This window comes from Lipophrys pholis, assembly GCF_963383615.2.
Source record: "Lipophrys pholis genome assembly, chromosome: 13".
NCBI lineage: Eukaryota > Metazoa > Chordata > Actinopteri > Blenniiformes > Blenniidae > Lipophrys > Lipophrys pholis.
In genome coordinates, this window is record NC_137632.1 from 9,840,392 (window position 1) to 9,984,570 (window position 144,179).

The 144,179-nt window shown below is 41.2% G+C and overlaps 4 protein-coding genes and 1 long non-coding RNA gene across 5 annotated transcripts; 2 read left to right on the top strand and 3 right to left on the bottom strand.

The window, feature by feature from the left end:
* Window positions 1–11,343: 11,343 nt before the first annotated feature.
* LOC308119171 lies at window positions 11,344–16,678 on the bottom strand. Its single transcript, XR_013935933.1, has 3 exons — window positions 16,405–16,678; window positions 14,332–14,557; window positions 11,344–12,535 (listed from the first exon to the last, which is right to left on the bottom strand). It is a non-coding gene; the product is annotated as an uncharacterized lncRNA (long non-coding RNA).
* Window positions 14,492–33,088, top strand: rftn2 (raftlin family member 2; the record flags this gene model as incomplete). Its single annotated transcript, XM_080479021.1, has 9 exons — window positions 14,492–14,630; window positions 27,755–27,935; window positions 28,762–28,870; window positions 29,373–29,547; window positions 29,627–29,845; window positions 30,909–31,015; window positions 31,124–31,227; window positions 31,314–31,380; window positions 32,873–33,088. The coding sequence occupies 9 exons, from the start codon at window positions 14,492–14,494 to the stop codon at window positions 33,086–33,088; spliced, it is 1,317 nt and encodes a 438-aa protein (XP_080335147.1).
* Window positions 33,089–34,736: 1,648 nt separating this feature from the next.
* ttf2 (transcription termination factor, RNA polymerase II) lies at window positions 34,737–44,824 on the bottom strand. Its single transcript, XM_080477813.1, has 22 exons — window positions 44,732–44,824; window positions 44,413–44,518; window positions 43,430–43,516; window positions 43,200–43,269; window positions 41,243–42,127; window positions 40,445–40,565; window positions 40,111–40,289; window positions 39,895–39,976; window positions 39,512–39,634; window positions 39,265–39,415; window positions 38,585–38,690; window positions 38,309–38,493; window positions 38,056–38,209; window positions 37,787–37,878; window positions 37,210–37,295; window positions 36,979–37,112; window positions 36,719–36,898; window positions 36,474–36,532; window positions 36,099–36,252; window positions 35,812–35,894; window positions 35,531–35,605; window positions 34,737–35,434 (listed from the first exon to the last, which is right to left on the bottom strand). Exons 1-22 carry the CDS (start codon window positions 44,772–44,774, stop codon window positions 35,290–35,292), a joined length of 3,300 nt encoding a protein of 1,099 aa, XP_080333939.1. The 5' UTR covers window positions 44,775–44,824; the 3' UTR covers window positions 34,737–35,289.
* A 446-nt stretch (window positions 44,825–45,270) lies between these two features.
* Window positions 45,271–53,541, top strand: cpap (centrosome assembly and centriole elongation protein). The gene is made up of 19 exons (XM_080477922.1): window positions 45,271–45,383; window positions 45,733–46,106; window positions 46,875–47,001; window positions 47,090–47,257; window positions 47,332–47,464; window positions 47,598–47,706; window positions 47,862–48,620; window positions 49,339–50,098; window positions 50,236–50,368; window positions 50,594–50,759; window positions 50,899–51,030; window positions 51,187–51,309; window positions 51,462–51,576; window positions 51,800–51,942; window positions 52,137–52,226; window positions 52,401–52,541; window positions 52,630–52,714; window positions 52,853–52,973; window positions 53,118–53,541. The coding sequence occupies exons 2-19, from the start codon at window positions 45,762–45,764 to the stop codon at window positions 53,308–53,310; spliced, it is 3,843 nt and encodes a 1,280-aa protein (XP_080334048.1). The 5' UTR covers window positions 45,271–45,383; window positions 45,733–45,761; the 3' UTR covers window positions 53,311–53,541.
* A 46-nt stretch (window positions 53,542–53,587) lies between these two features.
* On the bottom strand, window positions 53,588–75,797 carry rnf17 (ring finger protein 17; the record flags this gene model as incomplete). Its single annotated transcript, XM_080478176.1, has 35 exons — window positions 53,588–54,161; window positions 54,991–55,177; window positions 55,661–55,796; window positions 56,087–56,210; window positions 56,520–56,627; window positions 57,538–57,660; window positions 57,795–57,875; window positions 58,279–58,398; window positions 58,692–58,855; window positions 59,642–59,753; window positions 59,979–60,138; window positions 60,227–60,348; window positions 60,544–60,634; window positions 61,041–61,153; window positions 61,941–62,088; window positions 62,399–62,644; window positions 62,834–62,951; window positions 63,029–63,146; window positions 63,340–63,455; window positions 63,850–64,012; window positions 64,192–64,321; window positions 64,432–64,619; window positions 66,264–66,405; window positions 67,508–67,679; window positions 68,202–68,360; window positions 68,681–68,767; window positions 68,872–69,161; window positions 69,518–69,594; window positions 69,870–70,035; window positions 71,154–71,230; window positions 71,368–71,442; window positions 73,002–73,080; window positions 73,199–73,296; window positions 74,221–74,333; window positions 75,731–75,797. The coding sequence occupies 35 exons, from the start codon at window positions 75,795–75,797 to the stop codon at window positions 54,066–54,068; spliced, it is 4,566 nt and encodes a 1,521-aa protein (XP_080334302.1). The 3' UTR covers window positions 53,588–54,065.
* Between the last annotated feature and the right edge of the window lie 68,382 nt (window positions 75,798–144,179).

Below are 144,179 nucleotides of genomic sequence, written 5' to 3' on the forward strand. Positions count from 1 at the left end.
CAGCCTTCAAGAACAGTGCTAGACAAAAAAAATATTGATTGATTGATTGATTGATTGATTGATTGATTGATTGATTGATTGATTGATTGATTGATTTTGGTACTCCAAACAGTGAATGGTTAATTCTTTAATTCCCAGGTTCAAACATCAAAACGTGAAATTTCACAATAAAATGTATATCCTCTGACCACACAAGAGATACAAATATTTAATGGATCCATGAACACTTGTGTCAGATAGATAGATAGATAGATAGATAGATAGATAGATAGATAGATAGATAGATAGATAGATAGATAGATAGATAGATAGATCGATCGATCGATTGATAGACCTGAGGCATCTATTCTAGACACTTTTGATCTCTTCTGATCGGCCGGTCACTGTCTGTTCAAGCTGAACCGTCCCGCTCGGAGCAGAAGTGTAATAAAAGCGAGATACATTATTCATCGCCACAGAGACTGGCCTCTCCTCTCTTGGGCCTCGTCCTGTGGGGTCAGGGATCAGGGTCAGGGAGGCAGCAGCACCCCGAGGGCTGGACCAGGATTTAGTGCTTTGCTCAAGGACACATCAGCAGGTTAGACTGATGTTTGGAAGTCAGCTCATGCTGATGACCAGATGCAGCCTCCAGTTTGGGTTATGAGTTTTACCCTGAAGGAGACATGAACGTAAAGATTTAATTTACATACAGAGGATATCATTATCATTTCAAAAAGAGAGAAACAAAGACAAAATCTTCAAAACTTCCTAGAAGGATCAAGCCAGCGTGATCCATACTTTGGAGAAATTGACTGTTCATACAAAATTCTTTCTAAATAAAATATAAAAGCCTTTATATATATAGCCATACCTGTATATACATATGATCTGAACACTTCTAAGAAAATAAGTCATTGAATATCCATAGATAGATAGATAGATAGATAGATAGATAGATAGATAGATAGATAGATCGATCGATAGTTACAGTGAAAGGATAAGAATGTCACATTTATCCACACTGAAGCTGCAGAGTGATCAAGTTATATTAATAACTGTTGAATGACTTCTTTTTTATATATTGTTTTGAATAAAAATCCTTCTAAAATGTAATTTAATGTAATGGATAGCCAGATCGTTGCCTGTTTTCTGATTATTGTTTTTCAAAATGATATAGTTTGAGAGAATATTGGTGTTGTTGTTTATGATTTAGCTGATGTATCCACACTCACAAACACAGGATTACTCCGTTATGTCTGTGTGCATATATATGTGCATGTGACCACCAACAAAAGGCTGAAGATGCCTTGAAAATATATTATGTATCAACAAATTAAAAAAAGTAAATCGATACATTTAAACTTTATTTTTTCAGAAACTTCACTTTCTAATTAGGTAAAGCAGTTTGAATAAGTACTTTTTTTTAAAACATTTCTTACACAAATATCTGCAGCCACTTCTGCTTAAACAAATTATTTGAGTGATTTTGAACATGCTGGTGTAAAGTTTGACAATTAAATACTTTTTTAAATGTATTTAGTGGGTTTCTGAACAAAGCTACTAACCCTCAGCTGCTCAGACTGCGTCTCAAACATGCTGATCACATGACCTGCTGCGGTGACCTGGGAAGGCAGCAGCTGAAGCAAATCCGCGAAATAAGAACCCGTGGAAAGTCTCAAGCTCGAGACCATCTCAGTCACAAGGTTTTATCCTCTGAACACCATGAGTCCATCGGCAAAATGTAAACAAATGACCATGACCACTGTATATTTCATAAATAAACCACCAATGCAAACTTTCTGGTTAAGCTTCGAAGCAAGTCTACGGTTCATCAGCTGTTGTCCTTATAGTCCAAACAGATTTCACAAAATATATGAAAAAAATAAATATATCACAAACACAAACACTGTAGGACAATTAATTATGATGGCGAAAGCATGGGTTATATAAGTGAAGAGGGTGGGGTTTGGAACCACCCCTTCATGCAAACTATATTGCACTTTAAGACTAAATCCAGCAGAGAGAAAATATTTATTGAGTTCACTTGAAATAATATACTTTTATCCTACAAAAGCCGGGATGAAAGTGTTTTAAATCCCAGCTGAACACTGAGCTGCCTTTTCATATAGTGGAAACACTTTGAAGGGAGTCGAGATTTGGCTTAAAACTCACCGAATCCCCTAAATTATTATTGTAAGGCGTTCCTGTGTGTGTGTGTGTGTGTGTGTGTGTGTGTGTGTGTGTGTGTGTGTGTGTGTGTGTGTGTGTGTGTGTGTGTGTGTGTGTGTGTGTGTGTGTGTGTGTGTGTGTGTGTGTATGTGGACCTTGAGCCACGCAGCTGTGGAATGTGCTCAGCTGGTGAAGCCTATTAGCACATGCAGCTCGCCAGTGGCACCTCCCTGTTAGAACGAGTGGAGCCGGGGTTCATTTACAGGAAGAAGGAATTTACACTCTTCATATTTCTCATTGGGGGAAAAAACAAAGAAGAAAACTGTGGCTTTACATTGCGTTGACGCAGTAGAGCGAGGACATAATTAAACTCAATGAAATACTGTCTATGCTGAACATGGAGGTTCAGACACTGACTTTCTATTTCTTTACACTCCTTCATTGCTGTTGTCATGCTCACTACAGCCACTAGAGGCCACCAGAGTTATGACTTTTGGGATTCATTATGTGCAACTGGTCCCTAACATTCTATTTGAATGGGACTGATCAAAAAGGATCAACAAAACAAGTAACCAAATTAACATATAGTGACTCATCGGTTTCATATGGACATTTATTGTTACACCAAGTCAGAATGGCAGGTTTAACATTTCAACATCCAGGATTTCCAAATGGGAAGTTTCTCAATCTGATGTTTGAATGTCCTGATAAGTCAGTTTTTTTTTTATTTTTGGGGGGGTTTGTTTTAATTGGACTGGTGTGGATTGTTAGGCAACTCGTCCACGGACAACTCGTCGACAAAACTGCAACCCCGGACAACTGGTCCACGGCCAGCAGCCTCAGTGGACAACTCGTCCATTGGATAAGTTTTCAGAATTTCTTTGAGAAAATAAATCCCGTACAATGTACTTTTAAATATTGTTATTTCTACTTGATATTTTGTATATTTCTCATATATCGAATAGATGTCCATATTTATTTAGTATAGTATCATATGGCTTTGTTTCTCTTGAGAATTCAGATCAGATTTAGCTTATCACACCTCCCTCACACCGACACTGGGCTGGTCACACCTCAGATGTGCTCAAGAGCTTATCAGAGGGTTAGACGTTTGTATATATATCTACTGTGATTTGCAATCAAGACGTCTTCATAATGAAATACATACTATCTTGTGTTTTTGTATCAAATATACTTTGAAATCCTTCCAATCACTAATGCTGAACAAATAAGTCGTGGACGAGATCTCCAGAACCACATGGACGAGTTGTCCAGGGTTGCAGTTTTGTGGACAAGTTGTCCGTGGACGAGTTGTCCGTGCACCAGTTTTCACATTGCAGGCCCCCTAAGTTGCCTCTCACCTTCATTCATCCCCTCTATATTGCTCTTTCGTTTGGATTTAGGCATCAAAATAACATCTTAAAGTGACAAGAAAACACTTTTCTCTTATGTTCCTCAACTGCCTCTGTTCTCTGTTCTTTGCTTTGTTCTGTTTTCTTGGTTTGTATCGCTCATGTCACGTTCCTCTGGTTTTCCTTCCTAGTTTTTAGGCCATGTTTATACAACACTTCACGTGAAAGCGCATCATCTTCGCTGCACTGTTTTTTTCCATTGTTAATGAAAGTTTTTCATTTTCACTTGAAAACATTGTCATGTAAACAGCGCCTTGACCTTTGGCTTCACACTTCCGGCTTGTGATCGGCGTCTTTCTGCCCCAGCTGCTCTCGTGTCTTCCTCTGTGCTCCTGCTCACCTGATCAGCTGCACTTTGTTTCTGTTTGTGCATTCAGGGGTCTATTTCAACTTTGTGATTTATCAGTTCATCTATTCTGCCTGCTCCTCCTTCACCCCCCCCCCCCCCCCCCCCTCCCCAAAAGCATTTCAATTAGATTTTTCTTTCTTCTGTGTGAAAAGACATTTTATTCAAAGGTCTCCTTTTGTTTTCATCCTGAGTCTGTTCTCTTGGGCTAAGTAAAAACCTTTAAAACCATGCTTCGCTGTTACAGAATTTGTTTTGAATAAATCTCCACACGGCTGATGATGCTCGCCCTGAGAGATGGATGTCAATCGATGTTGATCTTCAGCTATTTGCTGCAATGTATGAGAGCACATAAGAGAACCTGAGCAATGCGCAGGATAGATGAAAAGAGCTGATACAGAATGCTGTTATCGGGTCTTGGTCAAACAATAATAATTTCAATACAGTTTGGAAAACCAAAAAGCATCTACAGCTAAACAAATGCGTGTGGACAGTAGGAAATGGATTTTATCCCTCTTAAGTCTGCAGTTACGTTCAGCCCACATGGCTATATTTGGATTTTATTGCCGTCGATTGTCAACACGAGTACAATCAGTGAAAGCTTCGGCCTTTACTTCCAGTCAAACTTAAATTTGCAATATCTGGCGGTTCTTTAATAAAACTGTGTGGCTTTGAAGGTACTAAGAACTGCATGCAAATGTGTATGACGCAGTGATTGCCTCTGATTGGATGCTCGTACTGAGAAAACCCATATGTCGACTTACTGTACTAGTGTAAAGATGAGGATTGTGAGAATCATCAGAATTCGATATAGTGACAGGGGAGGAATATAAACATGGTAAACTAATATCTGCAGAGTTTAAACCACAGCGTACGCTCACGTATTTACTATTTCTCACAAATCCGGTGAAAAAATAAATAAAACTGAAAAGTGATGTAAAGAAACAGACTTGGTGACGTTGGTTCTAATCACCAACGTGTTGATTTATGACCTGAACAGAACAAAGATTGTGTGGCTTAACATTCACTCAGCTGTACGGGCAACAAAGGGATTACGTCTGATCAGCCACCCAGGCAGTGGATTACTGCAGCTTGAATTACAGCTAAATGTTTTGATAGCTGTCTGTGTAAGCAATGGCGGAGTAAACAATGGCTGGACTGCTACTAATAATATGTTTAACGAGCTCTATTAAGAGGTAAAAGTAAAGCGAAGCGTGAGGCAATGACTCTGAGAACTGTGCTCGGCTTGTGGCGTGGGAGAAGCCGTTCCCCGGCTCATCCCGTCAGGAGTTTGTTTTTCCAAGGTCCAAAGCAGACAGCTAAGAATGGCACGCACCTACTGCCTGATATTTTACACATCTGCAAAAAAAAAAAAAAAAAAAAAAGAAAGAAAAGGGCCCGCGACGTGAATTTCTCACACAGTGGTGGCAGCGTAGCATGAAGGCACGAGTTTCAGCGGAGGAGTGCTCGCAGCTGAAGTCAACTTCTGACTCTTCGAACCGGGACGCTGATCCACCGTCAAGAGATTGTTTGTTCTTTGTTGTTACAATGGATCTGTCGACTCAACTTGAATCCTTTTATCATGTGGCAGCAGTGACGAGTGAAGTGGCAGTCAAATGTCAGAGATCGGCGCAGGAAATACCATGAAGTATTTTCACAGAAACGCAGAGTGAAAAGCTGTTAAAAAAAAAAAAAAAAAACATTATCCACAATCATTTGAAATAAATGACTAATTTCCTCTTGTTTATGTCCGTACAGATTACTAAGGAAAAAACTGTAAAATAACTTTTTACAATTTTTAATTAACATTGACAAGTTTGGGACAACTGAAGCCGGAGGATGGGATTCACAGTGACCTCTAGTGGTTGCAGTAGTTACGAACGCAGCAATGCAGGGAGGCAAGAGATAAAGTGCATTGACGGAGAATTCTGTTTCTCATATTGTATTTTTGATGCGTATTCTAATTGAGCAAATTAATGTTGTTTGTAAAATCAGTTTCATTGGGATAGAAAATCGGTTCACGTTCTCTTCCTGATTTGTTGGAAAGTGATGCAGCCGTGTTACACATGTGTTGAAGTTATTCTACTGCCATCTAGACGAACGCAGAAACAATCGTTCATTGTTTAAAATCATTTTGAATAATGTAAAGTGCACCATATCTTATCTTTTTTTTTTTTTTTTTTATAATGTAATTTGGGGAAACCAGGCACAACACCAACTTTTATTATCGCAACAACCATAAAGTATCACATATATTTAATTTCAAACTGTCATGAACAAAAAAAAATAAAGTTCCCACATGTTGATCGTTTCCATGACAACGAAGGTACAGCAGAAGTATTTCTAGTGTCCTTCATCATTCATATTTATCACTGAGAATCTCATGTAATATGTCCATGTCTGAATTCTGTGCACAGTCGGTAATTCACAGTTTCCTCAGCTTTTCTCTCTCCCTCTCTCTCTCTCTCTCTCTCTCTCTCTCTCTCTCTCTCTCTCTCTCTCTCTCTCTCTCTCTCTTCAGAGTATGTTTTCCTGCATGTGTTGGTGGGAGGGAATTTGCATTTAAAGCACAGATGCTGCTGTGAGCTGAACTCCTACATCTCCCCGAGAGTTCGGTAAAATCTGTCTCCCGGGTCGACGTGACGGCAGCTTCACACACCTGCACTCTTAAAACTCTGCAGGGTCACCGCAGCTCACAGGAGAGATTCCAGCTCATGTTCAGGCGAAGAGCTAGAAAAAGTCTAACTGAACTCGGGGTTGTAAAAAAAAAAAAAAAAAATCAAGAAATAAAATCAAAAGAAGTTATATTTTCGTTGAAACCAAAACCACAAACGGAATTCGTACAAGGGACACAGTCAGTACCCGTCTTCTCTGGTAGCTTCTAAATATTCATCTAAAAGCTTCCTGAACCTATTTGGCAAAAGTTTCTGACACTATGATGCCTTCAGGATCCTTTACGTTTGCAGGTGTATTTTCTGCAGAGCATATCTGCGCACCCCTCCCTCCCCCCCACCCCCCACCCACCCCTCCCCCCAAGGACTTGGAGTTGGATTTAGGTCAGGAATGCACCGAGGATGCTAACCAACTAAAACAAAGCATCTTCCTCTTTTTAAATGTTTATTTGCTCCTTTTCAGGCACAAGAAAACACATTAAAAAAAAAAGCCAAATATTTTCATTCTGTTTGTGAACCTGTTTCTTGTTTTGTCTTTAGTGTTTACATGTTCAGAATAAATACATCAAATGGCAATGAAATGCAATATTTGGCTGGTTTTTGTGTTGTTCTAATCTAACATAGGGTAAAACAGTCAGTGGACAGGTCACCATTCCATCACAGGTCAAACACAGAGACAATCGCAAACGCGGATGAATGAATCGAATTGATCTCTTTTTGGATTGTGGGAGGAAATGTAAGTTACACACAGAAAATAAAACCTTTGTGCAGTTTCTTTGAAATGAACAATCATAAATACATGACAATCAACAGAAAACGTTATTAAACAGTTATGATAAACATTGGGATGGGTACTTCTTTTATGTTTTGCCCCATTGCCCTCAGTAAAACAGTCAATACAGCAGATTGAGACATTTTAAGTGAAGTTAATCAAGTGTCCCTTTCCAGACATACATCGGATGCCTCAAGGTCTCTAGGAAGTCATCTTTTGGTGTGTTTTTTTGCGCATACATGTTAAATTGTCAGACGGTGGTAGTAAAAAGTGTGGAGCCAAACCTTTAGAGAAATCATGTAAGACCTCTATCCAATTTAAAGATTTATTTAATGCCAGGAATTGTAAATTGTGTGTTTTGGTCAGTTTAATGCCTTTCAACGGATTTCACTACAAAGTCTTGAAACATCCTTCAATCACATTAAGTGAATGACATGTTTAATTTCTTTGTATTTCCATTAGTTAAAAGGTTCCTATTTGCTGATAAATGGCTACTTTTCCTCCTGTTACTGTTCCTAAAATAGGCCTGTGTTCAATCTTTACATGGTTAAAGTTAAGCATGTAAAGATTGTACCATGAAACTTTGTGCATGAAATGAAAACTTATATTGATTCATGGATTTAGGAACACTTTAAACAGATGAGTTATACCTAGAACTATTGATGTTCGACTTGATAGAAATTAGTGTTTTTTGTTTTTTAAATCAACTCCAGGCATTTTCTTATTATTTGTTTGGTACCACTAAAAAGTGGCCATTGATTTAAGGTGACAGTTAATAAAGTAAAGTCTTCACAGAGTGAAACCAGCCTGCAGGCATACATATGATAGCGCAGACAGGGAGACCAGTGCCTCCTAGTGGACACCGTAGGTCAATATCAACCACAAATATGAGGCTGTAGCTGGTTAAACCCTTTACTGGACAAGTTGACTTTAACGTTCTACTTTTTCCTCCAAGTTAGCTCCACATTGAAATTGGTATTGATCCGATATAACTTGTATACTATTGCAAATAATGACAAAGCATGGCAATTCTGCTTTACACCTCTTGAATACTGACGTGTGTTTATCCCCTCTGTCTTGGAGAAGCTTCTTTTACTGCCAGTTTGTGCAAAGGTCGCCTAATTGTTTGTTTTGTTTTGAAAATCTGATAAAGTTTTTTTTTTAAATAGTGACGCCACAGGGGGTAGAAATGAAGGTGTGTAAATAGAGGGGGCGTATTTTGCAGCCTATTAGGGGAACATTGACCAGTATATTTTTATGTTCCCAACAGATAATATAATGGCACAGAATTGGATTTTGTGTGTGTGTGTGTGTGTGTGTGTGTGTGTGTGTGTGTGTGTGTGTGTGTGTGTGTGTGTGTGTGTGTGTGTGTGTGTGTGTGTGTGTGTGTGTGTGTGTGTGTGTGTCTGGCTGTCGTTTCATATATTTTCATTTCTCTGAATTATTATTTATCCTTTTTAGAAACACAAGGTGGCGCCACCACTAAACAAATCATCTTCATCCTTCATTGAAAAGCCCAACGTCTCCCTGAAACGCGAGCCAAAATACTCGTTCATAGATCACAAAATTAAGTTTAAAATGTCCAATTTACTTGGCACTTAATTATATATTACACTATGTCACAGGAGACTATGGACAATCACTTTTTTAGACTTTTAAATGTCCCAAAATAAAATACAATGAACATCAATCCTGGATTGTGAACCAAAGATCATTAATCAAACATTTTAATCACCATGTGTTTATAAAAAAAATTTTTATAAAAATGTTGGAGAGGGTAAATTCTACTAGTTTGTATTGGCTTTATTCAGTGCATTCAGCCACTTTTTATACACAGTGGCAATATTGTTTTATTTAATATAATGGATATAAATAATAGGATATAAAGGAATATTATATAAAAATGTTTTACTTTATCTGTTAATTTATAAGCACTTATCTTGTAATCACATAAAATTCAGAATTTATTTCTGATAAATTAAAAAAAAAAAAAAAAAAAAAATCAATCAGATCTAATATCTGAGTGTAATAAAACTTTGTTTATAATATTTCAGAGGTTATAAATGTGTTGAGAGGGGGGGCGCTGGTGACTTCAGTGTTTTATGTACTTCTGCATAAACTCTTGTCTTCCTTCCAGCCACTGTTTAGACCAGGAGGTGCTCTGGGTTTCCTTCCCAGCTCCTGAGTGGTTTCCTGACGGAGGGGGCGCAGAGTTTTATCTTTTCTTTTTCTTTTTCTTTTTTTTTCTGTTGTTTTGATTCAGCAAGTTTGAATCAATATACTCCATCAAAAGAGTGTCTTACGCAATAATAACACATTTAAGGTAAAGTCATTTGCATGCTGATATTCCTAAGCTTTCCCGGCAAAGACGTCATACATAAGCTCCGTGCTCTCCCTCTGTTGCCCCTCACCTTCTGTCGCTGTACAAAAGCCTCATTTAACCGACATTTCTCCATCGTGAGCTCCATCGCTTCACCGACATACACAATCCAAAGAGTCATGCGCCAACCATTCGGAGACGTTCCACAACCCACAGTTTGTATTGACCTTCAGACTGAAGGTACAAAGGCTCTGAGGTGTTTTAGCACAAGACATCACTGCCCCTTCACCGATCTTCGTCGTGTGTGTGTGTGTGTGTGTGTGTGTGTGTGTGTGTGTGTGTGTGTGTGTGTGTGATAACGTGTGGCTATTCTGCCGAGTCTGTGGTGATTCAGCACTGTGGGATTGATGTTACATGTCGTGACATATCGTGGATTTAAAAAGCTTTATGATTCCAAGTTAGTGGCATGGGAATGTTATCGTCTAACATTGAAATTCTTCTTACTCAGTAAAGATAATATCTTAACTAGAGGTGTTGCCATATTGAGCGACTGTTCTAATAATAAACCCCTAATCAACACGAGCCTACAAATTCTATGTATAAAGACCGTCTTAAGTTCAATTAACTTAATGCTGATCACATATAAAGTTTTAAAACAGACGTATTTGAATATTAAAGAAAAATTGTGAAAGGTGTGTCTTCTTTTTTTATTTTTAAAGCATTTAAAGTACAATTTTAAAGGCTCAGGACAAAGGATGGTCAGAGTTAAGCAGCGGGGCTGCAGGTGGAACTTCAATATGTTTATAAGTAATTGCTTATATTTAGGATTTCCTGAGCGGTTTTTTTTTTCTTTCTTCTCAGCTGTTATAATCCATCCAGCTGCTTCTTCCTCTCTCTCTCTCTCCTTCCTGTCATTCTATCAGACCAAACAATAGTCAACAGGACCCCGACCATCACACAAAACAATACATTTATCGGTTGATTAATTCCTCCAGCAAATGTGCTTTACTGTCATTCTCATAGTTATTGCTGTCCATAACCTGGCGGTTTAGAGTTTCAGGCTGAAGGATCTTGCGGAGGTGATTAGATGTATTTCATGGGAAAGGTTCGAGTGAACGTAAGTGTCCAGGAAATGAGTATAACTTTGTTAAAAAATCAGCTGTTATTTTTGGAGAATGTGCAGCTGGTGTTTTTCAGTCAGAGTCTCAGCTGCTCCGATTCTACTGACCTAAACACTGTGGCATCTCCTTCTTGGATCCATTTGAAGTTTTTCACTTCAGTTGGTGGGTATAAAATACCACTAAAACCCCCCACACAAACAAAATAATGGCAAAGAAACCTTTCAACTCAACCCTGCGTCAAACTTCTCCACAGCGTTACCTCTGACCTGTCTGGTGTGTTGCATGGTTTTCATGCTGTCTGATCACAAAGTACTCTAATGGACATCTGAGGCCTTCACAGCTACATTAACAGCTGGATTTATTCTGAGATTAGATTAGATTGCGCACAGGTGGACTCTTTTTTTTACTAATGAGGTGATTTCCGAAGGCCCTCTGGTTTCGCTGGATTTTGTTTTCGGGCCATCGGAGTAAAGGAACCGTCAACCTATGAGGTAGAAGTTCAAATAACTAAAAAAAACTAAAAAACAATCAACCACGGTAATGTACAGAACAGTGGAGGCAAGACAGCTTTAAATTCACACAGAAATGTTACAAACACAGAAGCTCAAAACAAGGAAAGAGAGAGGAAAACAAGAAAGAAATGAAGATCAGTGCCGTCAGCAGGGGGTAGTTTAGTCAGCGTGTCCTCGTGTCACACTGTCCGGCGACACTGAGGCGGTGCTGCGCGACTCAAACTCTGCCTGCTGTTACGAAGCAACGTCCGGAGCAGGGAGGTGGAACGCCACGCTGACCTCTGACCTCCGACCCCAACCGAACCCCGGGAGGAGAACGGAGCAGACGGCCGCAGCTCTGCAGGAAGCCTCGTTACCTCAGGACACAGTTCTCTGCTGTCAGCGGTTAAACCGCGACTCTGCGTTTGATCTGAAGCCTGATCACATTCAGGAAACACCTGAATGCTTTTTATTGGAAAAAATATGTAATTTAATCTCTCGTATTTCCTTTCCTTTTTTTTTTTTTTATAAAGTGTGACTTTCCTTTGCTTTCATGACATTTCATGTCATGTGACAGCGTTAATTGAAAAGAACCCATTAAGTTCAATAACTTGTCTAAAACAACATACAGACTCTACATAGAAGATTTCAAATAACTCAAACCAAACTTAAAATACATCTTATATCAGACCCAAAAGCACTGCAGCGAACGAAAGTGACAGCGAGCAGCTCAATAATATCTTTTTTAAAAACGTCGCAAAACATCAGCAAACAAACTCAAAATGCTACAACAGCCTCTAATCAACCTCACAGATCCAAACAGACAAACAATAACAAAAGAGAATGACCATAAATACTCTCAAAATACAGATTTTCTACCTCAGAGTGATGAAAAACAAACTTAAAAACCGTCTTAAAGAAAGACCACAAAAAGCTTTTAAAATAGCCGGAAGAAGATTAATTAAAGGAAGAAACATAGTAAAAGTTTACATTTAATGAACCCGAATCTGCATTAAATGTCTCAAAATAAGTTCAACTATATCTGTTATGTCAAAAAACACTCTTAATTCATAGAGACAGAAAACTAAAAATCAGAGGCAGTGGTGGCCTAAACGTTAGAGAAGCGGGCTTGGGATCAGGAGTTTGCAGGTTTGATTTCCACAGCAGGCAAGTCGTCACTGTGGGTCCCTTGAGCACAACACGTGACCCCCATCAGCTCCCCAGAGCGCCACAATGCCGCTGCTCATCGCATCCTAGATTAATGCAGAAGAAAAATCATTTTGCCAAGAGGATTAAAAGGTGCTGATACATACAGTATTTAGTAGAATTTAATATATGGAGCATGAACTCATTGGTTTGAGGGCCTGAAAGAAGTCAGGGGATTCGACAACAAGCTTTTCAGAAGTTTTTCCCTATTTTTTTTAAGGTTGAATCAGTGAAATAAAAGTTAAAGTTTTAAGGTGAAAGGAATCCGGAAAACGAGTCCATAAAAGGTAAGAAAAAAAGAAAAGACAACAACAAACAAACAGTGTGGCACTGGTTTCGTCAGTAAACACTCAAACATCAGGAGGTCTGCGGTCATTAAACTCAAAACTTCCAACAAAAACTCAGAAACGTGAAGTCTGTAAAATTTACCCGCCACCAGACCGGATGTGACATTCGTGGGATTTCAGGATGAAAGCATGGTCGTTAAAGACTATTTTATTTAGTTTTACGTTTTCATTTATTATTTTGTAAAACAACGCACCAAAGTTGTTTTTTATGTGCAAAACAAATATATTACACATTTTTATCAAGATCCTGCAGAATTATAGAGGAATGCAGGACCTTGGGTTTGTCAATATCAATTGAGGAGGGAACAAAGATATTAAACACACACACACACACACACACACACACACACACACACACACACACACACACACACACACACACACACACACACAGTCTCATTATTGATGTGATAAATATGTTATTTCACTTTTGAGTGACAGGGATTTTCACGTTGGCTATTCATTGGATAATTCAAGATCCCGATCTATGTTTTATACTGTTTTATCCAACTGAGGGTCATGGGGGTTGGAGCTCAAATGCATGTTTTTGGATTATGAGAAGAAACCAAAAGGAAACCTGTGTGTGCCCTGGGAGAAAATGCAAACTTCACATGAAAACGTCCCTGAAGCCTGGATGGAAATCTCAATGTCATGAGGACGAGTACAAACCAACGTGGTGTTTTTCCTACCTGAATTCTAAATGGGGCCATTCCTAATATCCGGGAATATTAGGAGAGAGTATTCCATTAGTAAAGCACTCACATCTCACAGTGAGCGGTTCAAGTAATGGTTCAAATAATGGAATTTCTGTGTGGAGTTTACATGTTCTCCCTGTCTGTATGAGTTTCCTCCGGGTCCTCCGGTTTCGTCCCACAGTTCACAAATATGCATGTGACATTATTTGGTGACCCTAAATTGCCCCTTAGTGTGAATGTGTGTGTCTGTCTGTGTTCCAGCATGGAAGATGGAAGGATGGATCAGATGGTCGCCCAAAAGGTTTTTGCAAGAAAACAAAGTTTTATCTTTCATCTTTAATTGATTACTTTGATTGCATTCATTTTAACACTTTGCATTTCATCTGAATAACCTTGACAGGAGTTTCTTTTCAAGGTGAGTCGTTTTTAAACGCGCTTTATGGATAAAGTTGAACATTTCTTTAGAATTTTTGTTGAAAATTAAATTTTTGAGTCAATAGAAAAACTGTCTGACTTTCAAATAAAACACAAGATTCTGATCATCATCATAATATAATTGTTTTAAAGGCCAATTCATTAGATTTTGGAGGGGTTTCGTGTCGAAGTCTGAAGCGGAAGTGGTATTATATCCAGCTTGTTGGTGGAGTGAAACTTTCCTCCGGGGAGCGCGCTCCTCCCCTCCCCTCTCCCCGGCAGCGGCTCACTTCAGTCGCACACTTTTCGAGCAGCGACCGCTACTTGAATCTCTCCTCCGCTTCACTTAGAAAAAAAAAAAAAAAAAAGCTTAAAAAAACAACTTACCGGCTTCATTTAGTCTTGGCTTGCCCCAGAGCTCGAAGCGGGTCCCGGAGGCGGGATGGAGCGGTCCGGGTGAAGTTGGGGAGAAAGCCCGTTTGTTTTCCGCCGCAGCTCCGGAGCTCCCACCGCGCTCTCAGAGCCGCTGCCCCCCGCCTCGGAGGCCATGGGCTGCGGCTTACGGAAACTGGAGGACCCGGAGGACAGCAGCCCCGGGAAGATCTACTCCACCCTGAAGAGACCGCAGGTGGAGACCAAAACCGACACCGTGTATGAATATGTGCTGTTGGACTTCAGCTTGGAGGGTAAGCACGCGTTGATCGCCATTAATCGATTAATCGATCATTTTGAGGATCGAAACAACTTGTCTGATACTGATATTTCACACATTTTCCATCCTTTTATTTTTTTTTATTTTTTAAAAGTACTCTATATCAGACATCGATTTTTTTAAATAATTATTTTAGCAGTTATTTAAATTAATTATAAGTATTTACATCTTCTTGCTCCTTTTGAGCATTGTTTTTTTGTTGTGTTTAACATATATTTCAACTTGCTGTTTGTTATATGTTCCAAATAAAAATAAACAACAACTAAACACTGAGATCATTGGTTTAGTGAGAATCCCAACAAGAGAATCAATAACAAGCTTCTGCTTGATTTGCCGCCATGTGGATTATTTATATTTACAAACATCCCATTTTAAAGTAAAGCCGATAAATTCATCCTATTCTTGTTTTAAAGAGTGTAAAACGTGTCTTTAATCAACTGCAAATAACTGCAAAAACGTCTGACTAGTTAAATCATGGAAGTACATAATAAAGAAAATAAATATTTATTATTGGTGCCTTTCCATGTAATTCGTTTGATTAATATTGAGTTTTTTTTAAGAAAGCTGAAAAAATTCAATGTCTGCAATTTGAAAGAAAACTTTTCTATCTAATGCTTTAAAACAAGAGGTGCACAAAAATGTGTTTTTTGTGGTTCTATTATCCGACATAGTGGAATCAAGTCATAGAAAACACGAACAGAAATGACTGTGGGATGAACTGATTGGAGCCACCGAAAACGCAACTTTTTGAAAACGCTCTTGCTGGGAATCGGGGGGGGGGGACGCAAGTTTTTCTGAAACACTGCTGCGAGTGCACGTGTGCGCCACAGCGGTAGTGAATCGTTCTTTCGCGTATGCGCAAGTAGACCGACAATAACAACAATGGCGGCCTCCAGAGCGTCCATTTTCATGTAGACACGAAACGTTTCTGAAACCTTTCCACTTGAAACGCTGTCGTGTAAACGAGGCCTCAGAAGTGTCCCTGAATGCCTCACCCTCGTTGCTGCTTCACTAAACCATCAGCTGGAAACTGAATGTCTTTTTTTCTTCTTCTTCTTTTGCTTCTAAGAAAAATTATAGTGACATTTTCACAACGATCCCCGGAAAACGTCTGAAATCGTAGTTTGCGTGCCAGGCCGCCCGCTCGTTGATGCTGAGTCTCTGTAATACAACCGAGCGCACATGCATGAAGGAAACGGTAGAAATTGGAGCGTTTAATCTGCTTTTACTTGTTCTTTTCTTGTCGTATAATCCAGATGATGGTGGAGTAAATGACAGTTGGGGGAAGCACTGGTAAATTTATGAGTGAGCAGCACAAACACTGTGAAATCCTCCGTTGTTATTATTGTCCATCTACTCACACACGTGCCGAAAAAAACGTAGCGTTTCAGAAAAGTTGTTTTTACATGAAAACCAGTATGTTTTCTAAAAAGTTGCACCCTGGAAACTGATAAGGAAAAGTGTATATTTCTGTGAAAACAAAGTGAAAGTTTACAGTTTTCACTTGAAAATGTTGTTCAAAAGAGGCCAAAGTTACCTGACATCATTTATTACACTAAAATAAAGAACAAATTTGAAAAGTTGCTGTTGATTTGTATCTCATTTGAAGTGAAATCAGTAATATTGTGAACAACAGGATATGACTGTAAACCGGGTAAAGTGTTGAAATGTAAATCTGGACTTGACCTTCTAATTTACGTTTTCTTTACGTTTAAACGTTTGTTTTAAAGGAAACTCCTGTCACGAACCTCAATGTCGGCTGAACATCTCACATTTTTCTTAAAGTGCCTCCTGGTTCCGTCTTCTTCATGTCACATTCTTCTGTTTTAGGAGCTTTAAAATGCTCCTAAATTCCTGCCACCCTTGTAAAATGCTATAAAAGTCAGACCGGGTCTAAATCACTGTTTGAAATCCAGAACTCGCTTGTTAAGGTTGAGTTTAAAGCTGTTTTCTCTCGTCATGTAATGCGACGGCATTGAACTCCAGACTCTTCCTGGTGACAGAGCTCTCTTCATTCAGCCTGTGGAGAATTAGGTCAACCAAGGTTGTTGTTTTTTTTTTTCTCTCTCTCTCTCTCTCTCTCTCTCTCTCTCTCTCTCTCTCTCTCTCTCTCTCTCTCTCTCTCTCTCTCTCTCTCTCTCTCTCTCTCTCTCTCTCTCTCTCTCTCCTGCCGTCGCTTGTCGCCCGTTCCCTCATCACACGCCTTCACACGCCTTACAACACCACACATTCAGGAAAAAAAAACAAAACTATTAGAATAAAACACCTGCTGTCATTCGGAGTCTAATTTGAACATGTGCGATAGTTTTTTTTTTTTTTTTTTTTTTCTTTTTGAGGATAATTGCTGCATCTGGTCCCGCCGACCGGCTGCTTTCACTCTGACCTATTTGGAAGGAAATGGTGATTAAGTTCTGAATGGGAGCCGAGGATGTGAAACGAGCAGGGCGACGCACCGACGGGTCGGAGGAGGAAAGAGCTGCTGTGACGAGGTCAAGGAGGCAAAGCGCTGGCTCGGGCCTCAGAGGGCCCCGGTCACGTCTTAATAAGGCCATCACGTACCGGGGCCGTGATCAGTAAATGACACAGAAATGTCAACCCAATGTGAAACCAGCAGATATTTAGAATCAAAAGTACTCTGACTGGCGGTGATGATGCGCTGAATACGACACGGTCCTCCCAAGAGATAAAGAGATAAAGGAAGCAGAAGCGATGTTGGGAAGGAAAAACTCAATTTTAAGAGGAAGAAAGCCTTTGCAGGGCCCGGCTCAGAGGTGGAGGCTTTCTGTCCTGGTTGGGGTGAGGGGACTAGAAGGAGAGAGGAGGACAGGACCGAGACGGGGAGCAGCAGGCAAGAAGACATAAATCCACTCGCTGCAGACAGATGAGGGCTGGAGGTACAGACCAGGAACTTCCAGCGCCACTGTCAGAGGGCAGGAAAGAGAGCATGAACCACGGGAGAGAGACCAATGTTGGTGACACGTAATAGTGAAACATGAGTGAGAAAGGAAAGAAGTGCAGTGTGGGTCCTCCAGCAGTCTCAACCTATGGCAGCTTCACTAGAAAGTATTACAATAGTCGTCTCTGGAAGTATCAAATGCATGGAGTAGATTCTCGTCGTCACTCTGAGTCAACCTGTTCCTGATTTTAGAGACATTACGCAGGTTCATAACGGCAGACTTGTTGATTGTGGGAGTCAAACATTAAATCCTGAACAGAAGTAGCTCTCCGGTGTCTCTCAGATGTCCTGGGCCAAGTATAAGACTTCTGTTTTATCCGAGTTCAGAAGCAGCTACTTTAAAGGTCCAAACATTCTCAACCCTAAAGGTACACGGACCGATTCAGCACAGGTGTAATTGGGTTTGTTTCCAGGGAGTTTGTGAAAGTGTAGGACGTGGAGTAATGCCACTGTTGACCTGTGCTCTCTGTGAGGAGATGTTTTATTTTTAAATACCAGATCAGTGGCTGGTTTTCATGAACCCATGACTCACTGCTGAGGACAGAGTCAGACGTATGTGTCTTCTATTTCCACTTGGAGGTTCTTGTGCTCCCATGTCAAAGATACAAATCTTAGTGATACGATGGTGCTCCATGTTTGTTTTTTAAAATGGGATTAATGACAAACACACACATTGCTGAATAAAGTAGCTTGATGTTATGCGGCGTATTCATTTATAGTGATGTTACCATCGTTACTTGTCTTATTCTGGAGTAGTCATGATTATTCATACACAAAAAGTCGTGATTTACAGTAATTTACATGTTTGTAGTTGTGATTTGTGAAATTATAGTGTTTGTTTATGTTAGCTCATAAATAATTGGTGGTATTTAGGTAAATTCTTTGGGGTAAGAATTTGAATGATCTTATCTGAATATGATGGTCGTTCATAATGATTTCACTGCATAGAGTGGCAGTTTGGTTTGACTACTGTGAAACTGCATTTAAACAATGTAGTAGCAGTCTGTGCTTCTTTGATTTAATTATACGGTAATTCAGTGTTTATTCACAGTAAAAGGTAGGTTTAGTCAATTTTACAGTAATTAAACAGATTTCATTCATTTTGTACTTTCCAATAAGCGTATGTTGAGTATTACAGTAACTAAAGTGTTTGTAGTGGTGACTTTTAGTAATTTGATTATGTAATAGTTCTCTACTGGATTTTATTTGGATATAGTATGGTTAGTTATATTTAGTTGTAATTAATTGTCATTCCCCAGTATGTAGAAGCAGTTTATGGTAGTTTATGGGGATGAAAATTGAATGGTAGTTTACTAAGCAGCTGTAATGATCAATGGCGATTTAATTGTAAGTGATAGGAATTCTTAGTTGTTTGAAGGTTTTATGGAAAATTGTATATTTTTATTTATAAGGCAGGTTCAGTTAAAACATTTCTATCAAATCTGATAGTGAACAAAAGCAGTAGAAATCCAATCAACTATATATAAATGCAATTTTTGTACGATTAACTGTATGCGATGGTAGTTTGTGTATACATTGGTATTCACTGTACTTTTATGTCGGAACGGTGCAGTTTCAATCAAATCTTCTCTGAAACAAGAGCCACAATGCACACATTGTCAGTGATCACAGCGTGTATTAGTAACTAAAATACATTTGAACGTGTGAGAGTCTTGAATGGAGGAAGGGTTTCCATCGCAGCATCACACTATAAGTGCAGTTTCACACTATTGAGTGTGAAACTGGATTTCAGCGTTGAGGGCCGCCTGTCTTCTTGGATTCACGTCATTGTCGTTTCCCGGAAACGTGCAAACATCTGACACAGTGCGGAGCTCCAAAATTGGCTCGGTCGAAGATGTCTGGGAGTGATTCCAGTCTGGAGTAGCTCATTGGCTGGATCCTCTTTCATGAAGAAAAAAAAAAAGAAGTGGAATCTTGGAATCTTTCTGCGAAATTAATCTCGAGAGGATTCACTGTGAAACGGCCTGTATTTCCAATTTACACCTTCATCACATGAATGAGACTTCATGAAGACGTGTGGACACCTGAACAGGGGGTCTATGCATAAATTATCCTTAATGGAGCAGCGAAAAATGTAAAAGAAGCTGGAAATAAATACATTTTAATGCTAGATAACTAATCTGTGCACATACAGAAAGCGCCCATTTGATGGAGTTATCAAGGCTGATTTATTTGGAAAAGTTATTTAAATAGCACTACTAAATGAAACTGAAATTCAAAGTCCTTTAAGAAATAAAGAATAAAAATGAAGATATTGCAAAACAGGAGTTGAAGGTGCAGGGCGGCATGAAATGCACCATTGTGTTATTGAAAAGCAGCTGCAAATAGAAAGGTCTCCAGTCTTTGTTTAAAAACCCAGAATCATCGTCTGTAAACCTGCTTTGCTGCCAAATTTAAATCAATGACAAATCCTCAAGAACACTGGATTCAGGCTTCGTTTTCCAAAGGACTTCAAGATGTAATGACGACAAAGCTGGCAGCATACGGACAGATTTACCCCCCGACAGTCCACGTGTGTCACAGAAGAAGCAGAAAAAAACGCTAAAAGCTCTTGAATAATCCAGGATTTCTGTCTTTGTTGGTACATTCCTGATCAGCACCTGGGCTGCAGATGTCCGATGGTGTGCACGCGTCTGTTTATCTTCTGAATATCTGAGCTAGTTTACTAAATCCTGCTCATCATCATCCTGGATTACAAAATATAAGTGAAATAATCTAAAACGGTAGATCCCAAGCTGGGGTCCTCCCCGATTGGGCTTCAGAACTCTCCTCTGAGATTTACTAATTTATGTTTCCTTAGAAAACCAGAATAAGACACTTAGTAGAATCTATAGTATACTCGGGGAAACAGCGGTAGGTGTGTGAGGCAGTGTTTGGCTTCACTGTGATTATTTAGTAAAGAAAAAGGCTCCAGGGGAAAACAGAGGACGACTGCGGTCACTTCCGATTACCTGGAACCTTTTCAGTGTTGTAGTCCCGCATAAACGACTCAGGTCCTTGAGGGTATTTTGTGCTCTAATCCCGCTCTGTAATAGAGGCTTCCAGTTCAGCTCTGACGTGATCCGATATGATTCCTTATCGATTAGATTGAGAAAAAAAAACAAACCCAAACAGGCCAAGAACTGGTGTCACGTCTAATAAATTGAATCTGATTCCTGGTTAAAGGACACCGCTGCCTCTCCTTGGAACGATGAAGCGTTTCTGGGGCAACGTCTATCTCCCAGTGCTCAGTCAGCCTGGCCTGATTTCAGTCCTACTTGAGGGGAGATTGGACCTGCAGCCCGAGGCGCCACATCGGAATGTCTAATAGCTGACAGTTCCTGAGCTGAGTGCTATATATATATATATATATATATATATATGTGTGTGTGTGTATATGTCTTACCTTGTAATAGCCATGATGGGGCTGCACAATTCTTTTGTAGTTTATTGATTTTCTTATGTGATGTCAATATCCATATTGCAAAAGACTGACTGGAATGCCATTAATTCTATATTCCCATGAGCTCTGTATTGATGCTCTGCATGTCAACATAGTTAGCCAATCAGATGGAGCCCGGCAGCCCGGAATTGCATTTATAACAAATCTTATTTAAAATATGTCATATTTCACTCTTATTTTAAGATTTCAACATTTTGTCATACGTGGTGATAACTCAGGACGCTCCCGACTATTCGGCAGAATGGTTCAGCCTCCATGTTGTTACTAGTCTGAGCCAGAGATGTTGGTCGACTGGTGTTTTGTCTAAGTAAGAGGTCGTGCGCTGGCCTGTAGTCGGACCTACGTTGCTGTCAGATTGCAGTCCGCCTAAATGCCGACCTCCAGAGAACTGACGGAGAAAAGAGTCGCGTACGTCAGCACGAAAGGAGAAAAAAGGAAATTGAACAAAAGCAAATAAAGACGATGAGGAAACTGCTTAGTGAAACTCTTGAGAATGTAAATAATGGTGGGGACCAGTCGTGTTTGGTGTACGTTTTGGGTTAGAAGTGTAATATCCCTGTAGTTTGGATGGAAGGCACAGAGAAATTAAAATCAGTGTTTGCATAAGTGTTTACATTTGATGTTGACCTAAATATCGTGTAGCAATGAATCACAGCTCTATTTGTCTTATCACCTCTTCAGCAAAAAATCCCAAAACAAAACATGCAGGTGTTTTTTTTTTAATTTAGTTTTACTTTGTTTGAATAATAGCTTTTATTAAAAGTCACAAAAATTGAATGGAGTTATTACGTCCGCCAAGGATGTAATAAAATCGTTGGCATATTTTTATACGTTTTGTACGTCTGTCAGCAAGATTATGTCAAAACTACTGCACAGATTTGGTCTAAACTTTCACCACAGATGGATATTAGGCCACGGAGGATTCCCTTCCATTTTGGAGGCGATCCGGATCCTCTTGGCGGACGTCAGAAATCTCTGACTGCTCTTGTTTATAAGTAAGGCTGGGAAGTTAATAAAGTAGTGGAATTCATCGAAGCGAATTTCGGGATATGTTTACCTTGTTACAACTTTAAACACGTGGACGAGGCAAGAAAGAAGGCGATGGATGGACATTGGGCACTGTTTAGTCCCGTTTATGTTTGTAACCAAAGAGTTTGTGAACCGACACTGCCTGAGGCCAGACGCCAGGTCTGACAGAGAAGTTCTTCTGTTTGTAAATCCATGTCTATCCAAGTCGGGCTTCACGCTGGTACGTCTGAACCAGACCATAAAACCAGATCCCATAAAGGGGTTTCTGTGTGCAGAGGCTGTTTGACGTTAAGTACTACAGTATATGCTCATGGCCATTGAGATGAACCCATAATACCGCTGATGTGTTGTTGCCAGGTTGGTTGTGAGCTTCTCTGACCCGTCCCAGTTGTGAAAGAGGAGATCCGATTGCCACTGGTGCTTATTATCTCCAGAGCTCGGAGCTTTGTCGCTAATCTCTGATGGTCCTGCAGGATTATTTCAGATTAAACTGAGTATTCTAGGTATTAGTTTTAAAGGAGATTTCAAGGGCAGTGAAATTCGGTAAAAGCCTGAAAACTTAAGAATCATTACCTGGGGACAGAATGTGTCTCATCCACTGACAACCAAGTCGGCCATTGTTGTTATTGTCCATCTACTTGCACATGTGCAGTAGAACCATTTACTATATGCATGGTGCGCACACGCAATTGCAGCATTTCAGAAAAGTTGTTTTTGCCCCATTTCCATGGAGACAGAGTCGGAGCATTTTTGCAAAGTTCCATCTTGGGAGTCATTTTCAAAAAGTTGCATTTTCAGTGGCTTTGAACACCATTACCGTGTGAACAGACCCCCAAAACAGATGAAAAGTTTTCTGTATTCCCTTGAAAACGTTGCCTCACATTTGAACCGCTGTTTCGTAGCAAGGTTCGAGGCGATAGATTGTTTCTTTTATTTGATGAGAGGTACATTTGATTTGGATTATCTAAGTTCTTGGAGGATGTTCACTGGAATTTCAGGACTTCTCATCCTGCTCCTTGTATTTTCTCCTCCTCCTTGTTGCCGGGCAGTTTTCTCCTTTTCACACCTTCACACATGGGCTCATAAAATCCATCTTGTTGGGCTCTTTCGTCCCTTTCACCTCCCCCTTTCTCAGCTCTGTCACCCCTCCGGTTCCTCCTGTGCTGGTCCTTCCTCCTCCTCCTCCTCCTCCTCCTCTCTTTGGTTTTTCTCCCACAGCCCTGAACAGAGGCCTCAGTGTGGATCTGTGGGGTGATGAAGGGGGCGCGAGGCTGCTACAGAAGCCTTGTTTTAGAGGTGTGTTTGTCCTCGTGCCAGCATTTAGAGTCCCTACAACCGTCACTCTTTCATACTGGCTTCCAAGGTGGAACTGTTCTTTCATGCGCACCTCCGCCGTGGTAAATAGTTTTTCCGTTCATGCGCGAGTAGCAAATATGGCGGCCTCCTGAGTGGTATGACTACCAGTTCGTATTGTAGTTTCTTAGTTTGGATTCACCCATACGAGCATCCAATTTGTCATCTGTCCATATGAATGTCGGGTACTTTAGATTTTGTTAATGCTTATAGCGTATTGTTCTCTGCGCACGTGTCTGTGGTTTCATTACAAAAACAAGCAACAGCGCCCTCCCGTGGCCCAGCTTACTAACTGCAATGTTCTCAGTGTGTGCGCTGCTGCAGTATGAATGCAACACTTTTCTTTATCGGACAAGTTGTTTTCCCTTGGAACCTTCTCATGTAAACGGTGCCTAAGGCTCTGTTTAAACAATGTTTTCAAGTGAAAATGGAAAACTTTGGGTTTTCTGATTATTACACGACAACAGTGTTTTGGAACCACTGACATTTTTAAAACGTCGTTTTGAGATTTTCAGTATGTAAGCATACGCGTAAACCATGATCATAGTATTGCCCATGTAATGTCTTTCAGTTCCCTTGTAGACTTTTCTGAAATGCTGCAAATGCGCATTCACACCATGGACATAATAAATAGTTCTGCACATGCAGATGGACACTAATGACAATGGCGGCCTCCAGAGTGTCATGACTCCTCGTCCATATTCTCCTGGGACTTGGTACTTAATAATCTAACTTTGTTGTCTGTCCATGCGAATGTCCATGTACTTGCCATTTTTACCAAACAACAGTGCTAACCTGTGGCCTGGCATGCTGACTACATTGTTTTCAGCTATTCTGCCATCACGGACATTGCTTTCACATCGTTGCCTTATAAATGCAAAACTTTTCTCAAAATGCCAAACGATGCATTTTCGCTTGAAACGTGTTAACGGGGCCTCACGTGTTGTTTGCTGCTTTGCAAGCTTTAACAACAATACCTTGTTAAAGCCAGAGTTGTGGCTAACAGCTATTTAAACTGTTAGGTTGAGCACATCCGGCTTGTTCGCAAGATAATGTTATTTATGTTAACAGATTAGTTTGTGGGTACCCATCAGCCACGATCTAACTAACCGAGCCACCACGGGTTGAAGCGGACTTCCGGCTTCGGTCTGGACCAATCAATGAACTGTGTTTTCTTCTTTACTTCTTTTCTGGTCAGTGTTTGTTTTGGGCGACAGCGCCCCCAAACGAGCAGCTGTTGTAATTGCGTGACATTGTCCAGGCGGTTTGGTCGGGCCTCAAAAGTGAATGTGAACGCCACCGGAACCAAATGAAGGCGTGAAAATGATCGGCTCCCCTCCCTCCCAAGTGAACCGAGTCCTGGATTATCCGAATTTGAAAGGCCCCTGAGATGTTTGCAACGCCCTGCGCTACTGTTTGTGGTCGTCTGTGACCACCGCTCGTCATCTTGAACTCTAAATACCAACTCTTGGCCCCCGTATTTCTCTTGGCCGCGGTGACCCTGCAGCTGCAGCATGTGTTAAATTTAAATTCACCTCGAGCGTTTGGTGTTTAAGCCCACAGGAATGCCACTGAGCGGTGGCACTGTTTGCTGCGCGCTTCATTCAGACTCCTCGCTCTCTTCATGGGAGTCGGGCAGACAGTCCATTCAGAGGCTGCAGGGACCCTCAGCTGAGTGCGTATCCAACCCCCAATGATCTCTGGGGTGTTTGTTTGTGAGAATGTGGGGGGTTGTAACTGAGGAATGCTCTTTAACACACACACACACACACACACACACACACACACACACACACACACACACACACACACACACACACACACACACACACACACACACACGGAATGTGGTTTCCATTCCTTCAGAGGACCCTCTGTTAAATCTCAGTGTTTTAGTCTGGTCTGCTCTGTGTAATAGTCTCATATCAGATATTATTTTACTGATTCATGTGATGTTTATATTCTGCATAAAATCTCAGTATCACATGTATGCACAATGAAATAGCAATAAAGACCATGTTGGTGATGGCATGTGTGAGGGACAGTGTGTAGAAGTAGAACACGATGGGACCCAGCAGCGAACCCTGAGGAACCCCACAGGTGACTGGATAAGATTCAGAGCTGGAACTTCTGATGGAAACATGTTCTGCTCTGTCCGGAGTCGATACTTAGAACCAGTTAGAGTCTGAGGGAGTGCGGTGTTGTCATGTAACCTGTAGAGGAGGATTTTCAGCTTTGTCAGTAGTGATGGGAATTGCTGCTCTTTCAGGAGAGTCAGTTCTTTTGTCTCAGCACACCCCCCAAAAAATCTGCCTCATTCTTTTTACAAGTGGCTCCTCAGATGTTTCTGCTGCTTAAATTAATTTATTACCGCACATGTAAAATCTTATGTGAAATGAGTCACACATATACAAAATATTTATTTTACATTGTTGTATGTATTCAACATGGGCCAGAGCACTCCAATAAAAAAAATATTTCAAAGTCTTTAACTTCTTCATTTTTAGTTATTGTTTATTTTATTTTTTTCAGGGATACACTTCTGGGACCAAATTTAACAAAATAAAAATAAAAAAAAACTTTAATTTTAAGAAACTGCAAACATCTGGTTAGTTTTAACTTTTCTTCCAACTAAAAGACAAAATTTCAAAAAGCTGGGTTCTTATGTTAAAAAGAAAACGTTCACGTTTTAATGCTCTTAGTATTGCAATAGCTGCATATTTAGCCATAAATAACATATTTCTGTTTGAATTATGTGGCCACAGGGCAGAAGCACAAAAACGATTAAAAACACAAAGTTCAGTTACTCACACTTTTCTTTCATAATAGAAATACTGTCGATTTGAAGTTACAGAACGTCAGTGCCCGGTGCTTGGAAACCTTCTTTATCACCGTTCACACAATCTTCTACAAAATGTGTGTTGTGCACGTTGCGATTAATAGTGCAGCCCGAGTGAGTCTTAACTTCCGCAGTGTGAAAATGTAAACACATGAATGTCCTCACTACATGAGTAACACTCTGGTACACACACTTTGGTCTACTTCATGCCCAGTTTTTTTTTTTTTTGTTGTTTTTTTTTATACTGCCATCTTGCTTCTTCAAAACGGTTCCATTTGGCACGCTGCAGTCTTAAAATGCGTGAAAGTGATTAGTGTGTGCGTGCGAGCGAGCCTCAAACAGCGGCTCTTTGTGGGCACAGGAAGTCCGCTGATGGCCGCAGGTTTTTCCAGCCAACTTCAGACTCCAGCAGCCCACAAACAAACTGCTCAGCTCGGCCGGCTGACTCGCAGCCCATGAAATGTTTAACATATACAAAGGAATTCAAACACGCCAACAAAAAAAAAAACCTGACGACTGAATTTAATAGGCACCAAAACTGTTTTTATGGTTTAACCTTCCAATAAAAGAAGATTAAAGTTGTGTTCTGAAACGGGTTGAGGTGTTAAGAATCTCATCAATAGGAAATCCGCTTAGTTTACTCAGTTTTTCTTAAGATAAATACAATAGTCCAATATAATAAAGGCACTGTTGTAGGCAAAATGAGTTCATCCAAGCGAATTCTTATTTTTTGATGGAGTTTGAAAACGTTTCATTTTGCATTTTTTGGCGGAGCCGTATTCTCAGTTCACTCCTGACAACTTTACTTCACATATTTTGGTGGAACTCCTGACTAACTTTCCACTTTAAACACACAATACCCACAAACAGCCGCTTATCGGCCGAGTTGAAACGTCAAGGAACAGTTCAGGATCCTGGAAAAAAAAAACCCCAAATAGGGCAGTAATGAGCAAGATTTTATATCCGTACCTACTTTTTCCACTGAATCAGAGAGCATGTGACGCCTCCGCGAATCCAGAAATGTCCTTCACCGTTTTATGACCTTAGTCATGTTCAGGCCACCTGAATGAATTTAGATTATCTGGCTGTGGTATTCAGAAAAAAATGTGCAAAAAGTGAGGATTTCTCTAAGACAGTTCCTCAACATTATCGTTGTTCAAACTGCAGTGGCTTCCAAACAAAGCATCATATATTATTTTCTTCTTCAGAATTATGCAGCAAATTGTGTTGTATCACATAAAATCCCCGAAAAAATACATTTCATTTGTGGTTGTAATGTGACAAAATATGATAAAGTTCAAGGGGTATCAAGGTGGTACTTTTGCAACCCACTGTGTTTCTCTGCTTTGTGGTCATTTTTGAATATTTGCATGTATCTAAACAACTCAGGAGTTTTTTTTTTTATTTAAATTTTTTTAATTTTCTATAGAGTTTGATTGTGTGTCTCTGTCTGTGCAGGAAGTCGTCCCACCATCCAGTTCATATCCTCTCTGTCCGAGCTGCCTCAGGCCCTGCAGCCGTACTACACTCAAGGCTACGTGCTGACGGCCCTGCACCCCATCATCCTGTCGGTGGGCCGCAGCCGCTCGCTGCCCTTCAGCCTGCTGTACCGCGCCATCCTGGCCCGCCCCAGACCCAGGTACAACTCAGACCTCTAACCCAGTTAACGCGTACAGGAGAAACCCCCCCCCCCCCCCCCGTCCTGCTGTCGAGGAGGGCGACGATGAAAGATAGATGAAGCCAGCTACATATTTAATACTGACTGGAGTTCAGACCGGAGCGTCTGCAGCAGACGGGCGGGGGGCGGGGGGCGCCGTGTTTTTGGTTCCTGTGCTGTGACTTCTATTGGCTGGAAATCCACCTGACAACAGGGGTCCCTCCGCAGCCAATGAGGACATGGAGTGTGTGATCTCCCACATGAGAATGGTCGTCACAACACCACTGGGGAATATGTGAGCTCAGAATCCGTCTGCAAAAACACGGAAAAAAAAGATATGCAAATGTGTAACAAAATTCGAAATGGAAAAAAAAAACAATCATTCATAAAGAGACACGAAGCAGAAACACTGAATGATAAAGATCTAAAAAGACTGAAAACATCAAAATGACGACAAAAAGTGAAAATCACCAGGCTAAATAAAAGTATTCTAACAGGTTTGTCCTCTTGTTTCTGTAATATGTTTGGGAATTAGTCATGAGGGGGTCAACCTCCCTAGATTTGTCAACATCTGCTTGTTTTATTTAGAGAGTCAAGAGTTTGGCGACTCAAAAAAATCACCACACAGGCTTGAAATGGTTGCAGAAATGACCCCTGTGTGTGTGTGTGTGTGTGTGTGTGTGTGTGTGTGTGTGTGTGTGTGTGTGTGTGTGTGTGTGTGTGTGTGTGTGTGTGTGTGTGTGTGTGTGTGTGTGTGTGTGTGTGTGTGTGTGTGTGTGTGTGTGTGTGTGTGTGTGTGTGTGCGCAGTAAACAGACGGCCACCGGGTGTCACAGCGTGCCTCTGCTGAGGGTGGAGGAGTGGCCTTTACCTGGGGACTCGCTGACCAGCGACACAGTCCGAGCGCTCATCGACAGGGTGGGACATCTTTACCACAGATTGGGAAATTTGACTTTCGGGTGAAATTTATGGAAAACGTAAAAAGTGACGTTCTATCATTGAAAGTAGGACATCTAACCAGTGTGGGACGTGGCTAAAGGACGACCACTTCGATGTCTTTCCGTGACTCTTCCAGTCTCTCTGAATCTCGACCTGCTGATGACACTCTCCTGATGTCACATTATGACCAGCATGATGAGGAGGACTGTTCACATACCAGCTGCACGAAACGCTAAAGAATCATTAAATCTATTGACATGTGCATTCAAACTAATGGTGTCACATTAAGTCACATTAAGTTCAACTGTAAAGGTTATAGTGCATTTTAGGTTCCTCCTGAATTTCACCCAAAAGCCCAGTATCCCCGACGTTGCGTAAGGAGTGTATGATAGAATATTCTTACCCATAAAGTTCAGCTGTTTTAAATTAATAAAACATTGTTTGCTCCTCTCACGGGGGTTTCTCTGGTTTTGTGCTGCAGGTGAACAGCAGCGCTCGAGGGGGCGTTCGATTCGTTGGCTCTGTCCTCCAGCAGGTGAGCGGGGTCACTAATGGCAGAGTGCACAGTCCGAAGCGGGGCTGTCGGTCGCCCCCGAGGACGCCCCCGCTGACGCCGCCCGGAGACCGCGAGCTGGACGACAACACCTACAGTCCAGGTGAGACGCCCGGCGCTCCCGCGTCAGCCTCGTTCTCCACGCCTGCGGCTCAGACGGTGACTCTCTGCTCCTCCCCCAGACCTGCGGCTGCTCGTCTTCTTCCACTGCTGGGCTCCGGGCTGCGCTCCCCTGGACTCCCTGGCCTGTCAGTACCACCAGGGGGCGCTGTCCATGCGAGTCTCCAGGAAGGGTCCCATGGTCAGCGCCCTGGAGGCCGATTGGCTGGAGCTCACTGCCGCCTACTATCGCAAAGGGTGGTCTCTGGTGGACTCCTTCGTGTACTGGGACACGCCCAAAGGTGACTCCCGTCGCTGTCGTCATCAATTTAAACTTTCAAAATGAAAGTTTGTCATTTGTCACTTGGAAAACCTGGAAAAACAGACTTTAGAACCAGACCACAGTGGGGGGGGAGCAAAACGTGTTCACACCTGGACGAACCTCTCAGGTGAAACTGAATCAGAACCGGAGCGTGTTTGTGTGTGCGTGTGTGTGTGTGTGTGTGTGTGTGCGACGTTCTGCAGAGAAACAGGACGCGAGGCCGCCGAGGTCGCGGAGACGAATCTAAATTTAGGCACAGAGACGAAGGCCAAAACAGGATGTGACAGATTTTGATGTGAATCCTCATGAAGGGAGGAGAATCTGCTCCCAGCAGCTCAGCTCTGTTAAAAATATAGATTATCTCTGTCTTTCGGGTTCACTGTTCTGTATTGTTTTTGGGTGGAGACTCTTCAGTCAGCAAATCCTGATCAGTCTGAAACTCAATCCAAGAAAGAAAAAAAAAAAGCTGATCAAACGAACCCTGAAAGTTTTGGGAAAATAACTCGATTTGTTTTTCTTTTTTTTGAAGCATTTGTCTTATTTCTACAGATCCAGCTGTCGACCGACAGTGAGAAAGTTACTTCAAACTTAACTTTAAAATTTTACCTCAAAACCAGTGTAAACTTAATTTTTTAGTTAGCTATATACCATGTCACCATATCATGGAATAATTACAGAAATTGTGTTTAAGCTTGTTTAATCTTATCACCTGTTTAAAAAGTGAACTTAAACCATATAAATTGAGATCCTCCTGATTGATTGTTTTTTATTCTTTGTGTAGAACTCAGCGTTTCCATGAAGTTGAATGATTATCCTAAATGCAGCTCAGACGTTGCCCGAACATAAATCCTAAAACTAATATTATTATTAGTTTATTTTCAAACTCCTGTTGAATCAAATGGCCGTAATCGCTCAGCAACCTTTAATTAAAGCTCAGCTGGTTTAAAAGCAGCTGCGTTTTCATGAAATATGTGATTTTTGGTCACAAAGTGATTCCTAAGCATCTTCACCCGCGTGATAAGTCGCAGTTTTTGTTTTGGAAGGCGAGCCGGTGCCTCGATCGCTGGAGGGGCTGTTCGTGTACGAGGAGAGGAGCACCTCGCCGCCCGCTAACGACACCATCGTGGTGGAGCAGTGGACCGTCATCGAGGTCAGTGGACCAGCCGTCGGCGCGGTGGATTGCCCGACCAATCAGAGCTGAAATGAAGCATTGGGGGTTGCGGTCATCAGAAATATCCTTTGCCCCCCCCCCCCGCAGGGCTCCAGCGTGAAGACGGACTACGGGCCTCTGCTTCACACTCTGGCCGAGTTCGGCTGGCTGCTCACGTGCGTGCTGCCCACCCCCATCATCAGGCACGACAGGTACGGGCGGCGGCGCCACTCGTAGAGTCACTCCGTCTTTCATTTTTCCAATGTTTGTGACTGTTTGGTGCTGCTTGTTCCGCCAGTGACGGGAACCTGGCCACCAAGCAGGTGGTGTTTCTGCAGAGGCCCGTCAGAGGCCCGAGGACTCAGGTGAGACGTTTTAATCATCGAACAACCAATTTGTATGAAATGAAACGAGGTTTGTCCTTCTTTTTACAAGCCCATAGTTGTACCTGACAAGGTTTTCTTCATCAAATATAGAGAAATAATTCAACCTCAGTGGGTGATGAGCTCTTGAACTACACTGAGCGTTTTCACAGCTTTGCAATATATTATTATGATACCAACATCTGCATTTCTGCAGCTCGTAAAAGCCTGAATGAACCCCGAGACGTGGTTTCCATGCACTTTGCATTCACTCTCTGCTATTAAACAACGGCAGGTTGTTAAATCTGCAAGAAAAGTGTGATTAATTAGTGGATTTGAGTAACAAGAGCAGGAGAAAGAGTTAATGTGGGAGAACGCGTCTCAAAGCACAGAGACATTTATCGAGACGTTTACTACTAGTTAACATTATTGCACGTCACAGCGCATAAACGTTGCATATCTTCCCCAAATGTTTGTCATTTTTGAATATTGGGTTTTATTCATGATTTGGTTTCGTCTAATAGTTTTTTTGATCATAATCTCATTTATTATGTCCAGTAATTGAAAAGGCAAAATTTAATAATTTATAATTGATCAATTGGTTGTCATGAGGAAAGTTCCATCATTATGATGAATGAATGAGATTTATGAGGCGATGCTGCACCCTGGTGGACAAAGTCGGTGCTGCACCTTGACTGCAAACAAACGTTTCAGACTTTTAATGAGTTTGCTCTTTAAAACTAAATTAATTAAATACAAGACAAACAAACAGGCAAAGGTAAAGCAGTCGATAATCCACAAAGATTTTACATTTCGAATATAAATTAATCATTTGTGTCGACCATTTTTTCAGATTTTGTCCAAATGAGAGATTTTGTATCCACAAAAACAAAATACATTTAGGAATATTTTGATTAAATATTAAGTGCTAAATGGTATAAATTATTACCAACAAATTAAAACCAATCAGATAAATAAGTATTTTCAAGTTTTCATTACCGTCTCCATTTTATTCTCCAGCTGGCTTAAAAATCCAGAAAAACGTTATTTTGGAAAATGTTCCTCGAGTCATTTAACATTTTTAAGAATTATTTTCCTGTGAATGTAATTAGAAACTAAAGAATTTTTGTTTTAGTTCATCCATTTTTCTATATTATTATGTTTGAGACAAATAATTTAAAGATGAATGAGGCACTCATCCCTTTTCTTCACATTATTTGTTGAAGAAAAGATGAAAAAAACAATTACAATTTAATTTATCTTTTATATATGTAGTATTTTTCTTCTTTTATACCTCCTCTTGTATTTTGAATGTCCTCATTGTTATCATGTTGCGTTACTGAGTTGATCATTGATGCCAAACACTTTAAATAATGTATTAATGATGCACAAAACATTTAATCAATTATCACTTTCTTCTTTCTCTTTCTCATGGATTGACTGATCAGATCCTGCCCCACACCTTTACTTTAAATGTTGTGTTTTCGGTCTTCAGACTCCCCTCGTGCACGCCGACGTCTCCCCGCGCTCCGTCAGTCGCTCCGTCAGTCGCTCCGTCAGTAGCCCCGCCCCTCCGGATGACCTCTCGCCGGCCGCCGGGGGCATCGGGGGCTTCCCGGTGTTCGGGGGCGAATACCCCGGCGCCCTGTCGCACCTGGAGGAGGGGGGCTTCGAGCAGGAGGAGGGGAAAGCCGAGGTCACCTGCATGTAGGAGGAAGTGTAGACGTTTCGCGCAATGCTTTTTTTTTTTTTTTTTTTTTTTACCTAAACATAGAAGAACTCAGCACTTTTTGAAGAATTATTATTTAATTTTTTTTTAAATGAAGCCATAATGAGGTTTTAATGATCTTTACACATTAAAATCTTCTTTAAGTCGACTTGAGGAGCTCCTGACACTTAAAAACATGTTTTTGTTTCTTCAGTTTTGCATGAGGATCCAGTGTTTTTAAACATTTTGGCAGGTTTCTGATGCTAATATTGATATTTAGTTTTTTTTTCGTCCACCTAAATACAAAACTACAATCATCCTTTTAGTGGAAATAATTTATACGTTTGACACGTTTTAAAAGAACACGTCACTTCTTTGGCCCGTTTCTTTTTCATTAAAGCTTGAATTTATCTGCAGAAATTAAATTTAAGGCTTATAATTTCTTCTCTTTTTGATTATAACATAATGAAGATACAATCTTGTGTACATGCACTTAAATCCATTTTCAGTTTAAACACTAAAAACGATGTTCAGGATAAAAAGGAAATGATGACTTTCACTAATTCAGACACTCGGTTTAACGTTCACAACAAGCTGCTTCTATTCATGGGACTTTTGTATTTTTGTTGTCCATGCTTTTATTTTGTGATCAGCTCCTGTTGTGTTTCAGTGATGATGTGAAAATGCTCATCTTTCATCTTTGCCTACATTTTCATTTTCGTCCACTTTGGGGTTGTTATCAGGGAATTTCTAACAGTTTGTACACTTTAAAGCACAAAAAGCAACACAAGTTGAACTCCCTCGTCTTTTCTTTTAGATTTTTAGGAGATAGGTTGACCTCAAACAAGCTTTTTTTTGTTTTGTTTTGTTTGAATACCCGACACGCGCGCACAGGGAGAACATGGAAACAAACTAACTCCCTACAGAAAATCCCCTCAGGCCTGATGAGGCCAGAGCACTGAAAATTCCATTAAAGCTTCATTAAAATTCCATTTTACTTTTATATATATATATAGAAAATGTTACTTTTGCAATACTTTTATTAAAAGAAATTCATGTCAGTTTTGCTTTTTACTTCTGTTTTTTTTTAAGAATTTGTGAGGATTGACAAAAAATTGCCAAGCCAAAAGGGGAAAAAGGGACTTTTTAAAAAGTATTGGCTACTAAAAATGAGCGATTTAATCACTTGTTAGTATTTATACTGCAGATTGCAAAACCAGGTGCCAGTGTTTCAGATATCTTTAACTTCATTTATCTTCCTTTTAACAAACCTGTCAGTATTATTAGTGAAGTAAAAAGTCTCAAACTGAATGTTACACCTGCCAGTCTGGAACAAAAAGATGATTTTCTGCTGCTTCTTGATTGAAAATCGTCTCTTCAGCAAAGATTCCTACTCATTTCACCTAAAAAAGAAAACCTGTTTCGGACCGTTTGATTTTAATATTTGATGTTTTCAATGGCAGAAGTGTTAAACGTGGAAAAGGAAAAAATGTAAACTTCCTGCAAATATTGCAGGAAGTTGTTTGTTTATTTCTGGCTGGACTTGATTTCTTACTCTGCTCATCAACATCAATCACACTGGTACTGAAACATTTGTACAGATGAACCGTCTCTTGGGTGTTTCCAGCTTTTTTATTTTTTTTTTTTTATTAATGGTACTCAAACATTAGCCGTAACCATGACAACCCCTCCCTCTGATTGTCAGGGTGCACTGTGGGTAATGTAGGCGTTCAGAAGAAGCAGTGTTTTTGTAAATACATGTTGGTGTATCTGCTGTCAGTATTAATATTCCAGCTTTTTCTTTGTTTTTTGAGAGTTGTACAGTTTTCTTTTTTTTTTTTACAGTTCTATTAAACCCTCAGTATTCCCCTTGCTTTCTGACTCGTGTCTCATTTCAGTTTGTCGCTGATTTTAGTGCAGGTTGTTAAACCCAGAACATTTTAACTACCAATAATTATAGTGCTGTAAATGCATCTTTTGAAGCAAATTTATTACAAATGGAAACAAAGAATTTCAAAACACAATCCGTTAACCGCGGCGCTGCAAACCGTGAATATAAAAAAAAAAAAAGTTGTGAAATAAAACAAAGATATCGGGAGATGCAAAGAAAAGGGGACTATCCCTCTGTGCTCTTTGTTGCTGTGGAAAGAATTTTCCACTCATGTACGAGCAGCGGTCGGTCTGAAGTCACAAGGCGTCAAATCTCAAACGCCAAAAATAATTCGGAGGTCGGCCAGAGACAGTTTAGAGACGGTCGTTCTTGTCCCCGAGAGCACATTCTGGGCCAGCTCCTTCTTCTTGCTCTGCAGCGAGGAGATCTTGTCCTCGACGGTGCCCTCGCACACAAACCTGGCAACGCAAAAACAACATTCAAATTACTATGGCCGACTTCAGGGTTCAGACCTCCATGAGGTAACCGTTTGAAATTTCCTGCGCGTTGGTTACCGATGGATGGTCACATCTTTAGTCTGTCCCACCCGATAGATTCGGTCACAGGCCTGATCCTCCAATGCTGGATTCCTGTTGGAGGGAGGGCAAGTTGGGCTGATTAGATTTAAAAAAAATATACACACTGAAAGAAATGCTTTGGAGCCGATACAGGACAATGTCATTCATATATTTGAGAAGCGAGCGGAAGATCAACAAAGACATTTTAAGGATTCCGTCTAAAAATCCAAGCACCAGGCTGATTAACAAATGTCTTTGACGGCCAGTGTTTGTCTTACCAATGCATGTCAATGAGGAACAGGTGATTCCCACCAATGAGGTTGAGTCCTACGCCTCCAGCACAAAGAGAAACCAGCATCACCTTCGGCAGAAAACAAAAGTAACTCGGTGGAAATCCTTCAAAACCCCGACCACTTATCTAAATATATGAAGTGAAGTCAAAACGTGTTGGACTGTTTGTGATCGCCGCCATCGCCGTGCTGATTGACGGTAATGGTGAGTTGAGAAAGCTGATGGGCCATTCAGCCCTCACACACACGGCGTGAAGGTCTGTGGTGAAATGTACCTGCGGTCCTCTGGGATTCGTGTTGAACTCTTCCACCAAGTCCATGCGGCGTTTGGGGTTGACGGTCCCGTCAATGACGCCGTACTCCAAGCCCATGTGGCGGAGATGAACCGCGACAATCTTGAGCATGCTGGTCCACTGGGACACGATCACACTGCGCAGCAGCAGGAGGGAGCGCGTAGAATAAACAAAATGTTGAGGTACGTCTGAAAAGTTACTAATTCAGTTTACATTAACAAAACAAACGCATTATGGTCGGTTTCATACGGACTCTTGGTGACTGATTACAGGGAAGCTTCGGTATTTTTCCCCGCTAAAGATGGAGGAAGTAAATATTTATTTCTCTACTTTCTGCCAAATGATCAAGAGATTTACCTTTTCTGATCGTCGCTCTTCCGTCTGATCGCCTTCAGCTCAGACATTATAGCTGAGATCTGGGAATTTGAAGAGAAGGAGTGATAAAGATTTATTTTTTAACCGATTGCCTGTCATGAAGAATTAAAGCCGAGAGCTTTTGTCTCGTCTCAAAATATCAGGGAGCGAATGTAGGAATAGTGTCACACTTGGTGAATAATGAGACTGTGTCGTGAGGACGCGTGAGAAAAGTGGTGGTTCTTCACCTTGGTGCTTTCACAAGTGTCCTCAAACAGCTTCGAGGGGAAGCGAGTGCCGTTAAGGGCCACGGTGTCTTTGGGGTCAGGGTCTGACGGCGAGGGGCTGGAGGAGAGGGACAGAGCGTTAAGCTGCTCCTCCAGGGACAAAACGATCCCGTCGCCCTGCAGCTCCGACGAGTCCAGTGTCTGAGCGAGACGGGAGACAAAGACATTAGTTTTGTTTCCGACTTGCGCCTCTGTGGGTCGGAGCGCGCGAGCGTGGCCACCTTCTTCAGCAGCGACGGGTGACAGCAGCACTGTCGGAGGCGCAGCAGCAAGGACAAAATGTGGACGGTGCTGGACGCCTGCTGGGGCTGCTGGGAGCTCGACGCAGCCTGGGACAGACCAAACTCCTGGGCCACTGGACACATGATGAGGAGATCAGATTCACATGCAGATGTAAGTAAAACATCCCACAACCGCGGAGGCGAAACCAATGGATTGTGTTGAAATGTCACCTTTCTCAAAGGGATTGCTGGCGGACGCCTTCCCCTTACTCACATCAGTCCCTTCGTGTTTCTTCAGGTAGTTCTGCAGCGTGGATCTGAAGGGAAACACCAACACATGCCTTGTCTGTTGTACCCAGGAATGATTTGAAATGATTCAGCGTTTAAAAGGGATTCGTTAACTGGCAACGTGATTCAGAACCAACAGAGCTGTGAGAATTCACCTTCATTTGAGTTGATGCCACCTTTCAGAACAATTAATGGAAACATAGCAGAGGATAACATAAGAGGCTGTTTCTATAAAGCCTGACGTTTGGGACACACATTTTATCTTTGAATATTTTTTGAAAGAATAAGCAGGAAAAGAGGTTTTTGGTCGATGCTGATGATAGAAAAGGTCCCGTATATTGTCAAATAAGAGAGTGGAAATACATTAAACATCTTTTTTGTGTTATTTTTCAATATATATTATGTTCAGGTCAATGCAAAGTATAATATTGTGGTGAATATAATTAATAACTAACTAACTAACTAACTAACTAACTAACTAACTAACTAAATAAATAAAGGGCTTTGGTAGTTGTTGTACCTGGACTGGGCGAACACCACGTCATAGACGGCCTGTTCATCCTCAGACAGTTTGAGCTGATGCACCTCGCACGTCCGATCAGGAAGAGACACCTGGAATATTTAAAACCTCAAACCATTAAAACGGTGAACAAAAAAAACCAACCTCCAAAACAAAAGAAGAACCTCTCAAACACAGTGCGCAGGAAACACAGTTGAACAAAGAATCAAAGATCATAGTTAGACATGACGTCTGTACAAGGTGACGTGTGAGTCAGCGTGTTTCTCTACCAGCGGTTTTCCCGTTGAGTCAAGTTGGTCTTTGGTCCGGCGGAGCAGCAGCGTCCTCGTCAGGATGTTGAGTCGCTCGCTGCCTCGCTTGGAGCCGTTGTCCACCTGAGCTTTCCAGAGTTTGAACTCATCGAATGGAGAGCAACGCAGAAACCTGAGGGACAAAGCGGATCTGATGAACCATCCTGCACTTAATGAGTTTCCACATGAAGACAAGACGCGATGGGGACATTTCGATTCTTTTTGGACTTACTTGAGCAGCGAGTACATGTCTAACAGGTTGTTCTGGATGGGAGTGCCTGTGACCGCCCAGCGGGCGCGAGCCCTCAGCTGGCAGACGGCCATGGAGGTCTGCACTTTGGGGTTTTTGATGTTGTGGGCTTCGTCGAGGACGACACGGGCCCAGGAGACTCGCAGGAGTGGAGCGGAGTGGGATGGCTGAGGGGGAACGACGCGAAAGGGAAGTGGGACAATAAGCCATCGTGAAATAGCCCAAACCTCCAGCCGGCAGCATTAACAGTGTATTTACCACATCATCAGGATCCCTGCTGGGTTTGTCGGCCTCCTCCTTCTGGATTGGAATCTCTTTCGAGACCAGACTGTAGGTGGTTACCACCACATCGTAACCTGCCAGCCTGACAGACAACAGAGACAAAACACAGTGAGAACGAATGAGAATGAAAAAGTCATTTGGAGAGAAGTTCATTGAACAGTTGTCTGAAGCAGTAATAGTGTGGAACAATCAAAACATATTATATGAAACAAGGAGCCTCGGCAAAAAGGTACTTTACACCAGGAGATATTAATAAAAATGGCTTTTTTTTTTCTTTTTTTTTAGAAAATTGGCTATTTTACTTGGTAAATATTTTTTGTAGTTTGGTAAAAAGGCATTAAATTAAATGCAAACTTTTCTGCAATATAACCCTAGCCTAGAACAAAAGGAAACATTGGGAGTTGACCCAAAATAAAAACGTCTATTCAAAGGTCGCCCAAGATGCAGTTGTTATTGCCGTCGCCTCAGAATAAACACACGTTCTCCCTCTGCCTGTCCTTCAGTCGTGCATGTTATGTCAGCTGGTGACTGTTTGCAATCGCCTGTAGCAGTGAATGTTTTATCTGCTGCATTCTGTCTGATGTTGGCCGAGACACGCTCCTGTAACCTTGACTAGCAGTGGAACGGGTGTGTAAAGACCGAGTGCGTCCCCTCACAATCTGGCGCTTCTCTCCCGGTTGGGGCCGTGGTAGAGGTACACGCTCAGCCTCCCTCTCTTGACGTGTCTTTCAATCTCCCTCTTCCAGTGGTGAACCAGGGACGCAGGGCAGATGATCAGGGTGCCTTTGGAAGCCACCACGCTGGAGTCTGGATGGTTAAAAAACATCATATAAAATACTGCTGCGCGTCATCACTTGATCGATTTGACTTTGTGTCTCATTCGAAGCGGATATACAAGGTTACCGGTTTTGGATATCCAGCCTTCTGTCTTCTCCTCCTCCTTTTCATCTTCCCCCTTTGCCTTGATCTTCTGGTCCAGAATCACAGCAATCATCGTCAGAGTCTTCCCCAGACCCATGTCATCCGCTGAATACCAAAAGAAAGAAAGTTTCTCTCATTAGTTTGATCTGTTGTGATTGAATTTGTTCGGATGGAAACCACATTCTGGAGGAAAACTTTGCTTTAACAAGGTTTTTGTTTTTACAATTCCCTCATCTCCACACTGCTATTCCTCTTTAACAAGTGCTCAAACTAAAGGATGATCATCAAGAGGATGAGGTGACTGAACTGTCTTCTTCCCACACGTACCTCCAGCTAAACCTCACGCCAAAGCATTATGAATTTACCCAGAATTCCTCCACACGGTTTCTGCGTCTCTCTCCAGAGCAGCCAGGCCAAAGCTCTCTTCTGATGGGCCAGCAGCGTCACCTGACCAACCAATCACAAGTTGACAAATGTTAAGCAGCCAATCACAAGTGATCCCATAGATGGGTCCGTCGCTCGCCAGCTGATCTGCGACAGTCCTTCAGAATGGTGTAGGTGGTGTGAAGGAAGCGTGTCACCTTGATGCCCCTGGGCTCTGCCGCCTCCGCCTCGGCATCAGGACACGACTCCAGAGATTTGTGGAGATGGTCGATGGCCTCACATGTGGCATTTTTCACTGCCAGCAGACGGCCGTCTGTCATCCTGCCACCATAAAAGGCCTGCGCTTGTTGGTCGGCTGGAAACGTGAGGGGCCGTTCTACAAGTAGTACATAATAGATTGAAGTGATCTGCTGAAAAAAACACTTGTGCTCAAGAAATTCAATATTTTTTGGGGGGGGAAATGTTATAAATCATCATCATCTTATTCAACACTAAACTTTCTGAGCAAAACCATTGCTGTTCATCTTTTACCTGGCTGAGAGGCCGCGGCGAGGCTCAGCGACTCCAGGGCGTCCTCCAGCTCTCTGACCTGCGTCTTCAACCTCTCGCCTTTATCCGGCAAAGCCTCCGCGTTTATTGAAGATAGAGTAGCCTTATCAAGTAGGAAAAAAATTAATAAAAAAGAGGTGAGAAAATATGAAAAAAGTAAATAAAAAAAGTTGAAAAAGAACAGGTTTCAACTTCCGTTCATAAAACTGGACAGTTGTATGATTCCAATGTTTTCAAGTCAAAGTCAGCTTTATAAAAAAACATAAAACATTGATGGCTATGACAGTGAAATAGCTCCATTGCTGGCAAAAAGTAATAAAAGGTACACAGCAGATTAAAAACTATAGGTGTGATTATTTCAATAATACAGAGTGGAAACCTGATACAGTGAAACCTGCAAACAGATAAACAGTTTACTGTTCTTTCTGTTCAGGAGAGCTGCCCATATTTGAAATGTAAATGACTTCAAATATAATTTTAATACAAGCAAAACATTGCAATTACAGCAGTCAGTGTATTAAACAAACAGTATCTGTTATAACAGTAGAATTTCTCCGCTGAAACAAATGCTGCCCCCTACAGGAGAAATGAGTGGTATCGAAAAAGTCTTGAAATCACGAGAAATCCTGTATATTTCCTTTTAAAGAGCTGTTTGGCTTTAATAATGGAATAATAATAATAATTTGTTACAACAACACAAAAGTCCATCAAAGATAAAATCTCTTGGTTTGTGTGCATCGTTTAGAAAGCGTGTTTTTCCCCCACTAAATGTGGACTCACCTTTTTCTGTTTCAGCTGAGTTGTCAGTAGAAGCTGCATCTCTTTGGGATTCCCCACTTGGGCTTTGGCCTTTGCAGCGGGCTGGAACGCCGGGAAGGCGGTCAGAGTTTTCTGGACAGTAGAAACTGGGGGAGTCATCCGAGTGGCAGGTTTCATCGACACCAGCACTACGTCGTCGTCGTCGTCGTCGTCGTCGTCGTCGTCGTCGTCGTCGTCGTCGTCGCTGCTGACGTGCCTTCTTCCTTGAGCGGACTCTGATGTCGGTGCGTCAGATTTGTTTTTACGGGTCGTGTCAGAGTCTCGGGTTGTGCGGTTCCTGCTGTCTGGTGTCGAGTCAGTGGAGCTCCTTTTAGCGCCGCCGTCAGTTTGTTCAGCATCACTTGGCTGCTGGAGGGATTCTTGCAGAGGATCAGCTGAAGTTTGACTGATCTTCTCAGAATGAACCACTTTGATAGTGGCGTTAACCATCTTTTCTTCTGACTGAGTTATTGGGTCCTCCTTGGGTCGACTTTGCATTTTACCAGTATTATTATCCAACCCACGGTCTTTGGGAGTGTTGCTCTCCTCATCCGAAAGCCTCTTCTTTACCTTCATCCCTGGTGGGAGTTGTTTACCCCGGTAAGTGTCTGACGAGTTCCCGTCTCTTTCCTTTTCTTTCTCCACTCCTGCGCCAACACTCCCCACGTTCTCCTTCTGGTCATTTTCACCTCCTTCGGCCTCGTAACGCACGTTGCTCTCCCTTTCATCACTTCCGTTGCGCTGTAACTTCTTCCACTGAGAGTCTCTGTCCATCTTGCCGGGAGCTTTAAAGGGGTTTCTGACAGCTGGGAGGCTGGAGGGTTGCAGCAGTGCGTCACACAAAGGGCTTTTCTTTTCTTTTACTGGCTGCAAAGATGAAAGACAAACGGTAATCGGGAAAATCATTTTTCTTAAAGCAAGAAAGGAACAATTTCTTAGAGAAAAGGTCAGTTTTTTTGTTTGTAAAATTTCAGAAAATCCACTGGCTTCTAATTCAACAGCGCATTCAGTTCAAATTTAAGTTAATTAATAAAATATGGCGAACGAGCAGTGTGTTTCTGTGTTTCTGTGCGTGGACCCGCGGGTGGAGGACACATCTGCCACGGTGGTGTTGTTTTACTGCTACAAATATTTATCTTACTCATTTTCAACATGTGTTTTGTACAGTGTCCTGGAGTGTTTTCGAACCACTTTATTGTGGTGAGCAGAAACTACGTGTGCCATGTTCCAGTGCAGCGAGTCGATAGGTCAAAAATAGTTTCCAGAAGTTCAAAAGAACACTACAAAGTAGAATAAAATATTCCAAACAACTACAACTATGCAAAAAAAATTTTAATTACATAAAAATTAATACGTAGAAAGTTCAGTGTTGCTTTAGTTTAGTCCAAACTGCTTTGAAACCTTTACATATTTTAACTTAGTTATGTATAAAATGAAACATTCCAAATCTTTGCTTGTTTTATTCTTTGGAATTTTAGAACATAAGTCAATTTTGCATCAAATGAAAAATATAGCTTCAAACATGATTAAATATCTGATTTTTAGAATCGATTTTTTAACCAGAAACCATAATGATCAATACTAAAATAAAAAAAATAAATGAATACTTGCAATGTTGATGTAGATATAACTGGAAATGCATTTCTTTAACACATAACCAATATAGATCGTTTCCTGTAATGTACATATGAAGGTGCACACATGGATAAAATGGAAAAATAAAATACATTTTATCTTTCATATGTTACACTCTATGTGGCACTGCACTTCAAACAAGGATACTTGTGATTATAAAACCAGTGACTTAAATCCCAAATGTTTCAACACAACATTTTTTAAAGTATCACAAAAATGCCAGATTTCCCACAGCTTTCACGTCCTCAGATGGACGCAGGAGCTGAAAAAGGGTATCAGTGGTGAAATCTGTGACAGAGCTTACTGCAGTCCAAGGCACGCTTCCACACCACCGCTGGCCGCCTTTTTTACCCATAATGCACCGGTAGTATAACCTGGAAAAGAGAAATGGCTTTCACTCAGAAATGGATCTGCCCTGTGTGCTGTAACACATTTAAAGACTTACTTCACGGTAAATGTAAAGCAGTAGAGTTTACTATATGGGAGGTAAAACCCCTTCCTGTTCTGGACTGATAAACAATCCAGCGTACACACCTGTATCCCTGCTGTTGTTGGTTGTAGCTGATGGCTTGCAGCTCCACGGTTGAATCGTCATGATGGAGGCAGTGGGAAGATGAGATGCTAAAAAGGAGTAAATGACACTGATCAAATAATAAACAAATATACAAGAAACTCATTTTGCCAATCACTTCAGCTCGAGTCATCCTGTTCTATACCAGGTGAGTGAGTGGCCACTCGTATGAATACCGCAGAAGATGAGAAATGTAAAGTGAATACAAGTCAGAAGTTAAATAAATCGGATGTTGGAATCATTTTTAAAAACCCATGTCCACTGGACTAAAAACTATCCAGCTTGTTATGAACAATCAGTGGAAGTACCTGCATATTTTTGATAACGCAAGTTCCCATTTCTGACACCATCAAAGCTGAAATGTCCATTGAGGTTTGACAGCAACACATGCTCTCATCCAAGACAATCTTTCTTTCTGGGAAGGCTTTGCATATTCTAACACAACGATGCTAAAAAACTAAACACATCATCCCAACAACATGGCTTCATAGTAGAAAAGTCCCTCAAAATGCCCATGTGCTGACCTGGCCAGCCAGCAGTTCAGATCTTTAATTCTAACAGAAAGATTGCATGACTACAGTCTGTGTGTGTGTGTGTGTATACATATAGGGATGTTTTGCTGTAGTAAACGTCCAAATAAACAAATCTTCCTAAAATGTCATGAAGATATCTCCCTTCAGTGATATTGACTATATCAGACTGTACAGAAAATATGGATTCATAAAAGTTGCAAATCAAATCATCTTTAATTCATAATCTAAAATGTGAATCAAATCAGTGTCTAAATCTTAGCTTGGAACCAATTCATTCTAAAAGCAAGATAGAGATTTGCGGCAGTAGATCTAACTTGTATAATTTAGTCACTGATGAATAACTGCAGTGGTGTGTGTGAGGATTTCACCCTTCATGCTTTTGTTGTGAACCTCTTCCTCGGTGAGGGGAATACCTGGTTTGTTGAGTGAATGTACAGCCTTGCTTCTCAACGCAGACGTAGAAGCTCTTGCCTTTATTTGGCCCATCTTTCACGCCGGTTTTCAGAAAGCACAAGCTGCCTGTTAAGAGGACAGACACGGAAATTAAACATATCTCACATGACTACATGGAAAATCATGTGCCTGTGGATATGTCAAGTCATCCAACAGACTCAAACTTGACATGTAATACACAGAAAAGGTGCGTTTCTCAACGTCATCGCCCGGAGACTGTAAATAACTAACTTTATTTTACAAACAACACAGATGTATCATTAATTTATCAAAACTTACCGTGAATATGACATAGAATTTGCTCCATGGTGGCAGCAGACATAGACGTATACACTATGGCAGCAGACACTTTCCGTTGGCTACACCAGGTATGACATCATTCAGTTTTTTTTGTATGAACCAATCAAATCGTTTAGACTGTACATCCGGTCCATAAAAGTCAGTATAAAAAAATGACCTTCAAGTAAGGTCTTCTTATATTTACCACAATGGTCCAATTTCAGAAAAAACAATCACTTAAATGCCTTATGTAAAAAAATAACAAAATTTTAGATTTAGACTAAACGATACCAATCGCTATGTTTAAAATATAAACCTTTACTTTGAATTTTCTCAGAACCCACCGGAAATAGTACTCAATATATTTTTGGGGAATAACATAAAATCCTATCTTAAATTGCCATCTGTGTGGGGTTTGTGTACGATGTGTTTGAATAAAAAAACGTATTAAATCCAATAAACTATAAACTAAACATCGACACAGAAAGTTTAAAATAAGTGTCAGCCTACATTACCCACAATGCTTCAGTGTCGTCTCCGTGCTCTCGCGGGCTTTGTTTTGCTATGGCGGCAGTGTTCGAAACTTCTGTTTGTTATGTGCTTGAAACTCACTTTTCCGTCACGTCAACACTCCTTTTCTCTTCGGTTGCAGGTAAATCTAGTGTGTTTGGCATCGACATTAACGTAGCTATCGTTCCTGGATCATAATTAAAGCGTAACAACGGAAATACAACTTTTTTTGTTCTTCGTCATGTATCAACAGAGGAGTCAGACTTTTAAAGGCAACGGTAGATAAATATACTCATGTTGTCACTGTATCAACGATTCAGTTACTCATTGGAATATTTCGATTTCGTTGGAAACTGCAGCATCTAGATTTCCCCGTGTTGCTTCTGCTGATTTACTATGTATAGTTTACCTGGATGTCAAGCGTGTTTAATTAGCGTGTGCGATTAACCCGTAACCTGTCCCAATAATCTGGCGTCCAAATCCTGGATTAGCGAACCCTGCCTGAGACACCTGGGTCAGCATGTCATCTCCAGCCAGGCTGCAGTACTCTCCAGCAGACCTCCTGGCTCGCTGGATGCCCAGCAGCACCAGAGCAGGGGTGATCCTCGACCCGGATCTGGCTGGTACCCTGCGGACTTTTCCAGCTGCGGGGTCATCGAGTCTGCAGCCGGACGACTCGTTCACGTCCGACTTCGCCCCGCTGCCCTCTTCTGTGGACAGCAGCTGCCTGGGTGTGGATGGAAGACAGACTGGGACTGTGAACGGTCTGTCCTCTGCCCCAACCGGATCAAATGGAGAGTATGACTCGCTGGCGGATGTGGAAGCTGAAACACAGGCTCTGCCTCTCGTCATGAAGCTGGAACAGGTAAATACAGTCATCATCATTGTGATAAGAGACCTTTTTGGTAAATTATGTTGTTTTTGCTGGATGGGAAACAAAATTAAGCCCCGTTGTGTTGCATCCGTTTAGAAAGTTTAGAATCAGAAGGCTCTGTCTAAAAATATTGAAAAACTGGGTTCTAGTAGAAAAACGATCTGAGCTATTGCTCCATGTATGTTGACACTGACAGATCTTCCTTCAAATATGCAATCTGCTGAAATGACCATCAGTCTGACTATTTACTGGGAAACGGCCTTCAGTAACAGTGTCAATAATGTCTTCCTATCAGTTATGGATGTGAAAGCATACATATTAGCAAACTTGTCATTATAGGTTCAACCTATGTAATGAACTATTATTGGCCCTGTTTCACAAAGATAATCATAGCTGACGCTGGAAATGTCCCTTTTGGGCATTTAGTGTTGGCTTCAATGTTTATTATGTAACTCCTGCTCACTTAATTCCTCAGCGCCTTCATCACATGCACTTGTTTGCTTCTCCCCTGCTATTCTTAGTGTTTTCCCCGAAGTCTATTTGTGTTGAGAAGACATCCAATAGAGACAGCACTGTACAGCTGAAAATAGGAAAATACCGAGAAGGTGTTAATTATGAATATGTGAAAGCCAGGACAAATTCAGGGTATAGATCCAGTGAGATCATTCTTGTAAACAAAAGCCAATGCTGCTGTTCAGAGGTTTGTGAAGAACACCTTGTTGCTGCACGTGTAATGATGATATCATGGTGTTTGTGTAGCTGAGGAAATGGCAGCAGCACATGCAAGAGCAGCTAAAAGCCCATCAACTGGAGGAGCTGCTTCACTTTCAGGAGGAGCAACACAGACTGCTTGGAAATATAAATGGATCCCAGCAAGTCAAAGAAGGTCAGACTCGGATAGGATCACCATAGCGGCATGTTTGATGTTGTGTTGATCCTTCCTTGAAATGTAAAGGTACTGCTGTATTTTATAGACCCAGCAGAGAATTTAGAGATGTCAGAACCAGACTGGGGTGAGGACTCGCTCCATGGAGCCTCGCTTTACAAAGAAATCCGCCGCGGGGGGCAAAAGGTGGAGGAGCTGTCATCAGCAGACAGACAAAGGCAGCTATCAACAGTTCAAGATGCAGCTGAGGAAGAGGGTGAGAAAGATATTTATTATTGTATCTTTAGTCTGCCTACAGTTTTAAACTTCATCTTGCCGTTTCCTTTATAGACCTGTGGAGCGCCAGAGATGATCCAGAGAATGATCCAGCTGAAACCGACTTTCACAAATTGACACAGCAAAATCGTGCCACTGCAACTAATGACCAGAGTTGTGAACTACTGAATGAGGTCTTGCATGACAGGTACTCTACTTTCTTGATGCATTTTAATGTGTGTCATACAACACATCCAGCCAAAACACGTCATTGTTGCCATTTCCTCTCACGTTTGCTGAGACGGTATTGCCTTTATAGCATGTTTGTGGCTTCTCTGTAGACCTATAAAGCCAGGTATTGGGGTACAGAAGCGGACGTTTGAGGAGTTGTTGGAGGAGGAGCTGAGACTGGAGGAGCAGAGGCTGAAGGTTTCCAAACAACAACAACCGGTCAGAGGATACATCAATGTGTCACTTCCACACAGTCGCCCTCAAACACATGGAGGATTGGTTGTTTCATCGCATACATTCCAGACCGCTATATTATTATTCTATTAGGTCACAAACCAAACCTTTCCATATTCTGTGTGTTTCATCCCGAACAGGCCCGAGAAGGTGCCGAGGCTGTACTCGCCGCTCCCAAGAGGACCTTCTTGAAACGAGGCGAAGGGCTGGCGAGATTTACTAAAAAATCCAAGGCTTCATCACGTAAAACTGAGAAAGGTCCTAAACTACAACCTCCGGCCAGAGTGATCTCTCGCAGCAACTCCGAGCCTGCATCTATCGTTAAATTGAACGCGCACAAAATCCCACGGCTTCCCGTCCAACGTAAAACCGCCATACTTAACAAGGAGAACCGACTGAGGGGACTCCGCGTGCCGCCGCCGGACATCAGAGCAGCGCCGCGGACAAAGATTTTGGGAGGCCGTCAAGAACAGAACATGGATGGATCAGAATGCAATCGTGCTGACTCAGAGGGAAGAACCACCAAACCACATCATCTCGGACAGAATAGGAAGACTGTGGGCGTTTCACTTCAGGCGGTGAGGAGCCCTGCTCACATCGCGCAGCCAAACCCTGTAACCAAACAGGTGGGCCGGTTGGACTCTCCGGGACCGGCTGCCGAGAGCGATGCACCCAGCAAGAAAAGTTTGGACTCGAAAGTGGCGCTGACCAAAAAACGGGAAAACTCAGCGGAAGAGGTCAACATGCCGTCAGATTCCTTTGAGCTTTCGTTTCAGGAAAAGCTTGGGCGGTGGGCGTGCGACCAGCGGCAGGAGAACATGGACCTGGGAGAATTTGAGCTTCTGGAGCAAGCGGCTGAAGAGCTGTCCTTCTCGTCCAACTCCTCCTTCGTCGTGAAGGTGCTTTCCTAAATTAACAGTTTCTCTAAATTCTTTCTTCATGTATTCTGTTTTTCTCATTCATTTCATAAATCTCTGACAGATTCAGGTTAAGGTAATAATCTTTAAGTATCACTGTTCCCAAGATGTTTTAGGAGTTGAAAGATTAAGGAGGCAGCTGCTGTGCTTAAAAAAAAGAAGCAACGTTCCTGATTATCTGCCTTCTCATTTTATTTCTAACTCTAAGTGGCCGAACTATTCCCAGTGGTCCAGAGGCCGCAGTCTCTGACTGGCAGAGGTGACTAAAGCGTTCACATTCTTCTCCTGAAGAGAAGCACAGATCAATCTCTAAAAGGCAAAAATACTGATTCACTAAACAGAGATAATGTAAAATACCCACGGGCTCTGAAATATATTCAAAGTTTTAAACTGCATCACTTTTAAAGGGAACTGATCGCTGCACATGGTTCTTCTGATTAAAAGTGTCACGCTTCATTCACTCTGTTCTCTTCCAGCAACGTGGCCACGAGTCGTCCTCATCAGAGACGCTCCATTTAATAGGCGCCTTGTTCGCTCTTCTCTAGTTTTGTCTTCTTGCATTTTGTCGTGCTCAAAATGCACTACTGAACACACGAATGGACACCTTTCTGTGTTATTGTCCAAACCATCTGTTGGTAGAAGGTATGCAGTGTTGTAAAAGTGTCTATAATTCCCTTCAAATACTTCTCTGTGCTCGCAGGTCCTTCAGATGGACCGTCAGCGTTGGCATGCGGCCAGGGGGCTCCACCAGCGACGCCTCTCTTCCACGCCTATCAAGTCCCCGCCCAGAGGTGTACTGGAGAGGTGCAGCAGTGTTGGCGACAGCGGTGGGTTGGCATGCCAGAGCGGTTCTGTGAACGCCGAAGCCTTGGGAGAGCCGACGAGAGCCGATGAACTGAAGAGGAGAATCGGCGTTGACGAGCAGAACGGCGAGAAAGAAGACAACGAACCACACTCTGACGTACCATCCCGCAGTGGCTCTGAATTTGGAGATGAGGAAGCCGCAGTCAAAAGCACCGTTTTCTTCCCCGATCGACCCAGTCCCCCTTATGACAAGCGGTCGTATCAAGACGAGGACAGTTTCAGGGATTCAGCTTCAGAAGGAGCGCCAGACGACTCCACTCTGATCCAGGATGAAGACGGCGGGCCGGGCAGCGTTGTGTTTGACGACGACGACACTTGGAACGACCTGGAGGACGCGGCCGCCGGTCCAACCAAAGACACGAAGGAAGACGGTCCAGTTTCTAAGCTCACAGTCAGAACAGGTTCACCACCAGAGAAGCCTCTTGTGAGGAAGGTGGCGGCGAGTCAGGAAGCAGATCTTCCTCCCGCCTCCCAGCTCATCAACAGGTTGTTCCACTCACTGAAGCCGAAAGCACAGAATGCTCCTCTTCCTCCTCCTCCTCATCATCACCCGCCCACCGTCACTTCTGTGGACAAAAATCCAACGGAGGAGACGGGTGAGACGAATACCGACTGTGCTTATGCCTGCTAAAGTTACTGTCAATTTTTAAATGGATGAACTTGTGAATTCAGATGTTGATCACAGAAGCAGTAAAGTATATTTTGTATTTTTTTTTTTGTGTCTCCTTCTCAGGCCAGCAGGTCCAGTCTCGGCAGCTCCGGGAGAGACTGGCTGAGCTGGAAATCGAGATTGAGAGATTTAAGAAGGAAAATTCAGCTCTCGCCAAACTCCGGCAGGAGAACGAGAAAATCCAAGAAAATCTCAGGTGACTTTTTTTTTTTTTTCTGCGTTTAAACAATCCAATAGATACAATGCAAGATTATACTAACCACAGGTCAGTATTAAATATCTAAAATGTGCCCCGTCCAGATCGCCTTCAGCTCGCAGGGACCCTGAATTAGATGAAGTGCTTTTGAAGATGGATGATTTGATCAGCGATGGGTTTCCTTCCCCGTGCGATTCATGGGGGCTTTGTCCTGTGTTACTTTAGGAGAGAGCGTTCAGAGTTTGAGCAGACAAAAGCAGAGGAGGCTGCAAAGTTTGAAGAGTACAAAAAGGTGGAGACCAAGAAGTTGCAGAAGGAACGCAAACTCTTTGAGACTCACGTGTTGGCCACCAGAGCGCTGCCGGACAAGAAGGAGCGAGAGGAGATGCAGGTGAAAAGCTCCAGTACATTTCAACATGTGAATAAACACATTAAATGATTCCCAATGCCATTGATTTGGTTTCCAGAGTGACGCTCTTCAGAATTTGTGCCAAAACCGAGACCTTTTCTCTTTCTTGGCTTCCCTGCAGGTGTTAAAGCAGCAGCTGAACTCGGTGCAGGAGGAGCTGAGGAGGCGGGAGGGTCGCTGGACCTCCACACACAGCCGACTGCGGCAGCAGATCGACTCTCTGAGCCAGGAGAGCAGCTCTCTCCGCGATGAGGTGCCTCGCCACACCTCGCAGGCTTTAAACTCCATTCACACCCCAACGTTAAAAATCACAGACGGATTCCTCTTCCAGGCAACATACCCTGATCAGAAAATAAATAAATGTGTATTTATGATGAAGGCCTCATGCACCGTGTTCTTCCTTTTTAAGATTTGCATGTTGGAAAAGCTCCGCCTCAGCGCTTGGAAGAAAACCCCCGCAGCCACAGAAAAAGACAGTCCCAGACTTTTTGAGAATCACGTGCAAGCTGGGACCAAAGGAGTTACATTTGCTGTAAGCCTGTTTCTACCGTCCCTTTGCCTCCGATCTGATCACACCGTTTGTCTGAATGAAACACCTTCAATCAGTGCAGCAAAGTTCACAGAAAACATCACTCATATCTTTAAATGGCCGTTTGTTTTTTCCCTTCAAATGTGTTTTTTCAGAGTCCTCTTGACTGCAGAGGAAGCAGCAGCAGCAGCAGCAGCAGTCCTCCACAGACCAGCGTGGCTGCAGGGACGAGAAGACCCTCCGGAGAGACGAGTCAGGCTGCCGCTGCAGGTACACCCCAGAGTTTCCACTTCCTTCATCAAGAAGAAACTTCATTTTGAGATTTTCTTCAGTCACTAATATGGCTGTTATGGTTGTTGTTTGGTTTATATGTGTATGAGTGACTGACTGTCTTGTAGTTTGTCACTTTAATTCATTTTCGAGGATGGAAGATTTCAAGGCTGGTCCAGAATTATTAGTTTGAGGATGATCAATGTAGTTTTCTTGATGATAGGCAGGAAGAGCAGCCTGAGGAAACCAGCAGGGCTGGGCTCCTGTTCCTCCTCAGTGTCCAGCAGGAGGACAGACGAGAGGTCAGCACCTGCCATCAAGAGCCTGGAAATGCCACCACAGCAAGAACAAACGCACAACTCGCCGGTAAAAACCATTAATACGTTTAACAAGATACCAAAATGATTTAATAATGGATTTAAAGTGCGAATATAGAGATTATATGAACTGGTCCAGATTGTTTAGTGGCTTTGCGTACACTGAAAGCAAAGCAGCTATACTAAACATCTCTCTAATGCTTCTCTCTGACATCACTTTTATTTGGTGTCTTCACGTTGTAGAAAAGAGACGCTCCCCCAGCCGAGCCAGGAGGCAGTGACGCCAAAGAGCAGGAATCAGCGAAGGAAATGATCCCCCATCCTGATGGCAAGGTGAGGAAGGGAGGAGAAACATATCAGCATTAACTCTTATAAGCCATACATTTCTTCGTCATTTAAACTAAGTTGGCTTGAGCTGAGCGTGCAGAAGAAACGTGTTGATGGAAAGTTGTGTTGCTACATCTGATTCGCACGCTGCTGACGGAGTTCTGGTTCTTCTCCTCGCAGGTGGAGAAAGTTCTGGCTAATGGCGATCACATTATTGTCTTTCCAAACGGGACCCGCAAAGAGGTGTCGGCCGACGGCGAGTCAGTCAAGGTCACCTTCTTCAACGGCGACACCAAACAGATTACAGCCGATCAGAGAGTGGTGAGAAGCTTTTCCTCCTCGTATTCAGTGGAACAAAACGCTGCTCTGCATGTTAACCTTTCACTCTGCTCTCCTCCGTGTGCTTCAGACCTACTACTACGCCGACGCTCAGACGACACACATCACGTATCCCGACGGCATGGAGGTCCTGCACTTCCCCAACAACCAGACAGGTGAGGAGGCAGGAGCTGCTCAGGGGTGGTAGGGGTGGGGGTGGGAGGTGGGGGGGCTAATCCCTCCACACTTTGTAAAAACATCAAAACACTGTTTATGTGAACATGGTTATTCTGATCTTTGTTTTGCCAATTCAGAGAAGCATTTTCCTGATGGCCGGAAAGAAATCACCTTCCCAGACCAGACTGTGAAGAACCTGTTTCCCAGTGGCAGAGAGGAGAGCGTGCTGACAGACGGGACCATCATACAGGTCAACCCGTAAGTAACAACTCTGAACAACTTGATGTGAAGAGAAATAGAAGCCGTTTGGGGTTTGTCGTCAAGAGGTCACATGCTCTTGCAAAACATTTGCCTGAAATCGATATGAAAAACTAATTGAAGCCAGCGTCTTGTTCCCGTCAGCGATGGCACCAAGGAAATCCATTTCAACACGGGCCAGAAGGAGATTCACACGGCCGACTACAAGAGGCGCGAGTACCCCGACGGCACAGTGAAGACGGTCTATACTGACGGCAGGCAGGAAACCCGATACCCAACCGGACGAGTCCGGATCAAGGACAAAGACGGCAACGTGGTCCTGGACAACATGGCCTAGGAACTCACCACAGCAGGTTTTAACGTTTCAGTCCTACACCAGAATATTGGTGGTGAAAAGCCTTTTTCATCCAAGGTTGAATCTACGGGAAAAGACGTCAACTGCTTTAATGAAGTGTTTTTGACTTTTAGGTGTTTACAACCATTGTAATTTATAAACATGTTCATGTATTTATTTTCTTGGTTGACTGTACATATGTTGGAAAATAAATGTTGTTTTTTTTAAGGTAGCAACAGTGGTTCTGTTGTTCTTGAAAGAAACCCACAATACACTCGACAACCGTGGAACATTTTATTGTCAACCTCCACTCAGTAGTTTGACATAAAACAAATGATCACATTTCAGTCAAACCTGAATCAAATCACTAATCTAAATGGATCAAACGCGAGTAAAGCAAAGCTTTGCTGACTTTCTCTCGCATGTGAAAACTAAGAACAGCCCAACACAACGGAATGAAAACCAAGACGTCAGCGAGTGAACCTGCAGAAAGACGAGACGGTAGATTTATTACTAACCGCAACAAACAATGTTAACATTCAGTGCTTTACATTAGTTTTGAATAAGATTTAAACGCCATATATAGTTTGACCACCAACATTAGTGCTCGTTCTTTTTAGAGGAGACGTCTCTGTAGAGCAAAGACGAGTCTTTATGACGCGTTCATGACAAGGATCGTGTCTTCGTGTAGCAGAGTTAGACACAAAACTTAGAAAAAACTATCGACAGGTTTGTAAAGAACGTATCCTCTTCCTGCTTCAGTCAAACTCCGCCAGTCCGCTGCTCACGAGAGGAAGATGGACCAGCTCTTCGTCCTCGTTGTACAGCTCAACTGTGAGCTGTGGCTCTCGGGCCTGAACAGACGGGAGGGGAGACGTCACCGTAAAAGTCTGTCTAATCAAGGATTGCTTGACTTTACTCTCTGCATGACAATTTCAGGTAAAAAAACATTTTTCAGAAAGTAGTTACTTTCTTCAACAGTTTAATTTTCACAAATAAAATGGGTTATTTCCTCATTATATCGGCCTCTGCATGTAGATGTGCTGCAGTAATACTATTTGCTTGAATTGAGCCAATTTTTGAATCAATGTCAGATTTCTCAGGAAATATTTATTTCACATGATCCCAGTTCTTCAAACCACAAACATTCATAATATATCGGATAAATGAATCTTATGTCATCAAACTGGCATTTCAAGAAAAATCTAACAAAATGTGACAGTTTTCGATTCCCCACAAATAATTTAGCTGAAGAGTCAAAATTGGTCAAAATAGACCAAATATCCATAATGATGCTTCGCAGGCAATTAAAATTTTCATGTTGATGCTGACAAGACCTCTGCAGACACAAACTGCAAGAAGCCCGACCAGGAAGAGAATGTTATAAAAGAGACAAACCTTCAGTAAATTAACAAGTTAACATTAACAAACCCAACAGCTGCAAATAACTTTTTTTTTTTTTAAGATTAAGATTTTTTTATTTCCAAGTTGCTGCTTTTAAAAAATTCTTTACCTGCTAGCGTGAGAAATGAGCACTGCTGTTGTAGGTCATTTTATTTACATTATAGTGCCTTTGGAAAAAAAATGCACAGTCCACTATTTCATGATTTAATTTTGTATGTAACAGTGTAAAAATGTATTTCGTAGATGCTCAAACAGCTAAACCAGCAATTCTTGTCTTACCACAACAGTGGCTGTGATGTTCTCGTGCAGCAGTTCCATCATGTCCATCGTAGCCTTCACGCTCCAGTCAGGGCTGTACGGCAGCACGTCGTACTGCGCGTTGACACTTGAAGCCTTGAAGCCGGCGACTTTCACCTTCAGCGCCCGGGAGGGAAACTTCAGCAGCTCAGCGGGAATCTGACGCAGTCTGAGAGCAGGACCACAGAGCACGGCTGTGTGCTTTACACCGCTTGTTACATTCACACATGAGAATCAACACAATGTTGTGTATCGTGGATACGAACAGTACCACTGGAGGCAGTGTTGACATTTGAAGCAAAAGAACGGCAACAGACCACCGCTCGCCACGCAGCTGCCTTTGATTGTGCCTCTTAGTCAATATTGACTTTAGAACTCCCGCATGCCTTCGTATTAATCGTTGAGTTCAGTCCTCTTCTTGGTATTTGGTTGATATATCGATCGTAACGTTTAACACGTCTGTTTTTTTGTGCATGCTCAGAGCATGGATGTGCCTTTAGTCAACTACTTAGGTCTCGAAAAATATAATCAGATTACCTAATCTCTCATCTGACTAATGTGCGCATGTTAAACCTTCAATGGAACCACTGCTTAGTCTTGTGTGAATACTGTCCCTCTACACCTGTTGCTTTGTGATGAGTAATGTTCATACTTGCTAGTAGGCAAAGTGTCGTAAGAGCCGAAATCGACATGTTGGACCAGGATTGTGACGGGCTCCACGCTGGTGATGTTGATCAACTTGGCTCGGTAATACTTCCCATCGCTGTACTCTGCCAGACACGGACCTTCTGGAAGTTAAAGACAAGACTTGTCAGGTGAGGGTATCGGCATCCACATGCACTCTGCACAGAAAAGTCCACAGCTTCTTAAGTTTGGAGAAAATTTGAATTTCTCAACATTATAATGTCACATCTGTGACTTTGATTTGCAAGGCTGCTGGAGTATTCATTAAAAAAAATTTAATCCACTAAGTGTCCACTACTACCTCATTAATAAAGCCAGATTTCTGCCTCTAATCTGAACATTTTGATTTAAAACGTTTATTGTTGAAGGGTCATCAAATAACGTGATATCTTACCAAAAGGGAAGTCCGTGAGAAAAGGCTGACTGTTGATCTTTGCATTAACTCTGGTCAAAGCTTCATCCAGAGTCTCTCCATCAATGACCAAGTTGATCGCTTCCTCCGCAGGCCAAACAAACAGCTGCATGATAAAGAACAATCTGACTTACTGTTCCTCTCAACATGAGGAGAGATGGAAATGATCTTCATTAAAATCAGCAGTAAAAAAAAAATTATTAAAATTGTAAAAAGTGAATCAACAAAACTTCATTAAAATGCATTTCTCCACTTCATAGCGGTGTCAAAAATAAGTTACTTTTTAAAACAAGGTTCCTCTGTAATTATTTTCAATGTTAAATGATAATTTCCTCTAATAGGCACTGACATGTATCCTATAATCTACTTACTGACTCTGGGTTTATTTTCAGATAGACGTTATCTCTTCACATACCTCATTTGGAGTATGAAGATGCTTGACTCTGATTTCAAAGTTGTTTTCCTCGGGCAGATTTATGTCAATAAATTGTCCCAGCATTGGCTCCTCTGGTTCCAGCAGACCCTGGAAACACACACAGTATGTGAGCTGAGCAGCTGAACTAGCCTGGATGCACATGTACGGAAATATCCGTTTATATTCCTCCAACATGAGTGAAAAGTGACATGTTTTCGAGGCTGTTCGTCTATGTGGGGTGAAGGACTGCTTCCCTTGTGCTGCTAAAAATTGTCAAGTTGTAATCGACACCTACTCAATCTCCTCTGATCCAATGTCAAGATCAAACGTATTATACTCAAGGGACAGTTTGTGGTGCAACCAGGATTAAAACGTACATACAAAAATAACACAATTCACACAATACAGTCCTCTATAGTTGTTGACCAAAGGTAGTTGGAATAACAATATTTAGGACCCCATCATAGATTTGACCCCATTCAGGCTGTGAGCTACCTGCACGAAACATCATCTACTTTATCCTCATACCTACATTTGGCAACTCAATGCTTCACTTGTTTTTGTAGTCATCTGTGTTGGATCATGTCTATAAATATAATCCAAGCTCATGTTTCTTTGATTGATTATGCTTTTGACTGATGTGGTGATCCTTGGTTTGAAAATCCCCCACAGGCACTGGGAAAACATACCAAGCTTACATCTTGGTGTGAAGCACCAATATTAAAATCCCACATCAACATAAAAAAAAGAAAAGAGAGGGGGTTGTACTCAGAGTTGATGTCAGTGGTTGTCAATTAGTGATCAATGTTGGTTTATAATTTTAAGAGATGGCATCCAATATCCTAATTTAAGCTCCATTGCAGCAACAGTACCTCAGTGCTGAAGTCCCAGTCATGCAGGACGGGAGCCGGACGCGTTGCAGAGAGTACCTCCCAGGAAAACACACACATACTGGAGTGAATTAGGGCAAAACTACTTCATATCGGGGACACAGAAAACAAGTCAAATCGATACAGACCTTTTGTGCTGACACAGTGTTGTCTATACGAGCATGTTCGTAGTGACAGAGAATCTTGTTGAGGCTCAAACCATCAATGAAGATCTCAACTGTGAGCGGTCCTTTTGGATCAGCTGGAAGCTCCTGTTAAAAGAATGAATGAATGAACGAAAGAAACACATGAGAGTTCAGATCTGACTTAAATAGTTAGGGACAAATGATGACTGACAAATGAATATAGATATGATGCCATCATGAGGTACTCAGTATGAATTTACCACAACGTGCACGTCAACAGATCGGTTGACCAACATTTCCTTCAGCAAGGCCAAAGCATCCTTCTGCCATTTACCCCCAACCTGAACAGAACAGGTGAAGAGATGAGCAAAAGCTGACCAGAGCATGGATGGAGTCAAACACAAGTTTCGCCCCAAAATGTACATTTAAAGTTAATTTTAACTGCACACAGGTAGCCCCTCCTACAGATTGTAATAGATGTTTTAAGATTCTCATTTTCTCAATCCAAAAACATGCGGGTTAGGTCGATTGGTGACTCTAAATCGAATATAGGTTAGAGGCTGTGTTGGTTATTGTATCTCTCACGTGCACTGTGAGACAATCACTCCTCTGTTGGTTGAAAGACTAAAGCCGCATGCAACCCTCACTGGATCAGCAGGTTTATACAAGATGAGCGGTGGGATGATTGAATGAATATAAATTTGAAAAAAAATAATAAAAAATTATATATCTCTATATTCTTACAGGGTTGATGCCGAGCAGCTCACAGGGCAAGCAGAGCTGAGGAACATCCTCACATAGCAGCACAGGGTACAGATGGACTACTGGGATGTTCTCCACCAAGCCATAATCCACATATTGTACCTGGTAACACAAACATTTCACAGTATGAACATAAACAAGCTTTTAATTTACTTCATGAATGTGCAGTTTTGCACATATTGTGCCCAGAGCATTTTGTTTAATGCAAAAAATAAATAACAGTGCATACAAATTACTGTTTACTACAAAGTAAGAAACCACTCAGTAAGACAACTGTGGCTTGAGAAACTCATTAGTAACATCAGTAAAAGTACTCACCCACCACTTTGGTTGTTTTCACTTTTGATTCTCAGCACAACGCTCAAGGACAGTATGTCTGCGTACGTCTTCCTTACCGTGACGTTTCCGCCCAGCACCTCCAGCAGCTGCCCTCGATACCACAACATGTCTGGTCCGATGACGGCACAGCCCAGAACCAACTTCCAGGTGTAATCCTTCTGTCTCGGCAAAGTTTTCAAGCTCTGCTGAATCCTCTCCTCAAGCTGCTGCAGCTGAACCTCTGACGGACACAAAAGCCCTAACTGCTTTAGGTGACTCAATACTTTTTGGATATTTATCGTCTCATATTGATGTAACAAATTCAAATAACTTCAAACCAGGAACAGGACTATAATATTGTATTGTTATCTGCTTTTTTTTAGTTCCTCCTATGTGTGCTTCTTTCTCTGTACTATCCTGTTGTACCACTGCAAATTTCTCCACATGCGAGATAAATAAAGGGATATCTTATCTTATAAAGATTAAGAAACTGCAGTGTGCATAAACAAACTCACCTGGTATAATACTGTATACTCTTGTTTGTATCATTGGGTCTAATAATTTAAGAATCGACCAGATGTGTCATGTCTTGTGACCTTTGTGTGAGCGTTTATGTATGTTCTGATTGGCACAATCTTGCATACATGGAGTTGACCATGCACAAAAAAACTGGAGCAGTATCATTGGCAAACATAAATTTGTATGTTCCATATGAGTGAAAAGGAACAAAATGCAGTGAAACACAATCGTGTATATGCACTTCATTAATATATTTGATGAACAATACCATCGAAAATCACTGTTGCTGATGCTTTCCTCATCATTTTGCAGTATAATCTTGTCCAGCTACTACCGTTACCGTAGTGTTGCAGTGTGTCGTTTTATGTAGCTCGCTCTGGCCTGCCAACGGACTCAAGGTGGAAATGGGCAATAATAATCTTGCATGTGTATGTTCCATAATATGCACCGTCTTTTTAATAACACAGAAAACTAGATTTTAAAATATGACTGATATGTGTTTGTGTACCTGCACACTGTGTTCTGGCATAAATCAGACCATCATCTCCAACGGCAGATACATTCATTTGGAGGAGGCCAAGACATGGCAGCTCTGGGGGATGGTACGACGAGGTCTTGATCTGTACACAGACACAAAATATTTGCCTCATCAAAGCCTCAGACAGGAGCCTCTTTGCTATTATAACACACCTTGTAGAATTAAGAGGAAGCCTATGACACTGGTCAATGTGTTCATTTTTAAGGATTGTGCTGTTGTATGACCAAATGTCCACCTGTGTGTCACAGTATTCTGGGAGGGCCCCTTGGGAAGAAGAAAAAAGTGTTTTGTGTGTGAACGGGATCACCTTTTGGGCAGACATCATGAATCGATAGCGCGGCGTTGCACAAACTAGAGCAGAGACATCAGAAGCAGGTGTAGAACAACCCTTCCCCTCAGTGTCATTTTGTGTCTCGCTCCCTGATGAAGCAGTGTCTGTCTTTTGGTCTTGCTGAATGACGGCATCACTGCACAGGGAAAGAAGTGCATGTCTGACACACACCTGCTTACAATTTGAAAAACAGCAGCAAAACAGACACTCATGCACAAACCAACCTTGGTTTTCTTTTCTTGAGGGCGAGGCCTTCCTTGGTCAGAAAGTCAGAAATGTTTATAAACCGTCCCTGTCCATTACAGCCGAACAGCGTGACGGGTATCGGACACTCATCTGTCAACTCCTAAAGAGAGAAAGACGAGAGAGAGGATGCTTAAAAACAAAAGTCATTGCAGCACCAGAGACAAGAGGTGCATAAGTGAAAAGTGGAAATTGAAAAATGGCAATAAGAGACAACATTTCTGATGAACACCAAAAAATATTTTAGCACCAAAACAAATAATTGAAAATGGAACAAGGCTAGAAAAAGAAAAATGACCTTGATGGTCAAAGTGAGAGAAACTCTGGTCACATAGTGGGAGAATAAGTCACGGGCTGTATCTGTCCAGGTACTGCGACCTCCTGCCGGCCTAGAAGAGAGAAAGCAGAGTCAATGTGAGCTAAAATCAACCATGAAAGAGTCGGGGGGGACGGGGGACGGGAGGGACGGGGGCGCAAACCCACAAGGCAGTCCACCTGAAAAAGATCAAAATTGTACAGAAGCTCATGGAAGCTGTCTGGGTTCCAACTGTTTAACTTAAAACACCAGGCAATGCGTCACAACCACTGATGGTTGTGACGCATTGCTGTAATGTGATTACTTGTTTCCAGTCACATGATGTGAGTGCATTTTGGTTATATCCAGAAAGTTTCACATTTTGATACAAAACATTTTGTTTAATAATCAAAAAATTGCTAGGATGTGACTCACCCATGCTCAGTATGTTTTTAATGGTAGAATACATATTATAAGTATAAATGCAGTGTTCACGTCACCGTATGTCATCAAGAGTACACTCCAGTGCCACAGAGCCGATCAGGGAGGACGGCAGCGGCCGCAGGTCGCTGATGTGGACTTTCACTGTGTCACCATGGTCACACCGTCTCACCTATTGCCAGCCCAACGAAAGACGGGCAACAGTCATGGAAAAAACCCCAAACCCAAACACAATGCCTTTCCAAGCACACATCACAAGAACGTTATGTCTTTACAGATTCTTGAGTGTGTGAGACTGAATGCAAACCGACGGCAGCCACTTGGAATTACTGAGACGCTTTTCAGTCTCTCGCCATTAAAGGAAGTATATGAAGATCTATAGTACTGTGCAGAAAATCAGGACCGTTATGAAAGAAATCCTGCAAAGCAGTGCATTGAAAATCAGAACTATTTTCTTTTTCAATTGTCAAAATGCAAAGTGAATGAACAGGAGGAAGATTCATTTGGTCATCCTGTCCCATTCTCAACAGCATTTTTTGTCTGTCACTTTGTGTGAGTGTACTCTGCGAGGACGTGTTTCCGTGGAATGAACCATAGACGTTCTCAAAGGTTTGACGAAATCTCTCACCCCCGCTGTTCTTTAAACAGACGATTGAGATAAAGCTTCTTTGGATATCAGTGTCACTTCCAGCAACTGCTTCTGCTCTTTACACTGAAGATAGTTATAACTGCTATCGAGGTTACCATCCTCTGTTGCAGAATATATTTGGAATGTCAGAGGCTTATCAGAGGATTGTATTTATAGATGAGTGACAATTTCACTCCGCACGCGACGGATAGTTTCACACAGTGCTATTCATTCGCAACAACTTAGTCACAGACCAAACCACACACTGTCTGGATAGGCATGCAACAGAAGGGAATATATTTGTGAAGCTTTTAAAGATCAACTAACAAACCTCTGCAGTGTTGCTTGATGTGACATCATTGCATATTTGCCCTCTCTCCCAAACTCCCTTGATGTGTGCGGCACAAAACATGCCCACATTCCAGGTCACATCCTGAGGCCCGGACAGCACACACGCCTGTTCCACCTGCTCACATATCCTGAAAAGCAGAGCAATGTCACTTTTGTTACCCCCCCCCCCCCCCCAAAAAAAACAACTGAACAATTTTCAGCTTTGAAAGCCAAACATAGTTCACATGTAAAAAAAACAAAACAAGTGATTTCTATGACCAATCAATAGTTTGAAAAGCGAGAGATGAGGAAAAACGTGTTCCAAGATTAATGCAAGCATGTTGATTAAGTCGCACGCTTTGAAATAATTATTAGAGAACTCAAACAGAAACAAACATTCAGTCTGAGGTGACATTGCCATAACTTGCTTTTTTACGGCTTTATTTGTTAACTACTCACCTTTGCAGCTGAGAGTCATTCTGCATGAACTGGACATAGAAGCTGCTTGGTGAGTTGATATGAGTTACTCTGACTTCAAGGTCTTTCCGCTGCGTCAGCATCTTCAATTGAGGATCAAACTCCTGCTGCTGGGCAGAGTTTTTTGGGTTCGGGACATCAATGTCTCTCACGGTTGAACCCAACTCAATTGGAGTGTCCCATATGTCCAAATCATCGGACAGGGGCTTTATATTGTTAGAATTCAATCTATAGGAAAGGAAGGGAAATTAGAAAGAGATCAAGTGAAAATAAGGTCTAGAAAAGGGGTTTGAAGTCGAAGATAAATATTAGAAAGGAAAGTGAGCGGAGTCAAAGGTTGGAATGATTTTTTTCTTTAAATCATTTTCATAAACCGTTAAAAAAATTAAGTTGTAAAGACTTTCAAAGATGTCGAACCCCTCTTTGAAGCAGGCCAGCTCCTCATTGACCAGGTAGACGGCGATGTTGGTAAGTGGTTCATTGAGGCCACCCTCAAACAGTTTGACTGGCAGAGGCTCTCCTTTTGGGGCTTTCGCTGCAGTACACAACATGGAAAGTGTGACTTTAGATTCTGCTGTATTAAAACAAGAGAGGGCCTGCTTTACAACATACCTGTCGCTACAACATTGACCATCTTCTGGTGAGCAAGAAGGATGAAATTGTTGGTGCAGGCATCGCTCCAGGTGGTCCCCTGCACAGGGACCACATCTGACAAACTGCAGTGGATTGCCTGCCAGAGGGACAGAAGTTATGTTGATATAACCCCTCATTTAAAAATCTAAAGTATAAAAACAAGATTATTGAAATGTGAACATTAAATTATTGTTGCCAATGAAACACTAATGTAAAAAAGATTTCCCCTTTTCCATAAATCTTAACAAGTTTCGCCATTTCACAGTATACATACATAAAATAGTGCTCACCATTGAAGGAAGAGCAAAAAACTCCTCTTTGATCTTCCTCAGGTCACTAACTGACACGGTCGCCTTATTGCCAAAATCCACAAAGCTCACCTCCACTTTTCTTCCACCAAGGTGACCTACACACACACAAGCACACACATTTTCCCATGTCGATTGACATTGGTATTTATCAGGTTTGTCATTTGTTCTGAAGCTGAAAGTCTGAAAATCATCCAACTATAACCTGCAGAAAGCAGCAATTTAATTTAACCTTTGAGTTAAGGTTTCCTTTCAGGCCATCAGTCAAAAATAATCCCACTTTTCCATACTCTCATTGTGAGAAAAAAGTTAAGAGAGCAACCGGGACACTAGTGGTAGAAACTACTATTAAAATAAATTACCGGCAAAATGAGAGAAGTGTGCCCCCCCCACACACACACACAAACTATGTTGTTTTTATCTTGCTTCCATTTTGCTAAAAGAAGAAAAATCTTGTTAAAAGGAAATGGTAGTGGTGAGATAAATGATCACCTATAACGTGGGCTCTGTACCACTTCCCATCATCCAAGCGAGACACGCAGGCCTGTCCAATCACAGGACAGTAGATGTTGAGCTCTTCTTCTCCTGAAATTACTGCGGCATTATAACAGTCCTGAAGTTTGGTCGAGAGCAGCCATGACTCCATGCTGTCAGCCTGGTGGGAGAGATTGATGCACACAGTGAACACACTGAAATTAAAGATAAAATACCTTTTTTTTTTTTTTTAATATTACTTTTCAGAGGTTCTGAAATCATAAAATATTGAAATTGCTCCAGTTTTACTTCTGAAAATGTCATTTAAGGCTTGTTTGAACTTATATATTTGTTAAGTACTAGCTGGATGTAGAAGTCGGCAGGGCTGTTGACATGGGACACCACAGCACTGAGCTCTCTGTTAATCTTGGGATGGACAGGTGGGTAGTACACCAGAGGCTTCAATCCAAGTGTCACTGGAGTAAATAACCTACGAGACATTTTGGAGAGACGCAGTGTAGTGAAGCCCACTTCAAAACAGCTTATTCAATGAGTAGCGTCCTCATTTTCTTTTTTCCCCCTGTGGACTTGTATGCATACCTGGCTACTTCAATGAAAACAAGGTACTCTCTGACAGAGAAGGGGACGTCGCTGGATTGATCCATTGGAGCTTTCCTCAGGTCCACCAACAAAGAGTCTCTGTCTTCACCCAAAGGATGCATCTCCACTGCCGAGCCGCCAACAATCCGGCAGAATTCATCCTCTGCCTCTTTACTCCAACCCTTTGCCTGCACGAGCACACACACAAAAAACAGTGCTAGGTTGTAGGGCTGCCACAAACGATTATTTTGATAGTCGACTAATCGCCGATTATTTTTTCGATTAGTCGACGAATCGGATCATACGTAAATTGAATGCAAAGCATACAGATAATCGCACCAGCATGAAGCTGCTCTTATATATGCTTGTAGCAACTTGTTTAACTGTGTAGCATAAATTGCAAACAGCGGAGTAAAATAAGGAAAAGGCACTTACCTAAACAACACAAAAATAAATACTTCAGGTTTATTTTTTAGGTTTTTTCTTTCCTTAATTTGTCTTTAGCATCAAACAGCAACGATGAGGTCGGCACCTGGAACTAAGGAATTATTAAAGTTTTGGTCTCACCGACTCAAATAGAACAAAAGTGCATTTTGTGCTCAATGCTCACAACTGTTAACGTTTACAGCTTTATGAGTAAGTAGTAAGTAAGCTTTGTTTACGCTAATATTAGCAGCTAACCAGCCAGTTAGCTCACCGAGACGAAGGTCCCTCTTCATCGTTGTCACGAGCCACAAACGTGCTTCCTGTTCAGCTGCTTGTGCATCGCAGTTGTGATGCCGTGGAAGGCAAGTTCTGTCTTGCAGATATTGCATTGCACACTTTTCTCTTGTGTTTTCTTAAAATGCTCCCACACTTTGGAGCTCTGTTGCTGCTGGGTAGCCCGTTACATGCTAAAGAGTTTCGAGGCTCACACAGTAGCGAGGCTCCATGCTGAACATGACTAAAACATGACTGAAACACTGGAGCGTGGCACTGCCCTGTCCAGTACTAAAGTGTTGCGGACTTGCAGCGAATGACACGACCACCAAGCATGCGGAGAGAAACAAAAAACACTGAAGTGGAACGCTGCTTTGACAATGGAGGAGAGTAGTGTACAAGTTAAAGAGCAGGAGGAGGTAGAAAAACAGATGTTTGAAGATGAGGAGGAAGATTTGGTATTAAAACATGCTATAGACAAGCTAATGAAGAAAAGGCGACCGAGGTGGCCTCTGCTGCTGAAGTAGACAAGAAAATTCTGACCAATTACACAGGAATTCGTGGACCACACAGCAGACCAAACTTTGCGCCAGACGAGGGTGCCAGGTGGAGGCCCTTTTTTCTGACAGACGGAGCTGAGTGAAATAATTATGTCACTTGCTCGTTACTATTCCCTTGTGTCAGAAGTGTGTTTCAACCTTCTCCTGGAGTATGAATAGGCCTTTCCAGGCGAGTGTCTTCTTCATGCTCCCTTTGGGTAAACTAAATACTGCAAAAGCATCATTATGTGTTCTTCAAAGCTGGAAGTTGTGCAATTACTACAAACAATAACAGCAGTGACCTTTTTGTTTCTCTCTGGTACAATTATCAAAACCAAAGGTTTGATCTCAAAAACAGAGGAAGGTTGGGAAAAAAAAGTTTCTCAGATAATTTTTGTACCCACCCACACAAAATTATTGGAAATTAATGACTTATGTTTAAAACTTTTTTCTCATCACTTCAAAGTATTTGCACAAGCAATAGATACACTTAATAGATAATAACTAGTTTTCTTAACTTGATGCAATATCTCATTTGTATATCAAACGAAAAACAAAAAAATTTTAAATTAAAGGAAAAAATTGTGCTCTTACCAAGTCGTATGGGACCAGGTTCTTCAGGGAACATTTGACAGCCTGATGAGTGAAGCGTCCCAGCTCCACATTCACAACTTGACTGACTTTCCTCAGGTGACTGTTCACAACTACCAGTGCCGACTCAGCGGGGCTCTCTTTACTGAAAACAGGGTCAGAAGGTAAAACTCCACGATAGATAACCTGTCTGTTAGGCATCGATATCTATATGTACTTAAAGTTAAGAAAATATCTTTAAAATATACTTCCCATAAAAGGTATCACTTCTGCACCAATACAAATATGAACCAATACTCCAAAACAAGACCATTACCATTCATTTACACAAATTTCCAACACGCAGTTGCTTCATTCAATCACACACAAATCAATGTTTACAAACAAACAGGAATTTGCAGCAATCAAATTGTAGTTTTTGTTTTGCTAACTGACGTCATCTTCATAAACCTGCCGCATTTGACCCAATTTAGCCTGAAAAAAGCCAGACTCTAGAAAAAAAAGAGCATTCAAACCACGAGAATAGTCTTAAATGTTGTGAAACTGAGAATCAATAGTTTTTCCAGTGAGATCGAGCGTAAAAACGGGATCTTGCTTCAGGACTCTGGCGTTTCCGTGACGCTAAGATGTCAACAATCTCGGGTATCTTTTGTGAAATATAAATGCTAGAAATACACATTTGAGTGTAATGACCAATTTCCTTCAGAAGGGTATTGACAAAGTATTTGAGATGTGCATCAACAACTAAAACGGGCTCCTAAATTTTCATTTTTCTCATGTGGATTCAGGTAAAGTAACTTTGAACACACAGTACATTTGGGTAATTTAAAAAACATAAAGCAGGCATCAACGACAATGACAAGCTGTGACGTGTAATTGACTTTGAACATACACTGACTGTTCAATTATACAAAAAAAGCCAGTTTGAGCTGAAAGGTAGAGTTCAAAAAGAGTTCCATCTAAAACATACATGCCTCATGTCCATGGCAATGGAGCGATGTATCAACGTCATTGAAATAAAGCATAACTAGACTTAATGTTTATAATTTTCTTGTCAATGATGGTCAATGATAATGTTGTAGTGTACAACTGCGTCACTATGCGGTCCCCTATCCCTGCACTGCAGCTCATCTAGGTTTGACACTCAATGTGTTCTTTTATTCCCCATCATCTATTTCAAACAAGGCTTCATTTTCAAACTTTAAAAATTAGTCATATATTTGTCCGGTGTCCATTCATGCAAGTACCTCTGTATGGTGATGCTCTTGGTGAGTCCATAGTCTAGAAAGAGGACTCGTAGAGCGGAAAGCTGGGTGACCACACAGGCACTCACACCAACAGCACAGTCAGTTGGCGAGATACCGACCACACTGGCTCGGCCCCAGAGTCCATTCGTTTGTTTTGCAAAGATCAAGGAGCCTGGAGATGACATGTGAAATGTTTCTCTGACCAGTAAACATGCCAAGTATGTGCTACTACACAAAATTACTGTGCAATGTAGTTTCACTTTTAAAATGGGAATCAAAGCTTTGAAATAAATAATGCAGCCTCAAGAGAGTGAAATAATAGAATGTTAGAAGAAAAACATTTTTTCCAAAGAAACATTTACTGCAGAAACATTAAAAAATGTGTTCAGGAATAATCAAGTTATTCTATTCTGTACATGTAGCTGATTTTGATTGTGTCTTACTGAAAAACCTGAATAAACAAAGCAAAATTCTTTGCATCATTGAAATACATGCACGTGAAGGTCAATTACTTTTTCCAGCTTTGTGAGAATCTGCCTTTAGGCCTGCAGGACAGGCGACACATGAGAACAAACTGGGGTTCAAGTCTCTTCCTCCACCATAATATATCCACTAAACTCATGTGATGCAACCCCAGTCAGTCCAATTTGAATCCACAACACAAACGATCATGCACACGCACACGCACACACACCGATCTCCACTGTATCACTTGAAGTGAAGCGGGAACCATCTGCGAGGCAGAGGCCGTTGATCTTCTTGGACAGGATCTCAATTTCCTTCTTCTCAGCAACATATTGGACATAGAAGTGATTTGGGTTCACAATGTGTGTTACCACAACCCACTGGGTGACTGAAAGAGAGAATAGGATGATGAGAAATTTTGCAATCTTTGCGAGTCAACGTCAAGGAACAGTAGATAGACAGACACTTAAGAAATGAGCCAATATTGTCAGTTAAATTCTTGTATTCAATGAGCAGTGCAATGAGATAAAATTGGTACACGTAAAAATCACACAATTTATAAGCATGTCTTGGTTTGTCAATGATTATATTCCTTTCAAGTTTTGCAGTGCTTCTTGGTGCCACGAGGGCTGTATACGTAAATGGCACAGCCACCACGAGTGTTGTTACTCTCATAACACTGTGGGAGTAATAAGAATCGCCTCATACCATTTCTTGTATTGCAGGAAAACTGTTTCTTTTTCATCTTGTGAATTCTCCAATTGTTGGCCAGCTCAGGACCAGTTGGAGGCAGAACTGGAAGGAAAAAAATCACAATTGAAACCTGTGCCTTCAGTTTGAGAAGTGGCATGAATTAGTTAAAAACAAGTCTAATAAAAAAGTAGGACAGACAAACACACCCTGCTCTGGTCTATCATCTATAATTTCCTCAATGATTATGTCTGGATTTCCAGTGTCTGAGGCCAAGTTGTGGGGAATGACGCTGTGCTTCCAATGAGGTCGGGCGATTGGAGAGGTTGCTGGTGATAAGTCACTGGTCTCTCCGAGGCTCTCCTGGTCCCTGCTTTGTGGACTTGGGAGCTCCTTTTCCCTGGGTGGGATACAGCTGACATTACTGTACTCTGGAGACGTCCTGAGAGACTTGCTGTTGAAGTCTTGTTGGCAGCTTTTTGACGGCGTGTCAGACACACTAAAAAAATAAATAAAAAAAGGATGTTCATTTCGTATGATGAAAAAAAAAAAAAAAAGTATTTTCTTTGTTATGCTTTCTAACAACTATGTGAAACACGGATTGTTAATTGTTTATCCTAATAGCAAAAAGCAATCCAAACACAGACACTGGATTATAGCAGTCACTGGTAAACGGTACATCAAGGACCTACAGCTTTGGTTCGTCCAATTGAAACTTCAGAGACAATGCCAGACTCTGGTTTAGCTCCTCTGACTGGAAAATACAGCTGAAATAAACAAAATGTTTGTTATAAAAAACCGCAGTGTTTGAAAAAGTGCAATTCCAAATTTTTGGAATGGAACAGAAAGACAAACCTTTTTCCAGAGTCAGGGGGAATGCATTTCAGTTCCAAGGATTGTTCAACCACGGGAGCTTGCAGTGTTTCGAGAACCTGACCCACATGAACACAAGCAGAAAAAAAGAAAAATGAACTCTAGCTTGTATTGTGTATTCTGTATCCAGGGAGAATTTGAAGAAAATAAAAATGTTTAATTTTCCATTATCATATCAAGCAGTTTTAGCATGTGTCATCAAAATGACAAAAATACTGCACTGTCAAAATACCTACATTTTTCTTAAGATTTGTTTTGCAGACATGCATCTGTGTCTCAGTCAGGTTTAATGACATCTCAACATGCAAGAGTGCCTTTTCTCAGAATTTCATACCTTATCCAAGGTGTAGTACTGCGTCAGAGAAGGAATACTTCGAACTTCTCTGGCCATCCGCATCGCTATTTCCAGGGTCGAAATCCTCTCCTGAACTTGGCTTAGTGCTTGCTTGGGGGTGAAGTGACTCTCCAGTTTCGTCAGCTGACCTATCTGTGCGTCCCTCCTGTTGACAAAGACTTGTTAAATGCACCAGGACAGAAATTCTGCTTTAAAGCCACCGGCTGGGCGATAAAAACATTTTGACAGAGGACTGCATTATAAATGAGCTCAGTAACAACAAGGTGTGCGACGTCACACGACAGCAAATAACACAAATGTAGACTTTTGCAGATTTGTTATTTTAGCTTGTGTAGAGGACACGCCTACTTTCTAATGCGAGTATAACTGAATTGCTTGACAACAGGGTGGAGCCAAGAGCAGAAACGTTTGGGAGTCAGAGAAAATAAGAACTAATGGAAGTGATGCTCATTCTGCCTCAATCATATCAAACCTGGTCCAACTGTTAAAAAGTGAGATGGAGCAGAGTGAGCAAGTGTTTCTATATGTACACATTTCAGAGTCAAGTGATCACGTCAATGGTTGGTACTGGTCACAGCAGCTGTTAAAAACAAAGGAATGAAGTGTAATAGCCATTGCCACCATTCTTTGACTCATGACTTTATCAATAAGTTGGTAGCGGAGTTTTCTAGGTCTTTTTTATGGAACGTGTGTAAAATAAGCCTTTGTTGTGAACATGAAGCTAGAAAGCAGCTTAACATTAATAGATGATCTACATTATGTACATTTGCAGACCTCTCCAATATATGCTGCTTTTTACCTTGAATTTAAAAAAAAAATTTTTTTAAACTAGAGCTGCACAATATACTCTAACATCAACATGCACGATTATACACAACAAGATCCCAACCCACGAGACGCAAGTGGCTGAAGTCAAAGTGTATGGCGAGAGCTAATAGAGCATTGAAAGGCTGGAAGAGAAAATCTCTTAAAAGAAAACTCTGTGACTAACCCCAAAGGCACAGTTTACACAACATTTGCGGGTGAAAACAGTTCAGTTTGGTGCGTTTTGTCTCCAGGACAAAAGCAAACCAAAGCAGCACTTTTGAGATCATAAATAAAATTTGAAAAAGTCAAAACATCATTTGTTGCGGTCACCTATGGAGCCAACGTATCAGTGGCCTTAAATCAATACAACTCTTCTCCTTTTATCAAAACAAACGGGTATCTTTTTTTCTTCTTCACATTTTTTCCAACAAAATAATTTGAGATAAATCCCCATACCACTTTTTGACAGCATGTATAGCTTTGTCTGAGGCTTGTTGGATCTCCCTCTCCAGTCGCGCCGTCTCTCTCTTCACCTGCTCCGACACACCACAACAAACAAAGAACAGGCAATTGTTTACCTGATGTGTTTGTGATTTAACAATTACAAATCAAGTTTAACAAAATGTTTGCATATTTATTTATTTATTTAAAAGCACAGTGCAGCTTTTACCTCACTGATGTGTTTCAGCTGGGAGAGTTTTTTCGCAGCTTCTGCCAATGCTACGTCCACCACCTTCTCAATGTTCTCCACATGAGACAAGAACATATCAGAAATACAAACATTACATATTATTATTACTGCTTTTACAAAATGAACCACTGGTCACCTCACCCTGCAGTCTGAATGAATACTCTCACATCCCGGCTAAAGTATTTTGAAACCGGATTGTTAACTAAATGAAGGAGGGCTTAAAATCCACAATACCACTTCCATACAGGGCTACACGATGGACCTAATGCAATTACATGGCTCCTGTTACTGTCGGGGGTTCAGCTCTGTATTCTACTCCAGTAGGAAAGTATTAATACATGATTCTCCCTGTGGTTCGTAGTTGGTGGTCGTGGAAACATGAGGCTCCTTTGGCCCGGCTTTGTTGTGACAGACAAATGCAGCAAAATAAGTTTGAAAGAATTGTAAAGTTTAATTGTGTTTTATATATTCAAAGGAGAAAAAAAAAGAAGTCCAAATTAATGTAGCTGACAGCTTCAAATGTTTCAGGGTTCAAGGTTGTTTTTTTTTTTTTTTAAGTCTTCTGGATAGACAATATGTTCAGGGAAAGTAAATGTGACCGTTATGCACTTTTCATACCTTCTGATAATCTAAACCAGGGGAGTCCAAACCTTCTGCAAAGAGGACCAGATTTGGCGAGGTGAAAATGTGTGGGGGCTGATGTTCACCCTAATATTCTTTGAACCATTAACATTAAATGCAAATTAACTTTTATTAATCTTTTTTTTTGGTTTTAATTGCAAGTTGGATTATTTTCATTTCTTAACACAGAATGAAAATAAATCTAAACAAGTTTTTCATTAAATCTCCAGTTCGACTGTCAATTCAAAAACAAAACAAATGACACGGATTGAAAAGACCAATTCACACATTCAAACATGTGCTTTGATAATCAATAAAAAAAAAAAAAGAAATCACAGACTCTAGAACGTATTCAACCCAGAAGACAAAAAAACAAAAACAATGTTCATGCAGTGAGTGAGACCACAGGTCTACTGCCATCTTCTGGTGAAATGTAAATTAGTTTTTGTGTACAAGTGTAGTTTATACTCTGGTCAACAGGGCTGGTGGGCCACATATTATTGATTTTTATAACTGAGGCTGCAGGCTGGTGGAAATTTAAACTTTGCCTGATCTAAATTTTAAGCAATATTGTTGCAAAGTTTGCCTCCTAAAAAGACAAGTTGTATCTTTTTGAAAAGGAAAAAGCTGATAAAGCTGATAAGTGACCAATGTTGGCAGTTTATAAACGTTTTGAACGTTACAGTGTTAAGTTTATAAAATACACATCCAAATGAATCGTTTGCACTTTATTGCTCTGTTGTGAGAATCACAGACTGAGCAGTTATTTAAATGTTGGCAATTTAGTTATTAACCTGAAATTGAAAATTCTTTTAAGTTGCTGCAAGCTCAGTTTAGCACAGAAGGTAATTCACACTATGTAATTCGCTCACTTTCCAAGTTCTGTTTCTACTGTAACAGCCTGATGCATCATGCGATAGAGGCAATATGTTATAGTACTCATAGTGCTTTATATGACATGAAGATAATAACCTCTTATTATCCAGACATACCTGCTCCACATCCACAGCACTGGTGTCACTCTTTGGGGATGTTGCCCATTGCTTTGGTCTGCGACGCTTTGACTTGCAGCTGCAGGAGAGGAAACCACCAAAGCAATCATCAAAATAAATTTCTTAAGGCTCTTATAGATTTGGATTAGACATGTACATGCTTGTTTTTAGATTAACATTTACAAAATGTGTTTTACCTCTTCATCTTGTTCATTTTTGTTGCATAGATGAGGCCTATTATTCTGTCATCTTCATTCAGACCGAGCACTCCCCCTTCACCAAGGGTGGACTTCACCTGTTGGAAGCAAAGTTTGCCCTTTTTAAGCCATTAAACTAAAGCAGTCACTTTTTCACAATTAACACTTGCTAGTTGAAATATAACCAAGTTAGCCAGATCTGTCTGATGTACCGTATTGGTCCCATTATAATATAAGACACGATTCTTTCTTTTTTTAATCAGAGAATTAGGTCTGAAAAAGTGAAGCTGTTTTAATTTCAATGTCTCAAAAAAGAGCTATTGTCTTGTCTTTTAAATGTCAAACCTAATCTGATACAGTTTGTGTTCCACAAAGTATCCCCAAAATCCGGATAATGGTAAAATGTGCCCCAAAAAAATGAAGCAATAAAGCCATCAAATTGAAGAAACGTGGCTCAAAAGTAGGTCCAATTAATCGTCTCCACGGGAGGAGTTATGAGGGCAATTTTAATCTGATGATCAATGCAGCTGAGACTCATAATAACCGTCAAGCTGCTAAAAAAAACAGTGTCACATAAGGTGAAACTCAAGAAGATGGAAAGCAGAGTCTAAAACACACTCATTCAGAGGAGATTGTACTGTGGTCCTTGAAGTGGTTTACAAAGAGGAGAGGGAAGGATTTTACTGACGGAGAAACTTAAAGAGGGGGGCGTTTATATTCAGAACATTACGGTAAATTCACTTGAGCAATGGAATCACAATATTTGTAAGATTGAACGACATGTTAAATGGTATAAATGACAACGACAAGATCAATCACAGATGGGTCAGAGAAAGAAAAAGTTCTGATGCTTCACTTATATCAGGATTTTGTGTAAAACAAGCGTAGAAGATTTAACCACCTTATGATGGAACTGTAATGCACCTGAGCTATTTTATCATTTAAATACATCTATTACAGTACGAATACATTTGTCTACATCATGATCACTTTTCAGAAATGTAAATGTTTGTCACCTTTACCTCACACTCGGGACATTGTATAACGCTGTCACATTCAATAGACTGCAGGCAATCTGTGCAGTAGGTGTGGGCACAGAAAAGTACGCGAGGAAGATTTCCATCGACCCCCTCCTCTGAAAGAGAAGACATGTCTCAGGATATCATATGCAACAGAGGTTCCTAAACTTTCCACAGTGCGTGCCACCTGACACAATGCGGCACAGTCCAAGAACCACCACTATGGCTGTGGACAGTTCATAAAGGGGACGTGTACATTGCTGATATGAAGATTATTTATTGATCATTTATATCCTGTACCAAAGCAGCAGCTTTGGAACAGGCACTTGAACTCACCCTAATAAAGAGCTGTGCCTCATTATCATTATTAAGAATCATGCAGAAAGTGAGAATGTTCTGAATAACAGCTGGATTTGCTTCAAAGTTTAGAAGATGTTTTTACTTAACAGGCTAAATGACAGGCCTGAAAGCTCAGGATTTAATCTGTCTGAAGTGTTGAAATTGAGGCTGTCAACAGTCAAATGACATTCTTGAGGTCTACTGATCATCTGATGATCTCATTACTGGATCTAAAACTAATTTAAACAGATATGGGTCAAATTTGACCTTGAAGAGTGTTAATATGATTCCAACAATGTTAAATTTAAGTGAATTCTGGGAAAGCTTTTGCATCAGTGAATCCATATTTAAATATTAGTAACATTTCACTATGTATGTCAGTGTCAGCTGCCAATCCAAATGAACACCCTTTTTTTTTTTTGCAAACTGTCAGTTTTCCCTTCAAAAAGATTAATTAAAAAATATATATACTTTTCCTACAGGAAACCAAAAACATGTAACACCAATTTCTTTTGCTTTGAACTCGGATGTTTTAAGTAGCTAATGTTTAGTTTTTTTGTATTATTTATGGGTAGCATGCTTTTTGTCACATTCCCGATCCTGATCCTGTGTTTGAAGATGTAACATTCATCTCAATGAATCAGATGTGTGTAAAGCACTCAAACCAGGCTGCCACCAACAAGGTCACATCTCAAGTCACCTTATTGAACCTTTTTGGCTACAGCACTGACATTCAACTTAAAGAATTTCCCTCTGGAATTAATAAAGTATTATATATATATATATTAATAGCATATAATCAGCATTGGTTGCACTTTTCTCGTCATTTGTATCCACACTTGTATGTTAATTTACATGTTTTTCTATTTCCTGAAACAACAAATTAAACATGTGCAGTTGTGGCTCTAAATTTCCAGACCATTTTAACATTAGCTAATCTTACAACCAGATGCAGGCTGACATAAAAGTGTAATGAATAGGAAAATAGGTGATTGATGATTCATTCTAGATGATAGATCAAGATTTAATGTCTATTTGAGAATAACCACGCGCCATCAGGAGACACGTGCTTGTAGTTCGCTAGGGTAGCGAGCTGCTAGCTAGTAGCTACACGTCTTTAAACTCGCTAAAACGAGAAGTTCAAATGTAAAACGTAAAGTCACGAATGTCTTACCAGGGAGCGTACAGGCGTTTCCACATAGCTTGCAAATTGCAGCGCTCGGGAAGTCGTCTATTTCCATTATTCGATATATCGCTATTCTGATAAATTTTTGAGGCTCTTCTCCATAGACACAGGTGAGGCAGCGGTCGCGCGCGTCACGTGACGGCCTGGGAACTTGCGCTGACCCTTAAGTCCTAAGAGGTTAAAAAAATAAAAAAAATAAAAGTCTAAGAAGTTAAGTAAGTACTTGTTTAGATAAAAAGAAAAAGATAAAAAAAATATTGATAAAATTGTTAGAATAAAAAAATAAAAAAAATAAAAATAAAATGGAGGTGTGAAAAATGCTGTCCAACTGGGAAAGTGGGAGGTTTCAGGAAGTTCGAGACATTTTAAATTTTTGGGGGGGAAAAAGAACATTAACAAGAAAAACAATAGAAAAAACAAAAACAAATAAACAGAAATACAAGGGGGGAGCAACAGTCAAAAGGGTGGAAATAAACTAATACATGTTAACAATCATAAACGTATTAATCTAGGCTTTTTACAGTGAAATTAAATCAAGAGAGAAAGATACATATCTTCGCATATTTGTTGGGAAAAAGCACTTGACATTTCTTTAAGAGATGAAAAATAGAATACAAACTTATTTCAACAGTTGAAGGAGGGCTTCTTATTCCTCCATTTATTACAGTGTAAATGATACTTTCCCAACAAAATAAGCATGTAACATTAAATAATGCTGGGTTTGGATGCTTTTTATAGTACAAAATATCAGAAGGGTCTAAACTGTTAGCATCATTGATCTTGGAGAAATCCAATCGTTAATATCATCTCAGAGGTTTTTTGATTGAGGACAGAAGATAAATAAATGTTCTAAGGATTAATTTGATTCATTACAAAATTAAGAGTTCACCAACTGGATACATTTTGTAAATAATTTTAAAATGCGTTTCCTTTTCTTTTGATGGAATTGGCCATTTAACAAAACATTGTTGTGCTTTTTCCAAGTTTGAAAGTTTCTAGGTCAGTTAAATGTTTATAAATTTGTCTTTTGTAGTTTCGTCGCAACAAAATCTTTGTTTTAAATACTTCACTAATAAACATGTTGTTACATCAGTTTGCCTTTAAATTACTTTCTTCAATAGATAGTTCTGGTAATACTAGAAACACATTTGAATATTGTAAGGTGTTTTCAATCAAATGAATCAGTGGTGATGGAATTCCTTTACATACTTTGGTAAATTCTTTTTTTTTCTTCAAAGTTTCTTTATTGAGATTTGCACAGAACACAACAACAGGATTGTTAGACAGCCAAAATAAAAAGGAGTTTCGTCTCAAAGGAATATTTCATTTGTATTTTTTTTCACTAACCCACCCGCCTACAAATTTCCCATGATCCTCTCTGAAAATGGCTGAATCAAGGTGACTTTGCTGTAGCCAATAATAATAGGTATATTAAAGTAATATTTTCACTGCTTATTGGGAAAAACACTTATTTTTTTCACACTGCCTGGAATTTCCTGCCCTGCTTTACTTCTGCCTTAACTATGCTGACGGTTTTTAAATGTTGATGTTTTAAATGTTGTTAGATTTTTTTCCACGGTTGGAAATGAAATGGAACTCAGATAAGCCAACCTGTGGATTGCCCTGAGAACGCCCTGCACTCTGCCTGTGGCCTCAGCAGAGAGGAACTTCTCAAAGCTGAAGCTCATCACGACCAACCTGAGGTCAGAGGTCATCCAGGGACAGGATCGCCTCACTGGTCTTACAATAATCAGCATCAACCACAAGATGACAAGCAGCTGTTAGATGCGGTCATCATTGATGACTTGGAAAGTTAAAAAAAACAAGCCAGGAAGCAGACATTTGGAGGCAATATACTGTGACCTAACATATGTGTTATTTATAATGAGAGAAACATTAAGTGTCAGACAGATTTTTAGTGTTGATTGGTTTTCATTGTTGCACTGTTGGGCCTGGCCTCCATGCTCACCCCTGCGGACAATGGGGCGTGGGGGGGGTGACAAAGTTTTTTTGAGAATAAAAAAACATGTGGTCACCACTGTAAAAATTCGCCATTGGTTACGTGACCAATGGCAACCCCTCCCTGGAAGCTGCATTCCTTCCACCATCACAGTACGAACTTGGGTTCCCCACCGCAGGAACCAGAGAATCCAGTAAGCTTCCAGAAGCTACTTCAATCTCTGTGTGGAGGAACCGGGGTTCAGAACCGAACCTCGCCAGAACTCTGTCCTTCTCTTCTCTCCCCCTCTCCCTCGCTCCCTCCTTCACTAACCCGACTTCTGCCTCCCTCTGATGGACGTTCAAGGTCATTACAACCATTCACCCTCATCACTACAGACCCCCTACACACATACACACACACACACACACACACACACACACACACACACACACACACACACACACACACACACACACACACACACACACACAGTCCACTACTACGTGTAGGAATGACTTTAACTTTGGGGGGGACGCATATTGGAAACCTGACAGATCTGTAAATAGTTTGAGCAGAAATATGTCATGAATGAACGACACTGGAAGTTTTATATATCTCTTTTTTCTGGGAGACTCCAAGACGCTTTACTTTGCTTTACTCATTCAGTCCATACTGGACGTTGAAGCCTCAGCTGCCCAGAGAGTGACGGCCAAATGAAGCTTCATGAAACACTGTCTTTATTTTCTGAAGCCACTAGATGGCGCTGTCTGTTCAACAAAGCACCACATTAGATATTGGTGTTTTCTAACTAAAGCATGTGAAATACAGACATGTTGAACTCACCTTGATCTAAAAAGAGAGGATCTAATTCTCAGCAGCTCCGAATCACGTATTCCCTCTTTACCATAAATACATGAGCTTGGGGGTTATTTTTCAACATTTGGGCATTACATCGTGAATTTCTGCTCCTTTCACTTTCAAATGTTTCAACGTGGAGGAATGGAGGTGTAGAATGATAGAACGATGCTCCACAGCCCTTTCCAATAGCAACCTATGTAAACACACACTGATTAACGTTTTTTCACATGAAGCCATTAAAAGGCTCATTTTATGTCTAAAAACTCCAAGTTTTCATTTACAGTAGTATGTTTGGTTCATCAGTAACTACTAAACAAACTACACTTTCCTTCATTATAAAGAAGTTCTGTGGAGCGTCTCAAAGCGGAGCAACGCAGCCTGATACAGACCTCTCCCTTCGTGGCCACAAGTAAAGAATCTCACGGCCAGAGTGTAAATGATCTCGCTTTATTGATTTGAGGTAACTACTTATCTCGTTCCCACGTGCTATTATTTTTTTTCTCTATGGCCACTCCAGAGTTTCGTACAGTCCACTTTCTATCTCGTCCTCTCGGGTCTAAATTAAAAAAGAGGTAACATGATGCGTCATCCGATCATCCAGCTCAGATTTCATGTTCCACTTTAATATCCTGGTAGCAGCGTCGTTTGTCATGTTTTATGGTCGTTTTAAAGAGCAGATAAAAACACTGCGCTGCCTCCACCGCAACGTTTAAGGCAAAACACAGAAGCACAGAGACTTGAAAGTGGGCGGAGCCTTGGGCGGAGCCTTGGGCGGAGCGGCGTCAGGGACGCTAACCACTGTTGTTAACCTCACTGTTAACTTTGACGGCGACGTTAACTAACGGGATGACTAACCATGTTTTAAACAACGCATATTTAATGGTCGGTTAGCTAACGGCGGGTTGAGGATTTAACTGGCGGTTAGGGCTTAACCAGTGGTTAAAATAAGCCAGTTTTGAACAACCGAGACTTGGCCTTTCAGGCTTGTTCCCTAATTAAAGCTGCAAGCAGCCTTGATCAGGACCTGGCACTCTGGCCTCTGGCCCGCCAGGGTCCAGCTCATCATGCCCTCTGGACCAATCATGGCTTCTGGCCCATTTGAATATTGATCAAATATAAATTTTGAAGGCTTTAACAAAAAAGGACTTATTTTGAAAAATGTGGGGGCTTTTATTTTGAAAGTCAACAAACCTCTAATCGAGCTAATACGAGAGATGGGGACGATCCGATCCAGTATTGTGATCCGATATCAACATCTATGCTTCACTGTTACTGAAATGACTCAACAGTGTTTCCCTGCTGCTGCTCTGCTCGCTGGCTGCAAACTGTGGACTGGATTTCCTGAAGGGAGGCGGGTCTCAATGAGACGCGGAGTACTGAGTCAGGAAATCCATTCCACAGTTTGCAGCCAGCTTGGAGGGTAGCGTAGTCGCACTGTGCTATCCAACTTTTCATGACATGTTGCTGTTTGGACATATTTTACGCTCAAAACACCACAAAGCAACACATCAACGTGGACGTTAGCAAAGCCGTAGTACAGCCAGGCGGTCGCTGTGCCGCCAGACGTCACCGTTTTAAAACTCCAGCTCTCTGAGGAGAGGTTGAGTGCTGAGCTGCAGCAGAGAGATGAGAAAGTAATCCAGAACAATCTTTTTGACATAATGAAATAAATCCTGGTCCCTGAGACTTTGAAAGATGTTTTTGTTCTTCGCTTGTTCCAAGTCTGTTTATCTGTAATAATGAAGTTAATGATCACACATGAAACATGAATTTATGGAACGCAGAACTACTCGTGCCTTCGCGGTCATGAATTATATTCCAAAACAAACAAGAGAAATTCTGCCTCAAAACAACTGGATGGCAAATCCTCACTGATCTTCTTTTAGTTTAGAAGTTTCTCGACACGTTTCAGCTGTAATAAAGTGAAATTGATAGATCAGCAAAGGTGCCGTCTGTTTATATCACTGATAAATTAATATCGTATAATCTCACCAAGTCATGCATTAACAAGTCAGGAATGTTCTGGCTTTGGCTGCAGCAGCAGTGTTGCTTTAAACCTGGTGGATGTGTTTTAATTCATATTCTCTGAGAATAATCGATCCTTCAGTAATCTGTAAACTGCGCTGCAGGATTTCTCTGTGTGTGATAGGTCAGCCACTGCACTTTGACATGAACGCGCGCACACGTAGGTCTGGGTTGAACCAGAGAGTTGATAACCTGCTTTGTAGTAACGGTGCTCAGGATCGCACACATCTCGAAAAGTCAACCCAGGAAACAGAGAGAGATCCTGGATATGTTGATCAGGGTTCGTAGTACAGGCCACTGTCCTGTGTGCCTGGCTGGGATGGTGGGGTTTGTATGTGCAGGTCATGCCCATGGTTTGGACCCGCCCCCTGCCTCTCTCAGGCTGGCTGATTAAAGGCCAAGTGGAATCAGCTGTGTGGAAGCTGATGAAGGCCATTGACAACTTACTGAGAGCTTCTTCGGTGTGTTGTGGAATGAGTGGACCGGTGCAGAGGCAGAGCCATTGGTGGAGCATTCACATTCAGCCAGGAAGCATGAGGAGCCGCTCAGGTTTCATCAACAGGAGCGGTTGTTGTTGTTCAAGCTGGAGGTCGAGCAGGCAAAACTCTGTACAGGTACTTCTCAAAAAATTAGCATATTGTGATAAAGTTCATTATTTTCCATAATGTAATGATAAAAATTAAACTTTCATATATTTTAGATTCATTACACACAACTGAAGTAGTTCAAGCCTTTTATTGATTTAATATAGATGATTTTGGCAAAAAAGTAAAAAAAAAAAAAAAAATCCCCATCTCAAAAAATTAGCATATCATGAAAAGGTACTCTAAATGAGATATTAACCTAATTATCTGGAGCACCACACCCACCCTTGAATCAACGAATTAACTCTAAACAGCTGCAAAAAATTCCTGAGGCTTTTAAAACCTCCCAGCTGTTTCATTACTCAAAACCGCAATCATGGGTAAGACTGCCGACCTGACTGCTGTCCAGAAGGCCATCATTGACACCCTCAAGCAAGAGGGTAAGACACAAAAAGAAATTTCTGAGCGAATAGGCTGTTCCCAGAGTGCTGTATCAAGGCACCTCAGTGGGAAGTCTGTGGGAAGAGAAAAGTGTGGCAGAAAACGCTGCACAACCAGTAGAGGTGACCGGACCCTGAGGAAGATTGTGGAGAAGGACCGATTCCAGACCTTGGGGGACTTTGAGAATATGTGGGATATTGAGAAGAGGAAGTTGAGAGACACCAGACCCAACACTGTGGATGAGCTTAAGGCCGCTATCAAAGCATCCTGGGCCTCCATAACACCTGAGCAGTGCCACCGGCTGATTGACTCCATGCCACGCCGCATTGAAGCAGTCATTTCTGCAAAAGGATTCCCGACCAAGTATTGAATGCATAACTGAACATAATTATTTGAAGGTTGACTTTTTTTTGAATTAAAAACACTTCTTTTATTGGTCAGATGAAATATGCTAATTTTTTGAGATGGGGATTTTTGGTTTTTCTTTACTTTTTTGCCAAAATCATCTATATTAAATCAATAAAAGGCTTGAACTACTTCAGTTGTGTGTAATGAATCTAAAATATATGAAAGTGTAATTTTTATCATTACATTATCAAAAATAATGAACTTTATCCCAATATGCAAATTTTTTGAGAAGTACCTGTATATTGGACAGAGACGCTAATGCGACGGCGGCGGGTGATATAGGTCCCGTGCGTGCGTGTGAAAGCTCAAAGTGTTTCATTTGCACTTTGGGTCCCGCTCATTGAATTTAGAGACAGATACATTTTTCAATCTGTTTGAGCGTGGGGCTGCAGCGAAGACAGCAGGAATGATGTAGTTTCTGCAGTGTGTGTTTACGGGGAAGGACAGGAGGCTTACTCAGCTGTGTGCACAGGAGCGCCTGACTTACCAGGTGGTGAAAGCTGACGTGTTAAAGGCCTATCAGCTGACGGCAGAAGCTTACAGGCAGAGGTTTCGCCAGTGGCTTTAGGCAGATAGACAGACCCATGTGGAGTTCGTTAACAAGTTATCAACCCATTTTAAAAGATAGTGTACAGCAATGGGGGTAACTACGTTTGAGCAGTTGACCGATTTGATTCTTGCGGAGCAGTCTTATGGCCACAGAGTTGGTGGATGATTTTGTGTTGACACATCGGATGTTTGCCCTGATCATCCCACTTTTCCACGCCATGGACCAACCTTTCCTCTTGCGGAGTGCACATTACCAGAGTCACCATTAACCGGAAGCATCCGAGACTCACTCTGGGGATTCAAACATGTCATCATTGCCATAGTGTGGGCCATTAGAGAGATAAGTGTCGCCTCTTGAAGGATAGGGGTCCTGCGTCTCCTGCTATGTTGTGCGTTGAGGATCATAAGCAAAAGGTGTTGGTGCCCATGGAGAGTGGTGGCCATTCAGGTTTTGAGCCTTTCATCAGCACAGGTGTCGCTGACGGGGTGTACAGAAAGTGTGCAGATCAAAGTGCTTTGGGATACAGGTACTAAACATTCGTTCATTGTGGGCTCAGTCTAGCCTTTTTACAGCGAGTCACAGGCTGGTGACTTCATTGTAATGCGTGGAATAGAACTGGGTTATGTCTCTGTCCCCCGACATCATGTGGCACTGGAGTGTGATCTGGCATCTGGTGTGTCTTCTGCGCTGCCGTTGGAGAGCATACACATGGTTTTTGGAAACGAGATTTGTGGAAGTACGGTGTGGTCCTCTTGTCCCCCACCATTGGTAGTGGCTGAACCGTTGGCTTCTGGGTGGACTGGTGAGAGCGATATTTTCCCTGTTTAGCCTGAGCCCACGTCACAGCACAAACAGGGAGGTGACGTGGAGCAGGAGGTCAGTGTGAAAGCTACAGCAGACCTGGTGCTGTTGCCCATGTTCCCCGTCACAGTGTGTAAAGAGGACTGGTTTAATGCGGAGAAGGTCGACCCTACACTTTCAAAGGTGCTGGAGGAAGTTGTGTCTGAGGCTCAGATATTGGATTTGGCACAGGGTCACCTCGGGTGTGGCGGTGCCGGGGTTGCTGCTGGGGTTGGTGGGCCAGGCTTGGTGTCGCGGTCTGTGTCGGGGTAGGGGTTTGGGGTGGTCGGTCTTCCTGGGGGCCTTGCTGGGGCACTGTTGGCCACATCTCCTTGCCCTTTTGTTCCCTGGTCAGGTGGGCTGGACCCACATTTGCACCACCTCCTAAACCACACCACAATCACCCCACACACACACACACCTCACACACACCCCCAAGCCCCACACCCGTGGAGCATGTTTTAAACGCACTACATACACCCACAACTGGAGTGAAGGATTCAGGGGGAACAGGGCGGGGCTTCTGGTGGGGAAAGCTGCAGAGCAGTGGTGCCCTGCCGCCCTCTGCTGGGACCCCGCCTTGCCCATCTCCACACCCAATTTTAATGCCCCACACAGCACCTTGGTAAACACCAAGTCACAGGATTGGGGAATGTTGCTCGTCAAGGATTGAGAAACATACTAAAAAGGAAAGATGGTGACCAGCACTTTTCTCGTCTGGTGTGGCTCGTGGGGCTCCACCCCCTCCCTGACCGGGATACAGTAATAGGACTCATGGTGGGGCTGGCTGCTACTTGGCAGGGTGTGTTCCTGGGTGCTGGGGGGGCGGGGGCGGATGGGTTCTGCGGGGGGGGGCTTTGGGATGGATTGCGGCACCAGGGGTGGCTTGCCGGCACAGCAGGGCTCGCGGCACCGCCGCAGGGCGGCCCCATGGGGTGAGCCAGTCTTGTGTTGGACTCAGGGTACGCGGGGGTTGGGTGTCCTGTGTCCTCTGGGGGACCTAATGTGGTGGGGACGCATCTCAAGCTGACATTGGCTCGGGCTGGGTCTGGGTGGGACTGATGTTGTGGAAAATCTTAAGACCTTTGTACTGAGCAGTGTTGCCACAGTTACCTTATTACCTAAAAGTAATCTGATTACTGGTTACTTTTAAAAAGAAGCAATCGGTGAAGTAACCAAGTTACTTTTAAAGGAGTAACTAAATTAGATTACCAGTAACTTTTTAGTTACTTTCGGCACCTGCCGACGACACCCCCCATCGTCTCAACATAAAAATTACAACTGGTTTGGTCAAAAACTCAGTTTGATCACCGCCTGGCCTCCTGCTGATACATATTTAACCTTTGACCTTCATTCTTTGTATTTATATCTGACTCTTGTTTTATTGTTAGATTTTTACGATTACTGGTTTTATTTACCCGGAGATGTATTTGTAGTCTGTTGCACTAAAGGCGTTTTTTCACCGCACAAAAAGTGCGGGAATGTACTGGTATAGTTCGTTACGGTTCGGGTTTCCACCGCAGAAATTTGGGATTTTCCATAGAATCCCGCTCCAAAGGTGGAGGCTTTTCCGCTCCCCCTCTTTTGGGGTACTCTGGACCATGGAACAGGTCTGGTTTTGAAGAGCTCTTTGCTGATTCTACTTTTAGAAAACCTAGGAACCTCCAGTGCGCCAGCACTCTGAAAACCAAGTGTTCTTCTGGGGAGATATGGGACTAGCAGTTCTTTAAGATATTTTGAATTAGTTGAAGACTTTTTAAGCAGTGACTTGGACCCCCTGATAATAGGGAGTTACAATAGTTACTCTGGAAGTAAATGCATGGATTAGCTTTTCAGTGTCACTCTATCAATACATTCTTGATTTTAGAGACATTATGCAAATGTGAATGTAAAGATTCCAGTAGATAAGATGGTGATGAGCGACAGCAGTGCAACATCACCGGATGCCTTCAGACTCTCTTGTTCATCATGTACGGTTGGTTCCCCTGTGAGAGCATGTTAGAACTTTCTCCCTCTGGCTATGACGACCTCTGCCTCAAGCCTTGTATGACCTTCGGCCATCAAGATGTTGATGATGATCTGAAAAACAATGACAAGGTGTATGTAGATAGCTTTCCAAAAACTCAAAATATTGAGCACTCTACTTCTATGATGTCCTCCATTCCATTGATCATCTTACTTCTGGGAGCAAAACATCAAAACGTAATGGAGGAAGTCACAGGAATCAAGAACCTGTGACTTCCTCCATCTCCTTCAGCATCTCCAAGATCTTCTGCAATACAGAGGAATAAAGGTAAACAAATCAAGCTTATGTTACATAAAAACTTGATTGATGAGATGTTTTCTTACCTGCTGGTCACTGAAAGGCAACATCCTCAGTTTGAGCTGCTGCTTCAGGGAAAGTGATGCTGACGGCATCTTCCAGAGGTTTATTCTGTCTGAACGGACCCTCGACTCCATGAGATCATCATGTAAGATCTGAAGCCAAAGAGCAAAGAGAGAACATATAGCAGCACTCGGGAATAGAACCACTGACAGCACAGTTTGTTTCACTCACCTTGATCTGCTCTCTGGAGAATACAGTCAGGATCACCCCCCCATCAACACCTCAATGATCCTGCAGATAAAAATGAGATAAAAAACCAGCACCAACTGTGACATTTACACTTTGATTAAAGTCAAAACTACTGGATTTTATTTGTTCCTGTCATTTAACAAAAGGAATCAGCCAACTGTTGAATCAGCTGACATTTTGCTTTCACAAGGTGATCATCAAACAACTGTTATATTCAACACAAAGGAGTGCAGTCAGCCAGGTGTTTCAGTCATTTCTGCCTTACCACATGCATCTATTGAATTACTGAACCAACTATTGTAGTACCTGTGCTCTCTTTTTGGGTGTTGCATCCACAGCTGAATGATGCATTGGGAAAATTTGTGGATTTTCCGGCACAATCGACATGCAGCCAGCCTCTGCAAACTGTGACCTCCACCCATTCCAGAATGTCAACATGTGGATATAAAATCCTGCAAAACAAAAGATGTGTTCACGTAATTTAAAAAAAAAAAAAAAATTTCTTTATGTCTTATAGATAAAGAAACAGACAAAAAAAAACTTAATATGAATGGATGAAAAGGAGAGAAGAACAATTTTATAGTGATCTGAATCCCACACACACACATTATGAACCAATGGCTGGAGACAAAGTAATACTCTAACATCATTTCACGAGGCTGAGGAATGAGATGAGATTAGGTGGGATCTTTTTATCAGTGGATATGTAGGTGGATGAGCGATGGTTCATGTATGTTACATGTTGTTAGTTCAAACTAAAAGCCAACAAGGCTGAGCAGAGTCTGGCTCCATGCTGGAGGCCTGAGTGATGCGGTTGAAGGAGTGAGAAGGTCCTTTTGCCATTTCTTTTCATTTCAACAAACAGCTTTTCAACCCACCTTTACTTTAGCAAGTTTTCTTGTGGCAATAAATTACACGTTTTTAATAAACCAACACATGGAACAAAGATAGAAAGAGCAACATAAACTTCCAGCTGATCTTACGTGCATTGCTCCTAACATAACTATAAAACTATTCCTACTCTGATTAATACTGATATAACTACAGCTACCATTTCATTCTTATTAGTGCAGGCTGATATTTTCCACACAGACAAGAAAGCAATTGTTTACCTTAACAGAAGACAATCCTTTACTCTGTTGAGCTTCGAGTACACGTGTGAAGAAACCAAAGAGGAAACAACAAATGTGCGTTTAAACAAGGCAGCGCCGATTTCATTTACGGCGAGTGCATGTGCGTGTCGTCTACGTAACTTTATATATTTCTAAACAAAAATAACAAGCAAATACAAATCTCTAAGCAAGAACATATGAAATCAACACATTTGATTGAGGATAAAGGGAAAGGTTCTTCTTCTTCTTTTTTTTCAGTCATTCCCACCTCCTAACACTTTGCACATTTTGGTAAAAATATGAATACATTATGGGGGTGAAGGAGAATGGCTGTAGGGTTTGCCTTTATATATGTAAAGCTCTTTGTGATCATGTTTTTCTTGTATAAAAAGTACTATGTACAGAGATGACAAACTAAATCCAAATAGCACAAAATCAAAAACAAACAGACACACAGACAAACCATACAATGATCAATCAAATACCTGCTCATAAAAGGTTATTGAGCAAAAACAGAAAGTAAACGTTCTTCTCTATAGACACTAGGGGGCAGCAAAGACCAGTCCAAACACAGGTTACCTTTGACTTGAGGGTACTTGAACGCAACGTTACCCTGTGTACTCACAAATGATTAAACTCGCAGCCCCTAACATATCATTTAGAGGCTGTTATTTATGTTATTTTAGTTTTCCTGATCCCAAGAGAAAATACCTTTTTGTCTTCACTGGCTTCTAGGTAATTTTTTCAGTCTGCTGCAAATGAATTGTTGGCTCGTTACACTGCACTGTACTAAAGCTTTATCAGTATTAACATCAAGAACAATCTATGACTTTATTACCATTATAGTTAATAATGATGATAATTTTTTATTATTGTTATTGTTATTATTATTACCTGACCTTACCAATACACATGATGCACATCTAACCAATGTACCTTTTGTTGGAAGTATGAGGCAACAAACTTCCATTATTCATGTAGAGTTGAACCTGTTGATTTTGATTAAAAATTTGTTTTGGAAGGGGGCTGCATTTTCATTTGCTGTTTCATTATATTTTATTTGAATTTGCAGCCTATTTTAATTCATGTGTGTATTTCTGATCAAATTGTGTTATCTTTGACATTCTACATTCCTTCTGTGTGTTAACTCGATATATTCTTTTGTTTCCTCCTGAACCAATGGCGAGGCTTCCCAGCAGCCCTGACGGCAGTGTTTTGGTGTCTCCTCCATCTGAGCGCAGCTCCCAGCAGCACTGTCCCTTGAGGACTATGGCCAGGAACCTACTCAAGCAGTAGTAACCCGAAGTGACAGCCTGTGGAGAAGAGGGAGGTGCAGGCATCAGATGGTGAAGGTAATTTGTCTAGTATGTAACACAGCAAAAAACTTTAACCTTCAGAGTGCGTTCATCCAGATCCCTGGAGGTACAGAATATAATCACAATGCATCAGAATGAACTTACCTTTCAGAGCTGTCAGGAGGTATCCCTTAACCACTGCCTGAAATGTGTCTGTTTTTACAGAACGACCCCCATCTCTGACTACATGTATACAAAATACAGCTCTTGGCCATAATGTAAAGTGAAAGTGGACCACCTTGGTGTCAAAAGGCCTGCAGTTACAAAAGTACACCTGTCTGCTAATAGGAGGCAGAAAACCATCCATGATCACATCACACATGTAGTTGAAGTATTTAGAACAACAAGAATCCCACCCTTTCTTTACTGTATCGCAGAAAAAAGAAAACTAAAAACATCAAAAAAAAAAAAAAAGTCATGCTAATATCGATCATTAGTTCTGTTCTTTACTGTATATTAACCCTCATCATCATGTCTCTCAGAGTAATTAGTTAGATTCCAACTCCACAAAAACAACCAACCACAATTGTTGCGCTATGGTTTTCAGCTCTTCCTTTGTTTTTCTGGAATTTCACAAGACCGATTAAAGAACTTTTATATCCTTTCATAGAGTCTTAGGCAAGACTCATTCATTCAATCCATGAAAACCTGTACCCAGGGTTTGGTGACCTTTGTGTTATCTGAATTCCAGCAGATGGAGGGAGTGTGAAGATATGTATGAATCTGATTCTGGGACTGATGGAATCTGGATAATGATAGGAGACGGACTGAAAGGGGGCGTGGCCTGCTATACTGTGTGTGTGTGTGTGTGTGTGTGTGTGTGTGTGTGTGTGTGTGTGTGTGTGTGCCTTCGCGGGGGGAGTAGCTGTGTTTACGATGGGTAATGAACCAATCAGCAGGCTGCCCAGAGGGGAATGTGGGGGTGCCAGCTTGCAGAATGGGGGTTGCTCCCCATCTTTCCTCTTCACAAATGTGGGTCACTTCCTGTCCTCGGGTGATTCCTCTCGCATTTCTGTTGGAACAATAACCCTCATGCACCCACAAAACCCTTACCAAACCGCTTACTCATTAATGATGCTCTTAATTAAGCTGATTTAGCTCGTTAGCTCTCTCCTGATGTCTCACATGGCCCTTTAACAAACCATCCGCCCCTTTCACTGTTATTATCCAGCTACTTCCCAAATCACTTATTGTGGGTCATTTCATGTGACAGGAGATGATGTCTATAGGAAGCTGTCTATTTGCGTGTACCTCAAAGGTCTTATTAAAAAAAAAGGAAGAAACAAAACAACCCCCCTCCTGTTCCTTTCTTCCCCTCTACACAAACCAAAGAGGGCATGAAGGTTAGGAATATTGATTTTATTGAGTTGACAGCACACACACTAGAAATCAAGCGTTCTCTAAAAGCCTTCTGAATACAATCAGAGAAATTCCTTTAAGGTACCTTTGCATTGCCCTTGAAAAGAAAATCGTCACGTTAGATCAGCGTAGATCAAGCATAGATTTATTATTTTTACTTGAGCAAGCGTCATAAATTTCATTTTCTGATTGAGACACCTACTGCCTTAATTTGACTTTTTGAGGATAACTCACTGAATCAATAAAGGTTAAAGCAAACTAACAACCTCTCTCATCTTAAAAACAGAACAAAATCCAGAATAATCACCAAAATAAAAACAAGGAAAAGGTCAGTAGCAGCGTTAAACAGGCAATACACTGACTTTATGACATTGACCCCCTGCAGGCCACTTGTTCACAGCATGAAAAGAGCAGGGGTGATGTTAAATGACGGTTGCTCTTTACCTCCCTGAATCCTTTGTCTGCTATTGAAAAAATCTTTACTCCCACAACGAAGCATAACAGCTCAATAGTGAACTGTTGAACAGGTAATCAAAGGGCCGGTCAATGTGATACCCCTAATGATATATATATATATATATATATATATATATATATATTTATTCTTTTTTTTTTCTTTTATTATTTTGCTCAGCTTTAATAGAAATTATGTTTGTGATTGGCATATATCTGTCTGAAAGAGGTTATAATTCGAGCCAGGTCAGCTGACACAAACACACAGGACTGCTCTTTTTTTTATGTGAAGTGACCGCACCAATACACACGATGCACAATGATGGTGATACTGGGGGATGGGAATGATTCATATTTGTTCACAATGCTGAAAATGGACCCACTATACTCATAGATTACAATTTTCCAAAAGACAGCTTCATAAGCCCTGCGGCTTTTCCAATAACAGACTTGTTTTGAGGGTCTTGGACTCATTTTAATTCACTTGGAACTATGTCTCCAAAGAACCTATTTCTCAAGTCAGTGTTGAGTTTGAGCAGAAAAGTGAAAGATATGTACACAATCGTCCTATAAAGTATAATCATCACTTAATTAATGTATCTGTAGTCGGATAGTTCTCAAGGTATTTGTTATTGATGATCAGCGTGAGTCAATTTACCCCAAAAAATATTGATTACAATCACTAGTGACTTCATTGAAAAGTTGTGGAGTTTCTTTCAGTTACTTAAATTCACTGCTAATTTGTGTATTAGTTATTCATCTTTCTTATTTAGGGCGTGTTAAAGGCATACAGCGTGCAGTTGTTTTACTGTGCAACAGGACTGAAAATGATCATAGTTCTGAATGAAATGAAACAAGACATTAACTGAACATACATCAGTTAGTTGTAAGTTGAATGACGGCGCATATGAGTTAATCAGTCATAATTAAATTCCAACTGTCCACAATGCATGCAGGACACTGCATAATACTTGCTCTTGAATGAAACTGATTTATGAAGTGATAACAATTGAGAAGAAATAGTGGCAAAACCCTAACCAACAAGTAGGCGGCAGAAAATAGTTGTCATAAAGGTCAGGGGACATTTTTATACGGGTTGCTGCAGTATTGTTAATGATTCCATCATAGAATTCAGTTACTTGTAGTTTCTTTCCAAAAGATGTAGGTTTAAAGTCATTTGCCACTTTAGAACTCATCAACAGGTGATGACTGAATTATTTTAATTGGAGAGTTGAAAACGGAACTATTCTTTGTAGTCTCTACGCTTTATCTTCACAGCCACCGTAGCTCTGAAGGATTCATTTGTTTTAGTAGGGCCACACCAGCTGGGATGTAGACATTACAGCTAAATACTTAGGCTGTACTTCTAATACACTGTCATGAATAAACCTAATTCAATCATTTTAAGAGATACAGAAGGAATTATCAACCAGATTCCCTAATCAAGAGCTGCAAGTATCAACAACTTATAGATCATACCTCACTGGCTTCCAAGAACATTCAGTGGATAAGACACTATAATTGCAAGTCCGTATGATGGGCAATATTCATTTCTTTAAATGAGCAGTAATATTTGAGTAAAAATAGGCGTCAAAGTCACTGGATATTTTAGTAAGAAAATGACAAACTAAAACAAACTCAGTGAGACTGCTGATGAAAGTCAACCAACAAGCTTCTTCACCACATTCTTCAAAAAACAAAACAAAAACATAGTTTTATTAGAAACAGTGGTAGTCAATTACCCCGTCTCCATATAAAACATCTATTCTATCTTGTACATGCCACACTTGATATTGCAGAGATAGTCACTGATTTCTCTTTGTACTTCCATTCGGTTTGATGTGTTCTTCCTCGCACTATAATGAATTATTCATAGGCCATAACCATTGGCTAAAAAATCCAATTTGGATTTTGATTATCATGTTATTCTGAGATCTGTAAAAAGTGTAAGAGCTGAGTTTTATTAGATAGTTTAACAGCTTTATTTCAGATTTTCTGGCCACAAACATCAGAATCACTTCTGTTTTTACAACTGACTAGTGCCCGAGTTGTACCATCCACCGAAAAGGGGGATACCATATTAAAGCCGTTCAGCGGAAATTCTGTTGAACCCTTTACCCCAAGTCAACCTCATTCTATCTCACCTACTGGCTTACTTTCTCACATCCACCCATACTAACACATACATGTCACATGGACTTGATCACTTGCACTGCTGTACAATTGGTCATGCTTACTTGGACCCTCAACTCTTCATCCCTTCAGTTCAAAGGCATAGTTCGGAGTTGTGGGCGGTGCATGGCCATCTACCAGTTGTGAGGAAAGGCTTAAAAAGCTGATGTGTTTTAGGAGCGGCCTTAACCCCTCTGTGGCCTAATACCAGTCGAAAATCACACTGGCCAACATCAAGGAGAAGGATTGGAAGAGGGTGGGAGAGAGCGACAGATAAGGTTATTCGCTGAACTCTTTAATCAGTCTGTCGCCGACAATCTCAAAACCTGTCCGTCCCACAAAACAATCAGCTCACCCACGCTGCCCCTCTGCCTTTTACATCGGATGCCTTCGGAAAAAGCAGGTTGTTTTGAATCTTGTGTTGGTGGTTCATCTCGAAGGGGGTGGAGACTGGATGGTTTTGGGGGTGGTGGGGGAGGGTGTTTTAATAGTAAGCCGAAAGCAGTCTATGTTTCAATTATCTCACTTTGCTGCACTTAGAGAATGCTTGACCTGCTTCTCAGCATTGATATGGCACATTTCTCAGGGCGAGGCGGGGGTCAGCACAGTGGATTTGGACCTGTGTGGGAGTGTATGTGCAAGATAGCCTCCTTTGACTGTGGGTGTGAGAAAGAACATGTGTAATTGTGATATACTGCATGTTTTCACGTGCGTGTGCTTGTGTGTTTAAGTGTGTGAGTTCTTTATGTATATGTTCTGTTCCGAAATGAGTTTCTAGACTTATTCACACTCACAAACAGTAACTCTTTGAGATACAGGTAAGATAAGATCCCACACCAGGAAAACTCACATTTCACAGCAACTCAAAGATCAAGAGATATAAAATAAGGGTATCATAGATATGAAAATGATTTTATAGAGCGGCTATTTACTGGGCTATTTACATTCCATACACCTTTTACATTTGTGTGTGATTAACTGATACTGCAGTGTACAAGGTTTACAATATCATGCATTTACAACATTTTACAGTGTATAAAACAATATGTATGTAGTGGTACAGAGCTCGTGACATGATATACACTATTGTACAGTATAACACAGCATTGCTGAGGTAAGGGTGACAAACGGCAGTGACACATGAAGATAAGTTTTGTTGGACATGTTGAAGTTGGACTAAAGGTAGGTGCTAGTTTATGGTTACGTAGGTAGGTAGGTAGGTAGGTAGGTAGGTAGGTAGGTAGGTAGATAGGTAAGTAAATAAGTAAGTAAGATAATCAAACACTCACAAAATTTACATTGCATGAACTGACATGGTGCGTGCGCATGCACAAAGTGAACGGCCCCACAATGATTTTACATGCTTTTAGTGTGAAACTGTATGTGAGGCAGGGGCTGAAGGTAGGCCCCCACTTATGTTGGGTAAAATGAAAAGGTTGAGGTGTGTGTGTGTGTGTGTGTGTGTGTGTGTGTGTGTGTGTGTGTGTGTGTGTGTGTGTGTGTGTGTGTGTGTGTGTGTGTGTGTGTGTGTGTGTGTGTGTGTGTGTGTGTGTGTGTGTGTGTGTGTGTGTGTGTTGTAATTGTCAGATGACCAAGTTGGGCACAGTTTGCGAGAGCCTTGGCCTCGTTTGGTGTGAATTAGCGGCCTTGAAGAGATTTGAAAAGTGTTGGCTGATTCACCGTATCACAAGACCCGGACACCCCACCACCACCACCACCACCACCCAAAAAAAAAGAGTTTGAGGAAAAGACTTTCTGATCCTTCAAACACCTTCTGTCCCACAGTGATTGCGTTCAGTTTTTACCCTTCAGAGATGCATGGATTCTTTTTGCCCTAGCGCTTATCTTAATTTTCACCTGTGGAATGATAGTGATCTGCTTAGGGACAATCCCGGGTATCTGCCTCAAATACTGTCAGCTATTGAAGTTGCTGAGTCAAAAGATCAAAGAATAAATGGTTCATTTTGTCATTAAAGGGGGATATTTTATCGAGCTTCATTCTGATTTAGTTTTTACCATCGTAGAGCTCTTTGACAGCAGATTGCCTGCTCCACAATAACACAAACATTAAAATCAACTGTATTTCTGTCAGTTGGGTTGATTCCAATGTTTTGATATTTTGGATGCTGGCTCACTAGCATCTGATGTATATTTTCCAACAAAATTGATTTCATCTGTGCTGTTGCTGCTTTGCCAAAGCAAAAGTGTTTAAGGGGAAACAAAGATCTGTCATGTGCACTGTAAAAATACCGTACAACAACAGCCGTAGCAACTACAACAATGGCATATAAATGCAATTCTAGGAATTATTATGTGCCAGCAAAACAAAGCTGTTTGCCAAAAGAGCCCAAGTAAAATGAGGTCGGCAATATCATAAATTCCTTTCTAGGCATAGCAGGGACTATTTATTAATTTTCCCTTCTGGTTGTTTATTAAATGTGCTGCTGGCAGATCTGTGTTTATAAAAGAGTGACATCTGTCAGGCGATATGATTTAACTGGGATACATTTCACCACCAGGTTGTTGGCAAACACCGAGAAGTGGCTCTTCCATTTTCATCACTCCTCCATGAATCAGTAGGAGAAACAGCTGCTGCTTGGATGAGCCGTCCGTCCGTCCGTCCGTCCGTCTGTCTGTCTGTCTATACCATGGAAACAGAATACATACAAAGACTATGGAGTATAGACGAGATCTACTGTACACTGTATGTATAGAATAGCCCAAAACACACACACACACACTCCAACTTGAAAACATATCTGCACCTAATAGACCTACCTCCGAAGGACTTAAATTTCATCCCTATTGTGAGTGCATATGAAAAATGTAAGTAGTAAATGTCTTAATATGTCACAATCTATGCTGCTGCAGTGTCCTTTGTCTCGTACAGTACAGTAGTCCTTGTACTCCACTCATTTTGTGCTGACTCTGTTGGCAGTGTTGCAGTTTATACCAACAAGAGGGGACAGGTCCATTTCTGTTTACTGTTAGTCATGGAAAATGCAGGGGTTGGGGGGGAATGGGAGTGGTTTATAAGGTGGAAACTGTTTCAAATGCTTCCACACATCAAACTCAAATCAACCACATGTTCAACTTGGGAACTGGGGCAGAAGCCACACACACCTGGGCTTGTTGGCAGGAAACGGCGGTTGCTACTTTTCTCCCTGGGAAAGGGTAAGCTTAGTCAAAAGGCTGCTTGGAAATGTCAAAGTCTTAACAGGTTCAGATTAGAAGAGGCTGTTACAACCACTATTCATCAGTATTTGCTTTAAACGAAAAACACAAGGGGCATCACACTGTAGTTTAACATTTTCATGGATTTACAGCAAAACACTTGCACTTGCGGCACAGTGACACAATCCCCTGGCACAGAGGCAGGCGTTTGACAGAAGAAGGCAATACCGAGGAGACAAATTCAAAAAAGGAGGCATTGTTAAGTGGCAGAAAGAAAAGAAGGGATATTAATGCTGAGTTGCTGATGGGTTGTTTTTTTTTATGCAGGCAAAATATCACATTTATCAAGTGATTTTTCTCCTTGAATGACCTTGCTGGGTTTTATATCATAACTCTATGGCAACACATGCAAACATCAAGAAACACAATAACCTTCCAGAATTAGTTTTGCTTGTCTGATGGGCTAAATTAGGATTTCATCCATTTTCTATCTGGCTTCAACAAACTCTTGGGTGTTTGGGGCCGATCCCCAGCCAACTAGGCAAAGGCAATGTACGCCTTGTTAGGTCGTCTGTCCCATCACGATGCCACGGGGGGAAACTAACATACTTTCATTGAGAAATGTTTTTTTTTAATGTTTCTGAATAGTGAATATCACTTAAAAAAATCAGAAACAACTGAAACATTCTCACAATATTACTGCTGGTTAATGCACGTTAACTATGTGACCAATTACTTGCAAGTGATTCATTTGAGGTCTTTCAGGAGTGATTTAGAGCACATCATAGTTCACAGAAAGCTCTGAGTGAAGTGACTAACAACTGATAGCCTCAGATAAAGGCTTTGTCTCTATTCTTGTCCTGTTCAAGCTCAGATTGCATTCAATACCATTGATCTTAACATAATACTACACTGACTGGAACATCACATTGGGAAAAGAGAAAGACTGGTTTCAATCAGAAACATCATACAGATTTCACTTGGTTGATGGTAATGATGACTCCTCAGCCCAGATTAAAATGGGTTATGTGTTTGATGTACAAAATATTAGGAAATACTTTCATTTAATTCCATTTCTAAGTGGATGATATCAGTTTGTAAAATATACTGATGAGGCACTTGCTTTCCTGTTTTTACCGCATTCAGAATATTTTGTAGTGTACAACACAAACAAAGCAGTTATGTAACTAATGTTACATTACAAAATAAATACATGTGCACGCAGACATCTGTACAATGGACAACAAATTGTACAACACATTCTTTTAGTCTCTGCTGTCATCCAAAACATCCTTTAGATAACTGGTTGCGCTCTTTTTCTTCCTTCTTCTCGTTGACAGACAAAAGTCTCCCATTATCACCTTTCTCTCCGTCCTGCTCGCTCTGTGTCAGACTGTAGACAATGGCAATGACAACAATGTCCTAAGCTCCTGAGCACCTTGTCATAATTACACCTCTGACCGAGAGCAAGGCGCCGTGCTGTCAGTCACAGCCACAATAAACCTCAACAGCGATGATGTCGAAACACCTGGGTGGATGTCTCAGGGGTGACTAAGAGCTAATGCAGTTGTTAAGACTGGCGTCTCGCTATGAGCAGACACACTGGCCCTGCAATCTGAAGCTGGAAGGAAACAAGAAGCAAAAGGACTTCCTGAAATGTCATATTTGTGGTTAGACAGTTGCATAACAAGCAGTGTTGTCTCCTTTCATCTCCTCCAGGGCCAAAGCATGTATGTTAGCAGCAGATTCAAGCCTTCAGAGAACATTTAATTCGATTTTCACAAGCTGGTTTACAATGCAGGCCTTCATTGGAAACTCATTCGAATTCTTGAAAATTTAACATTTCTACCCTGGGGTGAATTCCATCCATCTCACTGTTCGATATATTTATTTCTTCCTATATTTTGTGACGGTGTGAAATGTCAGTTACCAAGCACGGCCACGAGCCTGGTGAAGGGACAAATCAATTTGAAGATTACGATACATTCCCGGAACTAACACACACAGGACATCCTCATTTGCAGATTACTTTTAAAAAGACATACTGTATACCTTTCAGCTCTAAGCAAAGTGAAAGGGAAACTGATCCCATGACCAATGAAAAAACAGACACAATAAAAAGCCAAATGGCTAAAAATTGAAGTTTGCTTGTGCAAAAAGCTAATTACCGCTCATCGTTTTCAGGTATTGTTTTATCAGACGTGCAGCATCAGTTGGTCAGGAACTGAACCAAAGCAACTTTATTGCAGTTTTACCCAAAACTTTAACCCATCACATCATTGAGAGTTTGATCGAATATCGATATAAACCAAGATTTTAGACACACTTTTGGCCGTTTATTTCAGTAGAGGCATCATAGCAGAGAATTATTAAGACCAACCTAAAGTGATGGAGTATTTGTAAAGATCTTTTTTTATTATTTTCATTGTTTCTTTACATATTGAGGCATTCAGTTCACCGTTTTGCCTCCTCAGCTCATCTCTCCCATCCCGGGTTGGCTCTCTGCCAGTCACGTTTCATATGTTCCCATAAAAGGGCCTGCATCACCCAGCGGCAATGGCGTAATCACTAACATGGCTAACATGACTCCACCAGACGTCGCCTCGTGTTCATTTCAGTGTGCAGTGCCTCGGCAGCCCGCTTCGGGCTTCGCACTTGTTTCTTGTGTTGACATCAGCTACGTTAGTGACAAAGCCCAGAGACGGGCTTTGCTGCGTGACATCAGTGTGAGAATGATTGTGGCTGTGCGTGCACGCGCGCACGCACGCACGCACAGAGGTAAAGTACATTGTGTGTATTACTCAGAGGGATGGATGTCACTTTAATGAAATTATCACTAGGATATTTAAAGGACTAAACACAGCTCATGTCTCATCTGACGACAGTAGCGGCTCATAACTCGTTCACTTCATAATGAGAATGTTTTCTGCTTCACGGTGGAAAGAAAAGTGACTTTTAGACTAAGCAGGTCTTTGAAGCATCACATACAAAAGCTTTTGAAAGACCTGCGGCTGCATTTTTTTTTTTCTTCCACTTACCCATTGCCTCCCTCGCTTTGGTAAATAGTATTCAATTATACTCATATTTTAAATGTCAACATGGCTTCAGCGGTCCATTAAAAATTGTGCAAAAATTGTCTGATCTATCTATGTGAAGCATAGACTCAAAGGCCGGACACAGCAGGAAGTGAGAGAAATGTCTCTTTATTGGTTTTCAGGGGAAAAGGGAAGGTGGAGAACGCTGGGGCTGGACTTCAAAATGAAACAGGAAACAGACAAGACAGACACGTGGACTGTGACACTACCAAAGAGTTGAGTGGGAAGTTAAAGCATCCAATAGCAACCAATCATTTACAGATTAACATCAGCAAAAAAAAAAAAAAAAATAGAACATTATGAGTATGATAATAAAATAGGGCCGCACAGTGCGGTCGTGATTAGGAACATTAGTTCAAGTATATCTCAGTTTCAAATTTTGGCCTCTCTGTGTTGAGTTGTGTTGAGTGCAAACATATGCATTTGAGGTGAAATGGTGACTCTAAAATGTCTTAAGTATGTGTTTATATGTGTGTAGTGTGTCCCTGTATTTACCCTATGATAGACTGCATTCTGCTTTCACCCATAGTCAGCTGGGATAGACGAGATAAAGTTGAGTTTGATAAAATTGTATATTAGAAAGATGAATTGTAAGATCCACATGGAGCAGAAGGTGACTGAAACCATGTCTATTCCCCATGAGAGCACAACACTAAACCTTATTAAAGTTATTCAGAATATTGTCTGTCCTTCAACGAGCGCCGCACAGTTTAGCAACACTTTTGCCTGGCGGCACTTGATTCTTGACAAATGCAGGCGCTTGATAGCAACGTGTGGAATTTTTGTATTATTGCAGTCAGGTCTGCCGAATCAGCTGGAATTCAAATCAGTCCACGAGCACGAGCCAGTCAGTTTTGATCCACACCCTTCATGTTTACATTGACACTAATGACTTGTCCTTCGCTACAGTCCTGCTGCAGCCATCCACACATGGAACTAATTCTGTGTGTGCACAACATCAGGACCGCCTGCCGGATCGCTTCGCAGGCATCGTCCTGTAAAACTATCTGTTACTCAGGCAACAGGTGGTGTTGGAGACAAATCGTAATTTTGATTAAAAGCAGTCATGGGCCAAGGAGCGCTTTGGAGAACCTGAGAATGACATCAGCATGCAAACGTGCACATTATCTCGGAATAGAGTCACTTTGTTTGTCTTGGCCAGCTTTTGTTTAAGAGCTATTATTGGGTTTTTTGTTGAAAACACGTGCCAAAGCGTGATAGGCTGCAGATATCATATGTCGCATGGCAAGAAAACAACTTAGAGAAAGATTTAATGAGATTAAGATAATAATGTTCAATAAAGCTCTATAAACTAACTTTGGCCAAACGAGCTTTGGAAGATCACTGAAGTGGCTCTGAATATTTACTCAGCAATGGATGTAGAGGAGGAAAAAAAAAAAAAGAAAAAAAGAATAGCCATGGAAAGATACCGCTTGGCTGCTATCATAAAATCTCTCAGGACTCTGTTAAGGCTGTCACTGTTTGAATCAGACTGTAAATATTTGAGCAAAGAGTTGGTTTTTCCTGGTATGTCTTTGCTTTGCTTTACTGTGTGGAGCGAGGGGCCACACGAGGCTCCTGCACGTACAAGGGAACGTCACGTTTTGGGAACGCCTTGTGAAATCTAGGTCAAGGGGGCTGCTGCCCGAACAGAATGCGTTTCTCGGAGTGTAAAATAAATACATCCCCCGATTCCACGCCAGTGCAGCCACTGGCTTCAATGCCTCCACGTCGTTTTGACATCAAAATGTCAATAAAAACTGAAATCACCTATGCGTGCCGGACATACCTACATGATTTGTGACTTCTTTTCTGCCCTCCACTCTCCCAAGAAACGTTATGTGTGCACTGTAGTGATGCAAGCGTTGGCGGCACATGCCACACATGGAAGATTTTTACACATAAAAGAAGTTGACTTTGGCCTTAAGCTCTGTTGATAACCAACACTGAAGTATGTTCGACTATTGATGGCAATGGGCACAGCGTACTTGACCCCGATGTGTGTTTAATGCTTAACTTTGCTCGTAATGAAAATATATACATCAGTTTGAAATGTGAATCTGCTGAGTCATGGTACTATGTTGGAGCTACAGTAGAGCAGTATGGGGTTCAGGTGAGCTGATGGCGCACCTTTTCCAGCATGATGTGGAAATACACTTCTGAGAAGGGGCTGACTGTTGCCCGGACTTTCGAAGAAGCGCTGGGTAGACGGATCAGTGGAGCAGCAAAAATTGTTTCCGGGCTTCTGCCAGCGTCCAGACAGATGATCCTCAACCAGCTGTGACGGCTGTTGGCTGAAGCTCAGATGAAATCATCACTTGTTTAACATTCAAGCTGATCAACCTTATCCCTTCAGGTTTCTCTAATTTCTCTTCATGGCCTCCAATAAAATCAAGTCTTGGTTCTGGTCCCCCTCCGTTCACGGCATTCTCTCAACACTCCGCTTTCCTTTTCCTTATTTTCTATGCCCAAGGCTCCCTTCTCTTATAAAAAGCAGCCACTAAGCCACAGCTGCCATGCATGACTGGAAACCAAACCTGACAATGCTGCATTTATTCCAACTTTACCCTCACGTGGTGTGTTCTTACCTCTGGCACCCTCCGCTCACAAATGCCTCTGAAGGTGTGAGGCCTGCGTGCAACAAAGTTGACTAATTTTGTACATTTTACCCAAAACTTTTAAAAGTGTTTTCCTTGAAATAGAAAAAAAGTAGAAGATCGGATAAGTGACCTGAAATCGCATCAAATTGAAAGTTGAGAGTTTTTAAGACCACGGAATTCAATAAACAAAACACACGTTATATTTGTAATAATTTGAAAATGATCTTTAATACATAGACAAAATATTGACCCTCTGTATGCAAATTACAATTCTTCCAAACTGAAAGCTGATTTCAGTTAATTGTTTTGGAAAGAAATTGCTTAAAGCCATTGAACTGTAAATGTTCTCTTACAAATGTGTGAAACCACTGAATATTTAGTTTTGTGTCTAGAAACCAACAGACCATGTCAGAACAAGTATCTGTATTGACTATTTAGTAATGGAAAACATTGACATCAATTAGAGATTGCTCTGACGTCTGATGTCCATCTGGAAAACAAAGTAGAGCATAAAAGAATTTTACTGCACCCGATGAATAAGACATCACACTAAAATGTGTTATGGTGCGTCTGCTTGTAATTCCTCTTTATGATAAATTATGCTATGTTTGGCTGCTGTTTTAATTAGTCACACACAGCTAAAATCCCCGCTCGCCACCGGACATCAGCGAGGCCAAGAAAACCACGGAGGTGCTGAATGTCCCCAACCGGCCTTCGTTTCCTCCCTCCTCCTTCCCGATTAGCCGATGCTCCGCTGCAGTTATTCAACCTTTTCCTCCGTTCGCCTGATCTTGCACTTGCTCAGCCCCTCCATGATTACTGAATGAGTTTTGTCAGTGTTTGGATGAGCTCATTGGAAAAAGACGGGCTGCAGATTCACATCATCATTTTTATCTTCCTGACTGGACAGATGCTTGGACAAAACACTCTTGGATTGATGTCCAAGCAGCTGATTTCTAGTGGAGATTTAAAGTTTATTTACAAGGTCACGGTGATCCTCTGTGGGATAAATGTGAGAGGAATGGAAATACAGCAAAAAAAACAACAACAAGAAAACCATGTCGACGGCAAAAATTACTTATTTGCCATTTCAACATTTTGGCTCGAATGGTCATTACAATTTAGAAAACTATCTTGGTTTTACCAAATAGTCCTTCACCCTTGACTGATCACAACTCCATCGCAGGGTTAATAGAGAGAAAGTCACTCACTCATGAGCAATTCAGAGGCACACAATGACCAAAGTCCTAAGCATTTTTTTGGGATGGTAAGAAGAAGGCAGAAAACATTCCTGCTTACACGGGATAACAAATAAAGAATGTAAAATGCTAGTTTCTCACAAAATCTGTCTCTCTTCCACAAGGCCCAATGATGGCCTCCATAATTACAATGGCATAATTCACTTTCCACTGAATTTCAATGATTTCCATCCTCATGAGCACATTTAGGCAGATTTAAAGGAGGTGTCATATAAATATGTTCAGAGTTACATCGCTGTGGCTCACATATCCAGAAAGAGTGACGTTTATTCGGACTAATACGGTTCATCTTGGCGTGAGGTCACATATGGTCGGGATACATCCCTGCGACACATCCTGACATGGAAGGCATGGAAGAATGAATCATGATTGAATGTGACCACTAACCATAAACACACACAAAAAAGACAAAACACAAACATGTACACCAGGAATGTGACAACAGCTCGCTGCTTTGGTTTTTCTTTAAGCTGCCTGTTAGGCTAATCTGCTTTCTTTGGACGTAGTAAGACACTGCTCCAACCTGTCAGCTTGTCAGGTTCATACATTTAATTTTCCCTGACACTTTCTTGCTTAACTCTCCGAAAAGTTCAATATCTTTCTCACCTCTGGAGGCTTACAGTGAAACAGACTTTCACCACTGTAATAGTAGTAATGTGTATACCCTGAGGGCTTCTAGGGCACTACTGAAAAGAAACTTTGCCTGTTAGAGCAAATTATGAAATGTATACCTGTAATTAACAGTAGTATTTAGGTTAAACTGTGAAATCTATACCCATAATTATCCCCCAAAAATCTAGGTTAAAACTTGAAATGTAGCTGTAAAAGTAAATTCAGGCAAAATGTGTCCCTGGAGTTAACCTCAAATGTGTCAGTTGAGCGAAGGGAGAGGAAAAAAAAGCTTTCCTTCCTACCCATGAGTCTCTTTGTCAAGCCTGATCCTCTTGGAGGTGTGTGTTACAGTAAGAAGAAGCACGTGAGGCTGTTTTCAAGACAGATGTGTGCAATTACAGTTGTAGTCTGTTATTAGGCTGCCAGCAACAGCAAAATATGTGTGAAGGTGCATCAGGGCTTACATCTGTAGGAAAATGAGGCTGTGTTTGCACTGGTGTTGTGGTTACTCAATACAGATCAAAGTGAGAATAAAAAATGGGAAACATCTAACAGTAAAAGTTAGTACTCTCACCTCACAGCGAGAATACTTCTAGTTCATCTTCTCCCTGTTGTGTGTGAAAGCATAGAGAGAGTATAGAGAGAGAAACGGCGGCGCGCTCTGTCTTGTTCACAGTAAGTGGCAGTGATGTCGGTAACACGTTAATTAGTAATGCGTTACACTCATATGACCACTTTTGTCAATAACGAGTAATCTTATGCGTTAGTATTTCTAAACCAGCAATCAGTTTAAAGTTTCTTATCCACGTCAATGTGTGTTTGTAGCGTCCCGCAGGACATTGGAAAGGAAGACCGGCTTCTTGTCTGTAAAGCCGCTTTATTACTGAACAGAACCGGCCGCCACTCCATTCTCCTTCACACACACACACACACACTCACACACACACACACACACACACACACACACACACACACACACACACACACACACACACACACACACACACACACACACACACACACACACACACACACACACACACACACGCAGCCCCCTTCTCCACTCTCAGCCAATCACAGACAACTCATTTTATCTATGCAGATGTTCAGGTAACACAAAAGAATCGGAACCCACAAACATCATCAGTAAACCTTATCATTGCGTCACTAACACAACTGCAGAGTTGTTACACTATTTTTGTAATTTCCCTGAGTAAAAAAATATATTGGCAGGAAGCCCCTCTTTTTTTTTCATTCAATCAATCAGTGAAAGACTTTATTTGTTGGCGGGGGGGGGGGGGGGGGGGGGGGGGGGGCAATTAAGAGGTTACATTGAGCAGGCAGTGCAAATGAATAAATAGATAAATAGTGCAACAACAGACTACAACTACATCACCAGGTAAATAAATACCAGTAATACCAGTAATATCTGTGCAGACAGGGGGCGGAGTCACAAGATGTATCTGAGCCAGTGCTCGGTGCTCCCCTGTTGAGTTTGTGCATTTGAAAGGACAGTATAGAAAGGGAAAACAAAATAATCAAAATAGACAAAAGGAATAAGAAGTGTACTATGTGCTCTGTTGCTGTTGTTGTTAAATAAATGCCGGCTATATGTTCTTATTTATCTAAACAGGCGTTGTGGTTTTTCACCTATCCTCCTCTTTGAAAAGTCCCTCTGATGTGTATCACCTGTAACTGCATTAAGGAAAGGTTACAGAGAGATCCCAGATGTTTCTTTGCAGTCTAAAGTGGTTTCAAGCTGTGTTTTGGTATCAACGTACTGAATGTCAGTCTTAAATCGTTGTTGAACACAGTGTATAAACCATTACATTGTAACTCTGGATGTATGTTCAGCGTCATTTTCCTGTTGGAAGGTGAACCTCCGCCTCAGTCTCAAGTCTTCTGAAAGATTAACAGGTTTTCCTCCAACAATGTCCTGTATTTGGCTCCATTGAATCTTCCGATCAACTCTGGTCAGCCTCCCTGTCCCTCCTGAAGAAAAGCCTCCCCACGGCATGATGCTGCTGCAACTATATAGGCCGATGTCACATATTTCTAGAATATGGCTCTGCACAGTAATGGATGAACTTTATAGAACTTGTTGGATGATTTTTCCCTCTTTATTTTCCTTGGCTTCTCAGACCCTGAGGGCTCCTCAGAAGAGTTGCCCTCTGCTGACGAGGAGCCGACCCTATCTTCTGCTGCGATGGACGAAAGCGAGGCCTCTGCTGAACCCTCGCAGAACGGCGAAGAGAACAGTGAGGAGAACGCCAGCGAAGGAGCCGCAGGAGAGAAGATGGAAGGTGATGGAGCGGAGAAGAAGTGAGTGTCACCAGAGAGATGCTCTGCAGTGTAAACACGGTGATATTTCACTCTATAATAGCTTTTCCATACGATCCTCACCTCTGCTGGTTGGCGGCAGGCTGCTCCTCTCATGGATGCAGCGTTGCTTTGCCGAACAATCTGACCTGTCACACCCACATTCATCCCGTGTCATCGTTATCAGACAGATGTGTAAGTCCATGAGCCCGCGGTCACGGAAGCTGGGAGGGGAGGAATTTGGTATTGCTACAATTTGATGATTCATTTTACTCCTAAATCTGGTTTTGAATCTCCCAAGAGAGTAGTATCCACTGCTTGAATCTTTTCCTCAGAAAATTGTTTTCAGGAGAAATCCATGAGAAGGAAAGTGTGTGTTAGGGAAAGTTGGAAATTCCCCCTGAGCTGTTTCTCCTCATAGCTTTAGACCTCCTTTCCTTTTAACACTCCTTACTGAGGCAAAAAAAATCATGTAGGAGGAGGTATTATAACACGAGTCTTTGAAATCCAACTGGACAATGTCGGGTTGGAAATCCACTCTGTCTTAGTGGGTTTAAACCCCAACACCCACCTGCATCACTCTTTACCGTCACAGCAGCTTTGTGGAATATTTCTGGCCCTCATTTATTATTGAGATGGATGGAAATCATGTTGTGTTCAAAATACATAGTTTGTCCTCTTTGTTTTCTGAAACTGTTGCTATAAGTGGCAACACTTCACTGGACCAACTCAGCCGCTCCAGAGATTCTGTCCCTCCTTCATTCAACTTAATTAGTTTAATCTAATTTAGTCCGTCTATTGATTTCACACTTTTTCTGATGGACTGTGCTTCACTTATAATTCAGAAACCTACATCCATCCATTCATCTTTTGTGTTGCTATAATTGTTTAATTCAGGGCTTCTGGGGGCTAAAGGCAGGGTGCACTCTGGGTAATCACCATCAATACACCACTCTAGAGTCAGCTGTTGTTCTTGAACTTGTGTTTTTGGAGAAGAAATTAGAAACCCCCCACAGCCACGAGGCAGATGAACAAACTCCACACAGAAAGGATAGAAAAGAGGAATATGTGTCTGAGGCGAGTGCGCTAATCACTACTCCCCTGTGCAGCCTTGAGTTAGAAACAATTGTGCATCAGATCAACTCTACAGTCTAATATAGTGTTTCCCAAAATACTTTGACATGAAACCTGAAGATTTAGGGTCATGTTGCCCAAATCCTTACATTGGTCCAGGGCACTGCTCCACTTCTAAAAAAGAAAATTCTTAAGTATTTCTTATTGATTGTGTGGCGCTGATGCAACAACTCAGTGAGGTTAATGCTCCATACATCCGGAAACACATCAGCCTCCGTACATGAAACTACAGGTGTTTTATTTTTTAAATCAGAACTCAAAACTACTGAGATACTCAGAAAACAAAATGCTGAAGTTAGAAATGTTTGCAGGTTCAGAAATCTTGTTTGATGCAGCAACATCCCAAAATCTAACAAATGTTGAGATTATTACATGGAGTAGAAAATGAGTTTCCTAATAACAGCTCCCTCAAGCTATACATGTTTTTACATCTTGCTTTTAAACTAAACTTTTATTTAGACAGAATTCTGTGGATTTATCTTGATATGAACCTCATGTCTTTAGTTTAAAGGCCTTTGGTCCATTCAGACCTCAAATTGATGCTCACCTGAGCTCAGACCTCCTGTTTGGTCTCAGTTTGCTCCTTTAGTGATTATCAGGGTTCCAATGGCAGCGTCAGAGATTTGCTCAGCCTTGATTTGCTTCTTACATGTTTAGTTTCTTCCTAAACCCTGGTTATAAAATAGTAGTTAATTCAGGTACACAATGATTGCTCAGGTAGGAATCAGAAATTGGATAGAGCATCAATGGATCAGTGGCCCACTTGGTGACAAGGCTGTGATCAAGAGACACACTTATTGTTTAATCTGCTTCATGTGAACAATTCTTAATGGAACAATCATTTATTATTGTTAATGAAATTAATACTGGAGGAGGGTCAAATAAGCCCCCTGTGTTGTTTTACCTTGTGTGATCAATAGAATGGATTAATACGTTCTTGGGTTGTAATCTGAAGTCTCCTCAATGCAAATCTACTAAAACATAGTCCTGTTTACTGTTTGTGTATTTACGGTCAAATCCAGTTTTTAAAGGTTGGTTTGCTTGCTGACATTTGACACGATTTTGGGATGTTGCTGATCTGCACATGCAAACACTTCTAACTTGAGGGTTTAGTTTTCTGCGAGTATCTGAGTAGTTTTGAGTTCTAAAAATGAACACCTGTAGTTTCATGCATGGAGGCTGATGTGTTTCTGGATGTATGTAGCATTAATGTCACTGAGTTGTTGCATCAATGCCAGACCATCAATGAGAAAGACTTAGATTTTCAAAATTAGAAGAGCTGAAAAGACCACAGAAAAAGATGACTACAGATCACAAAGTAAGGTGCTTTATTTTGTGGACCATACAGTGCTGATTCAGCACCTGTGGACTTTCAGGCCACAGTTTTAGATGTCGTAAAGTCATTCATCACAAACAAAATTGAAGAAATTGTACGTATTTTTACAGTTGATGGCAGCCATGAAAGGCCCAAGGGGGCGGAGCTTAAGTCCTTTCATCAGTGTTATGTTACACTGAGCCTTTGTGACATCACCAAACAGAGTTTACAGACCCGGGTGGCTTGTCAAATATCTCTTATTCTCACGAGCAACCAGTCCGTGAACATTTTTCACCAGAACTTCAACTATTTTCAAACTACCAGTACATTAACTTCATTCTATCAGTCCTTTAACTGGAGAAGTGAGTATATTGATTGTTTTTTTGCTAAAATAGGTAAATATGAAGTTGCATTATCTGTTGATGGAGTTAGTATTGAGAAGGTATCAGAGTTTAGGGTTCTGGGAATAATATTGGATGACAATTTGACATGGAAATCACATTATCATATGTTTTAAAAAAGCTGTCAAAGAACATTTTTAATTTGAACAAAGGTAAATATGTTGTTGAATGTTGTATTGTTCACTTATATCGCCTTACTTGAGTTATTGCCCACACGTGTGGGGTTATGCATATATGAGCAATTTATTGCCTTTGTTTTTAGTGCAGAAAAGAAAAAATTGAATCTTCCACAGATTTCAGTTTAAAGAACATACCAATAGTTTATTTGATAAATCAGGGTCATTTAAATTTACAGAGATGATAGAACTACAAATTAGTTATTACAGGTGATGGCAGTCATGAAAGGCCCAAGGGGGCGGGGCTTAAGTCCTTTTATCAGTGTTATGATACACTGAGCCTTTGTGACATCACCAAACAGAGTTTACAGACCCGGGTGGCTTGTCAAATATCTCTTATTCTCACAAGCGACCAGTCCGTGAACATTTTTCACCAGAACTTCAACTATTTTTAAACTACCAGTACATTAACTTCATTCTATCAGTCCTTTAACTGGAGAAGTGAGTATATTGATTGTTTTTTTGCTAAAATAGGTAAAGATGAAGTTGCATTAACTATTGATGGAGTTAGTATTGGGAAGGTATCAGAGTTTAGGGTTCTGGGAATCATATTGGATGACAGTTTGACATGGAAATCACATTATATGTTTTAAAAAAGCTGTCAAAGAATATTTTTAATTTAAACAAATGTAAATATGTTGTTGAATGTTGTATTGTTCACTTATATCTCCTTACTTACTTACTTACTTAACTTTTTCAGCATTATAATTTTGTATTTTCAGCTCCAGCATTGTATTTGCTCCAGGAAATGCACATTTTTCTAATGTCTTTTGTCATTTATCTTCAGTTTCTTTCAGAGGAGACAAGTAAACACTGCGAGGACAGCTATTACGACAAACAGACACTCTATAGAGCCTAGTTCACATTCTCACAGTCGACAAATCAACAACCATGACAACCACGGTACCCATGTCTTTCCCCTACGTACAGCCTGCATACTGCTACGGCCCACAGGCTGCGCAGTACTGCATCCCACTTTACTATGTCCCGGTGTACTACGTCCCGGTGTACTACGTCCCACAAAACAACGTCCCACAGCCTCACCAGGACGGCATCCCACAACCCCAACAGTGCGGGGTCCCACAAGATGGTGTCCCACAACCCCAACAGTGCGGTGTCCCACAAAATGGTGTCCCACAACCTCACCAGTACGGCGTCCCACATCCTTTCCAGTACTGCGTCCCACAATTTGGCGTCCTACAACCTCACCAGTACGGCGTTCCACAATATGGCGTCCCACAATATGGCGTCCCACAACCTTACCCGTACGGCGTCCCAGGGCCCCAACAGTACGGCGTCCCACAGGCTCCACAGTTCCACGTCCCACAGGTGAGTGTCTTCAATTATTAAAATTAGAATAATTAGATTTGAATAATCACCTACAAATACAACGTAAAACTGGTACGTTAAGTCTAGGCAGGATCTAGACCAGTATTATGAATGCCCTCATACTTCAAGCTTCAACATTTTATACCACCTTAAATAAATCAGGGTATTTCTTAACTCCTGCTGCAACAGTGCCATCTGCTTTTACAGTATGTTCACCTCTACTCCTTCTACAGAATCCATTCAGCTGCTCTGATTTGACTGAACAAAAGAAATTAAATTTATTTGGTGCACTCCAGACTTTAGTCCAAAAACTAACACTGACATTGTATCTATGAAGTGAAGTACCATGTTTTTGTCAAAGAATTTGAAGCTAAAATCTGCTGTGCTAACTCGAACTTTTAAAAAATGAAACAAAGACGCCCAAAGTAGACCTTTCCTGGTTTCTGAAGAAGGGCATTGTGACGTCTTCCTCCCTGTGTCTTTCTGTGGATGTTCAACGTGTATTTTCCCTGTTTGTGCCATCTTGTAGCAGTCACCACAGAGTGGACAGCAACAGCAGCCTGAGATGCCTCAGACTCATGAGATGTCTGAGGAGGCTGAGGAGGGACAGCAGCCTGAGAAGGAACAGCAGCAGGAGCAGGAACAGGTGGGGCAGGAGCCTTCTCAGGAACACCAGCAGGAACATGGACATCAGCCTGAGGAACCTGAAGACAGACAGCATTGTGAGAGGGAGCAGCCAGAACAGGTACAGCAGTGTGAAGAGCCTGAACTGGACGAGAGCCATGAGCAGCCAGAACAGGTACAGCAGTGTGCAGAGCCTGAACTGGACGAGAGCCATGAGCAGCCAGAACAGGTACAGCAGTGTGCAGAGCCTGAACTGGCAGAGAGCCATGAGCAGCCAGAACAGGTACACCAGTGTGCAGAGCCTGAACTGGAAGAGAGCCATGAGCAGCCAGAACAGGTACAGCTGCATGAGGAGGTACAGCAGCATGAGGAGGTACAGCTGCATGAGGAGGTACAGCTGCATGAGGAGGTACAGCTGCATGAGGAGGTACAGCAGCATGAGGAGCCTCAGAAATGTGAGAGCCTACAGCAACATGACCAGCCTGAACAGGGAGAGAATTCTCAGCATCAACAGACATCAGCACAGCCTGAACGTCAACCGGAGCCTGAGAAGAAACCACTGAACGTCCTGAACGTGTCAGCGAACAACGATGTTCAGCTGAATAAATGTGCGACTGCTTGGAGGCCCGGCTTTCAGAGAAGGAGCACTGTGAAGGATCCTGAGGCACAGGAAACAGAGGTACAGACTAACACACTACCTACACTACGCTAATATTCCTGAATAAACTCTGTTTAGTTAATGAGCTTCAAGCTAACATAAACTAACAGAATCCATCATAACTTAATTCTGCATAGATTAGAGGAGCAAAACGAGTCGCTCTGAATGAAAAAATTACCTGAAGATATTTTTGAGTGGTTCATCAACAATGACCCAGAAAGATTGACTGAGACTGTTTACTTGTTCAGAGAAATGACATGACCAGGAGTAACAAGATAATTGTAATAATCGGTTCTGACAAGCTTACAAGCACTTCAGAAATGTCATTAGTTCAGTTCAGTTCAGTTAATTATCGGATTTGTTTGCATGTGTGCATGTAAATGGGCCAATGGATTGATGATCTCAGTGATTAACCACATCTTCTAATTGGTTCCTCCCAGGAGCTCTTGAGGAAATTCCGGAGTATCCTCAACAAGCTGACTCCGGAAAAGTTCGACCGGCTGATCAAGCAAGTGACTGAGCTGCCAATCGACACTGAGAAGCGGCTCAGAGGGGTCGTTGAGCTCATCTATGAGAAGGCTATCGACGAGCTCAACTTTGCCACAACTTACGGGAAGATGTGCTGCTGCCTGGCAACTGTAAGTGTGCTTTATTATTTATTAGAATATAGAGAAACATCAGAGTGGACATTTTAAAACAAAGGACATTGGCTTCTAGTTGTTAATTTGTTTGCTCGGAAGATGTTGGTGGAATTCCTGAATCCAAACTGAATGCAATCTGCCTTCGGTGTGTGTTTCTTGACTTTAATCTATCGGATATGCAGCTAAAAACTGCTGAACTAGCTAACAAAGTTCCAGCTTTCGATTAAGCTGCTCAGGTGACAAAAAATTAATTAATGAAATGCACATGGTTGGTCTGCTCACTTTTTTGTCTTATGTGGAAGAAAGAAATTGTTTTAAACCAGTTGTCTGAAATCGTCACCTTGGGCAAGCTGGAAAAAAAATAGTTCTTTAAGATATTTGTTAAACTGAGAGGATAAACCAAATTAATCCACGATGAAAATAATGAAGGTCTGATTTGTTTTCATCTTTTGTTTTGGAAACCCATTAATTTAGTAATGAATGTTGGAATATGTATAGTTACTGTTGGGATTAGACTTCTGTTAGTGAAACATGAAGTAATTATTTACCACTGTGAATGATCCTGTCAGAAGAACTGTTGTCTTAAGAGTACCTAGAAATGATGGATGAATGTAGAAATGTCTGCTTTGTGCCACATTGTGGAGCGTTTGTAGTGGTTTGCTTCTTCTCCTAACCTCAACCTGTCTGTGGTTCACAGTTGAAGGTGCAGATGCCCGGCAAACCCAACAGCACCGTCAGCTTTCAGAAGCTGCTGTTGAACTGCTGCCAGAAAGAGTTCGACAAAGACAGAGTGGATGATGCAACGTTTGAGAGGAAGCAGAAGGAAGTAGACTCTGCTGCATCGGTATGCATTGATTATTATTCTTACAAAAATATGTCTGAATACCTCACCAAGGCTGATATTCATATTTGCTATTTGCACAGTGCTAATCTTTGTTTGTCTTGTTTTCTCTAGTCGACGGAGCGCCGACAGCTTCAGGAAGAGCTAGAAGAAGCCAAGTGCAAGGCCCGAAGACGCTCCATTGGAAACATCAAATTCATTGGCGAGCTGTACAATTTGAAGATGCTGACCGGCTCCATCATGCATGAGTGTGTGGTGAAGCTTTTCAAGATCAACAGTGAAGAGTCACTGGAGTGCTTATGTAGGCTGCTCACCACCTCCGGCCAGACTCTCGACCTGGTGAAGTCCAAGGTGAGACTGATGAAGCCGATTCATCGATTCTACATTAATGTTTGTGCAGAAGTTACTGGTTTGATATTTGAGAAAAATACACTTATTAGCTCTCTTATTGAAAATTACAAAAATATATTTATGTTGGATTCAAACTTGCATGGAGTGAATGATGGTAGAGCACAAACAAGGGGGGTAACTTAGCTTATCTGCAGAAAGTGAGAATACATAAACAACCAAATGCATGAAGGTTTCCTGTTGGGAATTTATCCTAAATCAGCTGTACTGTACTGCTGAGATGCTTGGAGAGACACAAATGACCCAAAGACCATCAGGCTACATTTGTACTGTACTGCCGTCGCTTTCACAACAACAAACAGGGAAAATGCTATGAATCAAACCAGTCGAGTGAAATAAGTTGTAAATCCTCCAAAACTGCTATTTATTGTTGTGAAACAGAGAAACACAAATATAACACTGTGTCACCTTCTCCATGTTTTTTCCATCAGTCCCGAATGGACCAACATTTCACCCAAATCGAAACAATCATCAAGGAGCGTAAAACGTCATCCAGGATCCGCTTTATGCTTCAGGACGTGGTGGACTTGAGACTGGTGAGTGTTTGGTTTAGAGGTTTGTTTGGTTTTCAGCCCTCACTACATACACTACATACAACTGCATGGACAAGTGATTTTAATAGAGACATTCGGTTGTCAAATACTTGAGCGACACCCCCCCCCCCCCCCCCCCCCCCCCCCGACACAAGCTGTTTAATTCAAAGACACTGTCTTGTACAGGATGCTATAAAGCACAGAGTCGAGCTCTGCTCGGCTGCACTCCTGTCAAATCTGAATTTTAAATGAGCAAAGATACTCGGTCTTTGGAAGGATCCACTTTGTTTGAAAACAAAACCTCCATGTTGAGCATTGTGACCTGGTACAACTGATAGATTGTCCTATAAGTTGAAAGTGATTTTCTGGTAACACATGTGCATCTCAACAGTGAATTTTTATCGATAACGAACATTTGTTTTGTTTTTAATTCTCTGTGCTGTTTGTGAATTAGTGAAACAAAAAAAACTGAAGAATATGCTTTGGTCATGAAATTGCAGAATGAATAATGAAATACATTTGTTTTTCTCAGAACAACTGGGTCCCAAGGAGAGCCATCCAGGGCCCAAAGACCATCAGTCAGCTCCACATGGAGGCTGAAATGGAACATGTTGAAGAGCAGAGGAAAGTTCTTCAGCATATGGACTTCAAGAGACAGACAGGTGAGACCCACGGTCCAAATCCTCTTTAAGTCTTAGAATGACATCGGCACAACCCCAGTGACTCAGGAAGCCTGCCTACAGGCAGACTTCCTGTCCCTCGGCCTGCAGAGATGCTATTGTGTCCAACAGCAGACAGGAAGAGTCCTTACTTCCATCCGTCTTGTAGCTGACATATAATATGGCGTCATGTATAGCAGAAATAGTGAAACATGAATAATTCAATATAATATGAAAAACTAACAGTTATGCTTACAGTTAGCAGGAGCTGTAGCTACTTGGTAGGAACTGTAACAAGACATACAACCAAACTTAGTAAAATATTCAGACACACAATATTTTAAACTAGAGACACTTTTAGACAAGCTGAAATTCAGGACCAAGCCTGGATTTGGGGAAATACACTTTGAATACAATGTTGCTGGACCTCTGACGCCTGCGTGAAATTGTTGAAAAACTGTATAACATGGGACCTTTGATAAGTACACTTCTGTGGTTGTGTGTTCCCTCCTAGATCTTCGCAGCCAGAGAGAGCTGGACTATCAGCCAGAAGAAACTGTGCGTGAGACAATCTACAGAGATCTCATTGACCCCAACAAGATCCTAAAGTTCTTGAAGGTGAGACTCACTACAGTCAGGGCTGAGCTTCACCTCTCAGTAACATCACCAGCAGCTGGATGGAAACTCTAAACTTTTCTTCCTGCTGTTTTAACACAGGCTCCAGTAGGTGAGGAGACCCAGCTGCATATGCCGGATCACCACGCCTGGAAGCTTGGCGGTAGAGGATGGGGAAAATCCAGTGACTCAGGTAAGATCTCCTCCTGAGCTGCAGCTTCAATACATGGGAATGTCAATTGGGTAGAAAGCCGCCCAATCTGGCAGCACTGATCTTCTCCCCGACATTGGCTGGAAGTAGACACAGAAACAGCATGTTCTCATGGCTGAAATTCAAGACCAAGGCTGGGTTTGGAGAAATACACTTTGAATACAATGTTGTTGGACTTCTCACACCTGTGTGAAATTGTTGAAAAACTGTTTAACATTTGACCTTTAAAAAGTACATTTCTCATTGTGTGGTGGTGTGTTCCAGATATCCTCTTATGTCCGCAAGTGCAGCGACAGCAGCCACTGCAGAGCATGCAGGAAGCTCCTCAAACAGAGAAGAAGAACATCCAGGAGACACCTCAGAATAAGACCAAACAGAGGAAAGGCTGCAGGGGACGGAGAAGAGCTCAGTGCTAATTCCTCCCAAAGGGCTTTTCTACCAAAAAGAACCAGGAGCGAGTTCAGGGCCGGTGCCAGAGCCAGTTCTTAAATGAGCACCGCCATAGAACCGGTTCTTTTTCCACCGTTAACGGAGCCAAGTGAGAGCCACGTCATTGCGTCACTGCAAATTGTCGTACGTCACTGATTTCACCAATGTAGCCCTGACAGCGCTCATATAAGAACCAGGAGACGGACTGTAACATCGGTTTAGTTCGGATTGCTCCATCTAGTTTGGTCTGCACCCGAGACCAAACTAGATGGAGCAATCCGGACTAAACCGATGTTACAGTCCGTCTCCTGGTTCTTGTATGAGCGCTGTCAGGGCTACTTTGGTGAAATCAGTGACTTGTCACGTTTTGGAGTGACACAATGACGTGGCTCTCACTTGGCTCCGTTAACGGTAGAAAAAGAACCGGTTCTATGGCGGTGCTCATTTAAGAACTGGCTCTGGCAGCGGCCCTGAACTAGGCCCTGGTTCTTTTTGGGGGGGAAACCCTCCCTGCGACTAACCCAGGAGGCCGAGGAGGAGTCGGAGGACAATTAACGAGGGAGACTCCCGGGAGACGTGTCGTAGTTGGACTGCATCCTTTCAGCAGAGCAAACTTTCTCGATGGATGCGTGGGCAGGACAAGGCTTTTACTGCTGGAAGTGTTTCTTCTTCTTTACTGTTTGAAGTCCATGATTGGAACTTTGTATTAAAGTTTGTGGGCAAAAAAGTCATAATTCTCATGATTCTTTCTTTTGATCAGTGGAGAAGAGGGTTGAAGGACACTTTTTTCTTCTCTCTGGTCTCATGTGTGACATCAGTGCCTGGTAACATGAGGTGGTTTTTGTGATTTGGATCAAGAGAAGTTGGTTGAAGTGACCGGTATGAAGAATCACATGAAGCCGTGAAAACGCTCTGATGCTTGTGTCAATGTCACAACTTCTGTCAGTCCCATGCTTGTGATTTAAATGGTCTTATCTCAACTTGGACAAATTGCACATGGGGTGCATATTTCTCATGAGGCAAAAATAATTGGATTAATCCAGAAATTATTTTCCTCACAGAGATTTAAAAAGTGCCTGTAATGGCCTCTAAAACTAGCAAAGGTACAAAATGAGACTGAAGGATTACTAAAAGTGAAATCACAGGACTATAAGAGGAAAGTAAAGAAAATGACACTGTAGAGTAAATCTTTCTCACGATGGACATCAGAGGGAAATGTGACATTAATTAGTAGTTACATGTAAAGTTGGACCACACAACAGCCATTGAGAGATTAAAAATGGTGTACATTGTTGAAGAGATACAAAATGACCTCATAGAGATGCAAACAACCCAAATGTGTCTTCAGTCTCAATGTTTTGTGTCCTGTGAGACATCTGTCACAAATCTTTGTTTTGGAGCTGATGATTTCTGACGTGTCCATTGAAATTGGGTTTTCTTTCTTCTTCTCCTCTCTGCATTCTCTGAACTACATACATTACTTTTGTTTTGTTGTCTCGTTGTCTGAGAGGAACCTTACTGCCAACAAGAGAGAGAGCCTCCATTTCTCCCTCTACACCAGAAGTGACCACGATACAGGAAGGAGTCTTCTTCTTCCACAGACAAGAGGAGTGCCGCCATTTCTCGACACGATACAGGAAATCTTACGCAGTATAAAGTAGCCGGCGGGTTTTAAAACATGATCGTCAGTGTGTTTATATCGCGTGAAGTCGCTGGTGGATCTTAAAACATAATCTTGTATTTATATTGCGTGACTTGGAAGAGAAAAGTATTTGCTTTAGTTTCTTAAGTTACATCATCGTCTTTTGAAAGTTGCCAGTTCACTTAAATCTGGCGTCTTAAATCCTTTTACAATCAACACGTTGTTAAAGAATGTAAATACAAACTCAAACTTAAAGAGCCTGTAAACAACTAATGAAAGAAAGAGACTTGCACACCCTTTGCTAAGATTAAAATTATTTGAGCTTTTGTGGAGTTTCAGCATCTACATCCCTTGGTATCATTAAAGGATTCAGAGAAATCTCAGAATGTAGAGGGCAAAGCTGAAAATCAACACTGAATGGCTGTGACCTTTGACCCCTCGGGCAGTAGTGCATTAAGAACTGCATTAAAAACCCACATCATTGTATGAAAGATGTTACACAGCCTCGTCAACACTTTGGAAAATAGTTTAACAAATGTTAATTCAATTCAACTTTATTTATATAGGAGTCAATCTGAGGCACTTTTACAGAGAACAAAACCTGCAGGCTCAGAGGTGGCGGCTTTCTGCAGTTCTCCTCTTCCATGGCGTGGTTGTCCAGGAAATCTTAAAATTGCCTCCCACTTACCAGGACAACCTCTGCCTGTAGCCATGTTACTCCTTCACCTTGGCTGATTCCAAGGATGACCTGAAAAACAGATAAATGATCCCATCATCCCTTGCAGTGCTCCAGGGAAGTGCACTCTTTTTTTAATGACTTTCCACAGGAGTGAATTATTGACCACACTGACCCTATAATTAATTTTCATTTCCGAAACAAGCAAGATTGACCATCTTACCTCTGGAGCATGACGTCAAAGACGAAATCCAGCAGTGACACCTGTCACCTCCACAATCACCCGTGGAAGCTCAGTGAACTGTTGGAAATAGTAGAGATCAATAAAATCAACTTGTAGTTGTTACGTATATACTCATACACATGGCTGAGGAGATTTCCATTTACCCGTTGGTCAATAAAACGCAGCATCCTGAGCTTCAAGTGTTGTCTGAGCTTCAGAAATGTAAATGGGTTCTGCCAGAGGCACATCCAATTGGAATGTATCCTCCCTATTATTACGCCATCACATAAGCTCTGAAGTGAGTGTAAAGGGTGAACATGTCATCATTGCTACAGAATTGAATTACTAACAACAAAGTTTATTTAAATGTTACCTTGTTCTGATCCTTAGAAAACAGTGTTGTGATTCCTCTTTTCTCCACAGCCTGGATGATCCTGCAGACAGAGATGATGAGTGGTGAAACAATATGAGGAAAACCAGCAGCAACTGTGAGAACCAGACTTTAGTCAGCTTCAACAGACTCTAGGGACTATTGGTCCAATCATTGATCAGTGAGCGTCTTCTAACTATCGACAGGAAGATCAATTCAGCCTGCATTTAGTGATGGAAATGAGACTGTAATATTTGTCGGTCAAAACTTGATAGATTTTTACAAAAACTTAAAGAGGGAGAGAGAGAGCGGGAAGACACAGCAATTGGTCACGGGCAGATTCAAACCTACGATCACTGCATGGAGAGTCCAGCCGCTGTACACGGGGTGTTGCTCTACCAACTGGGCCACGTGGCACCCAGAGCAGAGAGACCATTTTTAACACCACCTGAGAAAACAACTAATTCTTGAGGTTCATTTTCTTAATGTACGTGCACATATCTTCTGAGCAATATTCATGTTCATTTTAAGCAGGGGAGGATGTAAAAAAGTCACTATAAATCAACAATGCGAATGTGTGTCTATATGTGTGTTTCAGTCGGTTTGTTCACTTCTAGCCCCCTGCAACCTGATTAAGCAATATAGAAGATGGATAGCTTTAAGCAAAATATGACTTTTGGGGTCATTGCCCTAAAAAAATGTCTTTGAGTTCTGTTTACGGTTTGCCTTCTGCTCAGGCTGCACACAGTCAAACGTTCTGTCTTTGTACATCACGTACATTTTGTCAACAAACGTTACGTGTTTGTTCTCACTATCGTTCAAGCCTGAAGTGGCACACAACTAAGAAAGGTGCAGGCAGATGATGACAGATGAGCTGATATGTGCTGACACTCTGTGAAATGGCTTTAATGAAGACATCACACTGTATGTTAATGCAATTACCCCACAGCGACTTGTCTGTGCATACATCATCAGCACAAATACTGCAGGTAGTTTTAATGTCAACACACATCCCATCACGCAGGTAGAAATGAGTCATACTCTAAAAACTTTGTTTTGACTTGAATTGATTACTTAAAGGATGTAACTGACATCTCAACAAACCCTCCAAATCCTAAAGTGTTTGCTGATGTTTCAGATTATTATGTCATTAATATTGTTCAAGCACTCTTTCAACACATGAAATATATTTATTTTGTGCTTTGTTGCCATATTTCTTGCTTTAGGTTGTGATCAATCACAGTTGTGTATTTTTTTTTTTTTGAAGTATTTCCATTGACTGTCATCACACTGTTTCCATGTCTGATGAAAAAAATTTGCTTGATCTGATTAGTGCTGACAGATCGCAGCTTCCAAATGAAGTCAAACGATGAGAAGACGCTTGAGAAGACGTGTCTCTTAAAACAACAACAACAAGCAGCAGAGGTTTTGGCTTCAGGGGGAAAACATCCAATCATGTAAATGCTGTAAATGTACAATGGTAATTGACAAAGGACGAGAAAAAGATTTTTTAAAAAAGCACAGGTGAATATAATTGCAGTGACTATGCTGAGGGAATTACAGTGAGTCATCAGCATTGGGATAACTGTAGTTAAATTAAGAATGTAAATATTTTGAAAGATGCTTTCCAAAAAGACAGTATGTGATTAAAAGGTGGATATTTGTAATCATTTTACAGAGATTAATGACACCAAACCCATTAATCTTCACCCTTTTTTGTGACGATTGAATCCTCACTGTGAGGCAAAGGTGAGCTGGTGCAAAGAAAGACTTTAACGAATGAAACAATGATTATACAAGAGTTATCAGAGTGCACCGGAGATGTCTGACCATCTCATGACCATCTCACATGAGAAGTCAGAGGTGTCCAACAGGCTTGTTTGTTGTGGGGTGAGATGACCTTTAACACCTCCAACACTTCCTGAGCGGGTCAGCCAATGTTGTTGATGAGGAAAATCCAGCCTCCTGATGAGGGAGGTCGGCCTGTTATATTTCAAATCCAGCTTCAAAACGACTGGTGTTGCTCAAAACGCTATTCGGCATTTCGACATAGAAATTGATGTGTTTATATCTCGGCTGCACATGATCCAATCAACCCTAAACTTCATATCCTGAACATCAGGCTCAGCCTGAAGACATTCACACTCCTCGACCGCAAACTGGATGCAAACCTAAAACACAATCTCTTTAAGCGTACAAATTAACACACTTTTTGCTGTTTTTTTGGCAAATCAGGCCCGCAACACAAACAGGCTGAATTCCTGGAAATTGGACAATATTCTGACAGAAAATATCAGTCAGTATTTAAGGCCTTTAAGAGTCACCATCACAGAGACTTCTTATTTGACATGCAGGTTGTCACCCTAAAGTCATGTTCTATTATTTCACAAAGCAGTCAGGCATTATAACACAATTTTCAAATTAACAATGATTGTCAGTACCGTCTAAAGAAACCTTCAGGAATATTGGTGCTAGAATTTGTTTACATTTTAACATCTGCTAAATTAAATATCAAAATCCCTTCACCTTTCATGGCTGTTTTCAATTTGACATGTTGTAAATGCAAAATTGATGTAATGCGTGTATATATAACTGTTGCTGGAGAAGCGATATTGTAAGATATGAGGCTGAGCCCGTCCCCCCCCCCCAACCCGCACACACACACACATTTCAGGGCAAGCTTCAGACATTGAGCCCTGGCCTTCAGATTTAATTTAAAGCAATGACGAGTGTCTTGATATGTTTGAGCCTTGCTGAGGGGCTCCTCTCAGTTGCTCCTGCCAAACTAGACAGTTGTGTAATAGCAGGATGTCCGTCTTAGACTGATCCCTGTTCATCCAAGGGCTACTTGGTAGGGCTACTTGGAGGGCATGGGCTTTATGTAACTGGGATGTGAAAGAGGGCATGGGAGGACACTGTGCCCTCTCAACAGCGTCTATCTTTGGCTGTAAATGATGAGAATTTTGACCATGACATCGATAAATAGAAGAACTTCAAGTGCGCTAAAAGGAAAACATCTGCTGGACACTCGCCAGCAAGCCTCAGTGGGAAAGAGATAGCAGGACTCGCTACCACTGTTGTTGTTCTTACCTACGTACGGCTTCTTTGCAGCTGGGAAAACATCATTAAACGATGTCACTTTTAAACAACCCTAATACCCTTATAATAATCAGAATATAGTCTATTATTCATGACACACTTGCATATCCATAATATGTCATTATATATATATATATATATATAAAAATAAAACATGTTGACAAAATTTGTGGATAACCTATAAATTCCTATAATGGAAAAAAAAAAAGGTGCATAATCAGATTCAGCTCTGCAGCTAACCCTAACCACTAAAATGTAACTCCTAAAGTTTACCCTAATCATAAATGATAATCGTAACTGCAACAGTTAAACACACACTCACACAGGAACATGCACGCACAGACGAGAAGCTATAAAAATGCAGAGAGGAATGTTTAGACGTCACAGCTCAGCTAATGCTATATTTGTTAAGTACACAGGCTGAGAGAACATCTGTGCCACTCTGAAAAAAGGACAATTTATATTCGTAACGGCCCACTAAACATGACTCTTCTGGTGAATATCATGGAGACGCAAACATTTATAGCACAAACACTGTGACAACAGTGAATGAATGTATTTTATGGGCGCTAATGACTCCTAACTTGAAGCTTTTCTGGCCATTGTTCTGGAAATTAAAGGTGATCTGGCATGTGTTACTGATAAGCTACAGAGCAGCCACAACAAAGCATGGCAATAAATTTTGTGGCTTTGTTTATGTTTGGAGACAAAGTTCCCCCCTTAAAGACATCATTGAGTCATCTCTCTTATTGGCATCAGTTATCTTGTTTTTCACGTTTCAATAGATCAACTTTGCGCACATTTATGTTTGTACCAATGTTTTGCAAGCTGTTGTGTGTGAGTGATATTGTGAGAAAATGGACGACTGTGACTAATCAAGAAAAGCATTTCAAGACTGGTGAAATAGTAACTTGGGCTAAAGAAAGAAAATCAACATTTATATGTTGTGTGGTCAATAAGACCATAGAAGCGCACAGAAAACATCAACATTTATGACCTGTGTTAGTTTTTCTTATTGGACCCAATGACCCAAATTCGGGTCATTGGGTCTTTAAAACGAGCCATTATTTAAAATGTTGGCTCTGCCTCTACTCAGTGAATGGTATACATGTCATTCCAGGTCTTACTGGGTTAAAGCAGTGTTCACCAGACCTGGTCTTGGGGACTACAGTATCTGCCTTGCATTGTTCAGATGATAGTAATTTTTTTGAATCCGGAGCTCAACCATGCATGGCAGTAAAGTCCCGGGACCAGGATTAGAAAACACGGGGGTAAATTGCCCAGCATGGAGGGGGACTGTCCCCTTTATGGTGAGAAGATCTGTGTTTGATTGTGGGCCAGGACTTTTTTTTTTTTTGTAGTCTGCATAATCGACCCGGTTTTCTACTCTGACTTCCTAACAAAATCTAAAGGCATGCTTTATAGCTTGATTTGTGACATTGAACAGTCTGTACTGTGTGTGACTGGTTACTTTTATGTTATGAAGATAGGTGGACGGGACAACGTGAACTCCCCATTAAAATAAACATTTATTGTAAACTTGGCATTGAAGATTACTGAACAGTTACGACTGGTTAACCTTACTTATTCATCTCCATGTAAATGAAATAGACATGTTTTGTTTAAATCTGTTTATAATGATTGAATATGATCTCAGCTTTGCCTGGCACTACAGTGAAATTCAAAGCGATCCCTCACCCGGTTCATGAGTCAAATATTCTTTTGTTGCCCCTGAATGAAACAGTTGTTGACTTCATCTCTCAGGGATTAATGCCAAATGAGTCATGCTGTGTCATTCAGCATGTTACTCTGTTCATTTGCCTTGTGGTCCCATCTCTGCCTGAGACGTTTCAGTGTGTTTGTTGGAGAGACATATCAAATGTGAAAAATAACATAAAAAAGACAACTAGTCAAAATGTATGATTGTCTGTCTTTTTTTTTTCAAATGAAATGATAGATGTGATGCTTGTGGTCAGCATTGACCCTTGCCTAGTTTTTCTGTTTCCCATCCATGCATATATTGTTACAGTCGCTGCTCCTCCTTCTAAAAGTACCTTTCTTTTACCAGCGGTTCCCTTTTGAGCTGCCACATGCTGGGTTTCCTAGAGAAGCCTGGGATTGTGGTTATGTTGATTAGTGGCTTGGAAACGTAAGAGGCTATTTATACATATATATATAGACTTCGGAAACACACCCAGAGTAAGGCCATTCTGGAAAAGCTGAGGGGCTCGGGTGATGTCGTAGAAAGCGAAGGAGGGAGCGTGAAAGACGATAACGCCGCCAACATACCACAGATGTTTTTTTTTGCAAAACATTTTGTTCTCAAAGAACTGAAAGACAAAGTCGCTCCAGAATAAATGACACTATATCTTTGTTAGGCTTTAGGAATAAATATCTAGTATCTCCCAGGGGCAGTATACTTTTCTGTCCCACATCCCCAATCATAGCAAAGATGAGCTGTGAAAATTTTCGGGAATACCAGAGAATGGTGGAGTACAGAGTGATTGACAGAATGAACACTACCATTGTCCCTCTGCTTCACTCAGCCAGGTAACACAGGATTTAGCCAGATTAGGAATACTGCTCTTGTGTTTTTCAGTGACATCTTCTTGAACTAGTAAAAACTGTGAAATATCCGTCCGTCCATCTTTCCTGCTTAGTCTACTTAGTGTTGCAGTGGTAATATGAAAGCAAACAAGCCCAGATGACCCTGTTGCTGCAACTTACTCTTGCACCGGCAGAACCTTCCCCTAGGCCTCATTCCAGTTGGACGGTAGGAGTTGTGTCTTTATCCAGGGATACTAGGGGGGACACAAAGCCAACAAAGATATATCATACTCCCCGGATCGTCTAACCAGGTAGGTCACTGATTATTAAAAACCAAAACAGAAACTATGGCTATATACTGTCTCATAGGTGGTTAGGTATGTGTTGATTTCCTTCAGCCTACTCAGCCAGCGTCTCCAATGTCTCCGCTGACCGTCCAGCAGTCTACCTCACTGTCAGTGTCTGGGCTCTCTGTGTGACTTGTCTTACCTTCATCCGTGGGTATTGCAATGCAGTGTGATATTGAATATAATTTCTGGAGTCCAGTAGGGGGTCATACGTTGGATCATTTTACCCAGGAATCATGGTAAACCAGTTGCACCTTAAACAGTAAGGAACTTCACCAGACAGACTTACTGAAGTTGGCATTAGTTTCATTCAGGGGATAAATTAAGTCTAGACTAAGATGGACAACCAGCTGGGAGAAGCTATATAATCATAATTAGAGTTTATTAACTTAAAATTGAGATTTGATCATAGATTGTTTGCAACACACCCTGTGGGGGTTCTTCTTTATTATGAGTTATTTGGTTGACATTGGTTTTTGTTTTTACAGAACGGCTGTTTCAGGAGAGTTGTAAACATGTATATTGACATGTATATAAAAGACTTATCAAACATTGACTTTATCCAACCTTGAAGTGAACTAGTTCACAGCTGAGATGATGTCATTTAATAACATTATATCAATCTTCATTTGTTCATTTCAAGGTGGAAACCAATACCAGGTGAAAGTCACCGTGCCCAATTGAATGTAATTCATCCAAAGTGATTATGATTCCTAGAAATCCCAGATGCTGTAAAGCATATCTAAATGAGTCAGTCACTTCACCATTAAATGTGTTATTTTGTCACGTTTAAATTCTTCAATATGAACCGCTGTCAAATAGAAACCATACGTAAGAATTGTTCTGTTTTCGTTGGGATCAACAACTTTCTAAAATGGAAGACAGTCCTGGCAGACAAATACAAACGTGTATTATACAGAATGTCTTGGACAAAGCGTGAAGAATGGCTGAATCTCAAACATTTTATTTGGTGAAGATTTAAAGAACAAATTAACTGATGTGTTAACTTCAGTTGGCCTCTGGATCTATGTTGTCACTGAAGGGCTTGCAGTGGAGCTGTGTTGTCATGATTGGATCAGATTGTTTTTATAAAACTCTGTCGTCTCAGGAAATTACATTACATTTAATTATGACACAAGACTGAGAGGTTATATATAGGTCATTGCCTTCCTCATCAAGTTGGGGCATTGTATCCTTTTTCATTGAAGATGAGAGGAGTTATTGCAAACTACTCTTTTTGTAATATACAGTGGAGTCCTTCATTAAAATTCATTTGAAATAAAGAAATTACCTTGATTATGATTACAAGACTTTTAACTAATGAATTGATTGAATTTGACATCAATTTGGCTGCAGTAAACAAGCAAATCATTATGTAGACTATTTCTAATTGAGCAATGTAACATTTAATTGATGTTTTCAATAGGTGTTTGACAGTTTAAGGTATGTTATATTTATCCTTTCAGTCAACATCAAGCCCACTGGGACTTCATGGTGGTGATGATCCAGCAACAGAAGAGGACTTTAAAGTTATCTTCTCCTTTGCACCTTGAGATTTGGGATGGGTTTGTAACATCCACAATGACTCTGACGCTATTTAGTAAAATCACAGAGTAAATTGTTTTTAACGTGTTTAAAAAGTTAAGTGTCACGTTTGTGAAGCAATGCGTCTCACTGAGGAATTTGCAAACCTCCTCAAATATTGGGAGATATTTTGAAAACTTGTCGTGACCTTGCGAGATAGAGGCTTAATGAACAAAAACTTAAACTGTGTAAAGCTGAAACAATCAAGGGTGAGAGTGAGATGTTTTGGCAGTGTTTTGGTGAGAAGTAAAATGAAAAAGCAAATCTCAGGGAGGCTGTGAGACACTGCGGCTTTGAAGAAATAAGAAAACAGGCTGGTTATCCACAGGCTGAGACCATGACCTTGTGAGGTCAGAGACTTATTTGGAAACTAATAGTATGACTAGTTTTTCTTTGGCCTTGTTTTTAATTTTAATTTCTTTATTCAATTAAAACAGCAAAAACAGAAAGTGAAAACTTAACATCTTTAATATTCAACTTTATTGATACACAATAACTTTTTTCAAGGCATTTCCAGTGGAAAAGTTGTTTGGAACATCAGAAAGTGGTCCCAATGCAGCTTTGGTTTTTTTTTCCTTGAGAAAACCCCCCCCCCCAAATGCTTTAAAGGTGAGGTCGCGGTGTGGCGCAGAGAGTGTGACTGACACCGAGACATTTCTCTTTTGTGAACTTCTTTGAAGTGGAAGGTCGGTGGAGGAAGGTTGTGTGCCACCAGAGCTTTGTGCCAGTCGCAGAGAGATTTCATCCTGTGGGATTGACTGCGGTTCAGCTGCTGCCAATAAACTCAATCCTTCGCTCCCCCAAACTCCATCCAAATCTGACTTCTGCTTTTCATTGCCTGTGTGTCAGACTTGGCCTCTGAACACGGCAGCGATAATAACCAACCTAATATGGGAAGATGAAGCCGGTGAATGTGCTGATTAGAAGCACTGCATCTGGAAGCAGGTGAATACGTCATTGAATGTGATTGTGATGAATATTTATGAGCCACACAGTAGGGATGCAACCTTTTCCACTTTTCACAGTGTAAATAAAATCTCCCGGAAGCACTTCCAATGAATATATTCATTATTTCTACAGGCTAATAGGTGTGTAATGAAAATGATTACAAAAGCAGAACACTTTGTAACTGTTTGTACATTTACATTGGAGCCATCTAATGTGACTATTTTTGCTATATGGTCTCTTTTTCTATTATAAAATGATGCTGCAGCTTCTGCAGCCAGTTCTCCCACCAAGTCCTCCACAGAGAAATGTAGCCTGTTTATCAATTTTTACACCGCACTTTATGTTCAGCAAATTAATCATGTGAGGCATGTGGGGGGAAAATGTCAACCTGGTTACAGTTTTTACAGCTTCAGACAACCTTGATGCTTTGAAGGAATTCAGGAGTAAGCTGCAGAGCATCATTGTGACTCCGACATCTTGGTTGACTGTTTTTCTTTTAAGATGAAATCCTCCATGGGCTTTTTTAGAGAAAATGTTGGCTGGTCTAGGTTAATTTTTAAGAGGTGATTATGATTGTTGTTTCGGCACCGCCTAACAGAGTTTTTTCATTTAATTTATTTAAATAAATATTGAGATAAAAACCTTTCATTAGTGAGTCAGAGTTCGAGAAGTTTTACAGCGTAACAGCAGCATCAATAACCACAACGAATTAGTTGCAGCTCAGCATGTCATGAGTGATGGGATTCCTGCATTGAAGTGAGTTTAATTAATGGCAGACTGCAGTCTGAATCCAGTCATATGTGATATGTGATCAAGGAGGCTGTTGATTTTGGAAATTACGCCTCTGTTTTCAATGCATTATATCACTGGATATTCCACAGAGCGCTCAGCATCATTTCTCTCCTGAAGTGGAAAAGTTCACGTGCGTTTGGAGGAGTTTCCTGAAAGCTATTACCTCTCACTCGGAAACTCAATTTTGGGGAAAGTGTGGGCCTCTTGCCTCACGTGGAGCACCTGACACAAATTCCGTGGTTTTTGACTGAGATGAGCTCTAAATCCGTCGCTTAGCTCGGATAAGATCTCATTGAAGTATCACTTTACTGTGCGTCTTCGGGCAGCTCTTGCTTGAGGAAATATTCTCGGGCCATTTTTCCACAAAGTGCGATATTCACTCTGGGCTGTCATGAAGATTTAAAAGCAACACGGTGTTTAGAAGGTGTTGCTTTCAATTAGGAAAGCCATAAATTCAAGGATGTTTGAGCTTTTTTAGTTATTTGGGGAAAATACCCAGCATACTAACACAGAAAATCTGTTCAGTTTTTTTAAAAATGATTAGTAACTCATTCTGGCAAATTCTTTCTGATCTAACATTCATAGAAATCCCCTTTAACCCAGAAAATACCAAATGCTGCCAGACACTTTGAAACTCCAGATTAGACTATTACAAATCTGTTTAGGTGGCACAAAATCTGGATAATAATGCCAGCTTAGGACATACTCTGTCTTTTGTTTTTTGTTTTTCCTGTACAATTTGTGAGACTTTTGTGTTTCCATAATTGCAGCAGCTTTTCTTCTGACCGTTATATGGATTTGACATAAAAGATTAGGTTGCAATAACTTAATAAATGCAGGGAAATGTCCAACTGAAAGAAAGATTTCAATAAACTTTGCTGCACTGGCCACACAATGTCAGAGAAAAAGTTATTCTCTTTAAATCTACTCAAACCTGACATGAGTGATATAAAGACACACGGCGCACATACATACATACATTCCCGTGCAGCCAGTGAGCGGAGAGATGAAAGTCAGTTTACTGACAGGCTGGGTTGAGTCATCAGCTTCACACCTCAATGCATTTCTGTGTGCTGTAGCATCCTCGGGCAGGCAGAGCAGCACATCACACACGCATACATCATCACAAAGCTGGAGGTGAATTTGGATCCAGGTGTGGGAGTGCAAGGTCAGTGAAAACACCAGATTCCAGCTCCTATTCTTCTGCCAAAGCCCAGCGCTTAATCAAAAGCTTCACTTTCGCTGTCTCAGGTCAACATGCTCCTTCACTGTAAATTATAAAGAGCAGTGACATGAGTGGATGTTAGAAATGGCTTAGTGCTAATGCAAACTTTAGAGAGACAGACAATCACACACACACACTGACATTTAAACCTACAGGTAGTTTAGGGTCACCATTGAACTGGACTCAAACCTTTGATATTCTAGTTATAAGACAAGTGTGCTACACCCCTTTGCAGCTCACATTTATTTCATTTTTTTACATAGAAGAATATACAGCCATATCCTCAAAGTGGAATCAAGGACACTACCTATTAATAAAATAGAATAGTTTACTGTCATTGTACAAGTCCAGCAAAATTAAAAGACAAATCTCATAGTGCATGGTACACCAAAGACAAAATATAACATCTATAAATATAAGGATAAAAAAAACTAGGAATATATATACAAGGGAGACATTAGAAACTATGAATTATTGTTTGTGGTAAAAACAGCCAACAACGACAGAACATCTGTAGATGGACAGCAGCACATTCTGGGACAGGTTAACCCTCCTCAATGACCTTTAAAAGTACAGTCTCTGCTGTGTTTTTTTCACAAGGGCGCTGGTGCTTCATGCCCTTTATCATTAAAGGACTTCCATGTCAGGGATTAATTTCCCTTTTATAATACTGTACAATTATTGGTCATGATCCAAATGTATTGACGTCACTTAAAGCCAATGACCGCCTGCGCCTTAATGGCTGTGTGGAAACTCTCTCTCTCTGCTCTAGGGACTAAATCCAGACTCAGGGAATCTAAATAAAGTTATTCTTTTTTCACATCAAGCAACAACAACTGAAACCAACTTTATAAAACAAAAGGAGCATGCCCCCTTTTCCACAAATTACCAGTATGGCGGTAGGTTTAAATAGTAAACGTATTCAAGAAAACAGAAAGGCATTCAACTCTCGTCTTCTCTGAACTCCCACTCTTTTCTTTCCAAGTTTTTCATTTTGTATTTTCAAGTACTATATTTTCTCCCCCCCAAAAACGCTCTGGTGTGGTGTTTTTATTCACCCAGAGCTAGACGAAATGGAGTGAGAGGCATTTTCTGACCCATTTGCTCTGACACTTCACTGGACACAGCTCAATGATAAACCAGCTGTTTATTAATGGCTGACGTGGGCGGATTAGTGCACCGCTGCCAAAAACAACTGGGACTCCTCCCAGCTGCTAAACAGAGCTTTACTCTAAAATTATGTTTTGTTATCTCTTACATTCTTGTTTTTGCACTGTTTGTTTTTAATTTGGTCTTGCTTCTTGCCTTCAGCTTAGAGTTAAGGCGCAAATGCTTTCCGAGAAATATCTGTGGAGAGCCAGCAACCATCTACCCCACAATGGGCCAACATCGCTCGACAAACACTCAACAGTTACATCTGCAAAGTACTGCTTCTAGTTCATAAATATTATAGTTGTCAGTAATCAGGCAGGGGTTCGCACGATGACCTAATTCGAAGAACACAGTTACAGTATACTGATAATAACAGCTCTTATTTAAGTTTGTCCGATGGATAGTTCCACCTATTAAAAAGACTGCTAAAACTTTTTAGGACAGCTCTGGAACCTACAAGTAGTGATTCATCAGTTATTTTTCTAAATACTGAATGTGAGTGTTGGAGTTTGAGATTAGTTGTGACACAGTTTAGTTTTACCCCACTGTGTTGTAATAATTACTAGACTTTGTGTTGTAATGTAAAAAATAAGAAAGCTTGAGGAAGTGTGGTGAATGTGTGGTAATTTTTGTAAGGGTTGATGTCGAACTTCAAATGAATAAAAAAAAAACATTTGGTACAACTTTTGTTTTGAAAGTTTTCCAACGTACTATGGCGCAGTCTCACCACACAAGTTTAGCTCAGTCAATGTTCTTAACTTGTTTTACTTACAACGAGAGCGCTTATGGAGAAGTACAGCGACAACCAGAAGGAGTTGCACTGTGGCTTTGTCAATTCTGGCAAAGTGCTGAGAGAGGAACTGCGGTATTCCATGAGGAAGTCAGACGTGACTGAGAAATATGTCAGAGTGGTACATGTCTGATAGCAGTGAGGCTCAAAGGGAGGTAGGATTACACAACAGCTCTGAGTTCCTTCTTGTTTGCATGGCGATAGACAGACTGACAGATGAAGACAAGAAACATGAGTCGCCATGGATGATGATGTTTGCAGATGACATAGTGATCTTCAATGAGAGGAGAGAGCAGGTTGAGAGTAATCTGACAAAGTGGACATTTACATTAGAGAGGAGAGGACTGAGGCTGAGCAGGAGTGAAACAGAGCACATGTGTGTAAATGCGAAGGAGGGCAATGAAGGAGTACAGGCGGCCATCAACTATCTGAAGCAGTGACGGTGCATTGAGGAACATGCAGCGATTGTTGGGAGGAAGGTGGAAACAGGAAACAGGTTATTTATTGAGATGATCCACCATGAAAAAGCCTGAAGATGAGAGAAGGTTTCAAAAAGCATTGCTGAGGTCCAACCTTTCTTTCTTTCTTTCTTTCTTTCTTTCTTTCTTTCTTTCTTTCTTTCTTTCTTTTCTTTAACACGACCTGGTGATTTCTGAATCAAAACTCTTGAGTATTCTTATTTTTGCATCTCTGACCTCTTGAACAAAACATTTGTGTCAATCTGATCATTTCCAAGCAGACTCGGACACGAGAGTAATGCCTCTGTTCCTCTTGTGTTTGCGTTCTGTCCCTATGCTCTCTGAGCATTTATCTGTTAACACAGATTGTTAATAAGGATAATATTTTGATTTTCTCTAGTGCAGAGAAATGGCACTCATTAGCGTTCTGCTAACTGTCCATGCCTGGATTGGTAATGCTCTACTGGCAGGGAACCAGAGAGCCAGCTCATGCGCACGCACACTGAGCCAAAGTTAACTTTCATGGTGATGACGGCCATAATAAATTAAATTAATGAGACTCTCCATCTCCTGTCAACCCTGCAATGTTTAGTGTCCAAAAGGCATGAACTTTCTTCTCTGTAATGCATCATGGTGATAATAAAACAATGTTCTGTACGTAATCACATTATTTAAATAGTATAATGTCATATAGTGTCATGCAAGGGTTACATAGCTGGACACGTTTGGACCTTCTAAAGCCAACTGATGTAAATGACAGATGGGCAGGAGGACAGCAAATCTGGATTGGGGCCTGTTGACATGGATTTTGAAGGTTTCAGATTCTTGAGTTTTCTTTTACAATTCAAAAGCAAAACAAGAATCAAGCATGGGTTAATGGATTGAAGTTATTTATCACTCATATCAGCTACTAGCATAATGAAACAATTTCTTACATACTATACCAATTGGCAATAAACATCAAAAACACAAAAAGATTATATTTGTGTATCTGATTACCACATTATTCTCTGTACCTGTTCCAAGATGCCATGTCTCTTCTCACACTGGGTAAGTGATGCAACCCATGCTGCACTTGTGGCTCATGTGCGCCACAACTTTAGCCTGTCTTGAGTGGTAAAATGTTTCAATATTGCTGGTCCAGGCAGGAGACGGATGGACTTTATGTTCCTGCTACATGGGATTTGATTTTAGTTAGCTGGGATCAGCGCTACCATCCTGCAATCCTGAAGAGTATAAAGCAGCATAAGATGGATGGATGTTTGTCTATGTCTCCACTGAAGACTTGTCTCACCTGTGTGACCCTTCGAGGAGTATATTGATGCTGGAAACCATTGAACCATGCGAATCCTTGGAAGGGGTTTCTGTCCTGTTCACCAGAGAATGAGTTCAGTGTTTTGGAGTTTGCTGTATGTGAGGTTCTTCCAGGTTCTCCTGTTTCCTCCCGCAGTGCTAAAGCATTCATGTGAGGTTAGTGGTGAGAGTAGTTAGGTGTGAATGAGTGTGGTTGTCTGTCTCTCTGTGTTTTCCCTGTGATGGACTGTTGACTTTTCCATGATATCCAATACCTTTGCCCATAGTTAGCGAGCACTGGCTCCAGCGCTCCACTACCCTGAACACGACGGAGCCATATAGAAGATGGGTGTTGGAGTTTTCTAATCTTTATGTGTTCTTCAGACTTGAACAAAGCTTACAACCGCGACTCTAAGATGTTTTGTGGCAGGTACTTTGAGAGTACTGGGTACCTGGCTCAGTGGTGAGGGCTGTCTTGTCTCTATTTCTGGTATGAAAGATGTATCTGATTATTTTGCATTAAGATGATCATGTTCAAGGTGGGTGTTGTGCATCTTCTTCTCTTCTGTTTGTTATATTTACGGAAAGAGTGTGAAGGCATATAGGAAACTTGAAGAGGGGCTCCTCTGCTTTCTGCACATGACAGTGTCTGTTTGGCACTGTCACATGAAGGCCTTCACTTTGCACTAATACAGTTTGGCGCCAAGCGTGAAGCAGTTGGAATGCGGATCCACATTCATCACTGGTAATACTTTACTTTGCACATTGTTACTCTGAGGCTGAAAAAGAAAACTAAATTTATATATATATACTGTGTATATATATCACGTCCCACATTGTTTTATTCTGGTTCCACGCATCCACTTCCTGGAATTACGAAACATGTCAGAAAAATTTTATGGATTCAATCAGACGCTGCTGCCTTGAGTTTTCATCACAACAATTATTCCGCACCTGTCTTGATGTCATATCACCAGAAAGCTGCATATCTGAACAAAATCTGTGCAGAAAGCTCAACCCTGATCTGAACTCGTCATGCTTCTTTTTTTTCCCCGAGGACCTTTTTCTTCAGCTCTGAAAGCACAAAAGGATTTAATTATCCAAAGCATTCCATCTTGAAGATGTATTCAAAGGACAACAGACACATGCAAAATGTGCGCAAATGATTTGAATGCTGAGTTTTGGCTTTAGTTCCAGAGAGATTTTAATGATCCGTTATCTAGTCTTTGTCACTTTTTTGCTGGTAATAGAAGACCAAATATTTCCACAATTATTCAGATTCCTAAATTAAATAGTGCTCACAATATTAATACAAAAAACTTTGCGAGAAATAAAATTGACAAATGATTCATGTTGGTTTGTTTTGCACTGAGTCACATCCACAAGGTGCTCAGTGTGTTACAATCTTTCATTCCTCTTCCTATGTATAACCTTTTCCTGTTAAAAACACACCTACTTAAAAACAAAACACAATGGTGTGATATTTGATCATGAAGACACGCCAGTAAAACTGCTGTCTTTAAAGTAAGCCCTGACCTGAAAAACCTGATTCAAACTAATGTGTCTTCATTAGCTTCAATGATGAGATATTCATTTGGAAGGTACAGATTTTATTTTTATGTGTGCAAACTGCCACATGTCACTCCCAGTTTAAGGTGTTTGCTCATGAGCAGAGCAGGATGCCACTTTGAGGAATCACTACCACAGCCATTAGCTATGAAACAGATTTCAGAGAAAACAAAAATAATAGAATTTGTATTGTAGAGTGAGAAAAACTGGATAAATGCTGTATATGTTTTTATTAATTGATTTTATGATGCACAAATGGGTTGGCACTTTTAAATCTTGTTGTACTTGTTACAATGACAATAAAGATTATATTCTATTCTATTCTATTCTATTCTACTCTATAATGAGGACAAGTGAAAAGCTATAAGATTGACTATTATGTAAACCTGTAACTGTAACAATTTAGACATTTGGAGGCAACAAATATAGAATTTCTCAATCTTATAAAGTGAAACCCTGCTTTTTCCAAGCGCCACACTCTTTGTTGTGTCTAGTTATCATATATCAGTCTAGTGTCCTTGGTATACCTTTAGATTGTTTCTGGTTGTGTTGTTATTGTTTTCTTTTTGCCTTTGATATTCCTGATTTTAAATGACATAACATTGCTTCTAAAAAGAAAAAAATATGGGATTTAGCATCACAGGTCAGATAATGGTATGGATGCTTTCACATTAACTAAGGAAGTTAATATATCAGTTAAGTGGTTGAAAAAAAATTAAATTAAAATTCATTCTGTAAAAACTGTTCAAACTCACATTCAACAGTGCGTGCCACCATCATGAAAACAAAAATATGGTTCACTGAATGTGCCTCATGTTCACCCTTAAATAATTGACTTACAACAGGACAACTTCATTGCTTCAGTATTTCACAAGTTTGCGCTTGAAATGTCCAAACTTGGAAACAAATTAAAATTGTCTTTATGCCGAGTCCCCCTTGTGAGAGGTTAAAATGAACAAGCCAATTTTCAGAATTTGGATTGACAAGTGAAAAAAAATAATACTCTGAGTTAATGTCAGATAACTGCAAAAATAATAAAGTACATTATACCTTATAACTTCCCACCTGTGCTCATGGGAAAATCTGTGTAAATGGAGGTTTACGTCATGACCTCTAAGGTTATTTGAATTAGGTCAAATTAGTACAGCGTTCCAACAGTTCAATACATGTTGACTGAGGCTATACGTTCCATCAGTTGGAACAGATTTAACTCTGTATTTCAGTGATGAATATCACATAATTAGAAAAAGGCTTGTGCGTGAGATGTAGATTTCTGGGACAGTGTGCGAGTGAAGTTATGGTGAGTTTTAAAGTGTGTTTTTCTGCACAAACACGTGCGCTTGCAGTGATGTCAAAACCACAGTTGAAAAGGAAAAGGAAACCTGGCAAACTTTTCCTTGTCCCTTGAGTAAAGATGTGAGCATAAGATTAGTCTCTGTTTCTAAGATAATATAGTATGGAGCCCAGTATGAGCTGAGCCAAACCTCAGTCATCTCCAAGGAAAACATTGACTTTTCAGCTCTCAAAAATCCCATCACGTGCTGATAAGACGTGTGGTATTTTCTGAAACACACACCGGATCACTCTTATCTGGCTCAATCATCACTATGTCAACACTGTCATGGGTGGTGCGTTGGTCGTGTGGCTGAACAGTGAATTAACACAGCGAGGGCCGGGGATTGAGTTCTCCTGTCCAGCGCAACATCCTCATCTGCAAATATTTAGGGAATATAATCCTGCGTTTGTGATATGATACTCTATTTACAAGGAAATATAAACAGAAATTCTAGATAGATAGATAGATAGATAGATAGATAGATAGATAGATAGATAGATAGATAGATAGATAGATAGATAGATAGATAGATAGATAGATAGATAGATAGATAGATAGATAGCATCTGTGCACTTGACTTCAAACTGACAGAATCAACTTCAACAGAGCTAAAAGTAGGAATAATCAGACATTAGATTGACCTACATATTGCAGCATACAAGTTATGTTTCCAAGTTACTAGACATATAGACTTTCTGTCACTCAAGTAATTCCAGTTTTTTATGAAGGTAACAAGTAACTAAGGTAATCATCAAATGTAAGTAACTTGTACTGGTGGTAACATCCATCTAGCCATCCATTTACTTTACCGCTTTTGTCCAATTTGTCCGATTCAGGGTGACGGGACACTGGAGCTTGATCCGAAATGATTTGAACGCACAGACTTGGGTTTCATTGTCTTGGACTGATTGACGCATGGACAGAGCAAGATGGGGGATCAAGTCTCCATCATTGGCTTTGGGAGAGCTGCTCTTGTTAAAATCAATCAGGAAACAACTGACGGTGACATTGGCGCAATCAGTCATGGAAGAATACAAATTTAAAAAAATGTGAAAAACCTGATATATGGAAAAACAGAATTTGTCTTCAGTTGCACTCAGTCGTTGTGTTGGACGACAGACCTTCCACTCAGCCATCCAGGACAGAATGTGATATTTACATTGTTTGGCAGGTCTTTTTGATAATAGGGTCAACCAAACAAAACCACTGTAACAATCAAAAATATTTTTGCTGACTTCCTCCTTTGGTGCCGACCAGAGCAGCTTGCAGAAAGTGATGCTTAGAAGCACAACAACAGGAGCCAGAAAGGCGACACTGGAATTTTGATCAGCGAAACAGAAAAGCAAAGCTTTTCCTGGCTTGGTAATCAATAATCAAGGACTTTTTTTTGTTTTTTTTTAATGTACCAGCCATCAGATGGCTATAGAAGTGCTCAAATATGTTCTAAAAAACATATCTTTTATAAGATGTCAAAACATAGCGCTGCTACTGATGATAACACTGTTTTTAAGTTTCTTTTTCTTTCATCATAGACTTCTACTGAAAGACAAACTCAAATTTATGCTAAGGGTTACTTTCTCTTTGTATGTTTTGGGATTGTGTGTTGAACCTAATTTTCAAGGTAAACAAATATGTGAAGTGTCTGTTATATTTATTTTTCTGGAGAACAAATGAGAAATAGAGAACAATTGAAAAGTGCAATTTGACTGTGTTGTAACTAAAGCTCCCGTGGGTTTCCCAGCACAGAAGCTTACGGCTTTTATTTCACAATTACTCAGCAAATTCAGGGCGCCTTCATGACGGGCCAGCTCTCCTACTGGCTCTAACAAGTTTCATTTCTTGTCCCGGCTCCAGCTCGCTCACTGACTCTTGCCACTCTCTCATGGCGATCCCAGCCAGCTACTGCATATGTGAGCAGCAGGGGTGTGCAATTCCCACTCCCTATAGCTGTTCCCAGAGTCATCCCCCACAACCCTCCTCTGCAGCGGAGCTGGACCACACACTATACCACATTAGTGTTATTGCAGAATGGAACAATGGAATAATGTTAAGCTCTCCCAGAAGGATATCGGGTTTCAACTGACAAATTGCAAGAGTTTTTTTTTTCTGGGTGCTCCAGCTTGTTGTGATTCTAAAGCAGTAAAAAGCTTGTACAGAAAAGGGGTGTATAGTTTATTTTATTCAACATAACAGTGAGACTATAAAACCTGCATCATTAAATAATGTTGCTCGGTTTTATAAACTAAGCTGTAGCTATTAGTTGTTCAAAAGAATGGACTTATTTGTGTAGTTACTGTTAAATCAATGACAAAAATGAACAAATTTCCCCATACATAGCTATTCTTTGAGCTCTACCTGCTTACATAAAAGATACCTTTGAAGACAAAGTGCATCTTTATCAGGGCTTTCTAAATTATTAGCTGACTGAGATTTACAGTGAACATGAAGTAAAACATAAACCCATTAAAAAATCTGTTAAAAAAACCAAAAAACTGTTTTCTTTTACATTTTACAATTTGCTTGGTGATTTGGCCGGATTGGAGCCTCCTGCGGCCAGTTTTGACCCACGAGCCTTATGTTTGACAACCCTGATCTAAAACATTCAATAAACCAAGCTCCACCGGATTGCACTCATTTTCAAACTTGAAGGAGCAAACGACATGGAACATATATTCTCCAGTACTGTACACACTTTAAAATATTAATGGGGTTTCTGTATGTGTGTTTTGTGTGTGTGTGTGTGTGTGTGTGTGTGTGTGTGTGTGTGTGTGTGTGTGTGTGTGTGTGTGTGTGTGTGTGTGTGTGTGTGTGTGTGTGTGTGTGTGTGTGTTTTGTGTGTGTGTGTGTGTGTGTGTTAAATGCTTTAGCATACTGGAAGCAAACCAGGTTATCCTTTCTGAACAAAAGTTTACCAATTAACGAACTTGCATGTGAGTGAATCAGGCCAGCAATTTAACCTAATTTCCAGACTGGAAATCACCTTTCAGCCCATACATGACTTATGTGAGCCAATTGGGTTGTAAAGTCGATAATATTTATGCAGCTGTGACGAATATTAGCGCACATTGAAAAAAAAATGTTAGTCTTTCAAACTCACTTATCACAACAGTCATTTTGGACGTGTCTGTCTGCAGGGGTTGTGGAATAGGTCAACACAATACTTTTAGTGCATATTTTCAATTTTCATATCACTCTAAACTGTAAAATCGAATGTGAGGACAAATTCCACCCCTCCTCGTCAGTCCCACAGGGGAGAGCTTTGTGAGGTAAAGTTGTTATTAGAGTGAACATAAAACACGTCAGGTGATTAAACACTCAGAGCGGAACAGACGGGATAATGAGTGAAAATGTGACCCAGGCTTCACACACAGCAGACAGACGGAGCAGATAAAGAGGGTGAAAAGATGTGAAGAGGCAGAACAGTGAGATGGAGAGGGTGCTGTGGGAGGACAGGAGATGGTACATTAGAAGGGATCAGAGTTTTGAGGCGTTTTGCCAAATGTCCAATTGCTCATTTAACTACTTGGCTGAGCATCAAGCTTCCTCGATAACTTTAACGCCAACTGACACCTGCTGTCACTCAGCTGAGTCTTTTGTACAAAGACTGTTGACCAATCAGGATTCATCATTGTGAAATTGTTCCCATTTAAGGCTATTTTGTCTTTCAATGGCCAGTGACCTGTCCAGACGTTATTGGAAAAACATTTAACGGCTTTTTTACACACACGGACATCAGCTGCCAGTCAAGGTGCTTGCCCCTGGGAGCAAGTTGTCCCTCAGTGTCATCCTTATGTATACCTCAACACGTTTACAAGGTGGATGACCACCTCTTCAAAATGTCTTTATACATAATGCCGTTTATGAATATGAGTTGCTGTGTCTCGTAGTGTATACTGTTACTACCACTGTTGCGACAAGTGCATGGGATGCAGCTGATGTACGGGATAAGGTAAATGTGGTTTGATGGGCAATTCAATGATAAACCCATTAAAACCCGAAACTCCCCACAGTGCAGCTGCTAGTCAGTGGATCATTTACCAGTTCTGAAAATTGATGGATTGATCCCCATCCCTGCTTCTCCATGTGCAGACTTGGTCAGGACACTGAGACGAAAATAGCACTTGATGGAGGGCATCTTCGGGAAACATTTTACATGGCAGCTGGTGCTGTGATTGTGAGCGGTGTGAAGAGCTACTGACTCATGCACATGACCATGCATTGGTGGGTGAAGTGGAGATGATTTGCCACAAAGTAGCACACTTCATATTTTAATACTTACTGCTTAATTTGTAATTGTATTGGCATTAAATTCAAAATGTTTATTAATCACCTTAAATAAAGACACTCCAGGTAGGAGCAAGCATTGTAGATGTCAATTAAACCTCTTTGGTCCCTTTGTCTACTTTGAAATCTTTGTTTGCTCAACTTTGTTGCTGTCAGCCGGGAATTAGTAAAGCTTGAATGAGCTGTGATCCAATTAGTTGAATCCAGACCCAGACCAAGGATTGGCCAGTCGCTAATATGATGGGCTTATGAAGACAGGAACCTATTAGTAGAACCTAACAGTGCGGCAGTTGGATATTTTGATTGAATAAAGCAGATTTTTTTTTTTAACAGACTTTCCAACCTCATGCATTATCAAATAAAGGATTGTTCCAAAGGCTTGAATGTATAAAAAAAAGTATATTCATGCTTGCTATCAAAATTATGAATGCAGCCTGATCATCCATTCATCTGGGGTTGACATTTATAGACGATCCACAAAACACACTCAATAAGCTTTTACATTTGACAATAAATGCCTTTCCAGTTTGTCTTTTTTACAGCATGGCATGAGCAGGAGTATTATCCTAACATACACATGCACAAGGCTACTATAAACTGCTGAAACTGGAACACAGGCCAAATGTAAACACAAGGAAACAAGAGTCCAGAAAAGGTATTAGTAAAGGATATGAGGAAGAAACCAAAGAAGGCATTATGCGACGTCAGGAAATCTTCTCTAATTTTATGTTGGTGCCTGATTCCTGCAGTGTGCAGATCATAACAGGCGAAAGGAGGGATTGGTTCAGTGCACAAATAATAGATGAAGTATTTGTTATAGATAAAAATCAGCAATCTGATTACTTAGTTTACATTATGGTATTCATCCACACACAGTGGCAGCTTCACGGGAGCAGTGTATGGGTAAGAGTCCCACTCAGGAACTCAGTAAATCAATTTTCATGATCTGTATGATCTGTGAAATCATTGTTAACCACTGCAGTAGACCGCCATTGAAAAGTTATTATATTACGATGAAATCTGCTGAAAAGCCACAGTAAAGCACAAGCAACGTGTTTCGTGTGCGCAGCGCTGTCAGGCTGTCAACAAATTAAATGAGACCACGGCAGGCCATGAGGCGACATGTCAGCGCTCGTATTTCTGTGCCCATATGAGGTCAAAGCCGTGTTCAATTGCATTCAGAACTCAAAGTATTTGTAAGAAATGTTTTCTATCCGTGGCTGTGATGATTAGTAGAGTGTGTAAACACAGCTTCAAGCCTGCTAAGGTTATGATTAAGTGAAAGAAAGTCACCCAAGAAAAAAAAAAAACCCAACCTGTAACTGAAGTCTGATAATCCCTCACCTGGTCTGGCTTTTACAGCTGTTATGATTTGCTATGCTATTTATCTCATCTGTCTGTCTTTCTCGAGGCCCTTTCTTTACCCTTCACACATGACTTAAGTTATTAAAAGTGTCTCAGCCTGGAAGCTGTCATCCTCTCAGCTGTGTCATTACCAGCAACAGTATCTCATGTCAGCCTCCAGAAGAGGTGGAAAGATTTCCTTTGTGTCTGGCCTCCTTGTATTTTGGTTTCCATGAACTAAAACCTGCTGTAACCATGACTAAACGTGACGGTGCGAGCGATGGAGATTCTGCTCTGTCATATAATGTCGGCATGCATAAACAGTTCAGTCCTGCATCCATGTCAGCGGCTGACATAATGGACACATGTAGAGCCGTCCATCCATCTGTCTGTACGCCCGTTCGTCACCTGAAATGCCAGTTTTTCCAAAACTGGGAATAATACACAGGGAGAATATGCACACTACTCACAGAAAGCCCTGATGGCTTGGGCTCAAGACAGGAATATTCCTGTGAAAAGGTCTATCCTGACTGCTATGCCACAATCTACCACATGTAGATCCCTCCCTGTAGGAAAATCAAGAATCAGAGAAATTAAGCTTGACTCTGACGTTTTGCTTCATCATGCCTGTTTACAACCAGCAAGCCACATAGTGACTAAGAGATAAATTAGACAATAGCCACACTGTTAATGTGAATGGTCACTGAATGTGGCCTAAACTGCTAACTTACATTGAAAGGGTAAACCATTGATGGTTGATCTAATATCGTTTTTAACCTTAGTGCTTTCTTGCTGCCACAAGACACGGGGGATTTAACCCATTTTTTTAACATCTTTTTTAAATTTCTATTTTACACTTTATTAATTGTCACTGCCCTTTGCTTAAGTTTTGTAATCCCATTTCTCTGACAACGTTATTCCAACAAATCATTAACAGATAGCCCTGATACAGTTCACAGGCAACTCTGGTCTCATAATTATTGTAAAAACTGCACTTATTGAAAGCTATCTTTAGTTTTTTGTCACAAAAAGAGCTGTTAAGTGTAATTCCTTTTTTTTTTATTTTTTTTATTATTATTCTTTTATTTGTCACTTCAATGATAATCAAGAAAACCAAAACAGAAATATCCATAATGTCACGGCCCCCGGTGTAGTGTTTGATCTTCATGAATGGTTTTCCCTGCATATTCAGTTAAGTTTTGCAAGTCATGATTTTTAGTGTTTCGGGTCTCATTGTTATATCACATATCCTAATGTCATGATTTTTCGTGTTTGTTGGAGGTAAAATGTTTCATATTGTGTCTGGCTGTGCTTCCCTCTCATTACAGGTGTGTGTCTGACTCTACCTTCATGTCCTCCTCTCTGCTCCCTCACCTTGATTACTCCTTCAGTGTTGCCAGCTGGCTTCATTTACTCCCAGCGGGTACATCAGTACGATACTCAATGTTGTCAGCTGCCATTTCATCTCTAATGTTTTTATCTGCTACTGAGAGTTCATTTTAGCCACTACCTTGTCTTGTCAGCTCCGTCGTCAAAGGTTGTCCAGATCCTGTAACCATCCTCACCTGTTATCTTTCCAATCATTGAACTATTGAGTGTCCTTTTTTGGTGTTGAACCCATCTTCACCTGACTCTGAATAACATGTCAAAACCTAGTTGGTCGCTACCTTTTCATTTGGGTCCTCCACTTGTGTTTTGTGACAAAAAGCAAAATCAAATGCAGAAAGATGCTCGATGGAAATAAATTCTTGTTTGGCTTTAGACAAGATCAAACTCTATGTTCATAAGAAAGTCTACACATACACCCACACACAAGGTTGTACTTGTATATTTTGTTTGTCTGCTGTCAAAATTCATTCCCTTTAAGCAGATTGTGGCTATAACTGCTAAAAAGATAAAATGAAATAAAAACTGGTCTGAAACTTAAAACCTAACCAAATGAGGCAAGGGAGCACAATGAATTCATAAACAAGTATAAATGCTCCCTCTGTTTAAGTGTGTGTGTGTGTGTGTGTGTGTGTGTGTGTGTGTGTGTGTGTGTGTGTGTGTGTGTGTGTGTGTGTGTGTGTGTGTGTGTGTGTGTGTGTGTGTGTGTGTGTGTGTGTGTGTGATCATACCGGGCTAAACAGCTCAGCACAATGGTGTCTATTTTCATTTCACCACAGTGTATTTGAATAGCAAAGGCCGCTGGGGCAACAGTGACTACAACAACGGTGTAGTGCAGTGTCTTTCTGCGGGAGGAACACGCACACACACACACACACACACACACACACACACACACACACACACACACACACACACACGCACACACGTTTCTGCGATATCTTGCTCCTGTTCTGTCTTCCACTGCTTCTCTGTTAAGTCTCTGGTTCGATGAACAGGCTTATACTGATCTGCCAACATCCCTCCTCTTGTTGACCCCACAATTTTGAAACAATGGACGGGACTAGGAAGAGGAGGAGGTGATCGTACACATGTCACCCATCACAGAAGAGCACGTTGCTCTTTTTCTCCCTCCTTTTTCTCCCCGTGTGACAGTTTGGAGGATGCTGTCGGCCCTCCTTATGACCCCCTTCATCATTTTCTCCTTCACCTCCTCCTTCTGCCCTGCAGCCCCGCCCTCTCTTCGCCCCCTTCCACCTGACTAGCCAATGGGACCAGACGGGCTTGTCTGGGGATGGAATGAATGGGTGGTAAGAGGGGGGGTGGGGATGAACGACTGGACAGAACCAAACACCCTGCCATCCATACAGGCAGGAGAAGAGAGGCTGAGGAGTTGAGAAAAACAGCCTTTCGTTGTTTTTGATTTTGTATTTTGAACTTTTTGTGAATTAAACTTGACGGTCATTTGTCTGGTCTTGATGGATCTACCCAGCTACAGGTGTGACGGAGGAGGTTTATGAACTTCACCGGAGGAGGGAGAAGGAGAAGATACACAGGAAGACAGGATTATTAAAGAGGGAGGAGGCGGCAAATCAAGGTTATCAGATTGAGCCGATGCCAGTTTAGCTGGCCCATCCTCTCAGGACAGACACATAATGTCAGCCG

Coding starts and splice junctions, on each gene's coding strand:
- cpap (XM_080477922.1), top strand. CDS start 45,762: ATGTCATCTCCAGCCAGGCTGCAGTACTCTCCAGCAGACCTCCTGGCT. Junction 47,707..47,861: donor TTTCCAAACAACAACAACCG/GTCAGAGGATAC, acceptor CATCCCGAACAG/GCCCGAGAAGGTGCCGAGGC. Junction 51,310..51,461: donor CCAAAGGAGTTACATTTGCT/GTAAGCCTGTTT, acceptor GTGTTTTTTCAG/AGTCCTCTTGACTGCAGAGG.
- ttf2 (XM_080477813.1), bottom strand. CDS start 44,774: ATGTCTGCTGCCACCATGGAGCAAATTCTATGTCATATTCACG. Junction 39,416..39,511: donor AGGCTGGATATCCAAAACCG/GTAACCTTGTAT, acceptor TTAACCATCCAG/ACTCCAGCGTGGTGGCTTCC. Junction 35,895..36,098: donor CGAATCCCAGAGGACCGCAG/GTACATTTCACC, acceptor TTTCTGCCGAAG/GTGATGCTGGTTTCTCTTTG.